The sequence below is a fragment of the Pan paniscus genome, chromosome 15, assembly GCF_029289425.2.
Source record: "Pan paniscus chromosome 15, NHGRI_mPanPan1-v2.0_pri, whole genome shotgun sequence".
In the NCBI taxonomy this organism is placed as follows: domain Eukaryota; kingdom Metazoa; phylum Chordata; class Mammalia; order Primates; family Hominidae; genus Pan; species Pan paniscus.
The window spans coordinates 93,885,386-94,007,281 of record NC_073264.2 but is presented as its reverse complement, the minus strand read 5'-3'; the positions used below and the strand labels follow the sequence as shown (position 1 = coordinate 94,007,281).

The 121,896-nt window shown below is 42.8% G+C and overlaps 2 protein-coding genes across 4 annotated transcripts in view; one reads left to right on the top strand and one right to left on the bottom strand.

The window, feature by feature from the left end:
- Positions 1-7,659: 7,659 nt before the first annotated feature.
- On the bottom strand, positions 7,660-53,067 carry GOLGA5 (golgin A5). Of its 2 annotated transcripts, none has more exons than XM_003832787.4 (13): positions 52,720-53,067; positions 49,518-50,091; positions 40,517-40,744; positions 37,961-38,180; positions 37,097-37,220; positions 35,725-35,928; positions 31,057-31,227; positions 27,597-27,725; positions 22,778-22,876; positions 14,075-14,300; positions 11,874-11,979; positions 10,076-10,139; positions 7,660-8,127 (listed from the first exon to the last, which is right to left on the bottom strand). In XM_003832787.4, exons 2-13 carry the CDS (start codon positions 50,059-50,061, stop codon positions 8,047-8,049), a joined length of 2,196 nt encoding a protein of 731 aa, XP_003832835.1. In that variant the 5' UTR covers positions 50,062-50,091; positions 52,720-53,067; the 3' UTR covers positions 7,660-8,046. The 2 variants fall into 2 exon arrangements, with proteins under 2 accessions (XP_003832835.1, XP_063452457.1); XM_063596387.1 differs by having other exon boundaries at positions 49,629-50,091; positions 52,720-52,974.
- A 46,798-nt stretch (positions 53,068-99,865) lies between these two features.
- LGMN (legumain) overlaps positions 99,866-121,896 on the top strand; it is a 46,184-nt gene continuing 24,153 nt past the window's right edge. Inside the window, exons 1-2 of one of the 2 annotated variants that reach the window (XM_003832785.4) lie at positions 99,866-100,337; positions 115,998-116,164. In XM_003832785.4, coding sequence (XP_003832833.1) covers positions 116,027-116,164 — 138 coding nt within the window. In that variant the 5' untranslated portion in view covers positions 99,866-100,337; positions 115,998-116,026. The remainder of the gene's footprint in view (positions 100,338-115,997; positions 116,165-121,896) is intronic. The other variant, XM_008958213.4, reaches the window with a different exon arrangement.

The window sequence follows — 121,896 nt, the reverse complement described above, 5'->3', positions numbered from 1 at the left end:
GGCTTTAGGGGAGAATCTGTTTCCTCATCTTTTTCAGCTTCTAGAGGCCTCCTGCAGTCTGTGGCTCAGAGCCCCTTCCTTCCTCCACCTTCAAAGCCAACAATGGCATTGCTGCAACCTCTGCTTCCCTTGTCACATCGTCTCTGATTCTTCTGCTTCCTTTTCCATCTTTTAAGGATGCCTGTGGGGTAATTCAGGATAATCTCCATATTTTGTGATCGTTAACCGTATGGACAACACCCCCTTTGCCTTTTAAGATGACATATTTACAGGTTTCAGTGACGAGGGCAAAGAAGGGCACTCACATCTTTGTGGGGGAGCATCATTCTGCCTACGAACACCTAGGCTACTATTTTTTTTTCTTTTTGCAGGAAAAGATGGAGTTCTGATTTCACAAAGTGGCATCTATGCTGACATTAGGAGGGGACAAAAGCCAAGAAGGTAAGGTCTGGAGGCAGGGAGAAAGCTTGGTTAGTGCACTGTTGGACACACTAGTCAGCTATTGTTAGCTATTCCTCCTAATTTCAGGAATCCACAAAAGCAAAGATTTACTTTTCATTCCAGCCACATGTCCACTGTGGACATGCTTCATTCCAGGGCCTAGGCTGGAGGACAGCCCCTATCTGGGACATGCTAAACTCATGGAGGAGGAACAAGTTAGGTATCAAAGCCACAGATGACTCTTAAAGCTTCTGCTGAGGAAGGGAACTGTTCCACTAATATTTCACCACTAATATTTGGCTGGTGAGTCAAAGCAAGTCAAGTCATGTGGCCAAGGCTGATATCAGTGGGACAGGAAGTAAAATCCTCCCACAGTAAGAGGCAGTGAATAATCAGAACAGTAATAGACTAGCATAGTGGTCAGAGAGATGAGGGTAGAATGAGATGTGGGGAGTGGCTTGAAAGTCATGGGGTAGTGAGGGCCAGGTCATGCATGACTTTAAAAACCAGTTTCCTCTTCACAATGGCCAAAATATAGAATCAACTTAAGTGCCTATTTATGGATGAATGGATAAAGAAAATGTGGCATATACACACAATGGAATATTACTCAGCCATAAAAAGAATGAAATCCTGTCATTTGTAGCAACATGGATGGAACTGGAGGTCATTATGTTCAGTAAATTAAGCCAGGCACAGAAAGACAAATATTGCATGTACTGACTCATATGTGGGAGGTAAAAAATTGGATCTCAGAAGATAGAGAGTGGACTGGCAGTTACCAGAGACCAGGAAAGCTAGTGGGGAGGAGGGAATGAAGAGAGGCGAATTAATGGATACAAACACACAGTTGATGGAGTAAGACTCACTGTTTGATAAATCCATAGGGTGACTATAGTTCGCAATAATCTATTTTACATTTTAAAATGGCTAGAATATTTAGAATATTTCTAGCATAAAGACAAATAATTAAGGTGATGAATGTCCCAATGACACTAATTTAATCTTTACAAATTATATGAATGTGTTAAATTATCACTGTACCCCAAAAATATGTATGTTATGTACTGATTTAAAAATTTAAAAAACAGTTCCATTTGTTAGAATGTAGGCTCCATGAGGGCAGGAAATAGGTCTCTGCCTTATCATTCTAGCCCAGTGTTTCTCAATACTTTTTTTCATTATTACTACCCCAATACAGTCTTTTTTATTTTTTTGAGACAGGGTTTTGCTCTGCTGTCCAGGCTGGAGTGCAGTGGCATGATCACAGCTCACTACAGCCTCAACTTCCCAGGCTCAAGTAAACCTCCCACTTCAGCCTATTGAGTAGCTGGGACTACAGATGCATGCCACCACAACCGGCTTTAAATTTTTTTTTTTTTTGTAGAGATGGGGTTTCACCATGCTTCCCAGGCTGGTTGTGAACTCCTGAACTCAAGCAATCTGCTTATCCTGGCTTCCCAAAGTACTGGGATTATAGGCATGAGCCACTGTGCCCGGCCCACACATACAATCCTAATACCACAGATATACTGTTACATACCACATGCATATCTGGGCTCTTTATAGATAAAAACAGTAAGATATCTTTACCCTCCTAGGAAATTTAACCCCCTTGGGAGTGACATCACCTATGTTGAGAATATGTGTTCTAGTCCTAATTAAGTTTTAATTCTTTGATTCAAGTGACTTGTGCCATGTTTATGAATTAAAGCAAATTGCTAGTAGTTAAGTTTACTTGAAGGTGGTGTCTTTGGAAGTGATTAGGTCCTGAGGATGGATTACAAATGGGATAAGTGCCCATAAAAGAGGCCCCAGACAGGAGAATGGTGTGAACCTGGGAGGCGGAGGTTGCAGTGAGCCCAGACTGCGCCACTGCACTCCAGACTGCGCCACTGCACTCCAGCCTGGGCGACAGAGCGAGACTGTCTCAAAACAAAAACAAAAACAAACAACAAAAAAGAGAGGCCCCAGAGAGATCCTTCGCCCCTTCTGCCATGTAAGGTTACAGTAAGAAGACTGTCTAAGAGGAAAAGGACCCTTGCTAGACACCAAATCTGCTGATGCCTTCATCTTGGACTTCCCAGTCTCCAGAACTGTGAGAAGTAAACCTGTGTTGTTGATAAGCCAGTCTATGTTCTTTTATTATAGCAGTCAAAACAGACTAACACAACTATGAACATATATGGCCAGCAATATCTTCAGGCCATCTTTTGCTTTCAAATTCTTATGGCTTTTCCCGTTTTGGGGGAAGCCCTGCCAAGCTGCCCGATCTAAATCCACACTATTGTCAACGTACCTGGCCAGTTACAATTTCTCTTCTTTGCTATGGTTTTAGAAACCAGATGAGCTGTATAAATAGGATAGATGCTGAGTGAAGGTCTAGGAAGCTTAAAGACTCGTGCATGAGCTTAGTGCTTTGCTCGAGTCAATGAAGTTCAATGAACATCAAGTGCAGGCCAGTTATGTGCCAGATACTGTTCTAGGCACGGGGGAATACAATAGTGGCTAAAAAAGTAATGTCATTCCTCTCAGGGGATCAGAAAGGTCTGAAGCCATTTCAGCTTATGAGTTCTGGCAGCACGAGAGCGGTGATGCCAGGCAGTGAGTCACACTAGGGTTGGTCAAAGGATGGAAGATGTTTGCCTTCAGACACGAAGGGCTCTACTCTTGATTTCATCTTTTGGTTTGTCCCTGATTTGAGTAAAGATGAGTTGACTGTGAATGTGGAGACCAAAAGTTTTTGGGGAATCTACAAATTCACTGATTTGGTGTTCTTAGTACATAGCAAAGTACCTCCTCAGGTATAGCCTGTACTCCACAAAATGAATTCTTACTATTCAGCATTGGCATGTGGAACAACTGTAGTCTGTAGATGCCCAAATGTAGATTTTTAAAGGTTTTCTCTGTTTAAAGAAGGTAGTGGTTCAGGGGCAGAGGGGGTTACCAAGCAGAAACAAAACAGCGATTTTTAATACAAAGTCCTGACGCTGGCGTACAGGTCCCTACAGGGTTGGCTCCACCCTCCTCTTCTCCTCCACTTGTCCCCTTCCAGCCACTCTGGCCTCCCTGCCAGTCTAGTTCTCAAACACACTAAGCACGCGCCCACTCAGAAGCTTTGGGCTTCTTGCTGAACCTACTGCATAGAAATCCCGCCCTGTATTTCCCATGGCCCACGACTTCATTCAGGCCCTGCCACTTCTGCAGAGACAACTTTGCTGGTCACCCTCCAACCTACTCTATACCTTCACCTCATTCTATTTTTCTTCATACACTTAATGCTGAGTGACGTGATGTGTATGTTTGTAGTCTTGTCTTTCCCACTTCAGTGAAAGCTCCACAGAGGCAGGGACTTTGTTGTTGACCACTCTATCCCCAGTTCCAGTGGCCAGCACAAAGAGTCCTCATAATTCAAATTACTTTGCAGTCTTATAGTGGTTTAAAACAAAATTATTTCACTACCCACTTTTTTCCTTGAGACATCTTCTCTAAATAAGCCTTCCATATGTAGCATGTTTGTTGCTCAAGTGTGCTTATGAAAGAGTTTCACTTATTTTGAGTGTTTGTGTGTTTTTATTGTGTCTGGAAAGCAGATCACCGATTAGAAGTATGGAAGTTTGGGGCCGGGCGCGGTGGCTCATGCCTGTAATCCCAGGACTTTGGGAAGCTGAGGAGAGCAGATCACTTGAGGTCAGGAGTTTGAGACCAGCCTGGACAACATGGCAAAACCCCATCTCTACTAAAAATATACAAAAATTAGCCGGGCATGGTGGCAGACACCTGTAATCCCAGCTACTTAGGAGGCTGAGGCAGGGAGAATTGCTTGAACCCGGGAGGCAGAGGTTGTGGTGAGCTGAGATCGCGCCCCTGCACTCCAGACTGGGCGACAGAACAGGACTCTGTCCCTGGCCCACCAAAAAAAGAAGTATGTAAGTTCAGAATCATTTAATTCATGTTCTTCTCATTCAGGAAAGAATAGGAATACGGTAGCTGTCTCAAAGCGTGCAGAACAGCCACTAAGACACCCTTCTTAGGTATTTCTTTTTTCTGGCCAATTAGAGCCTGAAGTCCCTTAGGTCTTTAGTCCTTAACTACCCCTTAGGCTTTACTAGTCCTTTCCTTCTACTTCCTACCAGACCAAGACACACATACCAGCCTTTTCCAACACTCAGCTGGCCTCTTGCACCAGGGAGCTGGAGTCCAGCAGGACATATTTAAGTAGCTTCCACCTCCCTGCCCCACAGGGTGAGATGGGTCTTAGTTTTAAGGTAAGCTGAACTGCCCTGACCAGATATTCCATTACCTCATTTACAGAGCTAACAAGGAAAGCCTATTTCTACCATATTTTAATAAAATCCATGCTTTTTCTTTGAAGTTTTTGTTCCATAGCAATAAATATGGCATTTTCTTTTTATTTTTTTTTTAAATACGTTACCCAGGCTGGTTTCAAATTCCTGAGCTCAAGCAATCCTCCCACCTCGGCCTCCCAAAATGCTAGGATTACAAGTGTGAGCCAGCACACCTGGCCCAAAATGGTATTTTTCAGTAAGCACAAAGTCTAGAGAAAGGGAAATTTTAGAATCATCTTATTTTCCAATTGACACCTATATATAAAAAGCAGTATAAGAGCTCTGATAACATGTATGTGTAAACATATGCATACAATTTACAATGTCTTTAAATAAATATATTGATTTGAGAAGGAAAAAAACTCCGCTCTCATGCAACCCCTTTAATTAGGTCAAGAAAGTTTTGTGTCATCTGAGGATAAGGAATGGTAGCGCTTTAAAAAACTGCCTAGTTTGTTAGTAGTCAAGGTTCCTGAAACTGAAACCCAATTAAATATTTAAGTAACTGCAGAAAAACAATCCCAGAAGCACACTGTCAAACTATTTTCGAAGCCAAGAATGTGTAAAGACTGAACAAAGGACTTAGAGACATGTCAACAAAAGCCAGGAGGACGCCCATGGAGATGGAAAGTCTGGCAACACCTGATGATGAAGCATGTGCCGTTTTCTGTTTGAAGTTTGTAACCTGGTTTTAATCATTTTCCAGAAATATTTCCAAATTAGAAGAGAGGGGGGAAAAATCAAACCTTTAAAATATAATAACAAGGCCAGGCGTGGTGGCTCACTCCTGTAATCCCGGCACTTTTGGAGGCCGAGGTGGGCAGATGACCTGAGGCTAGGAGTTGGAGACCAGCCTGGACAACGTGGTGAAACCCCATCTCTACTAAAAATACAAAAATTAGCTGGGTGTGGTAGCGCATGCCTGTAATCCCAGCTACTCAGGAGGCTGAGGCAGGAGAATTGCTTGAACCCAGGAGGTGGAAGGTGCAGTGAGCCAAGATCGCACCACTGCACTCCAGCCTGGATAGTGTGGGACTCTGTCTCAAAAATAAAATAAAATAAAATAAAATATATTCACAAGACTAAACTGTTACTTTATTCTGTTTGAGAGCAGCCCTGACTTGACTTAACAGCTTAGACAGTGATGGGCTATCACCCCAGAGTAAGACTGTGCCATAAGTCCTAGACAAACTTAAGTCATGTGCCTCTACCTCCAATCCCAACATCTGCTCTAATACGATGGGGGAACTTTCTGCATTTTTCACCCATGCCAAGTTGGAAAAAAAAGGCCCAAACACACCTAAGATGACCTTTAAAACTTCATTTTCCAATGAAAAATAAGAAACATACACAACTAATAGTGTACCAGAACTTCTGAAGAATTTATAGGGCTTCTATGTCAATTAAAGTCAAGATGGAGACACATTTAAGGAGTAGAAACTTCAGTCAGGCGTTCAGTGAGGCACCAAGCAGACTGCTTCCAAGATGTTCCCCCTGACAGGAAGGACTGTACCCTTGCACAGCCCAAGATCCACATATATTAATTACCTATGAAGAGAGTAGCCGGGTGACAGAACAACTTCATAATTCAGACATGCAGGGCCAGGTGCAGTGGCTTATGCCTGTAATTCCCACACCTTAGGAGGCTGAGGTGGGAGGACTGCTTGAGGCCAGGAGTTTGAGACCAATCTGGGTAACATAGTGAGACCCTGTCTCTACAAAAAAAAAAAAAAGGAAGAAAAAATTAGCCAGGTGTGGTGGTGCATGCCTGTAGTCACAGTTCCTTGTGAGCCTGAGGTGGGAGGACTGCCTAAGCCCAGGAGTTTGGGGCTGCAGTGGGCTATGATGGTGCCCTTGCACTCTAGCCTGGGTGTCAGAGCAAGACCCCATTTCTAAAAATTAAAAAAAAAAAGAGAAAGTCTAAATTAAGTTGGAGGGTTTATTGATATAAAAATTAACTCAACATGGATCGTAAACTTAAATGGAAAGCCTAAAAGTATAAAATTTCTAGATGAAATGATTGATATGAGAAAATCTTCGTAACCTTGGGTTAGGCAAAGGTTTCTTTGATAGGAACATAAAGTATGAACAAGAAAATTTAAAAACTGACAAATTGGACACCTCAAAATTTAAAACTGCTCTTTGCTGGGTGTGGTAGCTCAAGTCTGTAATCCCAGCTACTCGGAAGGCTAAGGCAGGAGGATCACTTGAGTCCAAGGGTTCGAGGCTGCAGCTAGCTACGACTGTGCCACTGAACTCCAGCCTTGGTGACAAGAGTAAGACCCTGCCTCTTTAAAAAACAAAAAAAAACACGAAGATGAAAATGAAAGTCAAAACAAATAATACATTGGACCCAATGTAAAAGAGACAATACAATGGACATTTTCAAAGAAAATGTCTCATTTCGAATAATATCTCTGCACTAGAGTACCTTAAAAAAGCATAGGTTGCTAAGGCAGGTTTGATTCCTAAACACTACAAGCAGGGGTTATGCGTATCATGAGCTAACTCAACATATAGGCTGGAGAAAAGGAAAAAGGGAGGAGGAAGGCAATGAGTGAGTAAGAATCCAAGGAAGACAGCACAGGGAGCTGGAAAGGGGAAGACAGGAGCATCCATTGGGAAGAAGTGGCAAACACTAAGAATTACTTACAAGTGACTTCAGCTGCTTTCTGTCTGGCTCTACTCACTAAAGTCCGTCTGGAAAGGTCTTGTTTAATGGGGATGAAAAACCATTATTTTAGAAAAGAAAAATGCATATTTTTCTTTTATTTATGTATTTATAAAAAGATTTACACCAATCAAGCCTGTAACATGTACAAAGTAAATCTTTTTGCAAAGTTAAATATATGAAAATCCAAAAGCAGACTGAATTATAAAAAAAAACTTTTTATTTTTGTCACTAAATACAATTAGTTTCCCTGATTATAACCCATAATCAATGTCACCTAACATACAGATGGTCTGTACAGAGGTGAACAACCCCAGCGTCTTTCTCTACATATATATTAGGACCACTAAAACTCAGAAAAAGCAGAGCTGAGCTTGTTAAATTATTGTCTGTTTTAGAAACTCTTACCATTTAAAGGAAATTGGAAGATTTAGGTAGAATACTTGTACAATAACTTAAAAAGTTAAAAGCTTGTAGTGATAAAATAATCTTGTGCACTGTTCTCAGAAATTTTAGGCAATTGGCCTTCTTGCAGATCCCAAGTCTAGAAAAAGACAACCAATCACTGCAACAACTGGGCTTGGTTCATTTGCCATATGGTTGGTCGTGGTGCATTTCTGGTGTGTAAGTCAACAGAACAATCATGACCCAGAGGTGAAGCAAAGCCTAGAGAAAGAAAAAGCAATTTGTGGATTAGCCAATAAGCCAATCTTTACCAAAGGCCCACTGTACACTGAGGGCAGGCACTATGTCTTACCTGCCTCTGTATCCCCTATGGGACACATGAAGGAATGAATGAAACAACTAAATGAGCTCAGTGCAATGGAAGGTAATAAAGACTTGCTACTCCTACAGAATTCAGTTGAGAGGAGTCAGCTCTGAACTTCGACACATTCACAATATGCACGTGTATGCAAAATAATCAATCAGTTGATTATAATGCAGAGTGATTAAAACTGCTAGATACACATGAAATTGGTTAGAAAACACTTTCAGAACAGTTATAGTTGGTATTCTGAAAGAGAGTTTAACCAATGTTCGGTGAAGAAGAGATGGGAAAATATTCTAGACAGGAATAATGTGTCAGGTTTCAGAGGCTGATGTAGAGCCCAGAACACGATTCATAGTGACAAATTTAATTCCCTCATGGTAGTACCGAAATGATACGAGATTCCATCACTAAGTGCCTCACCACTTTGTCGTGTGCCAGAAATCACATCTCATGGGCACCATCTCATGACAGTGCCCGTGTTACTCATCATCACTAACACCTGGGAAATCAACCCCTCTGGGGCATATTCTGAATGCTTTCTGATGCCATTCAATTTTTTTTTGTACTCCCCACGCTTTCCTTCTTAAAAACTTGTTATTATGCCAGGTGCAGTGGCTCACACCTGTAATCCCAGCACTTTGGGAGGCCGAAGAGGGTGGATTACTCAAGGTCAGGAGTTCGAGACCAGCTTGGCCAACATAGTGAAAACCCATCTCCTAAACACAGAAAAATTCGCTGGGTGCAGTGGCGTGCGCCTGTAGCCCCAGGTACTCAGCAGGCTGAGGCAGGAGAATCGCTTGAACCTGGGAGGTAGAGAATGCAGTGAGCCAAGATCATGCCACTGCACTCCAGCCTGGGTGACAGAGCGAGACTCAGTCTCAGAAAAAAAAAAACAACACAAAACCTGTATTTAAAGGAATAACTCTTCCCTCTAGTGGATCACAGAGAAATTTCTTTTTAAAGAAAAGAAATTTCATTTCGTTTTAAAGAAATTTCTTTTCAAGAAAACAGCCCATTTTCATTCAACTCAACTATTTTTAGACATACCCACTCCAAACAGTTAGCAGCCTTTTTAGGCACACGGTACATGCGAAATGGCATCCCAAACTACCGTAACCATTTTACTAGAGGTAAGAAATCTGGGAGAAAGTAAATCAATCTTGAGGCTCTTTTAGAAAATAAAGCAAAACACATGAAAACAATTAAAGCAACTTTACAAAGTCAAGATAAAAAATTGTTTTGTATTCAAATTGTTTTTATCATTAGAAGGGCTTTAAAATGGAGGTAACTGTTAGACTGCGTTTAATTTTATTTGTAGGAAAAGCCTTTGAGGAATTTATATTCTAGACATAATGAATTGTCAATTTATACTCTACCAAAAGAAATCTTAATTACTAAAACTGAGTTCTCTCTTTCCAAACTGTCTGCTGGCTGGGTGCATTGGCGCATTCCTGAAATCCCAGCACTCTGAGAGGCCAAGGTGGGAGGATCACTCGAGCCCAGAAGTTTGAGACCATCCTGGGCAACATGGTGAAACCCTGTCTCTACAAAAAATACAAATATTAGCTGGGCATGGTGGTGCACGCCTGTAGTCCCAGCTACTTGGGAGGCAAAGGTGGGAGGATGGCTTGAGCCTGGGAGGTAGAGGCTGCAGTGAGCCAAGACTGCACCACTGCACTCCAGCCTCAGCAAAAGAGCCAGACCCTGTTTCAAAAAAAACAAAAAAAAAATTGATTGCTAAAACATCAATAAGATCTGTAGCCAAAACAAACAAACAAAAAAAACAAAAAAAACTAGTTAAAAATCAAGTGCATCATTGTTTTTTCAAACAAGTTTACTTACCATATATATAATTACAAAAACTCGCGCTATGGGGTATCTTCGGAGAAAAATTCCCAGGCGAATACTGTGCAGACACAGGTGTGGGGGGGGGAGAGGAGAGAGGAGAAGAGAGTCACAGTCAAAACAAATCTTCCTGTGGTAATATCTAATGATGCTGATAAATTTAACTCATTTAAACTATTTATGTGGCTACCACAGAAGAACAATTTTTATAGCAGACTGTTAAATGATTACTTGAAATAATATAAAAATGTCATAGAGGTAAATAAATGCTTTTATCGTTATTTGGGGCTTGGCTGTTAAACTTCAGCACAGGTATTTCTCTTAATTCTACAGCCACAACTGTAGGAGGCAAACTTGATCCCTCTCTAATATTTTTTTTTTTTTTTTTTTTTTTTTTGAGACGGAGTTTCTCTCCTGTCGCCCAGGCTGGAGTGCAATGGCGCGATCTCCGCCCACGGCAACCTCTGCTTCCTGGGTTCAAGCAATTCTCCAGCTTCAGCCTCCCGAGTAGCTGGGATTACAGGTGCGCCACTACCACCACGCCTGGCTAATTTTTTTGTATTTTTAGTAGAGACGGGGTTTCGCCATGTTGGCCAGGCTGATTTCAAACTCCTGACCTCAGGTGATCCGCCTGCCTCAGCCTCCCAAAGTGCTGGGATTACAGGAGTGAGCCACCGTGCCCGGCCTAAATCTTTTTTAGTGGAATTAAAGAAGTTACGAAAGATTAGGTGGGTGTCAACTATGTGACTGGGGAAAAAGAGTCTGGTTGGCATTAACCTGCAAATAGCTAATCTAGAAGCTTTTGTATAGATACATGCTTCTAAAAGGTACAAAGCTATAAACTCATGCATTTGAATAGTGTGGAAGCAATATGATGTCCAGATCTATTACGCCTCTGCAACATTTTTTTCCCTATCAAGACAGATACATGCAGAAGCAATACCCCTTTCTGCTTCCTTCATTGCCACTAGCACAATGTCTTGCACATAGGTTCTCTAACAACTATGTATGTTGAATAAATGAATAGTTGAACTAGATGTGCTTAATTTGGACATAATGGCTATGGCATCCTAGTTCTGAGGCTTCAGTCATCTTGGTATATCATTCTTATTTTTAATACAATAGCTCAATTCTGACACAAAAAGGTACAAAAAGATTATTATGCCACAATTCATTAAAACTTTTCATTATAAACACTACAAAGAAAAAGGGTACAGTAGGTTATTTAGACAAGAACCTTATCAATGCTATATGTAAACTATTAAAATATTTTTTTGATAAGGCAGATGTCTGCTAATATAAAAAATTACATACACATAAACATAAATTTTGTTATTTATATAAAATATATAATACAATGAGTGCTGTTCAGCTATATATAGTAGCATCTTTTATTCTAATAGCATGATAAAATTCTGGGATAAAACATTCAAATGGATACTTTTACATGAAGTAGAGGCTTTCTCAATAAAATTTAATGAAGTTTTTAAAAATAGAATTTATTATAGAAAAAAGAGATACAGTCAGGGTTAATCATCGTCAATAAAATGTAGGCATTGGCAGACCTCTTGACATAATTTCTGACATGATATTTCAAATATCATGAAAGAAGTCACTTCATGTAAGTGTAATATAACTGTAAAATAAATAAAAGTGTATATAAGTATAAAATATCTTGAAAGGAGTAAGTCACTTTAAATATAGACTCTGCCTGATGGGAGTCACTGTGATTGAAACCCTGAAAAATGTAAAAACAGCTGATGGTCCCTCACTCATCCCTACTGGCATTGCTTACCTAAACTGATCAATTGAACTAGCAGCTTTGCGAACTTTTCCGTACATTCCTGCCAGATTAGTTTCTGTGTCATTAAAAAGAACAGGAACATTTCGCAGACGAGTGCCTGTTTAAATAAGAAAATAAATTAGTGTACTGACATAAAAATTAACTAAGACAATTATAATTGGAAATACACTGTATTACATGTGGAAGGAATTTTCAAGGGCAACTTTCTAAGCATCACCCCAAAGTAGATGAAACTATAAAGAAAGGAGAGGTAAATTTGATGACATAAATATTTAAACATCCATATCCACAACAAGAAAAAATTTTTAAATAAGAAAATGATTTTAGCAAAAATTAAGAAATTTACAAATACTAAGCGTTGACAAGAGTCAATATTAATGGGCCCTTTGTTCCTATGCGAGGAGGAGTGAGGCCGGGTGGTCTTTCTATGAAGCAGAGGACTCCCAAATGTGTACTCCAGCCCAGAGGCTTCATCCCCTGCCAGACTCATCCAACTGCCTATTCGCTTCCATCCAGATATCTAACGGGCACCCCAAAGCCTGCCTAACACTACAATTCAGAGTTCTTGTCCTCGCTGTCAACCTGCCTCAGCTGCCATTTCCCTGTCTCAGGACATCACAATTCCAATCCTTCCATCTGCTCAGGCCAAAACTCTTGACTCCTTTCTCTCAAACTCCGTATCTCATCTGCCAACATATTCTGTCAGCTTACCTTTAAAATAAATTCTCAGTCCACCTTCACAATCCCACTCAGTTCTAGACTACCATCTCTCACATGGATTAATGCAATGGCTACCCACCCACCTCCGGCCTCCTCTTGCCCTGTCTCCCTGCTTCCACTTTTAGCCCTGTGCAGTCCATTCTTGACAACGGCCTATTCTAAGCTCTCTGGATTCATCTTACACAAGTGTCTTCTTCACTCAGTCTACTCCAGAGGCCTTGGCCTCCTTGCTGTTCCTGAAACATGCCAGGAACATGCCTGCCTCAAGGCCTTTGTGCCTGCTCTTCTTTCTGCCTGGAACACTTTTTTTCTATGCCTCCTCATTGTTCACTATCTTACCTCCTTTGGGACTTTAAAGAAGTGACACTTTTCACCGTACGTTCTCACTCATAGGTGGGAATTGAACAATGAGAACACATGGACACAGGAAGGGGAACATCACACTCTGGGGACTGTTGTGGGGTGGGGGGACGGAGGAGGAGGGATAGCATTAGGAAATATACCTAATGCTAAATGACGAGTTAATGGGTGCAGCACACCAGCATGGCACATGTATACATATGTAACTAACCTGCACATTGTGCACATGTACCCTAAAACTTAAAGTATAATAATAAAAAAAAAAAAAAAAAAAGGTGAAACCTAAAAGAAACTGAAGACCCTTAAAAAATCACAGAAGTTATGGTCAGGAAAATTTTATTAATTTAAGTGAGGCACTTTTTATTTATGCCATTAAGGAGTATGATTTACTTATTTATAATTTCATTTTTACTTGTAATTAACAATTACAAATAAAATGATAATTATACATTAAAAAAAAAAAGAAGTGACACTTTTCAACGAGGTCTTCCTGATCACCCTTTTTAAATTACAGTGCCATCCCCATACCTGGCACCCAGTGTCTCTTAAACAATTTTTTTTATTAAAAGAAAGAATTTAAAGCCAAAGAACTGAGAAATTTGCTGAATGACAATTTGTAGACTTTACGAAGTTCCAAGTTTAAAAATCTGATCTGTTGATGCTTATACTATCTTACACATTATTTTTTAATTACATATGTTGGGAATCTATAGATTTCTTTAGATATGGTTATGTGAACTATGTATTAGCTCTAATACCCATAACTATTTACTGGAAGATTATTAAAACAAATCTTGTTTCAAGTGTCCTGAAAGCTCCTCTCTACTGAATTCCTCGCCTTGTCAGCATCATCTTGTTAAGTGTCTCAGACATTACAATATAATTATCAATCCTCAGACTACTTTCCCCAAGTCTAATACTGGTGAGGAATATTAATTAGTCCATTATCCGGTTCACTAACAACAATACTAAACAGTACGTGGCCCAGGTCTCATATCAGAAAATTGAGTCCTTCACTGGATGAAGTTTCTCTCAAATAAAAATAGTCTTTCTATAACTTTTCAAAACCATGTTTGAATGAAATGTTCTTTTGAGATTCCTTTTTTGATTACCTTCACCATTGTCAATTCCAGACATATTAATCGAAGACCCATTACTACTACTTCCAGAGGCGGAGTTCATCTGCTGTTCCAGGCGCTCCAGTTGAAAGACCAGGGAGTTCTTTTCTGTGCTGAGACTCTCCAGCATGGTCTGTTTCTGGATGAGAGTCTCTGTTAGCTGATGGAGTCGATTTTCTAACTCAGACTGACTGCTATTGCTTAAAGTTTTATTGGTAAGCTGAAAGAGAAAGTGTTCACAAAATTCTTACATAAAATGAAAGTCATACAATACAGAAATCACACTACTACATTTTCATAGGTAAATTGTGGCATTCATTGATTTCTCAAAACTCTATACTGACTCAATGTCTACAGAAGTGATTTTCAAAAACTGGGGTCATGAAATAAATTTGGTGGGTCAAAATCAGCATTTTAAAAAATGTAATAGTAGAATGGGACATATTCTGATATTTATGTAACACATAGTATATAAAAGTATAATTTTGTGAAACTCCTGTTTCGGTTTGGTACATGTAAGTGCATGTGAGTACTGAGACACGATGTAAACTGTTTTTCTCACTGAGGCGTCATGGTCAAAGTATTTCAAAGCATGGGTTTAGAGGACACAATCCACACTTTTCAACAGGGATTCAAAAGCCTCCGTCATTCAACAGTTACGGTGCAGCGCAAAGATCACACTCTGAGGTTTTCATCTCTGCTCTGCAATTTTCAAGCTATTTGACTTCGGGTTAATTGCTATACTTCTCTGAATCTGTTTCCTCATCTGTAAGTGAAGATGACAACACCCGTTGCACATGGTATTTAGGGATAGTAAATGATAGTTGTCCTAGGAGACTCTGGCTGAAAGTTGATACTTAACGCGACGACTTCCTTCATTCCATCTTCCATCTGGTCTTATCTGTCTCCATCTCCCTCTACTCTCATCCAGCCTCGGCTATGCCGGCCACGTTTCCTCTGTTTGGAAACTCATTCCCCTTCTCTTATCTAGGCTCCACCTGCCTTTCTTTCTTATAAATCCCTTACAGCACTCCCCACAAATTAAGTACACCACAACAAATAACTACCAGATGGAATTATATTGAATATAAACTAAGGTTTACTACTTAAAAAAGAATGCTCCATTTTAAGATTGCACTGTGATCCCCTAATCAACATACTTCATACTCTTTGTTGAAGTCCTCTCTAATCACTCTAGCCCAGTTTAATCTTAGCTTTCTTGGTAAATGTCTTGGTATTTATCAGTCACTCCGATAACGCTGTTTTATGGGAGTCAATTTTGCCTCCTCAATGAAACTGTAAGTCAGCTTCATGAGGGCAAGAATCATTGTCTACATCAATACAGTTTTGAAAAAAGTTTGATCTAAGTTTAAAACCCCAGCTCTGACATTTCCTAGCTACAGTATCTTGGGAAAGCTATTAAATCTGAGCCTGTTTCCTTGTTCATAGGATATGATGCTTACTTAAATTAACATATAAAACACCTAATATGGTACCTGTCATATGGTAGGCACTTAAAAAATTAGCTTCCTTTCTTATGAATCCTTTACAGCACTCCCCACAAATTAAGCACACCACAACAAATAACTACCAGATGGAATTTTATTGAGTATAAACTAAGGTTTACTATTTTTAAAAGAATGCTCGATTTTAAGATTGTACTATGATCCCCTAATCAACATACTTCAAGATTTTTTAATCAAGGTAAAATCTATATAGTGAAATACCCAGGTATTAAGCAAAAAACGAACTGTGACAAATGTTTGACGGTATAGTCAACATCAAGATCAAAACAAACAATGTTTCCATCACCCTAGACAATCACTATTCTGATTTCTATTAGCAGAATTTAGTTTTGCCTATTCTTGAATTTCCTGAGTGGAATCACACAGTATGAATCCTTTTGCATATGGCTTTTAAAAAAAAAAAAATCATCTGAGTTGTGTTAGTTTGCCGAATGGTTTGCAATTTGTTTATCCATTACCTGCTGATGGACATTTGGGTTGTTTCCAATTTGGGCTATTTATGAACAAGCATGTTATAAATATTCATGTACAAGTCTTCTAGTGGTCATATGTCTTCATTTACACTGGGTAAATATCTAAAGTCACAGGTTAGATGTACGTTAGCCTTATCAGAAACAGCCAGTTTTCCAAAGTGGTTGTGCTGCTGTGCACTTCCACCAGCAGTGGGTGACAGTTCCAGCTGCACCACATCCTCACCAACACATGCTACTGCCAATCTTTTCCATTTCAGCCATTCTAGTGGGTGTGTGGTAGTATACCTTAGTGATGACTCTGAGCACCTATTCACATGCTTATTTAATCATTCATATACAGGCACACCTCAGAGATAATATGGGTTTGGTCCACTGGAATAAAGTGAATATTGCGATAAAGTCAGTCACACGAATTTTTTGGTTCCTCAGTGCATATAAAAGTTATATTTAGGCCAGGTGTGGTGACTCACGTGTGTAACTCCAGCACTTTGGGAGGTCAAGGTAGGAGGACTGCTTGAGCCCAGGAGTTCAAAGCCAGCTTGGGCAACATAATAAGACCCCACCTCTACAAAAAATTTACAAATTAGCTGAGTGTGGTGGTGCATGCCTGTAGTCCCAGCCACTTGGGGGGCTGAGGTGGGAGGACCACTAGAGCCTGGGAGGTCAAGGCTGCAGTGAGCTGTGATCGCACCACTGCACTCCAGCCCGGGTGACAGAGCAATATCCTGTCTCCCAAAAACAACAACAAAAAGCTGTATTTACAACATACTGTAGTCTGTTAACAGTGCAGTAGCATGATGTCTAAAATAACAATGTGCATACTTTAAATCAGGGATGTCTAATCTTTTGGCTTTTCTGGGCCACACTAGAATTATCTTGGGCCACACATAAAATACACTAACACTAATGATATCTGATAAGCTAAAAAAAAAAAAAATACCAGTCACAAAAAAAATCTCATAATGATTTAAGTTTACGAATTCTGTGTTGGGTTGACTATGGGTCGGACAAGCTTGCTTTTGTTTTTGAGATGGAGTTTTGCTCTGCCGCCCAGACTGGAGTGCAATGGTGTGATCTCACCTCACTGCAACCTCCGCCTCCCAGGTTCAAGCAATTCTCCTGCCTCAGTCTCCTGAATAGCTGGGATCACAGGTGCCTGCAACCATGCTCGGCTAATTTTGTATTTTTAGTAGAGACGGGGTTTCACCATGTTGGTCAGGCTAGTCTCGAACTCCTGACCTCAGATGATCCACCTGCCTCGGCCTCCCAAAGTGGTGGGCTTACAGGCGTGAACCACCATGCCCGGCCCAAGCTTGCTTTAAATAAACATGGTAACCATCATTTGAGCCTTCAGTGAGTCCTAATCTTTTTGTTGGTGGAGAGTCTTGCCTTGATGTTGATGGCTGCTGACTGATCAGAATGGTGGCTGCTGAGGGCTGGGGTGGATGTGGCAATTTCTTAAAATAAGATAACAACAAAGTTTGTCACATCGATGGGTTCTTCCCTTCACGAAAGATTTCCCAGTAGCATGTAATGATGTTTGATAGCATTTTACTCACATCAGAACATCTTTCAAAACTGGAGTCAATCCTTTAACACCCTGCCAGTGCTTCATCAACTAAGCTAATGTAGTATTCTAAATTCTTTGTTGTCATTTCAACAATGTTCACAGCATCTTCACCAAAAGTGGATTCCATCTTAAGAAATCACTTTCTTAGCTCATCGGTAAGAAGCAACTCCTCATCTGTTTAAGTTTTATTATGAGATTGCAGCAATTTAGCCACATCTTCAGGCTCCATTTCTAATTCTAGTTCTCTCGCTATTTCTACCACATGTGCAATTACTTCTTTCAATGAAGTCTTGAACTCCTCAAAGCCATCCTTGAGGGTTGGAATCAGCTTCTTCCACACTCCTGTTAATGTTGATATTTTGGCCTCCTCCCATGAATCACAAATGTTCTTAATGGCATCTAGTATAGTGAATCTTTTCCAGAAGGTTCTCAATTGACTGTGCCTCAAGATCCAACTAAGGAATCTATGGCAGCAATAGCCTTATAAAAAGTATGTCTTAAGTGATAAGACTCGCCAGGCACAGTGGCTCACTCCTGTAATCTCAGCACTCTGGAAGGCTGAGAGGGGAGGATTACTTGAGCCTAGAAGTTTGAGACCAGCCTGGGGAACATAGTGAGACCTCATTTCTACAAAAAAACAAAAGTAGCCAGGCGTGGTAGCTTGCACTTGTAATCCCAGCCACTCGGGAAGCTGAAGTGGGAGGATCACTTGAGCCCAGGAGGTGGAGGTTGCAGTGAGCCAAAATCACACCACTGCACTCTAGCCTGGGTGACAGAGTGGGACCTTGTCTCAAAAATAAATTAACTGGCTAGGCGCAGTGGCTCATGCCTGTAATCTCAGCACTTTGGGACGCTGACGCAGGTGGATTGCTTGAGGCCAGGAGTTAGAGACCAACCTGCCCAACATGGCAAAACCCCGTCTCTACCAAAAATACAAAAATTAGCCCAGTGTGCTGGCATGCACCTGTAATCCCAGTTACTTGGGAGACCGAGGCACAAGAATTGCTTGAACCCAAGAGGCAGAGGTTGCAGTGAGCTGAGATCAGGCCACTGCACTTCAGTCTGGGCAACAGAATCAGGCTCTGTCTCAAAAAATAAAAATAAATAAATTAATTCATTTAATTAAATAATGAGACTTGAAAGTCAAAATTATACCTTGGGCTGCCAAATGGATATTGTATTGGCAGGTGTGATTTCATAAACAATGGATGAAACAAAAATGTTTTCATAAACTACATTAATCTCTCTGTACAGCTCTGTTAGAGTTCTTGGGTGACCAGGAATGTTGTCAATAAGCAGTAATATTTTAAAAGGAATCTTTTATTCTGAGCAATAGGTCTCAACAGTGAGCTTAAAATACTCAGTAAACCATCCTGTGAACAGATGTGCTGTTATCTAGGCTTTGTTGTTCCCTTTACAGAGCACAAGCAGCACAGATTTAGCATCATTCTTAAGGGTCTTAGGATTTCCACAATTGTAAATGAGCACTGGCTTTAACTTAAAGTCACCAGCAGCATTAGCCCCTAACAAGAGAGTCAGCCCGTCCTTTGAAGCTTTGAATCCAGGCAGTGACTTCTCCTCTCCTGGAGAAGGAGCTATGAAAGTCCTAGATAGCATTTTCTTCCAATAGAAGGCTGTTTCATCTACATTGAAAATCTGTTGTTTAGTGCAGCCATTTTCATCAATGATCTTAGCTAGATCTCCCAGATAACTTGCAGCAGTTTCTCCATTAGCACTTGCTGCTTCACTTTGCATTTTTACATTTGGGAGATGGCTTCTTTCCTTACACCTCAAAACCAAACCTCTGCTAGCTTCAAACTTCTCTTCTGCAGCTTCCTCACCTCTCTTAGCCTTCACAGAATTGAAGAGAGTTAGGACCTTGCTCTGGATTAGGCTTCGGCTTAAGGGAATGTTGTGGCTGGTTTGATCTATCCAGACCACTCAAACTTTCTCCTTGTCAGCAATAAGGCTGTTTGGCTTTCTTATCATTCGTATGTTCACTAGAGTAGCACTTTTAATTTCCTTCAAGAACTTTTCCTTTGCATTTAAAACTTGGCTGACTGGTGCCAACAGGCCTAGTTTTGGGCCTCTCTTGCCTTTTGACATGCCTTCTTCACTAAACTTAATCATTTCTAGCTTTTCACTTAATGTGAGAGACATTTGACTTCCTTTCACTTGAACACCTAGAGGCCATTGTAGGTTTATTAATTGGCCTAATTTCAATATTGCTGTGTCTTAAAGACTAGAAAGGCCTGAGGAGAGGGAAAGAGATGTGGGAATGGCCAGTTGATGGAGCTGTCAGAACACACACATTTATGGATTAAGTTCACTGTCTTATGTGGATGCAGTTTGTGTGCCCCCAAAACAATTACAATAGTTATATAAAAGGTCACTGATCACAGATCACCACAGATATAATAAAAAAATCAGAAATATTGTGAGAATTACCAAAATGTGACACAGACATGAAGTGAGCATATGCTGTTGGAAAAATGGTGTGGACAGACTTGCTTGATGCAGGGTTGCCATAAACTTTCAATTTGGTAAAAATGCAGTATCTGCAAACTGCAATAAAGAGAAATGCAATAAAACAAGGTGTGCTTTTTTCTTCTTTTTGGAAGGGTCTATTCAAGTCTTTTACCTATTTAAAAGAAATGGCTGTGCACCTTATTATTAAGAGTTCTTATCCTGGTTATAAATCCTTTATCAGATATATATATACAGAGAGAGAGAGTAAATATTATTTCCCAATCTGTGGCTTACCTGTTTTTATTTTTATAATCTCTTTTGAAGAGAAGAAAATTTTAATTTTTATGAATAGCAATTTATCATTTTCTTCTACAGTTAGCGCTTTTTGTATCTTCTCTAAGAAATCTGTCAGCCTCAAAATTGCAAAAAGATTCTCCTATATGTTCTAGAAGCTTTATAGCTTAGGCTTAGCGTCATCTCAAATTAATTTTTGGTAACTTTGCAAGTCTAATTAGGGGATAAAAATAAAGGTTCATTTTTTTTCTCTGTATGTTTTCATCTACTCCCATGCAATAATTTTCTTTTTTTTCTTTTTTTTTTTTTGAGATAGAGTCTGGAGCTGTCTCCCAGACTGGAGTGCAGTGGCACAATCTTGGCTCACTGCAACCTCTGCCTTCTGGGTTCAAGTGATTCTCCTGTCTCAGCCTCTCAAGTAGCTGGTATTACAGGTCTGCACCACCATGCCCAGCTAATTTTTTTGTATTTTCAGTAGAGACAGGGTTTTGCTATGTTGGCCTGGCTGGTCTTGAACTCCTGGCCTCAAGTGATCTGCCCACCTTGGCCTCCCAAAGTGCTGGGATTACAGGTGTGAAAAATGAAAAAACATTCAAACTGGCAACCTATTTTTTTAACCTACATGCAGAAAGCCCAAAAATAATAAGCATAATTCTTTATTGTTCATTCAGAATAAATCTTAACTCACTCCAATTGTGTGATTTTTTTTTTTTTTTTTTTTTGGCAATGTATTAAGATGCTGATCTCTTTTCAGATTGTACAAGTCAACTTAATTCTACGGGACAAAGGTTTTGCTCTCTTCTAATTTGATGAAAAACCTTTAAGAGAAATCCTCCTATGGTTAATTCTTTTTTTTTAAGAAACAAACTCTCTCTGTTGCCCAACTAGAGTACAGCGGGGTGATAATAGCTCACTGCAGCCTTGAACTCCTAGGCTCATGTGATCCTTATGTCTTAGCCTCCCAAGTAGCTGGGACTTACAGGTACGTGCCACCATGCACCTAATTAAAAATATTTTTTTAGAGATGAGGGTCTCGCTATGTTGCCCAGGCTGATCTTGAACTCCTGACCTCAAGTGATCTCCCTGCCTCAGCCTCCCAAGTAGTTAGGACTATAGGCATAAGCCACCCTATGGTTGTTTTTTTTTTTTTTTTGAGACAGGGTCTCACTCTGTCACTCAAGGTGGAGCGTAGAGGTGCACTGAGAGCTCACTGCAGCCTTGACCTCCCAGGCGCAAGTGATCCTCCCATATCAGCCTCTGAGTAGCTAGGACTACAGGTGTGTGCCACCACGCCTAATTTTTTGATTTTTTGTAGAGACAAGGTCTCACTATGTTGCCCAGGCTGGTCTCAAACTGCTGAGCTGAAGCGGTCCTCCTGCCTCGGTCTCCCAAAGTGTTGGGATTTCAAGCATGAACTACCTCACCTGGCCTAATTCTTGATTAACAAAAATGGTGCAATACTTCAGATACAGTAGGTACTCAATAAATATTTAGTAAATATAGAAAAAGGATTAAACCAATTGGTGGTTTTTGTTCCTTCTTTTGACTTTCTGCTAGCACATCATGTGACCATTTGTTAGTATTTCACAAAATAGGCAAGGGAAGAAGGGAATGCTCAAATCAGTGAGCTGTTCTCAACTCTTATAAAAATTAAGACAAAGTATTTCAAAACATTTAAAATTATGGACTACTATCAAGTCTGGAAACTTAAAAGACCAAAATTATTTGACTTTTCATAGTTCAAACTAAGCCATTAACTAAAAAATAAAGACTCAATCTTTATGTAAATTATTTAAATGATTATTAAGTCCATTAAATCAATTGTTTAAACCTAAGGAAGGAAAGGACAACTATGATTACAGGGAATGTGAACGTGTGACTCTATCAGCTAATGATAAAGGCTTTGGTAAGTCTGGGTGGTAGGCACATGAGTGTCATTATTTTCTGTACGTTTTACATTTTCACGGTTAAAAAAATATCTTGGTGACTTTATGGAAGACTGATCAATCATTAATAGGAAGATTTATCATTAGATTTTTCTTAGGAAAATGAAATCACAATTATGAACCTGGCAATCAGCACAACCACACTGATGTCAAAAGGTCTGAAATTTCAGGGTAATTCTCATCTACTTCGTGACTTTGGCTACAAGATACTTCTATAAGAAGCAAATCATAGAACAGAGCAAATGTAGACTCAAATGGCATTAGATGAATTTTCTATACCAGGTTGAAAAGAACTTTTGTCACCACTGTTACAAAAGAACTCAGGTGAAAACACGGGGAAAGTTCTTACTGTGTCCTTTTTAAAAAAATGTAGCTTTATCAGTGGCATCTTTTCACAAGTTGTGAATAGTGATTCATACCTGATTCCTGAGTTTTTGAATTTCTTCGTCTCGATCTTTAATTCTGCTTTGCAATGTGTTCTTTGTTCGATAAAGATCTTCTTCTATATAGTGGAACTCCTGCAAAGTGAGGCACAAACAAAACAGAAGCGAAATAAGTGTCCCCTATTCCATCCTCAGTACCTAAATCAGTGCCTGGCACATGGTAGACAATCAGTATGTGCTGAACATGTAACTCAGTATATAACTGAGTTTATAACAGAGTGTATTATATAATGAGTATATAACTAAGTGAATAACAGATGGGTCTGATGAAAAGCTGGCACTTCAGTATGTATTGTAAACAAAGATCCATAATAAATAATTATTAACAGTGTAAATAATCAGAAACAAAAAAATGTTTATCTTGTAATGAGGAAGAATGGATAATCTCTTCAAGAATCTCAGGTATATAGCATTAATATGACAACAAACTGGAAAAAATATTCATAAAATATATGGTAAAGATCAATATAATGTTCATAAAATAGATTAAAAACACAAACCAGGAACATTTTAAAAATAGGCAAAGTACGTGAGACAAAGAAAAACAATAATTCAGTAAGGTGGCAGAATATAAAACAATATATAAAAATCAATAGTTTTATATAAAGCAGTTAGAAGATATGAGAAAAAGGCCCCAAGAAATAATAGTAGCAAAAACAAATTTAACAACAGATGTGTGGAGTACATATAAAGAATACTTTAAAACATTTCTAAAGGGTACAGAAAATACTGGAACATATAAAAAGTCGTATCATATTCTTAGGAATACAACATCATAAAGATGTCAGTTCTCCTCTAATTAATTCATAAGTCTGACATGATCTCAACAAAAACAAAAGCTGCTTTTTTAAAAAAAAAACTATGTAAAGTTATTCTAGTATTCATATGGAAAACTGTAAGAAAGAAAAGCCAGGTTGGGCACGGTAGCTCACAACTGTAATTCTAGCACTTGGGGAGGCTGAAGTGGGTGAATTGCTTGAGTCCAGGAGTTCAAGACCAGCCTGAGCAACAGAGTGAGACCTCATCTCTACAAAATATAAAAAAATTAGCCAGGCTTGGTGGTGCGTGCCTGTAATCCCAGCTACTCAGGAGGCTGACGTGGGAGAATTACCTGAGCCTGAGGAGGTCGAGGCTGCAGTGAGCTGTGACCGCATCACTGCATTCTGGCCTGGGTGACAGAGTGAAACCCTGGCTCAAAAAAAAAAAAAAAAAAAAAAAGAAAAGAAAAAGAAAAGCCAGAAGCTCTGAAAAGGAGAACGGGTCATAAAGACATTAAAACATATAAAATCTCAGAAATTAAAAGCAATGTGGTACTGATGCATAAACAGACAAAGTGACTAATGGAAGAGAATAAAAGTCCAGAAGCAGATCTAGATACCTTGAGAATTTAGGACATGATAAAGGTGACATCTCAAATCAATAAACTATTTTAAAAAATGATACTAGGAAAAAAGTAGCCATATGGAAGAAAATTAGGTTGGATCTGTAGCTCACCTCACACATCAGAGTAAATTCCTAATAAATCAAAGATTTATATGCAAGAATCAAACCAAAAAAGTACTAGAAGAAAACTACAGAGGCAAATTTCTTTATAATTTCACAAAGAGGAACACGGTGACTGAAAATCCAGAAGCCTTGGTAGAAAAGAATGATAAAGTTGACTACATAAAAATCAACTTCTGGCCGGGTGCAGTGGCTCACAACTGTAATCCCAGCACTTTGGGAGGCTGAGGCAGGTGGATCACTTGAGGTCAGGAGTTTGAGACCAGCCCTTGGCCAACATGGTAAAACCCTGTCTCTACTAAAAATACAAAAATTAGCCAGGCATAGTGGTGAATGTCTGTAATCCCAGCTACTCGGGAGGCTGAGGCAGGAGAATTGCTTGAACTCAGGAGGCGGAGGTTGCAGTGAGCCAAGATCGCGCCACTGCACTCCAGCCTGGGCAACAGAGTGACATTCCGTCTCAAAAATCAACTTCTGCATGGCAACAAAACAAAATAAAAACCCTATGCAAACTAAAAGACAGATGACAAGCTGGGAAAAATTATTTGCAATTCATATTATAGACAAAAGGCTAATCTCCCCAAAAAGGCTAATACCTCTAAACTCATTAACAACTGCACTAATGCACTGCTCGTTTGTACAATGGATCACTCAGAGACAGCTCAGAATCTAAGAGTAAAGCACATGCCAATCCAAAAATGTGTCCAAATCACTGAAATACAACGTAGAACAGAGAAGGAGTAACTGGAGTTACTAAGTACTTTCAAAAGCTTTTCACTTAACAGTGAAGACAGTGAAGAGCACAGCAGCAGTTCGGGAGCTGTCTGAAAAAGTAAAGGTGATATGGCAGCACACTGCTAGAGACTCTGTTAAACATTTAGCTCAAGTTGTTCATCACACAAATGGAAAAAAATCAAGAGAGGTGAGAAAAGAGATTATGAGAAAGGTAATTAGGGTAGGAGAATCACACTTTACAAGGTTTGTCTGATTTCTTTTAAGCTCTAGGCAAGTACAAAACTTAAGGTTGGTGTTACTTAAATTAATAAGAAGCACTAAAAGACTCTTCAATTGCAAGATTAAACACTTTCCACTTGGAACATATGATTACTAAATAAATAGCCCACAGCTACATTAAGCTCCATTTTCTTCTATTTAACTCCCTCATTTTAAAAAGGCACTGGGAAGAGGTACGGTAAAACCATCTGCCATAACAAAATGAAAATTATCTCATTAAGCATCAAGAACATTAAATTGTTGCCTTTTAATATATAATAGTGCCTTGAATAAATTATAATGCAATTTCTGAAAGGACAGCTAATCTCATAACTAAATTATCTAAAACTGCCTACGACATACCCTGCACGTTGTTACTTGGTGAGTTTTTCACTGAGTACTCAGGAAACAGAGTTGAATTACAACTTTTATAATAAAAAACATTTCTCTGAGAAAAGAACAAGTTTCAGAAGTAATAAATCCTAATGAAAAACGTCTTTAAAGAATTTAAATACACAAAGATGGAAATGCTAACAGTAAAGCACTGAGAATTATAAGAATAGTTTTCTCTTCTGTAAAATAAAGAGAATAGTAGTGATTTACTTGTGAGTAGGAAATAAGATAATATGTACTAAATGCCTATAACAATGTTGTCACTTAGTAAATTAGTGATGTTATTAACATTAGATATAGAATCTTATTCTGAAAATGTGGCTATGTTTAACTCTGTTAATATTGAAACTATTATATGAGTACATTAAAGTAAAATAATTTGGCTTGGGAACATGCAACTGCTAATTGAACAATGAAATATAATTTTAAACATGATTTGTTAGAAGAGTCTGTATAAGACTTTTTTCTCAAGCAGAAAGAACAGTTAATATGGCACTAATATTGTATCTGTATTTTTATTAAATAATATTTACTGCTGTTCCTAGAAAGCACAAATGCAATAAACTATGAAAACCAACTGATGAATATAATATGTTTTGAAGTTTTCTATACCAGGAGATATAACAAAATACAGACAGGGTAATAGAAAGCATTCTGGGCTCAGAAACAGGAAACCTTGGTTCTATTCCACCTTTAATTAGTTGTACCAGGCAAGTGCCATCACCATTCTGTGCCTCCATTTCTCATCTGTTAAAAAACAAAAATCAAGGAGGATGGTGTAGGGAAAAGAAAGAGAGATCAGACTGTCACTGTGTCTATGTAGAAAAGGAAGACATAAGAAACTCCATTTTGACCTGTACCCTGAACAATTGCTTTGCCCTGAGATGCTGTTAATCTGTAACTTTGCCCCAACCTTGAGCTCACAAAAACATGTGTTGTATGGAATCAAGGTTTAAGGGATCTAGGGCTGTGCAGGATGTGCCTTGTTAACAAAATGTTTACAGGCAGTGTGCTTGGTAAAAGTCATCGCCATTCTCCAGTCTCGATAAACCAGGGGCACAATGCACTGCGGAAAGCTGCAGGGACCTCTGCCCTGGAAAGCCGGGTATTGTCCAAGTGATAGCCTGAGATATGGCCTCATGGGATGGGAAAGACCTGACCGTCCCCTAGCCCGACACCCGTGAAGGGTCTGTACTGAGGAGGATTAGTAAAAGAGGAAGGCCTCTTGCAGTTGAGATAAGAGGAAGGCCTCTTTCTCCTGCCTGCCCATGGGAACTGAATGTCTCAGGATAAAACCTGATTGTATATTTGTTCAATTCTGAGATAGGAGAAAAACCGCCCTGTGGCTGGAGGCGAGACATGTTGGCAGCAATGCTGCTCTGTTAGTCTTTACTCCACTGAGATGTTTGGGTGGAGAGAAGCATAAATCTGGCCTACGTGCACATCCAGGCATAGTACCTTCCCTTAAACTTATTTGTGACACAGATTCCTTTGCTCACATGTTTTCTTGCTGACCTTCTCCCCACTATCGCCCTGCTCTCCTACTGCATTCCTCTTGCTGAGATAATGAAAACAGTAATCAATAAATACTGAGGGAACTCAGAGACCGGTGCCGGTGCAGGTCCTCCGTATGCTGAGCGCCGGTCTCCCGGGCCCACTGTTCTTTCTCTATACTTTGTCTCTGTGTCTGATTTCTTTTCTCAGTCTCTCATGCCACCTGACGAGATATACCCACAGGTGTGAAGGGGCAGGCCACGCCTTCAGATGAGATGGGAAGGCAGGAGGAACTTGTGGGGTAACCCTGAGCCCATACTCTAAAAATTTCAGTAAGCTGCTTTCCTGGGAGGTCTGCTCATATGACCGCTAGAGGACAGAGTCTCAGAAGTCATCAATCTCAAATCCTGACCTGCTTCAGTCGCTCCAGTTCTGTCTCTAGTTCTTGTTTGGATGCTTTCTGCCCAGCTATTTGGTCATGCAGATCCTGTAACTGTTCTCTTGCTGATTCTGCTTCATTAACTTGCTGTGCCTCCATATCCTAAAGAGAAAAAGCTTACATTTAAAAGCAATAATTAACATTCAGTTCAACATTTATTGAGCAATTTTTTTTTTTTTTTTAAGAATCGGAGTCTCATGTCACCCAGGCTGGAGTGCAGTGGCACAATCACAGTTCACGGCAGCCTCAAACTCCTGGGCTCAAGGGGATCCTCCCACATCAGCCTCCCGAGTAGTGGGACTATAGGCACATGCCACCAGGCCTGGCTTAAGTTTTTTTTTTTAAGAGATGGGATATGGCTTTATTGCACAGGCTGGTTGCAAAGTCCTGGCCTCAAACAATCCTCCCACAGCACTGGGATTATAGGTGTTGAGCCACACAACCTGTCTACCATGCAATTACTATGTGCTGGGCTCAGGAGGCACTGAGGAATAAAGGTGAATGAGACATGGTGTCAGCCTATAGGGAGCATATAACCTGACACCTTCATTGTCTACTATGGCTAACAGTTAGCAGAATGAATGGGGCGCTACAGCTGCTGCAGCACATAAGCCATGTGGTTTCATGAGTATCGGCAGAGGCTCACTGGGAGACTTATATCTTTACTCAAAAGCTAACAGTTTCAAAAAAAATCAGAAACATAATAGCACAAAGGACTTCACTGCATTAGTCCCCTGAAATTGCAGGTTATAATTAGTTTTGGTGTGCATCTGTTCCCCAGTAATCAACATATGATAAGAATATAACTTGTCTTGCATATCACCAGAAGTTGGCATATAATTTTCTTCTTTTAGCTTTATTGCTTTATTACTATTATTGGTTTTTACATGTTCTCGTGTTTCTTACTCTCATTTCTTTGAACTCACCTTCTGGATTTCCTGTCAAATCTCCTAGTAGCAAAAACATGGCTCTAGGTTTCTATATTTTCCCCAAATGGGTTAAGCATGAGTCCATTCATATGGCACAACAGAAGATTAAAATCAGTGTCTTATTTTTGCTTTTTTATCTTCTGGTACATTCTGTTTCATACTCATCACCACAAACCTTGGAACTTCACATGCTGTTTGAAAGAACTAAGACTAACAAGATGCCCAGATAATCACAGTGCAATCCTCTGAACTCACACAACTTTGTAGATTTAGAGGAAAAAGCAATAATGACAACTATTTTTCCCTACCTTTGAGTTTTCAGGTTAGCAGAAGGTAGATTAATCTTTGTCATCAATTTGACTACATCGGGCAAATTCTTGAGAGGCAGGCAGTATGCACAGTGGTCAAAAACACGTCCTGGAGTTAGACTAGGTTCTAATCCTGGCTCTGCCACATTACTAGACTTGCAGCAAGTTACTTTCCTTCTCCATGCCTAAATTTCTTCAACTATAAAATGAGAATATCATCATCTCCCTCACAGAGTTATGGTAAGGAATAAATGTAAGGATATATGTTAAGCGCTCTGTGCATTATCTGGAACATACGTGCTCAGTAAACAATAGCTATTGTAATTATTTACAATTCTTTCATTTTGTTAGACCTAACACTTATTATACATTGCATAAATTTTGAGAAGGGTAAGAAAATGGGTCAATGTCATTAATGATGCTGATATATTAAATAAAACAAATATTTTTCATAATCTCACCAAAAAGACGTGAACAGATATGAGTAAGTTTAGCATCTACCCAATTTCTAAGTTTGCAGGACTGAATTCTTTGGAATTCAAATTCACAGATTAAAAAAAAAAAATCCTACTTTAATGAATAACAATAAACCCAGAAATAATAGCAGCTATTATTTAACTGAGGGTCTATTACATGTCAGAAACAATGCTAGGCTCTTCATATATTATCCTTTATTGTCAAGAGAACCTTTGTTTACCTGCATTCTATAGATGAGAAAATTAAAGCTCCGCAAGATGAAGTGCCTTGTGGAAGCAGCATCTGTTAAGTACCAAAGACAGAATCTATCCAGGTCTGTCTGCTATTCAAGTCTATGCTCTAGACAAGGTATCCTATTCTCACAACTTTCACGCTTTCTTTTGTAGTTCACAAGTCTCACAATGTGCAGAGTTAATGCATGGATGAACATTCTTTACAAAAAGTTTCTTCCTTTTAAGAAAAGGAAGCTCGTTATGCTGCACTTTATCTTCTCTCACCTTCAGAGACTCCTTCCTACGATATTTATGTCAAAGACCCTGAAGTTTAAGCAAAATAAATGGCCCAACTTTACTTTTAAATATAGTAATTATACATAAACTATAAATTATAAGAATAAGGATAAAACTGTAATTAGAAGATCATCCCTGAGCCCATACTCATATTAGAAAACATCTCAGCTTCACATAGGAGCTCAAATCTGATTTGCTTTTAACCACTAGAATGTAAGATCTATAATTATGAAGACCCTGTTCTAACTCCAAACCTAGGCACATGGCAGGCACTTGGTAACTATTTGTTGAATGAATTAATCTGTTTTTTATCACCATAACTTTATGGTCAACTTATGGATTAGAAACCTGGTCGGGCATGGTGGCTCACGTCTCTAATCTCAGCACTTTGGGAGGCCGAGGTGGGCGGATCACTTGAGGTCAGGAGTTCAAGACCAGCCTGGGCAACATGGTGAAACCCCATCTCTACTAAGAATACAAAAATTAGCCAGGTGTGGTGGCGCACGTCTGTAATCCCAGCTACTCAAGAGGCTGAGGCAGGAGAATCCCTGGAACCTGGGAGGTGGAGTGGAGGTTGCAGTGAGCCGAGATCACGCCACTGCACTCCAGCCTGGGCAACAGAGCGAGACTCCATCACAAAAAAAAGAAGGAAAGAAAGGAAAGAAAGGAAGGAAAGAAAGGAGAGAAAGGAGAGAAAGGAAAGAAAGGAGAGAAAGGAAAGAAAGAAAGAAACCTACTGCTTTAGCCCAGCACGGGCTGCAATAGCCCTGCAATCCCAGCACTCTGGGAGGCTGAGGAGGGACGATCACTTGAGGCCAGGAGTTTGGGACCAGCTTGGACAACACAGGGATACCCTGTCTCTAAAAAATACAAAAATTAGCTGGGCGTGATGGCATGTGCCTGTAGTTCCACCTACTTGGGAGCCTGAGGCGGGAAGACTGCTTCAGCCCAGGAGTTCGAGGCTGCAGTGAGCTATGATCACACCACTCCAGGCTGGGAGACAGAGCAAGATCCTGACTCCAAAAGAAGAGAAGAGGAAGAGGAGGAGGAAGAGAAGAGAAGCGAAGCGAAGAGAAGCGAAGCGAAGAGAAGCGAGAAACCTATCGCTTTAGTAATGCTGTTTCCCCAGAATACAGAATCCATCACCTCTCAAACTGTTAACACCTGAGGGTAAATGGTGTCTACTAAGCTGAACCACCATGAATCTTACCTGTAATTCGGATCTGAGCTGATGTATCTGACCCATCAGCTTCTGTATTTCCTCCCTCTGCATCTCTTTCTCATGCCGAAGTTCTTCCAGCTCCATGCTATTGGCAGTGCTGCTATCTAGGCCTTCAAAACCAGAGCCTTCTTTCAAGCTGTTAATCAATTTTTCCTTAGACTATTATAAAAGAAGAAATATGTTTAAGCAAAGCAGAGATTAGTTTGTATATTGAATATCATCTACTATACAGAAAATAACCCACTAAAAAGAATTCCATTATCTCCATCAAAGAAAGTCCACAGATTTTCTTAAATCCCTAAGGATAAAAAACACAACAGAGCCTTGCTGTATAATGTCCTTGGACTTTAGGCCCACAATGATGGTAAAGTTGAAAACTTGTTATGAATAAGATTTTTTTTTTCCAGCTGGGTGCGGTGGCTCACGCCTGTAATCCCAGCACTTTGGGAGGCTGAGGCGGGCGGATCACAAGGTCAGGAGATCAAGACCATCCTGGCTAATATGGTGAAACCCCGTCTCTACTAAAAATACAAAAAAAATTAGCCAGGCATGGTGGCAGGCACCTGTAGTCCCAGCTACTCGGGAGGCTGAGGCAGGAGAATGGCGTGAACCCGGGAGGCGGAGCTTGCAGTGAGCCGAGATTGTGCCACTGCACTCCAGCCTGGGTGACGGAGCCAGACTCCGCCTCAAAAAAAAAAAAAAAAAAAAAAAGATTAAAAAAATTTGTATTTATTTATTTGAGACATGGTCTTGCTATGTTGCCCAGGCTGGTCTTGAACTCCTGGCCTCCAGGAATTCTCCTGCCTCAGCCTCCCAAAGTGCTGGGATTGCAGGAGTGAGCCATCACACCTGGCCAAACAAGACTTTTCTCACATTTCTTCTCATAGTTTTTCTTTTCCAACACATTCTACCCAACAAGTAAATGGTGCTAAGTGTTCTGTGCAATAAAGATAATGTCTCTCTCTATAGATAGTACCCTCTGCCTTACAAACTAAAAGAGAAGTTACAAGTATCCAGCAGAAGGCAATCAACACAAGTAGAGAAAAGGATATGGTCAGATTACTTGCAGAGTTATGAGAGGAAAAACCACTTCTGGGTAAGAGGAGACTTTAAGAGAGCATAAATGTTGGCCTTGAAATATGGGTAGACTTTTTTAAAGTGCAGAGAAAAACAGAGAGCAAAGCATAAAAATGCAAAAGCACAGAAAGTCTGTAAGAAAATAATGTGAGATGCAGCTCAGATAGTATTTTAGGACCAATTTGGAGGGGCTCCTGATCTCAGGCTAAAATGTTTTCATATTATGTGGCAGGCTAAAACAAATTACCGAAAAGTAGAGAGAGGAGTGACATGACTAGAGATGCATTTTAGGAGGCTAACCTGGCAGTGCTATAAAGAAGGTGCTCACAAATGATGGTCTGTGGGCCTGTTTTTGTACAGCCTGCAAGCTAAATTTTTTTTTTACATTTTAAAAGGATCATAAATAATAAAAACAAAGAATATGTGATGGAGACTACAGGTAGCCAACATAGCCTACAATATTTACTATTTGACCCTCTCAATGTTTTCTGACCCCTGAGATAAAAGATGAGTTTGAAGAAGAGATTTGACATGCAAAGACCAGTTTATAAAGTCCTAATTCTAGACTAGGAACAACAAGGACCAGCAGCTTTCACGTTAAATTAAAATATTTTAAAGTCATTCTCCTCCATCAAAAATAATTTTTCCTTTTCTGGGTGGTAGGATTATGGGTTATTTCCATTTCCTTCTTCAAACTTCTTTTGTATTCTTCAAATTTTCTATAATAAACATGATCATTTATAACATTTTAAGATTTTTTTAAATAAAAAACCAGAAACCTCCCAACCTCATTCCCCCATCTAGCTACTGTCCTCGTGTCCATGGTCAAGCACCCTGCCTCCATGTCTTCAGCTCCCAGCTCCCACCCCGGAACTCTCTGTTGAGAGGTCCCCAGGGACCTCCTAGTTGCCAAGTCCAGGAATTTAGCTCGGGACTTGTCACATCAGAGCCGCCTGCTGTGGTTGGTGATCATGCACCACTTGAAACTCTCCCTCTGCTTGGCTTCATTGGATGGCATCAGTCTCCTCCTGGTTCTCTCCAATCTCTGACCACTCACCTTCTCAGTATTTTTCTTTTGCAGGCTATCCTTTTGCCCAATTTGTAAATGCTGATGTTTAAGACTGTTTTTAGACCTCAGCCTTTCTCCCTGTTAGGTTACACATCGCTCTTGGCTAATCTTACCTACTCTCCCAACTTACTTCTAATTACCTTTCTAACATTGTCACCTCAATGTTGCATCAATTTTGCATACTTACCATAATTCGTCATACTCTCCTTTAACCCTAACCTGTTCTCTTTCCTGTTTCCCCTTTTATTAACACAAGGAAACATCATTCATACACTTAAACCAAAAACCTGGAGTCATCCTAGATTCCATTTGCCTTTTTCCTCCATCCTTCCAGTTAAATCTCCACGTCATATATTCTATCTCCCACATATCTCTTAGCTGTCCCCTGCCTGCCATCCTCACTGCCACAAACTTTTGATCAGGTCCTCATTATTTCTTATGATCACCTCTTCACCATCTACATGCCATTGATGCCACCCCTTATCACTTCCATGTTTTCAACAATGTACCGAGTACCAGGCACTGTGCTAGGGATACAACGATGAACAAGACAGAGGCCCAAATCTCCCCTAACCTTTTCATCAGGCTGCCACAGTTCTCACACTCAAACCTGACCATGGCTTCTGCCTGCCGTTGAACTTTATGAGTCTTTTGCCTCCCATCTCTGAAGACGTTATGTTCCAGCAGTATGGAACTAGCTGCAGTCCCTTAAATATGCCATGTTCTCTCTGGCCCCCTTGCTCTGGCACAGGTTGTTCTCTCGGAAATCTCTTCCCTATCATGAGTCTTCCTATTCATCTTTCAAGTTTCTCTTTATACCACATCTCCTCAGTCCAGTGATCTTTGACAGCCTCAGGCAAGTTTTAAGGGATTCTTCTCTCAAGCTCCCATTGTACTGCATTAATAACTTTATTACGTCAATTATCTGTTTCTTTCCACTAAGATGAATGTTTTCTTAAAGGAAGAGGACACATCTTTTGAGCTTTGTATTCTCTGTGCCTAGTGAGTAGTTAGGTGCTCAATAAGTAACTTTTCAATGAATTAACAAATTAGGGTGATACAAAAAAGTACTTAGAAAGAAGAGTTTGAGGAGGAGATCAATATGATACTTCATGGAAGTAGCATTAAAAAAAGGTATTCATAGCCATTAGAAGTTTGAGACTAAAGAAAAAAGGTAAAGTCAAAAATGACCCTGAAGTTTCAAGCTTTACTGCCACATGGCAGTAACGCTGACCAGAACAGAAGAATGAGGGAGAAGTTGGTCTGGGAGCTGAACACTCCATGCCTGCACAGCAGGCAGCTGGGCACTGAGGTCAGGAGGTCAGGCTTGGAAACATGCTTGAAGTCATATGCAGGCGGCTATTAGAAGCAGAGGCAGCATACAGCAGTGCAAGGTAAGAAAGGACAATGAAAGAGGGTTCAGGACAGAGCTTAGGAGGACTCTGACTCTTTGGAGATTGGGAAGAGCGCCCAAGAGAGACAGAAACAGCAGTAGAAGAGGACAAAAAGAGAGCCAAGGAGATGTGAATAGCATAGAAGGCAGGAGTTCCAAGAAAGTGGGAGGGTTAACAGAGCCAAATGTTCTACCAAAATACAACGTATGGAGACTAAGAAAAGGACAGAGAATATTTATTTAGGTCATCAAATACTTTTGAGAAGAAATTTCAGACATGTAGTAGGAAAAGAAGGAGATAAGAGTTAACAAGACCTACAGAAATGAAGACAGCACGTACACAACAATTCTGGTAAGCATGACACTGAAAGAAAGGAAGATAGGGAAATAGTGCAAAGTGGTCACAAAGCTAAAAGAGACTGTTTTTCTCTTAGGCAGGAGTCCGAGATCTAGTCTTCATTTTTCCACTAAATAACCACGTGCTCTTGAGTAAGCTGAGCCAGAAGGCAGCAGCAGCAGAGAGGCACACACAGGAAGGAAGGGCATAGATCTATGGAGAAAGGGCTTACACATGAGATGGGAGATGGAATCAATGCACAGGCAGGAAAATGATCCTAGAAAAAAATGAAAGGACATGTTTTCCCTCTGAGGGACAAAGGAAAGAGAATTCAAAAACGACATTAGATGACTGTAGTCTTTCTTAGTAAAGTAGAGGGTAAGGTCACCTTAGATCTGAAGGAGGGGAAAAAAAGCTGGGTGAGACAATTCTGAGAACTGGATGAGTCCTAAAGCAGTTGCTGCAAAAATTCAATAGGAGATCAACAAGGAAGAATAAACAGCTGCTCAACAACAAGCATTAATATCATCACAGTGAGTAAGGTGACAGGTTGAAGACCTGAACTAGGCAGTGGCAGAATGAATTTTTTTTTTAAAAGAAGTGGTAGGAACAAGAAACACTGCATCCTTTAATAAAATTTCTAAAGTAGAGTAAGGCACCTAAAGCTAGCCAATCAGACGAACATGAACAAAGCACCTCACACAGTATCTACACAGTCTCAAAGTGCCTTTCAGTTAACTTGCACATCTTAACATCCAAAAGTGTACATTTCATGCTTACTTGGAGTATTCTAGTAGCTTTTTGCTTGTAGTCAATTAATTCCTGCTTAGAGGACTCCAAGTTCAACTTATACAGCTTGACTTGCTGCTGCAGTTCATCAACCCTCTTCTTCTCATCTGAGTATTTTCTTTCTGCCAGTGTAATTGCTTCTGCTAAATTCTGACGTTCCATTTCCACTTTATTAAGGCGTGCAGCAAACTCGCTCTGTGACAAATTTTTATATCATAATTATGATATCATTTAGCTTTGAAACATATTTTACAACCATCCATTCGGATATCTTATGGGATTTATTAGCTCAGCCAAACAACATAGTAGGGATGGGAAAAAATTCTTAATTTGTTAGGAGCTAAAGTATAGGAAATGTAAAGTTGTAACTCCCAAACATGGCAATGCATTAAAATCAACTAGGAAGTTTGTTAAAAATATAGCCATCCAAGGCCTTTCCCAAGCTTACTAAACTGGAATTTTCAAGATGGGTCTGGGAATCTGTTTTTTAAGAAATTTCCCAGGTGAACCTGGTCACTTGGATACTAGGTCTGGTCTGATTCTAGCTGATCAACTGTTTCCAATTTAATAAGTGAATAAATAGGTGTAAATTACACCATATTTTAAAGAACCAGTATTCAAAAAAAATGTAAAATATCTCATTAATAACTTTTAATATTGACTACATGTTGAAATAATTAATACTTTGGATATATTGTGTTAAAATTAAGAGACACACACTACCTGATATTTACTTTCAGGACTGAACTACTTTCACCTGTTGAAAAGCTAGCCCAGACCAGTGGTTTGCAACCCTGATTGCTCATTAGATACACCTGTGAACCTTCTAAAACCAAAGTGTCAATACCTAGTCCCTACCTCATACAATGGAATGTGACTGCATATGGAGCTCAGACAGCACAAGGTATCACACAGGTGATTCCCACGTGTAGACAGGGCTGGGACTGAACTAAATGCAAATATTCATCTAAGAGTAAAACTCTTTACATATTACATACAATTTTCTCCTGAAATAAATGAGCCAGATTAATCTGGAATCAGAAAAAGCTTAAATTAATAAAAAACAAATACGATCCCCCAACCATTAGCATTTAATCAAATAATGACAATGATTGTTGCAAAAATTAAGTAAAAGATGTATATCTCTAATGCACATTAACTATTTTGTCTCTCAACACATAACATTAAATACATTTAGCAAGGATCAAGCTAAATTTTCAAATATCTGATTTTTGTCACAGAAACAGAATTTTCTGAAATGCATTGCAGAATTATATTAAACAGTTAATGTGCTATGAAACAGCATAAAGTCATTTTTTCTGTGTCCAAGTAACAATAGGAATCTGCTGTCTCTCATTCTAACCTGCATCTGTTTATAGCTCTCCTGCTCTCTCTTCAGAGTAGCATCCGCTTCATGCAGTCTCTCCTGAAGAGTCTGCAGAGCTTGATTCTGCAGGCTGTTACCTTCACTTTGATCCTGCATTATTCTAAAGGAAAATGCATCATGTGAAATAACTCATGTCCACAGTGTACAAGTGATAAGGCAGAATAATTTTTAGAGCATCAGCTTTAGTCAAGCACAAAAAAGATAATTTGACTGAAATATTCTTAGATAAATCTTTCCTTTCTAATGGAACATAATCTACGTTTTTAGGCATCCAAATATTAAGTACATACCGTATAATTAAAGACTAATGACACAACAAATGCTTTTAAATTCAGAATTTGCTAACAATGCATCTCAAGGTTCAAACAATGAATCCATTTTATGTTGTTGTTGTTGTTGTTGAGATGGAGTTTCGCTCTTTTTGCCCAGGCTGGAGTGCAATGGCACAATCTCAGCTCACTGCAACCTCCACCTCCTGGGTTCAAGTGATTCTGCTGCCTCGCCTCCTGAGTAGCTGGGATTACAGGCATGTGCCACCACCCCCGGCTAATTTTTTTTCTGTATTTTTAGTAGAGACGGGGTTTCTCCATGTTGGTCAGGCTGGTCTCGAACTCCCAACCTCAGGTGATCCACCTGCCTCGGCTTCCCAAAGTGCTAGGATTACAGGCTTGAGCCACCACGCCCAGCCAATGAATCCATTTTAATCATACACATTTCTAACACTACCAAAAGAAATATTCCCTCTTGTAAATTTCCAAGAAAGCTAAGTTTCATAAGAGGATACACTACAATGTTTACCATTACTTGCTCATTTTTCTCATTATTCATAGAATCACCTACCGTGATTTTTCACTCTGTAAGGCTTCTAATGCTTCTGTGCGAGTACTCAGTAGCTGGTCAGCTTCCTGGAGTCTCACTTTCAGTACAGCCAGCTGGGAATCCTTTGCAGCCACAGCTTCAGTCAGGTCATCTACTTGGGCTCGGAGTCCTCGAGTCATTCGATCACTCTTTGAATGGTCAGCATTCCACTTTTCAACTCTTGCTCTTGCTTTGTTTAATTCTATAAAAAAATTTAAATTTCTCTATACAAGCAAAACCAAACACATTTTTCTCAGAGCACGTACAGTTTCTACTTTGAGTGCCTTTAGTACTTTCCTTATTGACAAAATTGGGAACTTACACGTCTTCAATTTTCTTTGAAAAGTGGGTCATCCACTTTTCAAGGGCAATATTCACAGCTAGATTATAGTTAATTGATTAGAAAGGGGCGTGAAGCTAGCTGCTCTTCTACAATGCTGTTTCTATATGATAAAGCATCTGGGAGCCGAAACTAGTATTAATAGATAGCAGAGTATATTTTGTAAAGTTCTGCTAGTGACAGGGAAAGGAATGCAAATCCAAATCAAAGGTACACCCTAGTAAGAACAAAACAAAACCTAAACAGAAAAGAATCTATTGCTTTCAATTACTGTTGCAAAAAGATGTTATTCTTTTGACCTAGGAAATCAATGCAAGAAGAGCAAAGTAGTGCTCTATTTCAGAATACAATGGCATTTCCATACCCTCACATACCATATGTAATTGCAGTTAGCCACCACAACATTTTTTAAATACTGAATCAAACTTTATAGGGTCTCAAAGCTTTTTTTTTTTTTTTTTTTTTTTTTCAGTGAGACACACCTTTCTTAAAGAAAAAAAAAAAAAACCCAAAAATATGAGACAGAGCCTCACTCTGTTGCCCCGGCTGGAGTGCAGTGGCATGATCATGGCCCATGACTCACTGCAACCTCCAACTCCTGGGCTCAAGCAATCCTCCCACCTCAGTCTCCAAAGTAGCTCAGCCTACAGGTGTACACCACCATACTCAGCTAATTTAAAACAAAAAAAAATTGTTTTTTGTAGCCCAGGGGTCTCACTCTGTTGCCCATGCTGTTACTGAACTCCTGGCTTCAGCAATTTTCCAATCTCAGCCTTCCAAAGCGCTGGGATTACAGGCGTGAGTCACTGTGCCTGGCCAAACAGCTCTATTTCTACGTCTAAATTAGTGTGGGTAAAGTAAAGCTTTTTCTAAAGTCAGCCTGACTAGTGAGTACTTTGTTTTTGTTGTTGTTGTTGTTGAGACGAGTCTCGCTCTGTAGCTCAGGGTGGAATGCAGTGGCACGATCTCGGCTCACTGCAACCTCCACCTCCTGGGTCCTGGGTCTGGGTTCAGGCAATTCTCCTCCCTCAGCCTCCTGAGTAGCTGGAATAACAGGCACGTGCCACCATGCCCAGCTAATTTTTTTGTATTTTTAGTAGAGACGGGTTTCACCATGTTGGCCAGACTGGTCTTGAACTCCTGACCTTGTGATCCGCCCGCCTCGGCCTCCCAAAGTGTTGGGATTACAGGCGTGAGCCACCACGCCTAGCCTAGTGAGTCTTCAACTATCTTCCCTTTCCTCTCTTCTAGGCTCTATCCATGGCTTGGCAAAACTTTTCCCACCATCCCCTCACTCCTTTCTAATTAGCCCCAGGAACCAAGGCAGCAATTTTGTCACTCTTGTTTTCTTCTCAGCCACACTTACAATAACATTCACATCTTCCTCAGTCACTACCTCCATAATGAGATTATTTCCTTCTTAATTACCTATTTCTGAGGAACTTGAGGTTTTCTACTCCAGGGCCACCTCACTGCACAATTCCCAAGGGCACTGAACTGAATTCCATGTACATTTTATGTGCCCTAGAGCAGCAATACTGCAACTCTATTAGTGCCTAATACTTTGTTTAATGGAACAGCTTCCCTTGAAAGTTCAGAATAAATGAATGAACTAGACTACTACTAGTTTGTTCCTCTCAGTTCTTCAATTTCATGGTTCTTAAAGGATGACCAAAGAAGCGAATACTCTTATGTTTTGGGTTGGTGGGAGGATGACTGGTCCCATTTCCAAATCTGGGCAGTTTTTCTATGAAAATATCATTTTACAAGTCGCATCTAATTTCTCACAGTTTAAATGTAAATATTTCTAACAGTTTAAAGTTTTTAAGTTTATTATTTTATTTTTATTTATTTATTTTTGAGATAGAGTCTTGCTCTGCTGCCCAGACTAGAGTGCAGTAGCGCAATCTCGGTTCACTGCAACCTCCACCTCCCTGGTTCAAGCAACTCCCCTGCCTCAGCCTCCTGAGTGGCTGGGATTACAGGTGCCTGCAACCACACCTGACTAATTTTTTTGTATTTTTAGTAGACACAGGGTTTCACCATGTTGGCCAGACTGGTCTTGAACTCCTGACCTCAGGCAATCTGCCCGCCTCGGCCTCCCAAAGTGCTGGGATTACAGGCACGAGCCACTGCGTCCGGCCTTAAGTTTATTTTTAAAAGTTAAATTCCTAATCCTGAACAATTTAAGCCTCTACCTTCTTGAGTCTCTTTGGATCTTTGGAGTAACGAAGCCATTTCTTGATTTAAAGACTGAACTTCATTCCTCAGCAGCTGATTCTCCAGTCGAAGGTTAGACAGTTCATGTGACTTGCCATCATCATTAGGTGTTGGGGTGTGGTCAGGGCAGGCAGCATTTGATGACACATTTTCCTTTGAAGATTCCTCTTGACCTTCATGGCTAGAATCTGAGTTATTGGCAGCTTCTGTAAAAAAAAGAATACGTTTTTGTTACATTGGCATGTTCATCACATATGCGTTAACAACTTGCTTTGGTAGGATGCTCAAGTTGACTGCTACAGCTAAAACACCATAAAAAGTAAACAAATTCTCGGCTAGGCGCGGTGGCTCATGCCTGTAATCCCAGCATTTTGGGAGGCCGAGGCAGGGAGATCACTTGAGGTCAGGAGTTTGAGACCAGCCTGACCAACACGGTGAAACCCCATCTCTACCAAAAATACAAAAATTAGCCAGGTGTGGTGGCACACACCTGTAGTGCCAGCTACTCAGGAGGCTGAGGCAGGGGAATCACTTGAGCCTGGGAGGCCAAAGGTGTTGCAGTGAGCCAAGATTGCACCACTGCACTCCAGCCTGGGCAACAGAGCCAGACTCCATCTCAAAAAAAATAAATAAATAAACAAATTTTCAATAGTCTTCCCTCTGATTAAATTTCGTTCTCATAAATGGGGCATATGGACCTCTAAGGATACTCAAGTCTGGATACACTGAATGAATGACAACAGACAGTACAACACCATCCTGGGGAGAACATCAGAGATCATTTGAGTGGTTGGGTTCAGGTAAAATGGGTTTGGATTTCGTCTCCAAAATGCTTTTGGGAAAAAAAAACAGGAGAAGTCTCAAATACTGAAAAATTGGGAAGGCACAATAGAGTAGCTGCAGGTTTCAAGGCAAGAAGAGTAATAACAGGTCACTACAAGGTTTTTTTTTTTTTTTAAATCAAACTGGAATCTAACACGTCTTACCCAAAGAGATAGAGACACATGAATTCAGATTAATCTTGTTTTTGTTACTAAATATAATGCAAGTATACTTTTAAATTACTCTAAAAATTATGTGATGAAAATGAACTATATATCTAAATAATAAAACTGACTAAAACAATCAGTATATGGGTAAAAGACTTGATACTTTATAAGGTTATATAAACAAATATCAATAATCAAATGAAAAAGTTCTGAACATCTTTAGTCATCAAGGAAATGCAAATTAAAATCACAATGAGAACCAACAGACACCCCCTAGAATGGCTAAAATTTAAAACACCAAATGTTGGTGACACTGCAGAGCAACTAGACCTCTCACTGCTGGTGGGACTATAAAATGGTACAATCACTGGGGGAAAAGGTTTTACAATTTCTTATGAAATTAAACATGCAGCTACCGTTTCACCCAGCAATTCCACTCCTAGGTATTTATACAAGAGAAATGAAAACATTTGCCCACAAAAAAGCAAGTACAAAAATGTTTATAGCAGTTTTATTCACAATAATCCAAAACTGGAAACAAACCCAATGTCCATAAAAGAGAACAGATAAACTGTGGTACAGCCGTAAAATAGAGTACTACATAATAAAACAGAATAAAAAAAGAACAGTAACATGGATGAATCTCACTAACAGTTCAGTAAAAGAAGCCAGATTAGAAAGTATATATACTATATGATTCAATTTATATGAAGTTTTAGAACAAGCAAAACTAAGGAGAAAAAAATCAGAGCACTGGGTGCTTTCAGGGACGGGGTGAGGAGATTAACTGGAAAGGAACATGAGGAACTTTCTGGGGCAAAGGAAATCTATAACACGGTAAAGGTGTGGGTTACACAGGTATTGCCATTCGTCATATAGCTAAGATTTGTGTGCATCTTAATATATGTACATTTTACCTAAAAGAAAAAATAACCACAAAAAGCTAATAATCAAGTGGGGTAGGGAATGGGCACCTAAGACATGACTTAAAAATGGGAGTGTTGGCAGGGCGTGGTGGCTCACGCCCGTAATCCCAGCACTTTGGGAAGCTGAGGCAGGCGGATCACAAGGTCAGGAGTTTGAGACCAGCCTGGCCAACATAATGAAACCCTGTTTCTACTAAAAATACAAAAAATTAGCTGGGCATGGTGGCGGGTGCCTGTAATCTCAGCTACTTGGGAGGCTGAGGCAGGAGAATCGCTTGAACCTGGGAGGCAGAGGTTGCAATGAGCCGAGACTGCACCACTGCACTCCAGCCTGGGCAAAAGGTGAGACCCTGTCTCAAAAAAAAAAAAAAGAAAGAAAGAAATTATTACATTTTTAAGGTGATAATGGTGTGAACATTTGCTTTTAGAGTAAGAAAATGAAAAGTTTATAGAAAAAATGATATAAGATCTGTGATTTGCTTCAAATTAATTGTGCGGAGGGTGCGGGTGAAGAAAGCGATGGGAAATGGGAGGGTATAAATGAAACATGAATGGCCATGAGTGATTACTGTAGTTGGATAATAGGAGGTCATTACTTTCTATTTTGGTATGTTTGAAATTTCTAAAATAAAGATTTTAAAAAGAAATGAAGTAGGCCAGGCATGGTGGCTCACGCCTGTAATCCCAGCACTTTGGGAGGCCGAGGAGAAAGGACTGCCTGAGTCCAGGAGTTGGAGACCAGCCCGGGCAATACAGTGAGAACTCGTCTCTACAAAAAATTTTTAAATAATATAAAAAATAAAATATTAAAATTCAAAAATAAATTAAGTATATATCCAAATGTGGGATGATATCTAAGGCAGTATTCTGAAGGAAATTTATAGCCTTGGTTACATTAAAGATGAAAGGCAGGAAGGAAGAAAACTAATGAGTTGTATATCCATCTTAAAAACTATAAAAACAGCAGAACAAACCCAAAGAAAGCAAAAATTAACAAAAGAGGAAATAAACATACTAGAGAGGATCAGCATAACCAAAAGTGGTTCCCTGGGACAGATATAAACAACATTAGGCCATCAAATTTTAAAATGTACATGATACTGAAATCTATCAATTGCACAATACTTATTGTGCAGTTTATTGCATGTGAATTATACTTCATTAAAGCTGTTTTAAAAAGCAGGCATTTAGTGCAGTTCCAGAAACAGGGTAAGGATTCAATATATGCCAGATACTGATATTCTTCACACAGTATGCATGATCAAGCATTGGTTTTTGCAGGGTTGGTATGAATAACTAATGTTTGGTTGCGTTGAAAGTTTCAGCTGTGACCCCTACATTATTTTCCTGAAATTAAATAAGTATAACCCCTCAAAATGTGTATGACATTGACAAATTCTTGGGGAAAAAAACATAACTTATCAAAAACAGATTCAAGAAGAAATGAAAAGCCGACTGAATCAATAGTTAAAACCTTTCAGTAAGAATACCCCAGGTCCTGATGGTTTTAGCACAGAGTTCTAGCAAACGTTCAGGAAATAAATAATCTCAGTCTTACACCAATTAATTAACACAACAGAAAAAGAAGGAACACTTTCCAATTCATTTGATAAGGCTAATATAACTGTAATACTAAAACCTAACAATATCGCAGGCCGATTTCGCTTATAAAATAAATGCAAAAGGTTAGGTGTGGTGGCTCATGCCTGTAATCCTAGCACTTTGGGAGGCCAGCACAGGAGGATCCCTTCAGCTCAGCAGTTCAAGACTAGCCTGGCAATATAGTGAGACCTTGTCTCTACAAAAAATGAACAAAATTACCTATGCATGGCGGTGTGTGCCTCCAGTCTCAGTTACTATTGAGGCTGAAGTGGGAGGATTGCTTGAGCCTGGGAGATTGAGGCTGCAGTGAGCTGAGATCCCACCACTGCACTCCAACCTGGGCGACAGAGTGAGATCCTGTCTCAAAATAATAAAAATAATAATAAATAAAAATTAAATTAACTAAATAAATGCAAAAATCCTAAAGGGAATATTAGCAAACTGAAAGTTAAGTTTGGTTTTATATTTAAAAGTATCAACTGGAGCTGGAGCTAGGTACAGTGGTGTGCACCTGTATCCCAGTGAGTTGGGAGGCTGAAGTGGGAGGACTACTTGAACCAGGAGTGTGGGGCTGCAGTGCACTATGATCATACATGTGAATAGCCGCTACATTCCAGCCTGGGTAACACAGCAAGACCCCATCTCTATTAAAAATAAATAAACTGATTTATTAAAAATAAATAAATAAATTGATTAAAAATAAATAAATTGATTTGTATACTATATTAATATTAAAGAAGAAAAACTATATTATTATCTCCAAGGGTAGAGGAAAAAACATTGCTAAAATTCAACATGATAAAACCTCAAACTAGACATTTATGGGAACTTCCTTAACCAAATAAAAAAACTATGAAAAACCTAATGTAAAATCATACTTAGTGAAACGAAGTATTCCCTCTAAGACAAAGAACAAGATACAAAACTGGTTATTGAGTCCTAGCCAATGAAGAAAAGGATTTTTTAAAAGATAAAAGGGCTAAGAAGAAACAAACTGTCATTATACACAGATAATTGTGTTGTTGAAAATCTAAATTTATGTCCAGAAAAACATGAAGATTAAGAGCTATCTAGATTGCTATGTATGTACACACACAAAAAAAAACAACAAAAAATACACCAGCAATAACAAAGCAAAACATTTTAAGGAATACCACATATAATTGTTTCAAAAAATATAAACTACTTAGGAATAAATCTAACATAAAGTATATAAGATCTTTATGGAGAAAACAATAAAATTTTAATGAAAGACACTACAAAATATGTTGAAATTATACCCCATTGGTGGATAAGAAAACTCAGTATAGCAAAAGTGCTGACTCTTACCAAACTGTCTATATAGAAGCAATTAATTCCCAATAAAAAGACCAACAGAGTTTCTGTGAAACTTGATAAGCAAATCCTAAAATGCATACGGGAGTGGAAAAGTCCATGAATAGCCAAAACATTTCTGAAGAAAGACCACAAGGTGGAAGAAGCTACCCTATCAGTTATCAAGACACATAAAACTACATTAATTAAAACAGGGCGGCACTGGCACAAGGATACACAAATAAACCAATAAAACAGAATTAAGTGGCCAGAAACACACTAATGAATACTTGATATATAAGACAGGTGGTACTGCAAATTGGTAGCAACAAGAGACTCTGTTCAATAAATGATGCTAGAATAGCTGATTTCCCTATGGCAAAAGAAAAAAAAAAGGGAATTGAATGCCTATCGCACACTACAGAAGACAATACAGAAAAATATCTTTATGATCTCAGTGTAAGGAAAGATTTTCCAAGACACAAAAAACACAAGCCACATGCCATCTACATTAAGAACTTCTATTCATTGAGATACCATAGACAGAGGGGAGGGGAAAAACCAAGGTAAAACTGGAGGAGGAAAAGAATTTAGAATTTAGAATATATAAAGAATGTCTATGAATCAAGAAGAAAAAAGACAAATAATCTAACAGAAAAAAGTTGATAAAAAAGACTTGAGTAGACACTTTCAGAAAATGAAAGTTGAATAGTCAAATATCTGAAAAGATCTTCAACCACACTAGTAATGAAGGAAATAATATCAACGACAAATCTGATCAGCAAAAAGTAAAAAGTCAAATTGAAAATAAAAAATGTTGGTGAAAATGTGGAGCAAAAGAAGTTCTTAACCATAGCTGGTTAGAGTATAAATTGGCACAACCTCCGCAGAAAGCCACTTTGGCATTACTAGTGTAGCTGAACATTGTTAAACCCTACAGCTCGGCAATCCCATTTCAACACATCTAGGCATCTCAGGACATTGGTTCTCAACTGGGATGATTTTGCCCTGCAAGGGACATTTGGCAATTTGTGGAGACATTGTTGGTTGTCACAATTGGGGGTGCTACTACCACCTAATGGGTTAAGAGGCCAGAGATGCTGCTAAACATCCTACAAAGAACAGGAGGGCTTCCCACACTATTGAATTAATTTGGCCCAAAACACCAAGTCTCAAGGTTGAGAGGTCCTACCCAAGAGAAACAATTTTTATAACTCCTGTGTATTATAACCAGTTCTAATTCATTTCCCCGACAACGAGGTTCCCTTTAGGTCCATTCTTTCTAATTAAACGCAAGCTGCTTTCTTTAAAAGTACAAAAATAAGCTATGTCAACTCTTAAAGATCTCTACTAGCATCACACTGGCTATGGCAGCCACTTTCAACTTTTATTGGCTAAGAACCACCTACAGAACAACAACAACAAAATCAGATGCCCCGGCTCCATCCCCAGAAAATAACGATTCAGGAAGCCTGGGAAGGCACTCAATAATTCATTTTTAAATTAACAACACACAAGCGATTCTAAAGCCTGTTGTTCAGGAATCAATCTTTAACAATGATCTATAGAAGTAATGGGTTTAATTGCATAAACAGTATGACACAAGGGCCTTCACAAACAGGTCCCAACTTTGTTTGCTAGCTACATTTTCTTCATCACCCTCCAACTCACTCAGTGTTTCCAACTTTGTTACAATGTTTTCTACTCTACTAGCCTCTTAGAGTCTGTTCTCTCTGCATGGAATGCTGTCTCTAACTTTTTACCTGGCAAACTCCTTTTCATTCTTTAAGACCCAGCTAAAAATACAGACCCTCTGTGAATCCTTTCTGAATACCTTAGGCAATTACTTCCTCCTTCATACTTCCACAACACTCTGACCATACTTAATTGCTACATTTACTAGACCACAAGTAAATTATCTGTTTACATGTCTAGCTCACCCACTGGACACTTCCATATCCTTGCACCTAGTAGGTTCTTTGTGTAATTAATTGAAAGATAGCTGAGAAGAAATTTTGGAATATGTGAACATATTAATCAACTGCTACTGCCTGATCCTATTTTCACAACCCAAAACGTCTTCTTCTATACAAGTTTTTGTCTTGAAAATACAAGAAAGATTTTATTCACTAACAGCCAAGACAATGAAAGAAACTATAACATCCAAGAACATGACAAACTCCCATCAACAATCAACTCTATAAAGAATCCCTGGCCAGGTGTGGTGGCTCACGCCTGTAATCTCAGCACTTTGGGAGGCCAAGGTGGGCAGATCACTTGAGGTCCGGAGTTCAAGACCAGCCTGGCCAACATGATGAAACCCTATCTCTACCAAAAAATACAAAAATTAGCCAAGGGTGGTGGTGCACACCTATAGTCCCAGCTACTCGGGAGGCTGAAATGGAGAATCGCTTGAACCCAGGAGGTGGAGGTTGCAGTGAGCTAAGATCGCGTCACTGCACTCCAGCCTGGGCGACAAAGCGAGACTCCGTCTCACAAAATAAATAAATAAATAAATAAATAAATAAAAACATTAAAAAAGGCCAGGCACAGTGGCTCACACCTGTAATCCCAGCACTTTGGGAGGCCGAGGCGGGCGGATCACAAGGTCAGGAGATCAAGAGCCTCCTGGCTAACAGTGAAACCCTGTCTCTACTAAAAATACAAAAAAAAAAAAAAAAAAAAAAAATTAGCCAGGCGTGATGGCAGGCGCCTGTAGTCCCAGCTACTTGGGAGGCTGAGGCAGGAGAATGGCATGAACCCAGGAGGTGGAGCTTGCAGTGAGCCAAGATCAGGCCACTGCACTCCAGCCTGGGTGACAGAGTGAGACTCCGTCTCAAAAAAAAAAAAAAAAAAAATCCCTATGGCCAGGCCACAGTAGATCATGCCCATAATCCCAATGCTGTGGGAGGCCAAAGTAGGAGGATCACTTGAGCTCAAGACCAGCCAGAGCAACACAGTGAGACACTGTCTCTATTAAAAATAATTTTTTAAAATTAGCTGGGCACAGTGGTGTGCACCTATAGTTCCAGCTACTCAGGAGGCTGAGGCAGGAGGATCGCTTGAGCCTGGGGAGGTCAAAGGTAGTGCGAGCTGTGATAGCATCACGGCACTTAGGCCTCTGCGACAGAGCAAGACCCTGTCTCAAAACAACAAAAGAATTCCTGCAAGAACCTACTATCAAGTTTTTTGCCTTTTTTCTATTTTTATCTTTGGAGACAGCGTCTCATTCTACCGCCCAGGCTGGAGTGTAGTGGTACAATCTCGGCTCACTGCAACCTCGACCTCCTGAGCTCAAGCAATTCTCCCGCCTCAGCCTCCCAAGTAGCTGAGACTACAGGCATGCACCACTGTGCCTGGCTAATTTTTGTATTTTTTGTAGAGACAAAGTTTTGCTATGTTGTTTAGGCTGGTCTCAAACTCCTGGGCACGAGTGCTCTGCCTGCCTCAGCGTTCCAAAGTGCTCGTATTACAGGTGTAAGCCACCATGCCCAGCCTATAGCTATTTTAAAACAGTTAGTAGGTACTTGAATTAGCCACATTTACCACGTTAATCTCATTTCACAAGAAAGAAGATGTACTTGTAGAGGTAATCTCAGAGGGAATTAAACAATTGAAAACAAGAGTTCTAAGCTCTTGCTCACTACTAGGTCAATGCCTTCAACTCTTCAACTTGGATCAAAGTTCAGTCTCTCAGCTTTATTTGTGGAAGATGTGGGGGGAAAAACACACAAAAAACACAACCCAGAAAATACGTGAAGTACAGCCTCCTGTCATTTTTATAATCCTAGTAACAAAAAGATATCAACTGGGATAGTCCCCAATCCAAACTGACACATTTTCTTTCAGATTTCAAAATTTTCTTTTTTTAATCTTAAAATGTCTTAGAGAATCAAAATTGAAATACTTTGTTAGATGCTGAGTGGGTAAAGTTGCCCTCCAGACAACATGAAGTCCCTGCTACAAATGTCTATTGACTAATAGTAGTCAATGATGTCTCCCTTGTTTACACCACACATTTGCAGAGAGTCTCCCCTTACACCAGTGGAGACAGATTCCATAACAGTAGATGAGAAACACCATCGGATCATATGATGACACATTCAATTTGCTTAACTCTAAAAGAAATAAGAGGACTGATTAACTACCGTGGGTTTGGCTCCCAAAAGAATTTTCTTCAATGGTTTTGATGGTGGTTACACTGGGGTTCACAGAACTGACACTTGATGTCTGAGAGCTCTGAAAGACAGGTGTCTTGCCTTTTTCCTTTTTGATTTCCACCCTCCCGGTAGGCTCCTTCTGTGAACTATTAAGAAAATCAAACAGCAGCTCATCATCAGGTTCTGACTTTTTTCTTCGCACAAAATGGGATGAAGGCCTAGGAACAGATGCATTTTCAACAGGATGAGAGGCCTCTACTGGTGTCCGAGATCCTACTTTCACATTTGCAGTGCCAACTAAGATGGTGGCTTTTTGATTTCGAATGTTATCAGCTGCTGATGAAATATACGTAGATTTAGGTCCAGTCTGATATGTCAAATCTGTATTTTGCTGGTGAAGTTCAGTATAGTCAGTATTTTTGCTATATATGTTGCTGGCATTGTCTTTCCTACTGAGAGCTGTTGCAGCCCCTTGATCAACTCGGTTTAAAAGATCTTCTGCCTTTCCAGCAAGATCAACAAACCAAGACATGATGGCAGCAGGATAATCCTATTGGCAAACCTGTAAAAAGGACATAAAATGATCAGTGTGGCATAGTGGCAGAGTATGATAAATGGTTAAGACCAGACTCTGGAGTCAGGCAGTCCTGGGTTGAAATCCTAACCCTACCTTTTACTAGCTAGGTAACCTTGAGCAAACTACTTAAATGAGGCTGCGAAATCTTATCTAGAAAATGGGGGGGAAAGTGTACTTACCTTATAGGATGGTTTTATGATGAAATAATATATAAAAAACACTTTGCAAAATGCTTGGCACATAATAAGCACTCATTTAGTGGCTGCTATTACCATTATTACAACTACCACTACTGTTTTTATTATTATTTCTATTTTTATTATTATTACTATTTCAAAGTAATAATAAATTACTGTTTTTATTATTACTATTTCAAAGAAGGGCAAATCTTAATGTAGCAAAAGCATCTGTTATGGGCTGAACTGCATCCCTCCAAATTCCTTTATTTAAGTCCTAACCCCCAGACCTCAGAATGTGACTGTTTTTGGAGATAGGATCTCTAAAAGGATAATTAAAATGAGTCGTCAGGGTGGGCCCTAATCAAATATAATTAGCATGTCCTTCTAAGAGGAGGAAATTTCAACACAAACAGGCATACAGAAAGGACAGAGGGAGAAGGCAGACATCTGCAAGCAAAAGAAGTAGGCCTCAGAAGAAACCAACTCTGCCAATACCTTGATCTTGGACTTCAAGTCTTCAGAACTGAGAGAAAATAAATTTCTGTTGGCCCAGCCAATCAATCTGTGGTACTTTGCTACAGCAGCAAATTAAAACAACATCCAAACAGCAAATAACCAATATGGCAAAATTCCAGTACAACCAAATAAAAATAAAATTCACTGAAGTTTGTTTTAAAGTGCTAAAACTTGAAAAAACGTTTCCGTTAAATACAAAAGCTATCTTAATGTTAAACTGCAGCACTATTACATATAATTTAGGTGTGCACATAATTTATCTAAAGTACATGTTCAATAATTCACATACTCAATACCTACCAAGTGCACATTAAGCTAAGTCCAGAATAAAAACCAAAATTGCATAACCACTCATTCCATACATATATTTGAGTACTTATTGTGTGCCACAATACATCAAAGTAATGATGAAGATATAGATATAGAAGGGCTCTATAATAAAGTCCACAACTATTTCTAGAATGTGCACATTGTTCCTTTTGCCAAGAACTCTTTCATGGTTAACTTTCTTGATCTTGGTCTTCACTCAAATGTCATTTGCTTCAGAGTTCTCCTTTCCAGCTAAGTTAGGTCAATCATTATCTGTACATACTCTATTCTTTTGCTTCACAGATCTTCATGTTTTATAATTACGTATTTTTTTAACATGCTTCTTGTTCTTGGGGAAAGGGGGGCAGTAGCTGGATAAAGATTATGTCTGTTTTGCTCACCAATGAATTCCCAGAGTCTAGCACACAGTAGGCACTCACAAATACTGCTGAGTGGAATTTTTATATGACTGATGCTGTACACAGGTACACATGTATCTTTTATCACATGTAATTTTCACAGCCACGTTATGTGGTAAACAGCAATATCCTTTTTTTAAAGCAAATGTGGAAAGGGTTTAGAAAGATCCCAGAGTTTAGACAGCAGCTCAGGTACTCAAGTCTAAGTCACCCTAGTGCCAAACCCACCTTTTAACCCTTGCCTCCCTATACCATACAGCTCAAAATCTAAAAAACCTCAAGAAGAAACTCATCCTTTAAATCTGTTCTTTACACGTGACTATTAAATGCCTATGTATTTCGGAGTTTATAAAAAATCAAATGAAAATGGAGATGAAATGCTCTGTAACATACAGAACACCATACAGGCCAGGCACTGTGGCTCACGCCTGTAATCCCAACACACTGGGAGGCCAAGCGGGGAGGACCACTTGAGGCCAGGAGTTTGAGACCAGCCTGGGCAACATGGCAAGACCCTGTCTCTACAAAAAAAGTAATAAAAAATCAAAACACGCTCATTAATTCTTTATATCTTGCCTCCCATTTCAAAATTAATTGGGCTTTAAAACATACCATGCAACTGCTACTAATGTTGCAATTAATGTCGATTATCTAATTAAATACTTAGATGGGCCCTGGGCAAACATCTCAAAGACACGAAGGACTTCAGAGGCACCCGTCAATTCCCCAGACACTGCCCAGGGGCAGAGAGAGTGCGTGGGATGGGGATGGGTCTGCAAAGGGCTGCGGCAGGGCCTGCTTCGAAGGCCAGGCGTCAGCACAGAGGGAGGGAGGCTGGAGGTCAGTCGGTCAGGCCCAGTCCGTAGAGCCCTGGGGTCTGTCAGTTTGGGGAATCTCAGGTAAGCGAGCAGAGACCCCCACTCTGCTCCCCACCCATCTCGTTCCGTGCGGGAAGAACGGCCAGGCCAGGCAGGGGTCAGGAGAAAGGAAGACAGAGGAGGGCAGTAAACGACGTCGGCTGAAGCCCAAGGAGTCTCTCCAGTTACCCTCCTCAGCCCCTAACAGGGCGAAGACGAGCGCGACCCGAAAGAAAACGGACAGACCAGGGTCTCCACTGAAGGGACTGCGCCCCCGCTCCTAGGACCGTTAACACCCCCGTCTCGTCCAGTGGGCCCTCGCCTCCGCCTCACCTGAGGACTCCGGAGAGGTTGCACTACGGCCTAGCCGCCGTCCTGGGCCGCGCCCCCTCGGCGGCTGGCCCGGAGGGGGCCCAAGCTGAGTAAACCTCCTCCCCGACCCGCCGGGGCCCTGCTACCGCTTCCGGGAGACGTGGAAGGGGCGCGAGGACCCCACAACAGAGTGGCTTTCGAGCTGCCTGCACGGCAGGGAGACGCGAACAGCCACCTGCAGGCGACTCAGGCGGTGGCGCTGGCGGCTACGGGGTCCTCGCGCATGGCCACGCCCCTTTTCCGCCCGCGGCGAGAACAGGCGCGGCGCATGGCTTGCGTGCGTGTGACGTGGCTCGCCGCCGGTGGACTGCCCGCACGCCGTGAAAGGCCACACCCACAAAGGGCGGGGCCTTACTGCGGGCCACGTGGGTGACCAAAGGCGGTGCCCAGCCTGGAAGGAACGCGAGGCCTGAGTTGGGCGGGGCTTGAGACCCGGGTGGACCGGCTAGACCTCGTGTTTCTCCCTTTCCTCACCATCTCCCCTAAGTTTTACAGACGAGAATGCCAGAGGTCCACGGCAGAAGGTGGAAATAAGAAAACATGATCCGGATTGCATGGCGCTTACTTTCTAGTAGCAGAGACAGATATTACATAACATTGAATGGACAAGACAATTTCAGGGCGTTACCAGAGTTGTAACGACAAGAAAACGGGGAAAAGTGACTGGAGGCACGGGAGGTGCTTTAAATCAGGTGGTCAGGGAAGGTCTCTCTGAGAAGATGATATTTGAGCTGAGACCCAAAGGATGGAAAAGGCAGTACTGTGGTTATGTTATGCATACAGTTCATTGACTATCTGAAATAAGTCTAAAATCCACATTCACTAATTCAAATACTCAGCACCCACTATGTGTACAGGATTGGGCTAACTTGGCCCTAATGACAAGCCTACAACACAGTTCCAAGTCTCAAATCTTTGAGTTGAGGAAAGTAAGTTTCAAACAGTTTAAGTAACTTGTCTAAGATCATCTGTCCTAATAAGGAGTCCACATTACTCCAAAGCCTGTTCCCCGTAGACTCAAAGCTTTATTGTCTCCAAATTAAATATTGGAAGTAATTACAGCTCCTGCTTTTCTTGCTCTCAGGTGAGGTTTAGCCCAGTACGGTGAAGAGAAAAATTTTCAGCAGCACCAGGAGGTGGTAATCATAATAATGGCATCTAACATTTATCAAACCTTTTATTAAGTGTAGAATACTGTGTTAAGCATTGCATGTGCCTCACCTCATTTTAATCTCACATGCATAAGGAAGGTACTATTATTCTCTGGTAGGTGGTATTGTTGTTCCTAACTGTTAAGTTGCTTTTCCAGTTAAGGATTACACATCATCGCCCGTTGCCATGCGACTGCAGTGCGTCCTGTAGGAGGAGCATTCTTTCCAGCCTCACTGATGTCAGGCTTGATTGTATGATCTTCTTTTGGCCAATGAAATAGGAGCAGGGGGTCTTTCTGAGCAGAAGTATTAACAGTTATTACGTATTTCAACCAGAGAAATTTTTCCTTTCATGAGAATAGTCTGTGTCAGATGGGGCTGCTCTTTCAGCCTTGGTCCTGGAAGAAAAAGGGGATGTGAAGCAGCTCACATCTGAGATGTCACATGAGTGACATATAAACTTTTGCTGTTATAAGTCACTGAGATTTAGGATTGTTTTTTACACAGCCCTACCTAATAAAATCAGACTACTATTAATATATTAAACCATTTTACAGATGAAGACACTGAGATTCAGTGAGGTTTAGTTACTTGCCCATGGCCACATAGAAGCAAAAGTAGAACAACTGGGATTCAAACTTGGGTCCGTGTGACTCTAGAAACAGTGTTTTAATTGTCGAAGGGATGAGAATGAAATAAGTTGAGGAGGAACCAGTCTTCCACTGTATTGGACGAAACCTGACCTGAGAGGAAGAAAAGCAGGAGCTGTAATTACTCCCAATATTTAATCTGGAGAAAAAACTTTGAGTCTAAGGGCACAGGCTTCGGAGTAATGTGGACTCCTTGTTAGGACTGATGATCTTAGACAAATTACTAAATCTGTTTTTTTGGGGTTTTTTTGTTTGTTTGGTTGGTTGGTTTTTTGAAATGGAGTCTTGCTCGGTCGCCCATCCTAGAGTGCAGTGGCGCGATCTCGGCTCACTGCAACCTCTGCTTCCAGGTTCAAGTGTTTCTCCTGCCTCATCCCCCTGAGTAGCTGGGACTAGAGGCGTGTGCCATGATGCCTGGCTAATTTTTTGTATTTTTACTAGAGACGGGGTTTCACCATGTTGGCCAGGCTAGTCTCAAACTCCTGACCTCAAGTGATCTGCCTGATCAGCCACCCAAAGTGCTGAGGTTACAGGCATGAGCCACTGTGCCCAGCCCTTAACCTGTTTGAGACTTACTTTCCTCAACTTGAAGATGAAGACTAGGGGCCATGTTGTAGGCTTGTCATTAGGGCCAAATTGGCCTGATCCTGTGCACATAGTGGGTCCTGAGTATTTGAATTATTGAATGTGGATTTTAGACTTAATTCAGATATTCCAAAAAACGGCAATGGGCAGGCCCCAAAAAAGAGTATTTCAAGAATTCCCACATATACCCCCTAAGAGGTCAGCATATAGATGCCTGCCATGCATACATTATTGGGGCCAGGGTGGATTAGCCAGAGAAACAGCACAACAGAGAGAGGCTACAACCTTGCCCAATGGGTCAGAAAATTTGCCCTTTTCTTCCCACCTCCTCCCTGCCCTAATGCCTCCAGTGGAGCTAAAGCCTAGAAAAGAAAGGGGAAGAAGGAAGTCTCTAGAGCTGTAGTGCAACCAAGCTAGTCTGCTCCAGAGATCAGGGGAAAGAACTTTGAATAGAGCTTAAGGATGAAGTTTTAAACAAATGGGGCTATATTGTGACTTCTGGAATGGCAGAGTAAGGAATTCGGCAAATTCTCTTCCCCAAAAAACAATGATGAAATTGGACACAATTGTAAAAAACAACCATTTCAAATTCCTGGAAATCCACCACAGGTATAACATAAATTAAAATGCATTTATTCAAGAAAAACTATTAAACCTTGGGTAACAACAGTGAGAGTCTGTGACACGTTACCATGGGGAAATTCCCAATCCCTCTCCTCCAGTTCCATGGGAATAGTTCTGTCAGGGCTGCGTAGATGTGAAAACCAGCAGCTTTGCTGCCAGAGGGGGCTGACTTGGTAAGGAGTGGTGCCAGCAAAACCCCATGGCCAAGGAGAAAGGTTGATTGGGAATGCCAACATCACAATTACCTGGGCTGCAAGACTGGTTGAGCAAACAACTGATTAGAAAGCCTGCTGGAAGTTTAGCAGTGAGATCCAGGGAATCAGATAGCCATAGTGGGCTTTGGCGATGCGCTTATGGTCTGGAAGGCTGTGTCAGTTCAGGAGAGTCTGGCAAAAGCCCCAGTCATCTCAACCCTGGCGGAACATGAAGCCTTGCACAGAGGCAGAGGAGACACAGGAAAACAAAAGCCAGGGAAGCCTTGCAGAGATGCAGAGGAGACACAAGAAAACCCAGCAAAACAAAAGTCAGAGCAGTCTTGTAAATTGCCTGAATTTTGAATGTTCTTCAACAGGTCCATCAAGAAAGGGTAGAAGTCTTACTGGCTTGAGGTGTCTAATTACCACATCTGATCAATCATTGACTAAATTCTAAGCTATATTGACCTTGGTGAAAACCTTAGAAAACCAACCTTAGAAATAAACGTAAAAGAGAAAAAAATAAAACTGAGCAGAAACATCAATGTCAACACACTATGGACGAGAAACTCTGCAAAATTAGTCCAGGCAAGTCACACAACAAATGTATAAACTAAGAAAAACAACAAAAAACACCCTCTGAGGGGCACATCAAAACACAGGAGTTGCTACACTATATTATCTAAATTGTCCGGTTTTCAATTAAAAAAAAGCAGACATGCAAATGAACAGAAAAATTGACCATACACAGAGGTGAAAATCAGTATAAATGTTGTGAGATGTTGGACTTAGCATATAAGGACTTCAAGGAAGTTACTCAACCATGAGATCAAGTCTCACACAGCACATCTACTCTATTTAAAAAAAGAGAGAAAAAAAATATGTCCAAAGAACTAAGTGAAAATATGGCAGCCAGCTGTGGCAGCTCACACCTGTAATCCCAGCACTTTGGGAGGCCAAGGCAGAAGGATTGCTTGAGCTCAGGGGTTTGAGACCAGCTTAGGGAACATAGTGAGACCCAGGCTCAAACAAACCAAAAACAAAAACAAAAAAATTACAACAATGCTTCAGAAAATAGGGAATATCAGTAAAGAGATAGGGATTATTTTAAAAAGCAATGGAATTCTAGAATTGAAAAGTACAATAAGTAAAAAATAAAAAATTTCACTAGAGGAGCTCAATGCAAATTTGAGTGGGCTGAAGAGACAATTAGAAAACTTGAAGACAGATCAATAGAATTTGTCCAATCAGTATAAAGAAAAAAGAATAAAAAATGAGGTGATTCTCAAAGATCTGTGTGACATCATCAGATATACCAACATGTATGTAATGGGAATTTCAGAAGGAGAGAAGGATTGGGAGGAGGGGGGATATTTGAGGAAAAAAAATAGCCAAAAATTTTCCAAGTTTGATGAAAACATTAATCTGTACATCTAGGAAGCTCAATGATCTTCAAATAGGACAAACAGAAGGACATTCAACCTGGCACATAACAGTCAAGCTGTTGAAAGACAAAGAAAATCTTAAAAGCTGTAAGAGGAAAATGACTCATCAAAGATAGAGGAACAAGAATAACAGCTGACTTCATATCATAAACAATGAAGGAAGAGGGCAGTAGGATAACATGTAAAATCCTAAAGGGGAAAAAACTGTCAACCAAGAATTCTATTTCCAGCAAAACTATTCTTCAAAAATGAAGGCTAGATAGAGACATTCCCAGATAAACAGAGACTGAGAGAAGTTGTGGCTAGTCCTATAAGACTTGCCCTATAAGAAATAATAAAGAAAATCATTCAACCTGAAAGGAAGTGACATCAGGTGGTAATTCAAATCGAGCATAAAGAAATTAAATAGAGCAGAGTGTTAAATACTGAAACAAGTCTGTTCTAATTACTAAAAGTGGCTGAAAATTATGGAAGCAGGGAAGATGTCATCAAGGAAACTATGGCTCAGAGGAAAAAATGGGAATTGATATAAATATCTTTGAGAATTATTGGAAGAAATTAAACCATTTCCTGTCAGTGCCCCCAGTGAGTTGAGGCTACCTAATAAGCAATTAAACTAATATCTCAGAGTGTTTCCCTCCTCCAGCGGTGGAAACATAAGCTCCTTTTTGGGAGTAACTCCCCTTCTGAGTCTCCCATTTAACTGGCATCACAACCAATATACTCTTTCTTCTACTCTATACTTCTTCATAACATTTACACAATTGTAATTATATGAGGGAGGGCAGGGACAGTGTCTGTCCTGTCTATGGCTGTTTCAACAGAACCCAGCAAAGGACATGGCACAAGAAGATACTCCTACATACTGAATAATGAATGAATGATAATGTTCAGTAAATTGAGATAGCATGGAAAAGAGGCAGAAATCAGATGAACTGGTTTTTTAAAATGGCTGTTAATTATCCTCAAGTAACTTAATCTTTCTGACCCTCAATTTTATTATCAGGAAAAAAGACTGTACTCAACTAGAATATATCTAGGCTAGAAAGTAGGAAAACCTTGGTTCTAATTGTGATTCTCTAGTTTCTAGCTGTGGGAACTTGAGCAAACCCCTTCTCTTCCCAGGCATCATTTATTAAATGGAGATATTGAACTAGAATTAGGGATCACAAGTCTGCAGCCTCAATTAATTGCTTTCGTTTTGTTTGTTTTGTTTTAAATTAAATTTTGTTTTAAATTAAATTTTAAGTTAAAACAGCACAGTGTTTAATTTCATTCTGTTGCTCAGGCTGGAGTGCAGTGGTGCAGTCTTGGCTCACTGCAGCCTCAACCTCCTGGGCTCAAGTGATCCTCCCACCTCAGCCTCCCAAGTAGCTAGGACTACAGGCACATGCTGCCATGCCTGGCTAATTTTAATATTTTTTTGTAGAGACAGGGTTTCACCATATTAACCAGGCTGGTCTTGAACTACTGAGCTCAAGCAATCCACCCACCTTGGCCTCCCAAAATGCTGGGACTACAGTTGTGTGCCACAGTGCCTGGCCAAAATTAAGAATTTCTGTTCATAAAAATTGAATGAAAGGAAAGCCACAGATTGGGAGAAGGCATTTACAACACATGTATCTGACAAATGACTCATATCTAGAATATAATGCACTCTTACAAATCAAAATTTAAAAAAAAATCCACCTAATAAGAATGAGCTAATAAACACTTTGCAAGAGAAAATATCCAAAAGCACATGAAAAGGTGTTAACATTATTAGTCATCAGAGAAATGCGAATTAAAATTATAATGAAATACATTTGCATACCCACCAGAATGGCTAAAATGTAAAAAGATGGAAAATTCCAGGTACTGATGAGGACATAAGGCCACTGGAACAGGCATACATTTCTGAGAGGAGTGTAAGTGATAGGACCACTTTGGAAAACATTGGGTATATCTGCTAAAATTAAACAGAGGCCTACTCTATGACCTAGCATAGATTTACCCTATGAGTCAGTAATTCTGCTCGGGAGAAATGAATACAAGTATCTACCCAAAGACATTTATTTACAAGGATGTTCAAAGTAGCTTTATTCATAATAACGCAAACTGGAAACAACTCAAATGGTAATAAACTGGTGAATGGATTACAAAATTGTGGTATAGCTCTACAACACGATACTTCACACCAGTGAAAAACAAGACACTGCAACACCATAGATGAAACTCATAGGTATAATTTTGCCTTAAAAAAGCCAGTCCAAAAAGACTATAATTCTATTTCTCTACAGGTCAAGAACAGGCAAAGCAAATTTGTGATTACAAAAGTTATAATAAGGCCAGGCATAGTAGCTCACGCCTGTGATCCCAACACTTTAGGAGGCTGAGGCAGGAGGATCACTTGAGCCTGGGAGTTCAAGACCAGCCTGGGCAATGCAGGAAGACCCCATATCTACAAAAAAATTTTTTAATTAACCAGGCATGGTGGTATGTGCCTGTAGTCCCAGCTGCTCAGGAGGTTGAGGTAGGAGGATTGCTCGAGCCCAGGAGTTTGAGGTTGCAGTCAGCCGTGATTGCGACACTGCACTCCAGCCTGGGTGATGGAGTGAGACTCTCTCTCAAAAAAATAAAATTAAAAAAAAGAAAAGAAAAGAAGAAGTTATAGCATCAGTTATCTCTTGGGAGGGCAGATATTGACTGGGAGTGGTCAAGGTGGAGGTGCTCATAGTGTTCTACATCTTAACATTGGTATTCATTATAGGTGTAGATACATATGTAAAAATCCATCCAACACTTTATTTAACAACAGTTGTTTACATATATCATGTTATACTTAAAACAATTTCAAAAAAATACATACCTTTAAGAAGGCAGTTCCACTTATAAGAAATTACCCTACAGATACACTCACATTATGCAAAATGACATATATGAAGTTATTAATTACAGTGTTGCTTATAACAGCAAATACGAAGTTACATGTTCATTGCTTTAAAACTCTTGGTACATTCTTCCAGTGGAATATTATGTGGCTGTTTTTAAAAAGAAACAGGATGTCTTATGCAAGGATACGAAAAAAGCTCTAAGATCTTAAGAATATATGTTAAATTAGAAAAAAACACAAAAGGAAAATAATGGTGTATATAGTGTGATTTTGTAATTGCCTGACGGGTTCTTCTTGCCCACTGCACAGATTTACTGAGACAGCAGTATTGCAGTAGAGAAAGAGTTTAATTAACACAAGGCTAGCCAAGTGGAAGATGGGAGCTTATTACTTGAAATCAGTCTCCCTGAAAATTTGGAGGTGAGGGTTTCTTAAAGATAGCTTGGTGGCCTGGGGTCTAGGGAATGAAGGATGTTGACTGGTTGGGTTGGGGATGAAATCATAGAGGGTCAAAGCTATCTTCTTGTGCTGAGTCACTTCCTGGGTGGATTGCAAGACCAGTTGAGCCAGTTTCTTGGTATGGGTTACAGGTCCAGGTGGCACTGAGAGGAGTTAGCCAGCTTGCCTTATGTAGACAGCAAGGGAAGGGTCCCCAGAGAGCCCCCAACCCACAGGGGATGACCTGTCTCATCCCCACATAACAGAAAAAGCAGCCTGGGAAAAAAAATCAAGCTGCAAGCAACAACAAGGGAACTAGCACAGAGGGCTGTGCCTGGAGACATGCCCGAGGCTTCACAGGTAGGAGAACCTCCAGCCCGTTCAGATAAAAACTTGCACAAACCTCCAGCTCACTCAGATAAGGGAACAAGGCCTGACATAGAAATGCCTTTTTCTTTTCATAATCAGTGGGCTCCTGGGAAAAAGTTTCTTCTCCTTTTTAGGGCATGAACACAGTGGGCTCTGGTGGGTTCTGGTGGGCACTTTTCCTTTCCTTTTTGGATTGTGAGACTGGCCTCTATGAATCATCACTTCAGCCCCTGATTGGTCCCAGGCTAAGGTCCTTGGGCCAAGCTGAGTCACTTTCTCCAAGACAGCCCACAGACTAAGCACATTCCTTCCCCTTCCCAGTTTATAAAATCCCTGAACCCCAGCCTCCTAGTGGGCAACCCATTCAGCCTTCCCTCTCTGCTGGAGGAGAGTTTTCGTCTTTCGCTTATTAAACTTTCGCTCCCACCTCACCCTTATGTCTGTGCTCCTTAATCATCTTGGACGTGAGATAAAGAACTCCGAGTGATACCTCACAAGAGAGATCACTACACTGTGGTGCGTTGGTGAGACTACAACAACACCAGCTGGTCCATCAGAATACGGGGTCTGAAAAATGCCATCAACACCAATCTCAGATTTTAACAATAGTGGTGGTGTCTACAGGAGCAAACGGGGAGGTTACAAATATTGTGACCTCCAGAACAATGGCTAGTTATAGTTTAACTACACTTATATCTTAGCAGGTGTAGGCCCCTCCCATAATACTAATCTTACGGCCTTTCATTCGCTTTTTTTTTTTTTAACTTTTTTTCAATTATTGTTGTTTTGTTTTGCTTTTTTGAGACAGGGTCTCGCTCTGTTGCTCAGGTGAATGCAGTGGTGCAATCTCGGCTCACTGCAACCTCTGCCTCCTGGGTTCAAACAATTCTCCTGCATCAGCCTCCTGAGTACCTGGGACTATAGGCGCCCACTGCCACACCTGGCTAATTTTTGTATTTTTAGTAGAGATGGGTTTTTGCCAGGTTGCCCAGGCTAGTCTCCAACTCAGGCTTCAAGTGATATGCCCACTTCGGCCTCCCAGAGTGCTGGGATTACAGGTGTGAGCCACTGCGCCTAGCCAGCCTTTCATTAGTTTTTAAAAGGTGGTTTTAGTCTCCAGAAAAGGAGGGGGTAGTTTGCGGAAGGGATACTATCATCCTTGCTTTAAGGTTAAATTATAAACTAAATTTCTCCAAGAGCCAGCTTGGCCTATGCTCAAGAATAAACAAGGATAGCTTGGAAGTTAGAAGCAAGATGGAATCAGCTATGTCAGATTTTTCTTACTGTCATAATTTTGCAAATGTGCTTTCACTGTAGAGTCTATGTCTTGAAGGACACCTTGTTTGCATCCAGAGAGGAGGGCTTAGCTAGGTAACAGGAGTGAGAGGAAGGTTTATCTATTTATTTATTTATTTTTGAGAGGGAGTCTCGCTCTGTCACCCAGGATGGAGTGCAGTGGTGTGATCTCGGCTCACTGCAGCCTCCACCTTCCAGGTTCAAGTGATTCTCCTGCCTCAGCCTCCCAAATAGCTGGGACTATAGGAGTGAGCCACCACGCCTGGCTAATTTTTGTATTTTTAATAGAGACGAGGTTTCGCCATGTTGGCCAGGCTGATCTTGAACTCCTGACCTCAGATGATCCACCCGCCTTGGCCTCCCAAAGTTCTGGGATTACAGGCATGAGCCACCATGCCCGATGGGTTTATTTTTTAATGTATCCTTTTTTGTAAGTACCCTTTGAACTCTGTACCATGAGAATCTTATTTTTGAAAGTAAATAACATTAAAAAATTATTTTAAACTTTGAATACCCCAGGAGATAGAATGTATTCTCTATGTCTTCACAGCCCTGCCTCTGTGAATCCTTATACCCCACATTTAAAGTATCTGTCCAGCCCCTGCAGGCTTCCTCCAGGGACTTTGTGACCCACACTAGAAGATTCCTGTGTCTTTCAGCTCCTTAGCGCTGTGATTCTACTTTGCACAGATCTAGAGAATGAAATTGTGAGCCTTTTTGTGCATTTTTATCTTCCAGCAGCAGAGGGCACTTAGTACTTAAAAATATGTACCTTATGTTTGTATGTATGTTGTATAATATCTAGACTGACAAGTAACATGAGTATTGCTGTATCCTTTCTTTTATAGAGCACAGAGTGTAGTATTTTTATGAATTGACCTTGGATGACTCAAGGGGATTTCATATTCCTACACCTTTTTGGAAGTTCCCCAGATGTGACAGGCCAGTTCTCGTGTTTTCCATATTATCTGGGCTGCTAAACTGCTCCCAGGGATAAATCTCTTCACCCCTGAGCCCCTGATGAACCTCTTAGATCCCCCTCTCTCCCTATCCTCAGCTGTCCATGCCTTTGAAGAGCCCTCCAACCCCGATATGTCCCCATGTTGGTAGTGGGGCTGGACGGAGAAAGTGCTTTACATTGTCCTGGAAATAGCACAAGCCTGGGAGTAAACAAACTATGTTGTACCTTGCTATGGCGTCATGGACAACTCTCTCAGGGCCTCAGTTGGTGGTTTATAAGGTGTATGTGGGTGATTGCTTCTTATGCCATAAAATTATTTCTTTTTCTTTTTCTTTTTTTTTGAGACGGAGTCCAGCTCTGTCGCCCAGGCTGGAGTGCAGTGGCGGGATCTTGGCTCGCCGCAACCTCCGCCTTCCGGGTTTAAGCGATTCTCCTGCCTCAGCCTCCCGAGGAGCTAGGATTACAGGCTCCTGCCACCACGCCCGGCTAATTTTTGTATTTTTAGTAGAGACCGGGTTTCACTATATTGGCCATGCTGGTCTCGAACTCCTGACCTTGTGATCCACCTGCCTTGGCCTCCCAAAGTGCTGGGATTACAGGCGTGAGCTACTGCGCCCAGCCAAAATTATTTCTTTAAAGTGCTAAATTGAACTAAATTTGGCCTGAGGATGCCTCTATACTTGAGTTCTTACATAAGGAACTGCAACCTAACTTGGCACATAAACTGAAAGCCTAACTTAGGAGTATACTTTTGTAACAAAAGTCTCAGCCAATCATAGCAGCAGAGCTTCAGTCAGTTACAGGTGGGCAACTGATCAGACCTTGTCCAAATAAGGCCTCTCTCTCCAGCTCCATCTTAAACTGCTCTCCTCCTTACCCACATGCTCCAGCCATCCAGCCCTCAGGAACATTGGCCTTGCTATTCTCACTGCCTGGAAATTTACTCTCTGCACCCCTTATCTCCTACAGGGAGCAATCTAAGGGACCAATGAGGAAACCACAATGCCTTTTATAATCCAGCCTTGGAAGTCAGAAACCAACGTTTCCACCATATTGTACTAGTTTCACAGACCATCCCCAATTCACTGTGGGAGGAGAATACAGGAGGGCATGTGTACCAGGAGGTGAGGATCTGTAGGGGCCATCTTGGGGCCAACAATTACAGATTGTTGACAAGTAATGTCTGCGATTTGCTAGAAGATTATCTGGACTGGGGTTGGCGAGGGTACAAATCAGACAAGACTGCTTATCACTGATCGACACTGAGTTTGGCTGATCATTACATATGGTCCTTTACACTGTGCTGCCTACGCTACTACATATTTGAGATTTTTTGTAATAAAAAGTTAAAAACAAAAAAGACAATGTATATAGTGTGGGAGTTCACCTGTTCAGCCAGAGTGGAGCAACTGCTATTCCCAAACCCAAGTTCACCTTTTCACCAGGCCTTATAGAGTATCTGATACACACTTGCCTAGTTGGTCAGAATTAGCTAGAAGTGAACACAATTATTAAGAAAATAAGTTGCAGAAATACATGTATGATATAATAGCATTTATTTAAAACTTTTAAACCTATAAAATAATACTATATAATTTGTATAGATATTGAAATGCATATTAAGGGTAAAAAATTTACAGGAATAATAAACATTAATTTATTATAGTAGTTACTTCTGGATGGAGAAAGCAGGGACAGACGCCTTTAGAAATATGTTTATGATTTTTTAAGGGTAAGAAACAAAATATGGCATAATGTCATCACTTGATAAAGTTGGTGGTAGGTAAATGGGTGCTAGATATTCTATAGCTTTGTCTTTTTTTTTTTTTTTTTTTTGAGAGGGGGGTCTCACTGTCTCCCAGGCTGAAGTGCAGTGGCATGATCTCTGCTCACTGCAACCTCTGCCTCCCAGGTTCAAGTGATTCTCATGCCTCAGCCTCCTGAGTGGCTGGGACTACAGGTGCACACCACCACACCTGGCTAATTTTTTGTATTTTTAGTAGAGACAGGGTTTCTCCACGTTGGCCAGGCTGGTCTGGAACTCCTGACCTTAGGTGATCTGCCAACCTCAGCCTCCCAAAGTCCTGGGATTCCAGACATGAGCCACCGTCCCTGGCCTATCTTTCTATTACTGATGGAGATTTGGGTTGTTTCCAGATTTGGAGTAATACTGATGGGAATATGATTATTCATGTATCCTGATGCACATATGCATGAGTTTTCTTGGGTAAATGCCTGGGAATACAATTTCTGCATCTCAAGAAGAGTGCATTTTCAAATTGTCTTTGTAACGCAAAACCAGTTTCCAAATGGGTTGTCCCTCTTTATGTCCCCAGCAACGTGTCTGCAAGTATCACTTGCTCCATAACCTCACCAACATCTGCTATTGTCAGACTTTTTACTTTTTGCCAATCTGGTAGGTTTATAATAGGCATCTTGTTTGGGGTCTTTAATCCACCTGAAATGGATTTTTTTGTATGTTGAATGAGGTATTTCTTCCCTTCATTCGGTCTCTGCTCAAATGTCATTTTCTCAGAAAGGCTTCCCTGAATATTCTATATGATAAATTCCCCAGGGCTCCCATCTCTCATTCTCTATTCCCTTACCTGGTTTTATTTTTCATTAACTTCTGACATCATATTCTACATTTATTTCTCTTATGTCATACTTATGTGGTTGAGTTATTTTTATTCTCTTAACAGATAGCAACTGTGGTCTAAAGGCTTTGCGCATATTCATTCTTTCAATTCACATTATAACCCTGTGAGGAACAGCCCTATGTGGTGAGTCCTATTATTAGCTCGATATTATAGATGAAGAAACCAAAGCCGGAGAGATTAACATGCTCAAAGTCACACAGCTGATAAGTGGCAGAGCCAGGCAATGGCACAGGGGCCGCTACTTATTTATTACCTTGTTCTCCATTAGAATATGAGCTCCAGAAGGATGAAAGCTTTGTCTGTTTTGCTTACCTCGTGCCCAGAACAGTGCCTGGCACACAGGAGGTGTTCAGTACATACTTGTTGAATAACCTTGGCAAGCCCCAGTCTTAGTTCTCTCTTAGAGCTGAATGCCACATCTGACACTGATCTGCAGAGATGTAACAGGAGATTATTAAACCTAGCTCTTTCTCCTTCCCTTGCAAATCATATTGCCTTACGGTGCTTCCTCGATAAAGGTTAAGTCTGGGTCACCCAACCTCAGCATGATTCACATTTTAGGCTGCATAATTCTTGGCTGTGGGACACTGTCCTGTTTGTGCATTGGAGGATGTTTAGCAGCATCCATGACCACTACCCACCAGACACTAGTAAGAAACCCCCTTCTCCCAGGTGTGTCACTTAAAAATGTCTCCAGACATTGCCAGGTGACCCCTAGGGGACAAAATTATCCCCAGTTGAGAACCACTGAGCTAAACTTTGAAGTTTGTCTTTGAACATAGAGTGTGGGTGGGGGGAGTATCAAAATGTCACAGAGAGGCCGGGTGTGGTGGCTCACACCTGTAATCCTAGCACTTTGGGAGGCCAAGGCGGGCGGATCACCTGAGGTCAGGAGTCCAAGACCAGCCTGGCCAACATGGCGAAACCCCATCTCTACTAAAAATACAAAAATCAGCCGGGGTGGTGGCGTGCGCCTGTAATCCCAGCTACTCTGGAGACTGAGGCAGGAGAATCGCCTGAATCCAGAGGGCCGAGGTTGCAGTGAGTTGAGATCACGCCAAGGCACTCCAGCCAGGGCGATAGAGCTAGACTACGTCTCAAAAAGAAAAACCCACAGAGGAGGGAAAGAGGGACAATATGATCTGGAGATGCTTGCATCCAGCAAGAGAAAGCTTCTTCGTCTCTCTGTGTTGGGATGGTGGGTGGGAAAGGGAGGTCAAAGTGCAAGGCCCTTCTTTCCTCCTCCCCACCCCCGGGTTCAACTGTGAAAGGGGGGGTTCCTAGGCTGTACATAGGTGCTTAGAGAAGTCCTAGTACATAGGATTTTCTCTCCACTTCTCAGCACACAGGCCAGGAATCTGCAAGCCCCCCATAACACAGGCCCACATTCAGGGGGTCGTTAAGAAATGGCAGAGGAACATGCCTAGGCAGGCGTGCAGGTGTGCTGGAGGGAAGCCGAGAGAGACCTACACACTCCAGAGTAGTTTGGAGAAGGTGGCTGAGGGTTTCTGGATCCTTGCAAAGCACAAAAGTTCAGAACAACTCTGTAGTGCAGCAGCATGGTGCCAGCAGCAAATCCCAGTTCAGCACCTTGAAAACCCAAGTGGGACCAGCCAAGCAAGCACCAGGGCCCAGGAACTAGACCGGGCAAGTCTCAAGACATCAGAGACCAGTAAACCTAGAAGAACAGCATGTGACAAAGGGTCCTCTTCCCACTGCCACGAGGCTACAGAAGCCCACCCTGTCTCCAGATGCCATCTTGGAAAAGAGAAGTGGGAACAGGAAGTGTATTAGTCAGAATGCAGAGTCAGCTACTACAACAGAGATCAAAGTGACAGTGACATAAACAAGATAGAAGGTTTCTCTCTTGTGAAGCATCCAAGTATTAGCAGTCCAGAGCTAATGGAGAAGCTCTTTGGTGTTGGAGACTCAGGTTCGTTCTCCCTTGAGCTCTTCCATTCCTAGACTGTTGGCTTCATCTGGTCTAAGATGGCTCCACACCATGGCACTTTCCAGCCAGCAACATAGAGACTGTATGGATATTATCCTATTGGCCAGAACTGAGTCACATGGCTGTACCTGGCTTCAAGTGAGGCTGGGAAATGTAGTCTTTAATTGGGAAGCCATGGGCCTGGCTAAAGCTTAGGAGTTCTACTACTAAAGGAAGTAAGGGGGCTGCCAGGAAGACAGCCTGAAAGACGAATCCACTTTTCCAAGGGAATCTGAAGGAAAGTGATTTAAACCAGTGGAATCTGAGCTGGCAGCTTCAAGTCATCTCGTCCCTATGCCCTGCTCTTTCTGCCTACAATGGGGTTCCAGATCCTGAGAGCAGTTAAAGGAAATAGTGAAACACAATATCTTTTGCAGAGCTGAGGGTTACTTCACATATTTTCAACCCTTTGGAGAGAAAACAACAGAGAACTGGGTGAAGTTTGAATTGCAGCTCCTCTGTTTCAGAGCACTCAGGCAGGCTGGCAGCTCACTCTTGGGAGAAAGGGACTGGACAGGCCTCTGTCACCAGCATTAATGGTCATCCCACAGTAGGTCTAAGGAGAGGCACATCAGTCTTCTAAGGAAGTCTCATGAGTATTCAACAAGTATCAGATGATGACAGAATAGGAGGAGGTTTAGGGTAGGTAGGAGACAGGCCTGAAGTCAAAGACCCCATGAGCCCAATATTAAAATGATTTTCCCCCTTTGGTATTAGAGGAATAATAAGTGCTCTTGTTTTGTTCTTAATACCAGCTCAGAACCTACTAGCAGAGTATTATTTTATCAGCCAATCTTCATGAAAAATCTGTGAAGCAGGGACTATTATTATTTCCATTTTACAGATGAGAAAACGGAACCTCAGAGAAATTAAACAAGAATGACCCAACATCTCTAAGGGAGGTGAGCCTGGAGAGCAGAGGAATTGAGCTGGGCTGGGGCTTTTCTTCCCTAAGGATCCTATGGAACATGTTGCATCACCATCAAACATGGTGGAGTATGTTTCTTAGAAAGATGGAGGAAGAAATTCCTGGCAGGTCATGGTGGCTGATGCCTGCAATCCTAGCACTTTGGGAAGCCAAGGCAAGAGAATTACTTCAGCCAGTACTTCCAGACCAGCCTGAGCAACACGGTGAGACCCTGTCTCTATATAAACACAAAAAAATTAGCAGTGTGTGGTGGCACATGCCTGTGGTCCCAGCTACTCGGGAGGCTAAGGCCAGAGGATCACTGCACTGTAGCCTGGGCAGCAGAGCAAGACCCTGTCTCAAGAAAAAAGAGAAAGAAAAGAGGAAGAAATTCCTGACTGGTCTTAATACAGTTATTTTCCAAAAGGGAGACACTGAATTTATATGTGATATATATAATGATCGTGTGTGTGTGTGTATGTGTGTGTTTGTGTTGATAAATAGAAGGCTTATTGCAAAATCTGTGACCCACCCAAGGGAAGCCCACAGTTTTCAGACTCACTTCTAGCCACATTGTATGTCACCACCTCTGTTCTGTCTCCTTATACTTCCACTTTTCTCCCCTAAATCACTCTTAATGCAGAAAGTTGTTCTTGGGAGGAAAAGACTTGACTCGATGGAGTCAGGGTCAAGTGCAATGAGGTGTGTGCAGCTTTTAGCTGCACAAATGGAGAAAAACATTAACGATTTTTTGTTTGTTTGTGTCAAGCAACACTGAGGACAATGAATTCCATATCTTTGCTAAGATGAACTTCCATAGAATATCTTGCAAGACAAATCAGGATATATTAATACTAGGAAGACAGGGACAGGCCATAGGAACTGTCAGAGGCCACTTCTCTATGTGCAAAGCCTGAGATGTGTTGCAAGTGAGTTATGGAGGGCATGCTCTCAGGAGAAACCTAGAGGGGAGGGAGGGAAATGGAAGAGGGCAAAGGAAGATGCTCTGTAAAGACGAAGCTTCAGGAGGAGGTGGGCCCCAGCCTGATCCCACAGGGAGTTCTGGAGCATGGCTGGTACCATAGAGATAGATCCTTCTGCCCAGAGGCAAGAAGGCTGAGCTGTTACAACCTCCGCATCTGTCAGTCGTTGGCCAATAAAGCGGGTATAACCTCCCAACCATCTGCTGTGGAGGACTGGGGGACAGCTTCCCACAACCAAGAGCAGAATGGAAACCAGCCTGAGAGGGGTGCGGAGTGTGCTCATAGCAGCCAACACCACAGCAGGGAAGAGGCAGTGCACTGGCCCAGGACAGGGGACCTGGGCAGGCCACGAAGAGCATTTTCTACACTTGGAGTTATCACAACAGATGCATGATACTAAAGGCACAGATCTATGATAGGTTTTTCATTGCATTAACTATTCTATTTATTCATTTTTTAATGGACTTTATTTTCTAGAGCTGTTTGAGGTTCACAGCAAAATTGAGTGGAAAGTTCCATTTTTCTTAAACTCTGTGTTTAACACAGAGTTCCCATATTCCTCCCCCCACCCCAGCTTGTTTACAATCAACATCTCACATCTGAGTGGCACATTTACTGCAATCAATGAACCCACACTGATACATCATTATCATCCAAAGTCAGTAGTATATATGAAGGTTCACTCTTGGTGACGTATGTTTTACGGGTTTTGACAACCGTCCAATGACATGTGCCCACCATTGCAGTATCATAAAGAACAGTTTCACTGCCCAAAAATCCTCTGTGGTCTGCCTATTCATCTCTCCCAACCCCTGGCAACTGCTCATTTTTTTTGACTGTCTCTATCGTTTTGCCTTTTCCAGAATGTCATATAGTTGGAGTCATGTAGTATGTAGCCTTTTCAGATTGGCTTCTTTCATTTAGTAATATGCATGGAAGCTTTCTCCATGACTCTTCCTGGCTTGACAGCTCATGTGTTTTTAGTACTGAACAATATAATATTTCATTTTCTGGATGTACTACATCTAATAAAGAACAATTTTTTTTTTTTTGTGGTGCCAGAATGTTGCTCTGTTACCCAGGCTGGAGTGTAGTGGCACAATCTCAGCTCACTGCAACCTCTGCTTCCCTGGTCCAAGCAACTCTCCTGCCTCAGCCTCCCAAGTAGCTGGGATTACAGGCGCCTGACACCAGGCCCGGCTAATTTTTGTATTTTTAGTAGAGATGGAGTTTCACCATGTTGGTCAGGCTGGTCTTGAACTCCTGGCTTCAATTAATCTGCCCACCTTGGCCTCCCAAAGTGCTGGGATTACAGGCATGATCCACTGTGCCTGGCCTCAATAAGGTTGTTATAAAAAAAAAAAAAAAGAAAGAAAACTTTGGACTATAGAGCTAACAGGTATAAAAATTTAGTTGAATATTCTCTATGGACATTTTTAATAAAAACTTGGGCTTCAAGTCAGGAACATGTCTTCCATTTGTACATAACTTTAGTATCACTCTCTCTTTTAATGTATGCTTTTTTATTTTATGTATCCTTGAAAGCTGCCTTCAATCCATTCTGGAATAAATTGGGGGTAAATAAGTAAAGACACAAACACCTGTTTCATCTTTGTATTCCCCAAGTGCCTTTAGCCTTGAGAGTCTGGGCAGTTTTACAAGTGCCTTTGTGATATATTTCCAGTAGCAAGAGTGAAACTGAGATTGTGGTGACACGGTCCAACCCCAGAGGTTGCAAGTTATGTGTTCCACTCTGCTGAGCCTTGGGGAAGTACCCTTAGATACCAAGATAAATAGTCAACATCTTTTCCTTTGGGCCAGTAAGCACTTTTTAGTCACATGGTAAGGGCAATTCACAGACTTTGACTGCCATATGATGGTGTAGGCTGGTCTAGGTCAGGTGATTTATCCAGATTAGTTCAGCTCAGTTGAGCCAAGCATTTCCCTGAGATCTGTGTCTTGGCAAAGGGCTTCTTAATGTTTTGAGCTGCCCAGAATGTCATTCCCTATAGTGTGCTGATAGGCAGGTTAATAAAGAGTTCTTAGATTCCTGGACTCAGAAGACACCTTGAGGTGAACAGTGACAGTGGAAACAACATGAACGCCCCAGAGACTGGCTGGGTGACCTTGGGCAGGTAGCAACACTATGGTGGGCCTGGGCCTCTTTCTCATCTTGAAGGTGAAAAGGTTGAACTTGAGGATTTGTACGATCTCATCCGGCTCTTGCAGATCAGCTGGTCTAGCGCTTCGCAAACTCTTGGATTTTACAGATCAGTATAGTTTCATCAATTTTTAAGAACTGACACAAGGTGTTTACTTTTTACTTTCCTAGGAAGGACAATAAAAATCAACTACTACTGCCATTTTTTATCACATCGTTTCCAGAAGGAAAGAGCGTATTAACATAACAAAAACCAAAAAAAAGTGGAAGGAAATAACCTCAGCACAAAAGATAGTGCTCGTTAGGGCAAGTGGGATGGAACTTTACTTCAACATACATGCTTGCTGTGCACCGGCTCTTTCTTCCTCCTTTTTTTTTTTTTTGAGATGGGAGTCTCACCCTGTCGCCCAGGCTGGAATAGAGTGGTACCATCTCGACGGAGTTTCGCTTTTGTTGCCCAGGTTGGAGTCAATTGCCAATCTCTGCTCACCGTAACCTCCGCCTCCCAGAGTCAAGCCATTCTTCTGCCTCAGCCTCCCCAGTAGCTGGGATTACAGGCACGGGCCACCACGCCAGGCTAATTTTGTATTTTTAGTAGAGATGGGTTTCTCCATGTTGGTCAGGCTGGTCTCGAACTCCCGACCTCAGGTGATCTGCCCACCTTGGCCTCCCAAAGTGCTGGGATTATAGGCATGAACCACCGCACCCGGCCCCATTCTTCCTTTTTAAAAAGTGCATTATTGAGGTGTTATCTACGTACCATACAATTCACTCACGTTAAGTGTGCAATTCAATAATTTGTAGTAAATTCATGGAGTGTGCAAGTACACTACAATCTAATTTTAGAACATTTCCACCATCCCCAAAAGATCCCTGCAGTCACTCCTTTTCCCATCCACCAGATCCAGGCAACCACGTATCTACTTTCTGTCTCTATAAATTCCGCCTTTTCTGGATATTTCATATAATGGTATTATGCATTATGTGGCATTGGTGTCTGGCTTCTTTCATTTAGCATAATGTTTTCAAGGTTCTTCCATGTTGTAGCATGCACCAGTGAGTGCTTCATTCCTTTTTTTTTTAAATGGGGTCTTGCTCTGTTACCCATGCTGGAGTGCAGTGGCACGATCATGGTTCACTGCAGTATCCTTGACCTCCGGGCTCAAGCAATCCTCCTCCTTCAGCCTTAGGAGTATCTGGAACAGGCGTGCACCACCATGCCTAATTTCTTTTTTTTTTTTTTCTTGTAGAGACAGAGTCTCACTATGTTGTCCAGGCTGATCTCAAACTCAAGTGATCCTCGAGTCTCAGCCTCCTAAAGTGCTGGGACTAAAGGGATGAGCCACTGCACCTGGTGCTTCATTTCTTTTTATGGCTCAAAAACATTTCATTGTAAGGATAGGCCACATTTTGTTTATCCACTCATCTATTGATGGACACTTGGTTGTGTATGGGCATTTGGGTTGTTTCTGCTTTTTGGCAATTATAAATATTGCTGCTGTGAACATTTGCATACAAGTTTTTGTGTGGACCATGTTTTCAATTCTCCTGGGTGCATACCTACGAGTGGAATTGATGGGTGTGGTAGGCAGATAATGGCTCCCAACGATGTCTACATCCTCAAATCCTCAAAATTGGTGAGCATGTTACCTTATATGCAAAAGGGATTTTGCAGATGTGATTAAGGATCTTGATATGTGGAAATTATTTTGGATTATTGGGGTGGGCCCAATGTAATCACAAGGGTCATGATAAAGGAAAGAAGGGACAAAACAGGGAATGTGTGAGAGTGATGCAGCTTGAGAATGGCTCATGTGGCCATTGCTGGATCTGACGATGGAGGGAGGCCATGAGCTGAAGAATGGGGGGGCCTCTAGAAGCTGAAAAAGGCAAGGAAACAGGTGTCCCTGTAGCACTTCCAGGAGGAACGCAGCCCAGCCAACACCTTGAATTTAGACCTTGGGTGACCCCCATTTTGGGTTTCCAAACTTTAGAATGGAAGATAATGAATTTGTGTTGTATGGAGACACCAAATTAGTGGTAATTTGTTTCCGCAGTCACGGGGTCATGTAGTAACCTCAACTTTACTTTTACATCACTAACAGACCCATTTAGGAAGGCATCATTGGTTGGGATGAAGGGCATGGTCTGCCAGTGTATAGATTCAAATTCCAGCTCCAATACCTACTGTATGGAGGTACTTGAGTAAGTTACTTAACTTTTCTGTGCCTCAGCTTCCCCAGCTAATAATAATAATACTCCCCTCACACCCTTGTGAGGATTCATGAGTTGGTATATGCTGAGTGGGGCTTAGAATAATATCTGGCATATGGGCAGCCCTACACAGAATCATGTGTGTGATCATTATTCACAGTCTTCCAAGAGCGAAGGAACAGCAATAGCATCCCCACAGATGAAACCAAAGCTCTGCTTCATCCTTTCAAAAGATGTTTTCTTCCATCATCTCCATTCATATCTCAAAGTTCTTAAAACCAGATTTCCCCTAGCGCTTAAGCTAAGGGAATTTCAAGAAATTCCCCTCCCTGGAAAATTATCTGTGACAGCCCTTTGCCCAAGCTCCTAGCTGGGGAAGACTCAGCTCTGTCAAAATCTTTTCTCTTTCTTTTTCTTTTTTTTTTTCTTTTTAACAGACTGTTGCCTATGCTGGTCTTGAACTCCTGGCTTCAAGAGATCCTCCTGCCTCCTGAGTAGCTGGGATCACAGGCACACACCACCATACCCCCAGCTAATTTTTTTTCTTTTCTTTTCTTTTTTTTTAAAGAGACTGTTGCCTATGCTGGTCTTGAACTCCTGGCTTCAAGAGATCCTCCTGCCTCCTGAGTAGCTGGGATCACAGGCACACACCACCATACCCCCAGCTAATTTCTTTTCTTTTCTTTTCTTTTCTTTTTAAAGAGACTGTTGCCTATGCTGGTCTTGAACTCCTGGCTTCAAGAGATCCTCCTGCCTCCTGAGTAGCTGGGATTACAGGCACACACCACCATACCTGGCTAATTATTTTTTCTTTTTTTTTTTCTTTTTTTTTTTTGGAGAGACAGCGTCTCACTATGCTGCCCAGGCTGGTCTACCACTCAAGTGATTCTCCTGCCTCGGCCTTTCGAAGTGCTGGGATTACAGGCATGAGCTACCTCACCTGGCCAAAATCCTCTTGACAGATTTTTTTTTGGTCCCCTCAACCACAACTTGCCCAGAAATCACTGCTTAGCCCATGGGCAAGAATCTGGCCTGTGTTTTTATCCTGTGTAAGCTAGCAGTCCCCAAACTTTTTGGCACCAGGGACAGGTTTCATGGAAGACAATTTTTCCACAGACTCACGGCAGGGAGGGGGATGGTTTGGGGATGATTCAAGCACATTACATTTATTGTGCACTTTGTTTCTATTATTATTACATTGTAATATATAATGACATAATTATACAACTCACCATAATGTAGACTCAATGGGAGCCCTCAGCTTGTTTCCTTGCAACTAGACGGTTCCATCTGGGGGTGATGGGAGACAGTGACAGATCATCAGGCATTAGATTCTCATAAGCTTCCTTGCATGTGCAGTTCACAATAGGGTTTGCACTCCTGTGAGACTGTCATGCCCCTGGTGATCTGACAGGAGGTGGAGCTCAGGTAGTAATGCCAATGATGGAGAGCGGCTGTAAATATAGATGAAGCTTTGCTTGCTCGCTCACTGATCACCTCCTGCTATATGGCTGGGTTCCTAACAGGCCACAGAACTGGTCCATATAGGTACTGGTACCAGTCTGTGGCCTGGCGGCTGGGGACCCCTGCTGTAAGCACTTAGCACATATTGGCCAAATATTCAATGAATAAATGAGAGTTCACCAAAAGAGCCATTTTGCTCCAACTTTGCTCTTTGCTCCAACTTCTGGTGACTTTCTAGGAGAAATGAAGTCCCTTTCTGACTTTTGGCTATAGAATTTGGAACTGAAATAACTTTGGAGATGGTATACCCAGGGACTCTGGTTTTGCAAATGAGGAAATTGAGGCACCGAAGGAGGTATGATACCTAAGATCACACAGCAAATTAGCCACAAAGCAGTGGCTCTGGTTTCCAGCCCAGCTACCTCTCTAGATGTTGCTATGGGTAAAAGAGTCTAAGACTCTGGGCTGAATCTGAGCTGACCTTCAGACATCTCCTGAAAGTTACTGCTTATTTGTTGAGACAAGTTCCTTGTCTCATTTTCTTGTATTTCCTCTCCCAAACAAAACTTCTTTTTTGAATTTAGGGTTCAGTAAATCAAAGAAATACTATCAATATTATCTATTGTCTTATCTTCTACCCTCAGGCCCTAATAAGCATAAAAAGACATTGGTAAAAGTCACTATTATTTGTGTCTGGTATCTGGAACCCATGACTTCCCAAACCAGGGCTGACTTGCAACAAGAGTGAGACTGATTTGTCATGTTCAGCAAAAACACTTACGCAAGAATTCACATTAGTTCAAAAATAAAAATAGTTAACATGAGAAAAACAGGATTCCTGTTTTTTCTTTTCTCTGTATGATAAGGCATTTGATTAAGAGTGAGATTGCTGACTGGAAATTTAAAAAGTCAAAACAGGAAGCAGTAAATGACTAGCAAAGCATTGTATTCGATAAAACTCTCCTAAACATCACGCTCTCATAAATGAGTGGCAGAACCTGAATCAACAAAAAAACTCTGTAGGGTGGATGAATAGATTCAAGAGCCATCCTCTTAGGGATGCTTTATGCTAACAAACTCCCAGAGTCCCTTATCGTCCCTTATATCCTTTAGGGAAGGAGCTCCTGTCTTCATACTATTCTTACTCTTGAACAAATGATCTCATGTTACCAAAAAAAAAAAAAAAAAATTCTCTTTACCCAAGTCCTCTAAGAGATCTCTTATTTCAGGTACTGCAGCAGTATGCAGACCATTTGCCCACATTTAAAATATTTTAATTCTTTTTGTTTGTTTGTTTCATTACATTGGCTGGGATTTCTAGTACAGTATTGCATGGCAATGGGTGTAGTGGCGTTTTTAGAAATAATTTACCTTGTTATCATAAAATATTTCAAACACACAACAAATGTATGAGTCTGGGCACGGTGGCTCATGCCTGTAATCTCAGCACTTTGGGAGGCGAGGTGGGTTGGTCACTTGAGGTCAGGAGTTCAAGACCAGCCTGGCCAACATGGTGAAACTCCATCTCTACTAAAAATACAAAAACTAGCCTGGTGTGGTGGCACGCGCCTGTAATCCCAGCTACTCAGAAGGCTGAAGCAAGAGAATCACCTAAACCCTGGAGGTGGAGATTGCAGTGAGCTGAGATCACGCCATTGCACTCCAGCCTGGGCAACAAGAGTGAAACTCTGTCTTAAAAAAAAAAAAAAAAGGAGCAATGGTCCAGGTGCAGTGGCTCACGCATGTAATCCCAGCACTTGGGGAGGCTGAGGTGGGCGGATCACCTGAGGTCAGGAGTTCAAGACCAGCCTGGCAAACATGGTGAAATCTCGTCGTGGTGGCACATGCCTGTAATCCCAGCTACTTGGGAGGCTGAGGCACAAGAATCGCTTGAACTCTGAAGGCAGAGGTTGCAGTGAGCTGAGATGGTGCCACTGTACTCCAGCCTGGGCAACAGGGCGAGACTCCCATCTCAAAAAAAAAAAAAATTGAAGAAGAAAGAGCCAGTGCACAGCAAGCATGTATGCTGAAGTAAAGTTGCCATCCCACCTGTCCTAGCAAGCACCGTCTTTTGTGCTGAAGTTATTTCCTTCCATTTTTTTTTTTTTTGGTTGTTGTCATCGTTAATATGATCTTTCCTTCTGGAAATGATGTGATACAAAATGGCAGTAGTAGTTGATTTTTATTGTCCTTCCTAGGAAAATAAAAAGTAAAGACCTTGTGGCCGGGCATGGTGGCTCATGCCTGTAATCCCAGCACTTTGGGAGGCTGAGGCAGGTGGATCACCTGAAGTCAGGAGTTTGAGATCAGCCTGACCAACATGGTGAAACCCTGTCTCTAGTAAAATACAAAAAAATTAGCCGGGTGTGGTGGTGGGCGCCTATAATCCCAGCTACTGGGGAGGCTGAGGCAAGAGAATTGCTTGAATCTAGTGGGGCGGAGGTTGCAGTGAGCCAAGATCACGACACTGCACTCCAGCCTGGGTGACAGAGTGAAACTCCCTCAGTGCACTCCAGCCTGGGGGACAGAGTGAAACTCCCTCTCAAAAAAAAAAAAAAAAAAAAAAAAAGTGAACACCTTGTGTCAGTTCTTAAAAAAACTATACTGATCTGTAAAATCCAAGAGTTTGCGAAGCGCTAGACCAGCTGATCTGCAAGAGCTGGATGAGATCCTATGAATCCTCAAGTTCAACCTTTTCACCTTCAAGATGAGAAAGAGGCCCAGGCCCACCATAGTGTTGCTATCTGTCCAGGGTCACCCAGCCAGTTTCTGGGGTGTTCATGTTGTTTCCACTGTCACTGTTCACCTCAAGGTATCTTCTGAGTCCAGGAATCTAAGAACTCTTTGTTAACCTGCCTATCAGCACACTATAGGGAATGACATTCTGGGCAGCTCGAAACATTAAGAAGCCCTTTGCCAAGACACAGATCTCAGGGAAATGCTTAGCTCAACTGAGCTGAACTAATCTGGATAAATCACCTGACCTAGACCAGCCTACGCCATCATATGGCAGCCAAAGTCTGTGAATTGCACTTACCATGTGACTAAAAAGTGCTTACTGGCCCAAAGGAAAAGATGTTGACTATTTATCTTGGTATCTAAGGGTACTTCCCCAAGGCTCAGCAGAGTGGAACACGTAACTTGTAACCTCTGGGGTTGGACCCTGGCACCACAATCTCAGTTTCACTCTTGCTACTGGATATATACCACAAATGCACTTGTAAAACTGCCCAGACTCTTAAAGCTGAAGGCACTTGGGGAATACAAAGATGAAACAGGTGTTGGTGTCTTTATCTATTTTTTTCCACCCAATCCTATTCCAGAAAGGATTGAAGACAGCTTTCAAGGATGCATAAAATAAAAAGCATAAATTAAAAGAGAAAGTGATACTAAAGTTATGTAGAAATGGAAGACATGTTCCTGACTTGAAGCCCAAGTTTTTATTAAAAATATCTATAGAGAATATTCAACTAAAATTTTTATACCTGTTAGCTCTATAGTCCAAGGTTTTCTTTTTCTTTTTTTTTTAATCAACCTTATTAAGGTCAGGCATGGTGGCTCATGCCTGTAATCGCAGCACTTTGGGAGGCCGAGGTGAATGAATTAGTTGAAGTCAGGAGTTCGAGATCAGCCTGGCCAACATGGTGAAATCCCATCTCTACTAAAAATAAAAAAATTAGCCAGGCCTGGTGGTGGGCGCCTGTAATCCCAGCTACTTGGGAGGCTGAGGGAGGAGAATCGTTTGGACCTGGGAGGCAGAGGCTGCAGTGAGCAGAGATTGTGCCACTGCACTCCAGCCTGGGCAACAGAGCAACACTCCAACTCAAAAAAAAAAAAAAAAAAAGCTGGGGGCGGTGGCTCATGCCTGTAATCTCAGCACTTTGGGAGTCTGAGGTGGGCAGATCATGAGGTCAGGAGATGGAGACCATCCTGGCTAACATGGTGAAACCCCATCTGTACTAAAAAAAATACAAAAAAATTAGCCGGGCGTGGTGGCTGGCACCTGTAGTCTCAGCTACTGGAGAAGCTGAGGCAGGAGAATGGCGTGAACCTGGGAGGCTGAGCTTGCAGTGAGCTGAGACCCCATCACTGCACTCCAGCCTGGGAGACAGAGTGAGACTCCATCTCAAAAAAAAAAAAAAAAAAAAAAAAAGATGTTCTTTATTAGATGTAGTATATCCAGACAATGGAATATTATATTATTCAGTGCTAAAAACACATGAGCTAGGAAGCCAGGAAGAGTCATGGAGAAAGCTTCCATGCATATTACTAAATGAAAGAAGCCAATCTGAAAAGGCTACATACTACATGACTCCAACTATATGACATTCTGGAAAAGGCAAAACGATAGAGACAGTCAAAAAAACCAGCAGTTGCCAGGGGTTGGGAGAGATGAATAGGCAGACCACAGAGGATTTTTGGGCAGTGAAACTGTTCTTTATGATACTGCAATGGTGGGTACATGTCATTGGACGGTTGCCAAAACCCGTAAAACATACATCACCAAGAGTGAACCTTCATACATACTACTGACTTTGGATGATAATGAAGTATCAGTGCGGGTGCATTGATTGCAGTAAATGTGCCACTCAGATGTGAGATGTTGATTGTAAACAAGCTGGGGGTGGGGGGAGGAATATGGGAACTCTGTGTTAAACACAGAGTTTAAGAAAAATGGAACTTTCCACTCAATTTTGCTGTGAACCTCAAACAGCTCTGGAAAATAAAGTCCATTAAAAATGAATAAATAGAATAGTTAATGCAATGAAAAACCTATCATAGATCTGTGCCTTTAGTATCATGCATCTGTTGTGATAACTCCAAGTGTAGAAAATGCCCTTGGTGGCCTGCCCAGGTCCCCTGTCCTGGGCCAGTGCACTGCCTCTTCCCTGCTGTGGTGTTGGCTGCTATGAACACACTCCGCACCCCTCTCAGGCTGGTTCCCATTCTGCTCTTGGTTGTGGGAAGCTGTCCCCCAGACCTCCACATGAGATGGTTGGGAGGCTACACCCGCCTTATTGGCCAACGACTGATGGATGTGGGGGTTGTAACAGCTCAGACTTCTTGCCTCTGGGCGGAAGGATCTATCTCTATGGTACCAGCAGCCATGCTCCAGAGCTCCCCGTGGGATCAGGCTGGGGCCCACCTCCTCTGGAAGCTTCGTCTTTACAGAGCATCTTCCTCTGCCCTCTTCCATTTCCCTCCCTCCCCTCTAGGTTTCTCCTGAGAGCATGCCCTCCATAACTCACTTGCAACACATCTCAGGCTTTGCATCTATGGAAGTGGACTCTGACAGTTCCTATGGCCTGTCCCTGTCTTCCTAGTATTAATATATCCTGATTTGTCTTGCAAGATATTCTATGGAAGTTCATCATAGCAAAGATAGGGAATTCATTGTCCTCAGTGTTGCTTGACACAAACAAACAAAAAATCATTAATGTTTTTCTCCATTTGTGCAGCTAAAAGCTGCACACACCTCATTGCACTTGACCCTGACTCCACCGAGTCAAGTTTTTTCCTCCTAAGAACAAGTTTCTGCATTAAGAGTGATTTAGGGGAGAAAAGTGGAAGTATAAGGAGACAGAACAGAAGTGGCGACATACAATGTGGCTAGAAGTGAGTCCCAAAACTGTGGGCTTCCCTTGGGTGGGTCACAGATTTTGCAATAAGCCTTCTATTTATCAACACACACACACACACACACACACACACACACACACACGATCATTATACATATCACATATAAATTCAGTGTCTCCCTTTTGGAAAATAACTATATTAAGAGCAGTCAGGAATTTCTTCCTCTTTTCTTTTTCTTTTTTCTTTTTTCTTGAGACATGGTCTTGCTCTGCTTCCCAGGCTGGAGTGCAGTGGCTTGATCATGGCTCACTGCAGCTTTAACCTCCTGGGCTCAAGTGATCCTCTGGCCTCAGCCTCCCGAGTAGCTGGGACCACAGGCATGTGCCACCACACACTGCTAATTTTTTTGTGTTTTTATAGAGACAGGGTCTCACCGTGTTGCCCAGGCTGGTCTGGAAGTACTGACTCAAGTAATTCTCTTGCCTTGGCTTCCAAAACTGCTAGGATTGCAGGCATCAGCCACCATGACCTGCCAGGAATTTCTTCCTCCATCTTTCTAAGAAACATACTCCACCATGTTTGATGGTGATGCAACATGTTCCATAGGATCCTTAGGGAAGAAAAGCCCCAGCCCAGCTCAATTCCTCTGCTCCCCAGGCTCACCTCCCTTAGAGATGTTGGGTCATTCTTGTTTAATTTCTCTGAGGTTCCGTTTTCTCATCTGTAAAATGGGAATAATAATAGTCCCTGCTTCACAGATTTTTCATGAAGATTGGCTGATAAAATAATACTCTGCTAGTAGGTTCTGAGCTGGTATTCAGAACAAAACAAGAGCACTTATTATTCCTCTAATACCAAAGGGGGAAAATCATTTTAATATTGGGCTCATGGGGTCTTTGACTTCAGGCCTGTCTCCTACCTACCCTAAACCTCCTCCTATTCTGTCATCATCTGATACTTGTTGAATACTCATGAGACTTCCTTAGAAGACTGATGTGCCTCTCCTTAGACCTACTGTGGGATGACCATTAATGCTGGTGACAGAGGCCTGTCCAGTCCCTTTCTCCCAAGAGTGAGCTGCCAGCCTGCCTGAGTGCTCTGAAACAGAGGAGCTGCAATTCAAACTTCACCCAGTTCTCTGTTGTTTTCTCTCAAAAGGGTTGAAAATATGTGAAGTAACCCTCAGCTCTGCAAAAGATATTGTGTTTCACTATTTCCTTTAACTGCTCTCAGGACCTGGAACCCCATTGTAGGGAGAAAGACCAGGGCATGGGGAAGAGGTGCCTTGAAGCTGCCACTTAGAGACAGCTCAGATTCCACTGGTTTAAATCACTTTCCTTCAGATTCCTCTGGAAAAGTGGATTCGTCTTTCAGGCTGTCTTCCTGGCAGCCCCCTTACTTCCTTTAGTAGTAGAACTCCTAAGCTTTAGCCAGGCCCATGGCTTCCCAATTAAAGACTACATTTCCCAGCCTCACTTGAAGCCAGGTACAGCCATGTGACTCAGTTCTGGCCAATAGGATAATATCCATACAGTCTCTATGTTGCTGGCTGGAAAGTGCCATGGTGTGGAGCCATCTTAGACCAGATGAAGCCAACAGTCTAGGAATGGAAGAGCTCAAGGGAGAACGAACCTGAGTCTCCAACACCAAAGAGCTTCTCCATTAGCTCTGGACTGCTAATACTTGGATGCTTCACAAGAGAGAAACCTTCTATCTTGTTTATGTCACTGTCACTTTGATCTCTGTTGTGGTAGCTGACTCTGCATTCTGACTAATACACTTCCTGTTCCCACTTCTCTTTTCCAAGATGGCATCTGGAGACAGGGTGGGCTTCTGTAGCCTCGTGGCAGTGGGAAGAGGACCCTTTGTCACATGCTGTTCTTCTAGGTTTACTGGTCTCTGATGTCTTGAGACTTGCCTGGTCTAGTTCCTGGGCCCTGGTGCTTGCTTGGCTGGTCCCACTTGGGTTTTCAAGGTGCTGAACTGAGACTTGCTGCTGGCACCATGCTGCACACCACAGAGTTGTTCTGAACTTTTGTGCTTTGCAAGGATCCAGAAACCCTTAGCCACCTTCTCCAAACTGCTCTGGAGTGTGTAGGTCTCTCTTGGCTTCCCTCCAGCACACCTGCACACCTGCCTAGGCACATTCCTAAATTCTCTAAAAATAGCAATTAAGCAAAATAGCTTTAAGGTAAGTGGCAGTGAGTTTTTTGGCCAAGGTAGGAATAATGTTTTATTCCTACCTTTTGTCACCATTTTCCATCATACGAATGGACCTCCTGGCATTTAGCCAAGAGTCTATTATATTAACTTTTTCCCAAAGGTGTGAGTGGCATTTTGAATGGAGGAGTTGAATAGTCCCGTTTGCAGACCCTATATAGGAAAGATAATATGTACAGTAGTCCCTGTCTCCTGGAATAAGTTGGTGTTTGAGAGATCAGCTGGACACGATCGGCAGGGAGAGCACGCATGTTTTTATGAAGAATTATGCTGAGGTAGGTAACGAATGGGGAAGAAATTTAAGCTTTGGAGGGGGATGCCCGATATCCCTCAGAGAATAAATGTTGAAAAGTATCTTGCTGAGAAGATTCAAAGGAGGGGCTACAAAGTAGAAGGTATCAATATACTGAATAAGATGAGAAGTGGAGGGGTGGAAAGAAAGTAAATCATGAGAAAGAGCTTGGCTGAAGTAACGAGGGCTATCCCTGAAGGCTTGCAGTAGTACAGCCCAGGTAAGCTGCTGGGACTGATGGGTGTCAGGGTCAGTCCAGGTAAAAGCAAAGAGAGGCTGGGACGAGGGGTGCAGGGAAATAGTGAAAAAGGTATCTGTAAGATCAAGAACGGAATAGTGAGTTGTGGAGGAAGGTATTGAGGACGAAAGAGTGTATGGGTTGGGCACCACAGGGTGGATAGGCAAAACAATTTCCTTGATAAGGCACAGATCCTGAACTAACCTGTAAGACTTGTCCGGTTTTGGGGACAGGCAAAATGGGGGAATTGTAAGGAGAGTTTGTAGGCTATAGAAGCCCATGCTGTAGCAGGCGAGTGATAACAGGCTTCAGTCTTTTTAAAGCCTGCTGTCAGATGGATACTGGCATTGAGCTGGGTAAGGGTGATTAGGTTTTAATGGAATAGTAATGAGCGTGTGATTGGTTTCCAGCGAGGGAGTAGAAGTGTCCAATACTTGTGGGTTAAGGTCGGGGGATACAAGGGGAAGACGCGAAGGAGGCTTGGGTTGGGAAGAAGGACAGCAATGAGGTGTGGCTGTAGCCCAGGAATAGTCAGGGAAGCAGATAATTTGGTTAAAATGTCTCTGCCTAATAAGGGAACTGGGAGGGGGGATAACTAAAAAGGAGTGCATAAAAGAATGTTGTCCAAGTTGACCAAAGTTGGGGAGTTTTAAGAGGTTTAGAAGCCTGGCAATCAATACCCACAACAGTTATGGGGGCAAGGAGAACAGGCCCTTGAAAAGAAGGTAATGTGGAATGGGTAGCCCCTGTATTGATTAAAAAGGGGACAGACTTACCCTCCACTGTGAGAGTTACCCAAAGCTCGGGGTCCATGATGGTCCAGGGGGCTTCCGAGGCGATCGGGCAGCGTCAGTCTTCAGCCACTAAGCCAAGCAGATCTGGGAAGGAGTCAGTCAGAGAGCCTTGGGCCAGAGCTTTAGGGGCTCTAGGAGTGGCTGCTGGGTGAGCTGGGCAGTCTGATTTCCAGTGGGTCCCTGCACAGATGGGACACGGCTTGGGAGGAATCCTAGGCTGTGGGCATTCCTTGGGCCAGTGGCCAGATTTCTGGCACTTGAAGCAAGATGCTGAGGGAGGAGGTCCTGCAGGAATGCCTGACTGCTGTGGCTTCGGCGTTTTGAAGTTTTTTTTGTGCTGGAGGTGAGGCTGGGTTTTGTCTCACAGCAGAGGCAAGTAATTGTAACTCAGAACTATGTGTTGCCACTTGGCTGCCTCTTCCTTATTAGTGTACACCCTGAAGGCAAGATTGATTAATTCCTACTGTGGCGTTTGAGGGCCAGATTCTAATTTTTGAAGCTTTTTTCTAATGTCAGGAGCTGACTGGGTGATAAAATGCATATTGAGAATAAGAGAGCCTTCTGGCCCCTCTGGGTCTTAGGCTGTAAAGTGTCCCAGGGTTGCTGCCAAACGAGCCATGAACTGGGCTGGGTTTTCATCTTTACCTTGGGTAGTTTCCTTAAGTTTGTCATAATTAACGGCTTTGTATGCTGCCTTTTAAAGCCCTTCAACTAGGCAGGAAATCATGTAATCTCACCTAGCTATACCTGGGGAAACTGTCTGACATTCCCATCGGGGATCTTCTCAGGAAACTGCCCTGATGCCTTCTTGAAGGTCTGGCTCATGACACTGGCAGGTGTCTGCATGGGACTGGACCAGAGAAAATACTCTTTCCCGTTCATCTGGGGAGAGGGTAGAAGTTAGGATGATATTTAAGTCACTCCAGGTTAAATTGTAGGACTGAGTTAAATATTGGAATTCTTGTATATGTTTGGTGGGGTCTGAGGGGGAAGGAGCCTAAGCGTTGATTAATTTGGGAAAGGTCTGACAGAGAAAATGGCACATGCGCTCTGACAATGCCCTCAGCTCCAGCCACCTCTTGAAGAGGAAACCGCTGGGCAGGTGGAGGATTATTTGCCACAGAACGAAATTGTAACCCGGGCCGGGTGTGGGGAGGGGAGGTGACAGAAGGGTTATAAGGTGGAGGAGCGAAGGCTGAGGAAGAATTGGGACTTGATTCAGCCTGCCGAGGAGTGGCCTGGGGAGGGGGAGAGAGGTCAGAGGGGTCTGCAGAAAAGGAGGATTCAGAGGACTCTGAGGTTGGGGTAGAGACTGAAGAAACGGACGGGAGAGAAAGAAGAAAGATTTGGGATGAATCGCATCGGAAGCAAAGGCTAGGAAGGGACCAATGTGTAAAGAATGCCTGGATGTAAGCCACCTCAGACGATTTGCCCATTTTATGACAAAATTACCTAGATCTTGTAGGATGGACAAATTGAAAGTGCCATTTTCTGGCCATTTAGAGCCATTGTCAAGTTTGTATTGGGGCCAAGTGGTGTTGCAAAAGAAAATAAGACACTTAGGTTTTAGGTCAGGTGAGAGTTGAAGAGGTTTTAAGTTTTTAAGAATGCAGGCTAAGGGGGAAAAAGGAGGAATGGAGGGTGGAAGGTTGCCCATAGTAAAAAGGTACGTTCAGAGAAAAGAGGGGGTAGAGACAAGAAGAAAAGGGGGAGGGGTGGTACTTGCCACCCAGGAGTGGTAGTACTTGCCACCGAGGTGGAGGATCAAGGCAGGCGTCCCCGCAGTGATCAAACACCTCTGGAATGCGGGTGAATAATCAGGCAGGCGTCCCCACAGTGATTAGACACCAAGGGAAGACTGTCTTTCCGAGTCCATGACCAGCGCCGGTGTTTTGGGTCCACGGATAAAACACGTCTCCGCTGTTTCTACCAGAAAGGGAAAGGAAATGAAGGGAAGGGAGAGAGAGAGTGAAGGGTGATGCCGAAATTGAAAGGAGAAAGAGGTTGAGAGAGAGTGAGAGAGGTTGGAGAAGAGAATAAAAAGAGGCCGCTCGCCCGATTTAAAATTGGTGAGGTGTTTCTTGGGCTGGTCTGAGGACCCGAGGTCATAGGTGGATTCTCTCACGGAGCAAAGAGCAGGAGGACAGGGGATTGATCTCCCAAGGGAGGTCCCCCAATCTGAGTCACAGCACCAAATGTCAAGCACGTCCGTGTGAAGAAACCACCAAACAGGCTTTGTGTGAGCAATAAAGCTTTTAATTCACCTGGGTGCAGGTGGGCTGAGTCCAAAAAGAGAGTCAGCGAAGGGAGATGGGGAAGGGGTTGCTTTATAGGAGTTGGGTAGGTAATGGAAAATTACAGTAAAAGGTGGTTATCTATTGTTAGTGGAGGAGGGGGTCACAAGGTACATGGTGGGGAGATCATAAGACTTACTGTCCAGAAGAAGAATGTCACAAAGTTGATTGATAGCTAAGGTAGGGCAGGGACAAGTCACAATGGTAAACTGTTGTAATTTTGGTTAATCAGTTAAGGCAGGATCTGGGTGTTTTACTTCTTTGTGGTTTTTTGGCTGCTTCAGACTTCTCAGCTCCTGCAGGCCACCTGGATGTGTATGTGCAGGTCACAGAGGTTATAATGGCTGAGCTTGGCTCAGAGACCTGACAGTCCTATCATTGATACAGGAGTTAAGAAGAAATTACATAGGCGGATAGTGAGGGTATGAAAGTCCTCAGTAAGGTTTTCCTTTTAATGAAAAGCAGCCCCAAATTATTTTCCTTTCTAACAAAGTGGGGCCTATAAAATCGAGCTGCAAACATAGATGCCAGCAGTTGTGCCAATCATGTTCAAAATAGTGGCTCCATCTTCCCTTTTTTGCCAGCCACGTGTACAGTAAGGAGCAGACAAGATGGCACTGGCCAAGGGGAAAGTTCTTGTGCATAATAAGACTGGGTGGGGGCGTGGCCAGCCTTCTCCACCCACTATGTAAATGTCATACCTGATTGAAGCAATCTGTGAGCTCTATGTAAATCAGACACCGCCTCCTCAAGCCTGACTATAAAATCCAGTGCATTCACCACCTGCTAACCTTTTCCTCTGGGAAGTCTCCTCTCTCTCACTAAAGAGAGAGAGAGCTGTTCTCTGTGTCTCTTTCTTTCCCTTTCTCTTGCCTATTAAACCTCCGCTCCTAAACTCCTCGTGTGTGTCCATGTCCTAAATTTTCCTGGCATGAGATGATGAACCCCAGGTATTTATTTACCCCAGACAATGTAGCCACTTCATCATCACATCTCCTTCTCTTAATCTGATCTTCCTCCTTTCTTTATAAGGGTCCTTGTGATTTCACTGGGCCTACACCTAGGTAATCCAAGATAATCTCCCATCTCAAAGTCTTCATCACATTGGAAAATGCCTTTTGCCATGGAGGGTGATATATTCACAGATTCTGGGGATTAGAAAGTAGACAATTTTGGGAGGAGGCAATATATGGACTGAGTCCCAGGAACTCGCATTTCTAACAAGTCCCCAGGTGATGCTGGCCCAAGGACCACACTCTGAGAACCACTGGGGTAGACTAACTACTGTAACAAGTAGCCCCAAAATATATAATGGCTTAAACACAATATTGGTTTATTTCTGTTCACATAACAGTCCTAGGTAGGTGAACATGTATTCCAAATAATCACACAGGAACTCAAGCTGAAGGAAGTTCTGCTAACTTAACACATGGCTTCCAGGGCCATTTCAGAAGAAGGAGTGTGGAAGAACACAGTGAGAAGTGTTTATGGGCTGGGCCTAAAAGTGGTTCCTGATCTCATAGGAATTGAGATTCTTACATTTTATTGGCTGAAACTTAGTCACACGGCCACAGCCAACTGTGCCAATAGCCAAATGTGATCTAGCAATGTGCCCAGGAGGAAGAAGAGAACATAGATTATAATAAGAGATGGCAGTCTCTGTTCCAATGTCAAATACTGTACAAAATATAGAGGGCTCATTATCAACCTCAAGATTGCTCTTAAAAGATCACAATGCCAATCCAAATCTGAGTTTGAATTAGCCTGTTCTCATGCTGCTAATAAAGACATACTTGAGACTGGGTAATTTATGAAGGAAAGAGGTTTACTTGACTCACAGTTCAGTGTGGCTGGCGAGGCCTCAGGAAACTTACAATTATGGTGGAAGGGGAGGCAAACATGTCCTTCTCCATATGGCAGCATGGAGGAGAAGTATGAGTACCCAGGGAAGGGGGAAGCCCCTTATAAAACCATCAGATCAATAATAGAATTTAAAAAAATCAGATCTCGTGAGAACTAACTCACTATCATGAGAACAGGATGGAGGAAACTGCCCCCATGATTCAGTTATCTCCACCTGCTCCCTCCCATGACACGTGGGGATTATGGGAACTACAATTCAAGATGAGACGGTGGGAACACAGCCATACTATATCAGAGTTTTACTTTTCAAATGGTTGAGGCACTTGTCTAAGAGTGGGAGGACATGTGGGCAGTGTCTGGGGAGGGGAACTGGTGGGGCCAATGGATCAGGGTGGTCCAGAGCTGCCTGGGGCTTCGAGAGGTGGGACACATGATGGGGAAATGCAGCTCCAAGGGTTCTTCCAGTGACAACAGAAGACAGGAGCCAAATCTCATCCCCTTTGTATTTATTCAACCCCACTACAAGCTCTTTGAAATTCCCCATCGTGTGTGCGTCGTGCTGACTGCACAGTAGGAATTTGTATTAGTTTCCTATTGCGGTATAAGAAATAGCACAAGTTATTTGTCATTAAAACAACACCTATCTATTATCTCAGTTCTGTGGGTGAGAAGTTCAGAGGAATGCAACTGGGCTTTCTGATTAGGATCTCACAGGCCAAAATCAACAGATTGGGCAGGAACAAAGATTCTCTACTTGATCAAATTTTGGTCAGGCTCCTGAACCTTCTCCTAGGCCTGTCTGTGCCCTTCCTTGTAAAATCCAGTTTTAGTAAGAACCCTGCTAAGTCAGTTTGGCAAGAACCCCTCATCCTCCATATCTGATCACCCTTGATAGCAGATCTATCTGATCGTGTTCCTCATCCTCCCTCATCTTCCAGGTGATGTCCAATAACTTAGTCTGTCTTCAGCAAAATTCCTGTTAGGTAGGTTTAGCCAGAATCCCCCTTAATCCTGATATTTCATCTTAGTAATTTTTTATTCACTGTCCCCCACCCTGCTTTTTGGTTATTGCTATGGTTTGAATGTCCCCTCCAAAATTCATGTTGAAATTTAATTGCTATTTTGATGATATTAAGAGACTGGGGCCGGGCGCTGTGGCTCAACGCCTGTAATCCCAGCACTCTGGGAGGCTGAGGCGCGCAGATCATGAGGTCAGGAGATCGAGACCATCCTGGCCAACATGGTGAAACCCCGTCTCTACTAAAATACAAAAAATTAGCCGGGCCTGGTGGCATGCGCCTGTAGTCCCAGGTACTCAGGAGGCCGAGGCAGGGGAATTGCTTGAACCCGGGAGGTGGAGGTTGTGGTGAGCCGAGATCGCACCATTGCACTCCAGCCTGGGTGACAGCGCGAGACTCCATCTCAAAAAAAAAAAAAAATTTTCTCCCATGTTGTAGGTTGCCTGTTCACTCTGATGGTAGTTTCTTTTGCTGTGCAGAAGCTCTTTAGTTTAATTAGATCCCATTTGTCAATTTTGGCTTTTGTTGCCGTTGCTTTTGGTGTTTTGGACATGAAGTCCTTGCCCACGCCTATGTCCTGAATGGTAATGCCTAGGTTTTCTTCTAGGGTTTTTATGGTTTTAGGTCTAACGTTTAAATCTTTAATCCATCTTGAATTGATTTTTGTATAAGGTGCAAGGAAGGGATCCAGTTTCAGCTTTCTACATATGGCTAGCCAGTTTTCCCAGCACCATTTATTAAATAGGGAATCCTTTCCCCATTGCTTGTTTTTCTCAGGTTTGTCAAAGATCAGATAGTTGTAGGTAAGCGGCGTTATTTCTGAGGGCTCTGTTCTGTTCCATTGATCTATATCTCTGTTTTGGTACCAGTACCATGCTGTTTTGGTTACTGTAGCCTTGTAGTATAGTTTGAAGTCAGGTAGTGTGATGCCTCCAGCTTTGTTCTTTTGGCTTAGGATTGACTTGGCGATGCGGGCTCTTTTTTGGTTCCATATGAACTTTAAAGTAGTTTTTTCCAATCGCAACCTACTCATCTGACAAAGGGCTAATATCCAGAATCTACAATGAACTCAAACAAATTTACAAGAAAAAAACAAACAACCCCATCAAACAGTGGGCGAAGGACATGAACAGACACTTCTCAAAAGAAGACATTTATGCAGCCAAAAAACACATGAAAAAATGCTCATTATCACTGGCCATCAGAGAAATGCAAATCAAAACCACTATGAGATATCATCTCACACCAGTTAGAATGGCAATCATTAAAAAGTCAGGAAACAACAGGTGCTGGAGAGGATGTGGAGAAATAGGAACACTTTTACACTGTTGGTGGGACTGTAAACTAGTTCAACCATTGTGGAAGTCAGTGTGGCGATTCCTCAGGGATCTAGAACTACAAATACCATTTGACCCAGCCATCCCATTACTGGGTATATACCCAAATGACTATAAATCATGCTGCTATAAAGACACATGCACACGTATGTTTATTGCGGCATTATTCACAGTAGCAACGACTTGGAACCAACCCAAATGTCCAACAATGGTAGACTGGATTAAGAAAATGTGGCACATATACACCATGGAATACTATGCAGCCATAAAAAATGATGAGTTCATGTCTTTGTGGGGACATGGATGAAATTGGAAACCATCATTCTCAGTAAACTATCGCAAGAACAAAAAACCAAACACCGCATATTCTCACTCATAGGTGGGAATTGAACTATGAGATCACATGGACACAGGAAGGGGGATATCACACTCTGGGGACTGTGGTGGGGAGGGGGGAGGGGGGAGGGATAGCAATGGGAGATATACCTAATGCTAGATGACGAGTTAGTGGGTGCAGCGCACCAGCATGGCACATGTATACATATGTAACTAACCTGCACAATGTGCACATGTACCCTAAAACTTAAAGTATAATTTAAAAAAATAAAATAAAATAAAATAAATAAAAAAAAGAAAAAAAAAAGAGATTGGAAACTTTAAGAAGTGATTAGTCATGAGGGCTCTGCCTTCGTGAATGAATTAATGCCATTATTGCAGGAGTGAGTGAGTTCTTGTGGGAATGGGCTCCTGATAAAAGAAGGAAGTTTGGTCCACTTCTTTCTGTCTTTCATGCCCACTCACCACCATGTGATGCCTTCTACCATGTTATGTTGCAGCAAGAGAGCCCTCACCAGATGTGCCCTCAGTCTTGGACTTCCCAGCCTCCAGTATCATGAGCTAAATAAATCTCTTTTCTTTATGAATCACCCAGCATGTGGTATTCCATTTTTTGTTTTTTGTTTGTTTGTTTGTTTGTTTTTTGTTTTTTTCCCGAGATGGAGACTTGCTCTGTTGCCCAGGCTGGAGTGCAGTGGTGCAATCTCAGCTCACTGCAACCTCTGCCTCCCAGGTTCAAGTAATTCTCCTGCCTCACCCTCCTGAGTAGCTGGGACTACAGGCATGCGCTACTATGCTTGGCTAACTTTTGTATTTTTAGTAGAGACAGGGTTTCACCATGTTGACCAGGCTGGTCTCAAACTCCTGACCTTGTGATCCACCTGTCTTGGCCTCCCAAAGTGCTGGGATTACAGGCATGAGCCACCGTACCTGGCCAGGTGTTCTGTCATAGCAACAGAAAACAGACTAAGGACAGCTGTAGAGTCCTACTTGCTGTATTTGGAGTTGAGTCCAATCTCTTTCTTTCCTACTGCAAAATCCCATTGCAGCAGTCCCTATATCTCGAGGGTCCTGAATAAAGTCTTCTTTACTTTGTTTTAACAAGTGTCATTGAATAATGATTTCTTTGACACCATTCTGGGCTCTTCTCTGGAGGCTCTGGGGAAGAATCCACTTCCAGGCTCCTTCAGGTTGTTGGCTGAATTCCATTCCCTGCCATTGTAAAGCTGAGGGCCCCATTTCCTTGCTGGCTGTCAGTCAGGGGCTCTCTTAGCTCCTTAGGGTGGCCAATATGCCCGTGACCCCTGTAACTTCAAACCACCAATGAACCTCTCTACTACCAGCAAGAGAAAACTCTCAGCTTTAAGGAGCTCATGTGATTAGAGTAGGCCTGCCTGCCCCGATAATCTCTCTTTTGCCAAAACATGACATAATCACCAGAGTGAGATGTCATCATATTCTGAGGTTTCACCCATTCTCAAAGGGGAGGAGATTATGCACAGATGAGTGTTATTGGGGCCACACTTAGAATACTGCCTACCACAGAGTTAATTAATGTGTATTGATTGACTGGAAATCCTTAAAAAACAATGAGGAAGAAATGGTGTCTCTTCTGTGCAGAGGAGCACAGCATACTTCCCTTCCATTCATCATAGCATGGAATTGAGTTGACATATATTCACTGGGCACTGACTATATGACAGGTATTATTTTGAGCATTGGGGGTATAAAAATAAATAAGATAGGCTGGGCCCCTGCTTTTAAACAGTTTAAATTTTAGTGGTGAGCCAGGAAATAAACAAGCAAGTGTACATAGTCAGGTAGTAAAGCAAGGTTGAAGGCTGAAGCGTGATGGAGGTTTGTAGCTGTTTTAGGTCCATGGCTCAGGACAGCCTAAGAGGGATGTGCCATTTGGATAGAAGCCAGCTGTGCAACTGGAAGGGGAAAGGCATTCTAGGAACTGGAAACTGCAAATACAAAGACAAGAAGGCCATTGTGGCTGGAGTGGAGCAAGTGAGGTAGCAGTAAATGAGGTCATGGGGCTAAGCAGAAATCAGGTGATATTAACTGGGCAGGATCTTATTTTAAGAAGGATGGAACGAATGAGCTGGAATTATGATGAAAACTTTTAGAAACAGTGGTGATGGCTGCACAACAATGTGGATTTAATTAATGCCACTGAACTACACACTTAAAAATTATTAAAATTACATATTTTGTGTTATATATGCATTTACTACAATTAAAAAACTTAAAAAGAAAATTTTTAATAAAGAATAAATAGTGCTTGGTCAGAATTTTTTTAAAAAGGGAGCCGGGGACCAGAGGAAACAGCATAATTAAATACACAGGAGAAGTAAAAAAAAAAAAAATCCCCTGAAGGAGGCCCAAGGGAAACTTCTGGAGTGCTCCTAGGCTCAATTTTCTGAGTGTTGATTATCCGGGTGTTTCATTTTCTGAAATTTTATTTATTGAGCCATGCATTTATAGTTTGAGCATTTTCCCCTATATTTTATACTTCAATTGAAATATTCACATTTGACTCCATCTATGGCGGGGAGAATTGACTGTGGCAACCCTGAGAGAGCAGGCAAGTGGCTGATACTTACGCACTTGGTAAGCAGCTGACACATGGTTAGACCCTGTTCTTAGGTTTTTGTTTTTTTTTACATATACTAACTCATTTCATATTTGCAACAACCCAATGAAATAGAGCACTGTAACTATCATTTCCTATTTTATAAATGAAGAACCTGAAGCATAGACAGGTATAATAATTGTCCAAGGTAACACAGTCAGTAATTGCCAGAGCTGGAATATAAACCCACGCAATCTGGATCCAGAGCCCACACCTTTATGTTTTAAATTTTATTTTACTTTTTGGAGGCAAAGACTTGCTCTGTTGCCCAGGCTGGAGTGCAGTGGCGTGATCTCAGCTCATTGCAACCTCCGCCTCCTGGGCTCAAGCAATTCTCCTGCCTCAGCCTCTTGAGTAGCTGGGACTACAGGTGCACACCACCACACTCAGCTAGATTTTTGTATTTTTAGTAAAGATGGGGTTTCACCATGTTGCCCAGGCTGGTCTTGATCCTGAGCTCAAGTGATCAGCCTTCCAAAGTGCTGGGATTACAGACGTGAGCTACCGCGCCCAGCTCAGAGCCCTCACCTCTAATCATTACATCAAGCAAAATGAATGAATGAATACGTAAACTCCCTCTAGAAACCAGTGGTTCTCAACATGGGGGGTGTGGTGCACATTTTGCCCACCTCCAGGGTATTTTTGGGACTGTCTGAAGGCACTTTTGGTTCTAACAACTCGGAGGAGGGATGCTAGTATCATCAGGTGGGCAGAGGCCAGGGATGCTACTAAACACTCTGCAATACACAGGACAGCTCCCCCGACAACAAAGAATCAACACCCCCCAAAACCAAACCAAACAGAAACCCACAAAAACAAAAGCAAAGAACTACCCACTCCCAAATGTCCATAGTGCTGATGTAGTGTATTAGTTCTCACACTGCCATAAAGAAATACCCGAGACTGGGTGATTTATAAAGAAAAGAGGTTTAATTGGCTCACGGTTCTGCAAGCTGTACAGGAAACACATTGACTTCTGCTTCTGGGGATTCCTCGGGAAGCTCCCAATCATGGCGGAAGGCAAAGGGGGAACCAGCACTTCACATGGCTGACGCAGGAGGAAGAGAGAGAGCAGGGAGGTGCCATGCACTTTTAAATGATCTAACCTCGGGAGAACTTACTATCTCCAGAACAGTACCAAGGAAGATGGTGCTAAACCATTCATGAGAAACCATCCCTATGATTCAGTCACCTCCCACCAGGCCCTACCTCCAACCTTGGGGATTACAATTCAACATGAGATTTGGTGGGGACACAGATCCAAACCATATCAGGTAGAGAAACTCTTCTCTAAACCTAACCAATACATTTCACACCCTCCAATTGTTGTTGCTTTATAATCTTAACCTCTCAATCTCCCATTATTAGATTTTTCTTTTTTGAGACAGGCTAGAGTGCAGTGGTGTGATTCAGCTCATTGCAACTTCTGCCTCCTGGGTTCAAGCAATTCTCCTGCCTCAGCCTCCCTAGTAGCTGGGATTACAGGCACGCGCCACCACGCGTGGCTAATTTTTTGTATTTTTAGTAGAGACGGGATTTCACCATGTTGGTCAGGCTGGTCTTGAACTCCTGACCTCAGGTGATCTGCCCACCTCAGCCTCCCAAAGTGCTGAGATTACAGGCGTGAGCCACCGAGCCCAGCCTCATTATTAGATTTTTTAAAAGATTCTTATTCTGAAATTACTCCTTGGTGCTATTGTCTCTGTTGATCAGTTATCTGCCACATTCTCATGATGTCACTTATTCATACCTGGCACCAGTCTCACTAACCTCTGGTTGCATGATATGGTAGCAAAAGTCCCAGACATGGCTTTTCTTGTGAGAATTCTGCTGGGGGCATTTGATGGAGAGGTCCTCATGCCTATCTAAACACAGGGAACCTGCCACCTTCCTGCCACCTCCCCCTTCCTTCCACCCAGGGCTATTTCAGTGCCCACCTCTGCTCCTGGTGTTTCCTGTGAGCTCAGCACTTTCTACACTGTACTGTCATCCCATGAGCAGAAACAGGAGCACGGGCACTTCCCAAGGCCACAGATTCCTGCCTTGTTTTCCTCAGTGGAATTCTCAAGTTACAACCCAGCAGCCAAAGGGATCCTCTGAACCCAGGGAGTAGCTAATGAGTATGGGGCACTGACTCGGTCTAAGCACTGTGTGAACAAATTTAATCCACAGAGAGACCTTATGAAGTAGGTATTGTTTTTTCCATTTTACACTTGGGAAAAACCAGGCGCTGAGAAACTAAGTAACTTGCTCAGCTCACACAGCTTGTAAGTGGTAGAGTTGGGATTTGAATCCAGGTACCTTGATTGCAGAGCTCAACATATGCACCCGACCCCTACTCCAGGCCTCTCTCATCTCAGCCTCCTCCCTGCTGCTGGCCTAAGCCTCTTTTGGGGCTAGCCTGCACCATCACCGTGGCAACCTCCAGTAACCCCTCCCATTAGCCCACAACTTGCAGCCACCCTGTCTTGTTCACACTTTGAGCTCTCAGTCCACACTGTTGCTGAGGGGGACCAAGAGGGTTATCTCTTGTCCTGCGTTTGCTTAAATATGCCAGGCATCAGGCTACTGTTTTTATTTAGAGACATGGTCTCACCGTTGCCCAGGCTGGAGTGCAGTAGTACGATCATAGCTCACTGTAGCCTCTAGCTCCCAGGCTCAAGTAATGTTCCTGCCTCAGCCTCCTAATTAGTTGGGACCACAGGCGTGCACCATCACATGCGGCTGATTTTTTAAATTTTTGATAGAGACAAGGTCTCACTATATTGCCCAGGCTGGTCTTGAATTCCTGGCCTCAAGCAATCCTCCTGTCTTGGCCTCCCAAAGTGATGGGATTATGGGAATTAGCCACTGCACCCAGCTGCAGGCTACTATTTTTATCCCAACTTCAACCGTTAAAGCCTTAATCAGGCAAAAGCCACGATTTATTCTCAATTAGGGAGTGGTTAAGGACACACTCTGCCTCACTTCCTAGACAGTGAATTCCTGAGGGGAAGGAACAAACTCCTTTTCATCTCAATGCTCAGCTGCACCTGGCATAAAACGTGCACCTACTAAATGTGCTGTGGAATAAACAGATGAATGAACTCCTGATGCTCCCCATTGCAGAAGATTGCGAAAGCATAGCACTCATGAGAGTTGGCAAAGGACTTGGGCAGACCTGGGCTTGAAGCCCAAGGTCACTTTGAAGCTATGATGCTGGACCATGTACTTAACCCAGGGCTTGGCAACTTCCCTTGTGTGAAGAGTCAGACAGCAGACATTTTCAGCTTTGTGGGCCATAAGGCTTCTCACATAGCTATTAATACTCAACTCTGTCTTATTTGTAAAAACAGCCAGAGATAATGTGTCCGGAATTGGTTCCTTCTGTGGGTTCTTGGTCTCGCTGTCTTCAAGAAAGAAGCTGCAGACCCTCACGGTGAGTGTTCCTCTAAAAATGAAACCAAACCAAGAAACTGAGTCTTGCTCTGTCGCCCAGACTGGAGTGCAGTGGCGCCATCTCGGCTCACTGCAAGCTCCACCTCCCAGGTTCACACCATTCTCCTGCCTCACCCTCCCCAGTAGCTGGGACTACAGGCGCCCACCACCACACCCAGCTATTTTTTTTTTTTGTATTTTTAGTAGAGATGGGATTTCACCATGTTAGCCAGGATGGTCTCCTGACCTCATGATCCGCCCGTCTCAGCCTCCCAAAGTGCTGGGATCATAGGCATGAGCCACCGTGCCCGTGAGTTACAGTTCTTAAAGACGGTGTATCCGGAGTTCGTTCCTTCAGATGTTCAGCTGTGTCCTGAGTTTCTTCCTTCTGGTGGGTTCGTGGTCTCACTGACTTCAGGAGTGAAGCCGCAGACCTTCACAGTGAGTGTTACAGCTGTTAAAGGTGGCGGGTCTGGAGTTGTTTGTTCCTCCCGGTGGGCTTGTGGTCTCCCTGGCTTCAGGAGTGAAGCTGCAGACCTTCGCAGTGAGTATTGCAGCTCATAAAGGTAGTGTGGACCCAAAGAGTGAGCAGCAGCAAGATTCACTGCAAAAACCAAAAGAACAAACATTCCACAGCACAGAACGGGACCCCAGCAGGTTGCTGCTGCTGTCTCGGGTGGCCAGCTCTTATACTCTTATTTGGCCCCACCCACATCCTGCTGATTGGTCCATTTTGCAGAGCGCTGATTGGCCCATTTTACAGAGTACTGATTGGTCCGTTTTTACAGAGTGCTGATTGGTGCATTTATAAATCTTTAGCTAGACACATCGCTGATTGGTGTGTTTTTACAGAGTGCTGATTGGTGCATTTACAAACCTTTAGCTAGACACAGAGCACTGATTGGTGTGTTTACAATCCTTTAGCTAGACAGAAAAGTTCTCCAAGTCTCCACCTGACCCAGAAGCCCAGCTGGCTTCACCTCTCAATAATACCTAAGTCAATGGGTGTGGCTGTGTTCTTATAAGCTTTTATTTACAAAAATAGGTGACAGCAGTGTGCTGATCTATAACTTACTGTAAAAAAAAGATTGTAGAAGAAGACCACATGAGACAACCCATGAAGGTAGCCCGAACTCTTGTGCTGGAATGTCCTTGAGCAGGAGTGCACATACTCCATCACATTAATTCCATTTAACTCAATTGACTGAGCCTCACTACGTGGCACTCGAATGGATCGTCGTTTGTTTTTCTCTCAAGTTTCTTGGGAGGCAATGCCACCAAACATTTGAGAAGTAGCATTGCGAAGGAAGTAAAGAGGTTGGGATTCTGGAACCATACTGCTTAGGTCATAGTTCTGGCTCTGACACTTAAGACATATGTGACCTTTGCAAAATTAACTTAACCTCCCTGACTTAACCTCCCTCAGTTGCCCTATCTGTAAAGCTTGGGTGACAATAACTGTCTTTCTCTCTCAAAGGGTTGTTATGGGGACTAAACGGGTCCAAATCACCTGAGGCTTTCTAAAGATTCCAAAACCCAGACCACATACAAACCAACAAAATCACAATTCCTGGGGGTAAGGCGGAGGTGTCAACCTAAAATAAGAGTTTATTTAGGCGTAAAGTGTGAGGATGGACCACCCAGAAACACCAACTCCAAAGGAATGGATTTGGCATTCTAAAATAGGGAAGTTAAGGTTTCATTTATATAGGTAGAGATAGGAATTTTGAGCAGGATAACAGTATTCCTACAAGGTTGGCACACAGGTACAACAATTTGATTGGTTATTGGTTTCTTTTTGGGAAGGGAACATTGAACATTTTTTATATAGGGTGTAATAATCATAGGTTTTATGTCTCTGGTCTAAGCAAAACAGGATAACAGAGGGAAGAAGTTATAATCTGTAACAAGGTTCATTACTTAACAAGGCAGGAGCTTTTGTCCCTGAAGTCGTTTAATTCTTCCTAGACATCGTTCAATAAAAGAAAGCGAGAATATAATGTGGGAATAGAAGTTGTAAGCATACGTGACTGACATTACAGTCAGTTCAAGGCTTAAAGTGTTTTTTCGGTGGGGGGGTTCCAACAGCTTTTCAATTTTATTTTCACAGGGGCATCAGTATTTTTGAGGCTTTCCTAAGTGGCTCCAATGTGCGGACAGGTTTGCTCCAAGAGCTGGTATGATCTTTCGGTAGATGCTTCTGGAATCACTGCGCCCCTAGACCTCAAGTACCTCGGATTCCCCACCTCACTTCAGTGCGCAACTACTGCCCCTCCACCCCCGCGCCCAGCCCAGAAGCCCCTGCCCATGCACACTGGGATTTGTAGTCCCTTTGGCTCGCCGGCCTCGTCCTCTCCTCCCATTGGTTTTGGCAGATGCCACGCCCCATAGCTCCACCAGTCACCGCGGCACAGTGGCCCTTAAGCGAGGAGCGGCGGCGCCCGCAGCAATCACAGCAGTGCGGCCGTCGTGGGTGTTTGGTGTGAGGCTGCGCGCCGCCGCGAGTTCTCACGGTCCCGCCGGCGCCACCACCGCGGTCACTCACTGCCGCCGCCGCCACCACTGCCACCACGGTCGCCTGCCACAGGTAACCGCGAGCCCCAGCACAGAACCGGGTTCAGTCCCCACGCCCGAGGCCAGGGCCTCCCGTCTGCTCTCTCAGGCTCTCGACCTCAGGGCTGGGATTTTCATTTTTCCCGTCCCTTTCTGAGTAATCAGTTTCTCACCGTGCGAGGGGGAATTTCAGGAAACATCCCGAGGGAAGGGAAACCCTGTGGCCTCTGCTTGGTGGGGCTGGGGGTGGAGGTTTCTCGTTTCTCACGCGTGTTGTGGCTGGAAGGGCGCAGTGCTCTGGAGGGGGAAACTGAGGCGCGGGAGGAGACGGGATTTACTGAGATCCCGCAGCCAAGGGCCCCTATGGGACTGGGGCTTGGTTCCAGCCTTTACGACCTAGGAACAGTTCAGACTTTTGATGTTCTTAATGTGGAGGATTGCACCCGTGGGAAAGGGCTATTAACGACGACAACAAAAATACCCAAGCTTATAAAGACATCTATTTAGAGAAGTCAGGGAAGCTCTGGTTCTGGGAGGTTTGAGCTGGTGAGTTTCAGGACCACCCGCATCAATCTTGGAAGTGAAAGTTAACTGGTTTCCTTTCCCGTCCCTATTTGATTTGAGGTTATACCTACGTGGAGTGTTCTATGCCAAGCATTATAGTATCTGGGGGCTGGAAGAAGAAACTTCGTGTCGCGTGCTTTGTTTTATAGATGAAAAGGAGTGCCCAGGGTAGTTGACTAGCCCTGTGGTATGTGGTGAATGGAGTAGCCCAGTTTTCTTTACTCTGGGACTTGCATAGCAAACATTTTCGAGCCTTACTAAGCTTTTTGAGCAGAGATTGTTTCATAAAGGGGAGAGACAATCTCTAGTGAACAGTTCCAGTGTTAAAGGGCTGGAGTATACAGGTGTGTACAGGGGCAGCATCTAACCCTAACTTGTGGGAGAGGTTGAGACTTCGCAGAGGTGGGGAGGCTTGAGTGGAGTTTATGTGTTTTTTTTTTTGGTTTGTTTTGTTTTGTTTTTGAGACGGAGTCTCGCTCCGTCGCCCAGGCTGGAGTGCAGTGGTGCGATCTCGGCTCACTGCAACCTCCACCTTTCCGGTTCAAGTGATTCTTCTGTCTCAGCCTCCCGAGTTCTGGGATTACAGGCACCTGCCACCATGCCCGGCTAATTTTTGTGTTTTTAGTAGAGACGAGGTTTCACCATGTTGGCCATACTGGTCTCGAACTCCTGACAAGTGATCCGCCCGCCTCAGCCTCCCAAAGTGCTGGGATTACAGGCATGAGTCACCACGTCTCGCCTTGGAGTTTGAGGGCTGGGCAGGACCTAGTGAGATGAAGGAAGAGAAAAGTGTTTCATCTGGAAAACAGCATGATGAAGGCAGAGAAAGAGCAATGCTTTTGCACTGGAGTCGTGGAGTCTGGTGCAGTAAAGGGATTTCATGTGGGTGGTAGATTTTTTTTTTTTTTTTTTTTTGAGACTGAGTCTCGCTCTGTCGCCCAGGCTGGAGTGCAGTGGCGCTATCTCGGCTCACTGCAAGCTCCGCCTCCCAGGTTCACGCCATTCTCCTGCCTCGGCCTCCCGAGTAGCTAGGACTACAGGTGCCCGCCACCACGCCCGGCTAATTTTTTGTATTTTTAGCAGAGACGGGGTTTCACGGTGTTAGCCAGGATGGTCTTGATCTGCTGACCTCATGATCCACCCGCCTCGGCCTCCCAAAGTGCTGAGATTACAGGCGTGAGCCACCGCGCCTGGCTGGTGGTGGGATTTTATGAGTGTGAGAATAGAGGGGTACATCTTCCAGGGCTTCCTGTGCTGCTGTGAGAGATTTGGAGTTTATCCTGAATGTCCAGGAAGCCACATTTACTGTAGATCTGTATCTCAGATACTCTGTAGTGTGGAAAAGTGTTGGAGAAAGGCCACACTAAGGATACGGAGGTCATTGCAGTAATCCCCAGGAGAATTACAAGGGTTTTAAAGACAGTTGCAGTGGGAGGGGAGGAGAAAAGATTTGATAGCTCTAAGGAGGTAGAATACACCATACCACAGCATTAATCAGTAAGAAATATGTAGAAGTAAACTCTGTCTCTTGAGGTTTCCAGCCGATGACTATCTTTTGAAGAAATGTCCAGCGTATTCTTTTTTTTTAACTGCACAAGTTGCTTTGCAGACCATAATTGGAATCCCAGTTTATCAGGGGGAAGTTGTCACATGTACTGAGGGTATTGAAATCTGAATGGTTAAATAATCATATGATAAGACTCAAATTTTCTTGTAATCCAGGAAATGCACATTGAAACTATAATTAGATCATTGTATGTTCATCAGATTAGGAATTGCAAAGTTTGTCACTATCAAGAGATGATAAGTGTTTGAAGAAAATGAGATTCTCGCTGGGCGCGGTGGCTCGTGCCTGTAATCGCAGCACTTTGGGAGGCCGAGGCAGGCGGATCATGAGGTCAGGAGATCAAGACCATCCTGGCCAACATGGTGAAACCCCGTATCTACTAAAAAATACAGAAATTAGCTAGGTGTGGTGGCACGTGCCTGTAATCCCAGCTACTCGGGAGGCTGAGGCAGGAGAATTGCTTGAACCAGGGAGCCGGAGGTTGCAGTGAGCCGAGATGGCGCCACTGCACTCCAGCCTGGCCAGAGAGGGACATGCCATCTCAAAAAAAAAAAAAAAAAAAAAAAGAAAGAAAATGAGATTCTCCTTCACTATGGGTTGCAAGTGTATCTTTGAGCAGTATAGCCACTAGCAGATTGGATATATCTTAAGATCAGTGGTTCCACTTCTAGAAAATACTAAGAAGCCAGAGACATTTGTATACAAGGGGAAGGATATTAGGGTTGTTTGTGGCAACACTGTTTATAATGGTTTAAAAAATTGGAAACAGCCTAAATGTCCATTACTAGGGGAATGCTTGTAGAGTGGGTATATATCTTTTTATAATAAATCGATTGGAAAGAAATGCTAATTTAGGATAGTGACAACTTTGCAGTGTGGGGAGGATGGGATGGGACAGAAGGAACAATTTCGTCTGTAATGTGGAAAAAAGATGAGTGGGTTTATAAAATAACAGAGAATGGTCTGGATGATAGGTAACTGGTGTTTTATGTTATTCATTGTACATTTCTATAGGTTAATGTCCACCCTTCAATTTCTTGAAGTAAAAGTTAAAGTAAAAATTTAACTTGAGTTAACATGTAGCTATAAAAAGTTAGGCTCAGTCATTTTGGGAAAAGGCTGCAAACTGCACTGGTCCCAGGTTTCAAAAATAGTAATTTGGGTGAAAGAAAACTCAAATGCCAAATAAGCATTAAAAATTAAAATGTGGAGAAGTTATTAAGCATTGAGCGACATTTTTGGATTTTTAAATTTTTTTGTTTTTTGTAGAGACTGGGTCTCACTATCTTGCCCAGGCCAGTCTCAAACTCCTGGGCCCAAGTGACCCTCTGGCTTCGGCCTCCCAGAGTACTGGGATTACAGGCAGGAGACACTGTGCCCACCGTTGACCCAAATTTCCTTTCCTAGAAACCTAAGTTCTAACCATTAATAGATTAAAAACATTTTTTGACTGCTTCTTTTGAAATACGTGTTACTTGCTTATACTTTCCATAATACTAAAAGATAGGCCAGGCGCGGTGGCTCACGCCTGTAATGCCAGCACTTTGGGAGGCTGAGCCGGGTGGATCACCTGATGTCAGGAGTTCGAGACCAGCCTCAACAGGGAGAAACCCCGTCTCTACTAAAAATACAAAAAATTAGCCGGGCGTGGTGGTGCATGCCTGTAATCCCAGCTACTCGGGAGGCTGAGGCAGGAGAATTGCTTGAACCTGGGAGGCGGAGGTTGTGGTGAGCCAAGATCGTGCCGTTGCACTCCAGCCTGGGCAACAAGAGCGAAACTCCATCTCAAAAAAAAAAAAAAAAACTAAAGGATAATTTCCTAAAAAAAAAAGATCAAGTCATTACTCTGTAAAATGTAAAACTGAACATGTGTTAAGGATTTTATTTAACTCATTAATGAGGTGTTGGAGACTGCAAAGTACAGCCAATTTGTAGATTAGAAATACTGAATTGAATTTGCAAATGAAAGACAAAACTGGCCTCTCTACAGAGGGGGAAGGAAGTCAAATGAACCTACATTTGGTAACATGCATTTGCCTGTCTAGACTAGAATTATTTGCATTGCTGTTACCCATAGTATGCAGAATTATAAAATAACTCCTATAAATTAGAATTAGATAACCGTGAAGAGTATGCTCTAATCTAGAAGCTAGTTTGCCAATGAATCACATTTTCTCTGTAGGAAAAAACAACAATAAACTAAGCTCAGTAAAATAGATTTTTCTTTTTCTTTTTTTTTTTTTTCTTTTTGGAGACAGAGCTTACCCTGTCACCAGGCTGGAGTGCAGTGGCGCGATCTCGGCTTACTGCAACCTCTTCCTCCCGGGTTCAAGCGATTCTCCTTCCTCAGCCTCCCGAGTAGCTGGGATTACAGGCACATGCCACCACACCCAGCTGATTTTTGTATTTTTAGTAGAGACGGGGTTTCACCATGTTCGCCAGGATGGTATTGATCTCTTGACCTTGTAATCCGCCCACCTCGACCTTTCCAAGTGCTGGGATTACAGGCATGAGCCACTGCTCCTGGCCTAGATTTTTCATCTGAGTTAAGATCTAGTTGGATGATGATGATGATAATGATAATTTTTTTTTTTTTTTTTTTTTGAGACAGAGTCTCCCTCTGCTGCCCAGCTTAGGAGTGCTGTGGTTTGATCTCGGCTCACTGCAACCTCTGCCTCCAGGACTCAAGCAGTTCTCATGTCTCAGCCTCCCGAGTAGCTGGGATTACAGGTGCATGCTACCATGCCTGGCTAATTTTTGTATTTTTAGTAGAGACGGGGTTTTGCATGTTGGCCAGGCTGGTCTTGAACTCCTGGCTTCAAGTGATCCACCCACCTTGGCCTCTCAAAGTGTTGGAATTATAGGCGCAAGCCACCACACCGGGCCTGGATTTTTTTTTTTTTTTTGAGACGGAGTCTCGCTTTGTTGCCCAGGCTGGAGTGCAGTGGGGCGATCCCGGCTCACTGCAAGCTCTGCCTCCCGGGTGCACGCCATTCTCCTGCCTCAGCCTCCCGAGTAGGTGGGACTATCGGTGCCTGCCACCACGCCTGGCTAATTTTTTTTGTATTTTTAGTAGAGATGGAGTTTCACTGTGTTAGTCAGGATGGTCTCGATCTCCTGACCTCGTGATCCACCCGCCTTGGCCTCCCAAAGTGCTGGGATTACAGGCGTGAGCCACTGCCCGGCCCTGGATTTTGTTTTAATCCCATTCTTTAGCCAGAAAATCAAAGGATTTAAAGGACTGAATGACCCTTTAATAAGCTCTACCATCTCATTTCACAGATGGACTGTGAAGGCCCAGAGAGAGGAAGGGTCTCCCCTCAGTTAGTAGCTGTATATTTTGTTAAAGAAAAATTGCATCAGTTTTTTTTTTTTTTTTTGAGACAGAGGACAGAGGTCTCGCTCTCTCACCCAGGCTGGATGGTTCACTATAGCCTTGACTTCCCGGGCTCAAGTGATCCTCCCCGCTCAGCCCCTTGAGTAGCTGGGACCACAGGTGTGCACCATCATGCTGGCTGTATTTGCAGAGACAGAGTCTCCCTATGTTGCCCAGGCTGGTCTGGAACTACTGGGTTTGGGTGATCCTCCTTCCTTGGCCTCCCAAAGTGTTGAGATTACAGGCACGAGCCACCACGCCCAGCCTGTATCCAATGCTTTTTAAATTTTTTTCTGTTTGACACAGGATCTCATTGTGTTGCCCACGTTGGTCCCAAACTTCCAGGCTCTAGCAATCCTTCTACCTCAGCCTCCTAAGTAGCTGGGACTGCAGGCATATGCCAGTGTGCCACGCATGGGTATTTTTTAAAAACAGCAAGACAGGCTGGGTGCAGTGGCTCACATCTGTAATCCCAGCACTTTGGGAGGCTAAGGCAGGTGCATCACTTGAGGCCAGGAACTCGAGACCAGCCTGGCCAACATGGCAAAACCTAAAAATACAAAAATTAGCTGGCATGGTGGTGTATGCCTGTAATCTCAGCTACTCTGGAGGCTGACGCATGAGAATCGCTTGAGCCTGGGAGGTGGAGGTTGCAGTGAGCTGAGATCACTCCATTGCACTCCATTCTGGGCGACAGATTGAGACTCTGTCTCAAAAAAAAAAAGCAAAACAAAAAACAGCAAGACATTTTCTTTTAGCTACTGCAATAGGAGAGAGAGACTTCAGTATGGAATGGAGCTCAGCTCTAGGATGGCAAGGTCAGCTGGGGATTTATAGCCCATGGGCAAGGTGAGGGGGGGTTAGTGGAATTCCTTAAAATATTCAGTATACTAAGGTGCCATTTTTTGAGGTAGTGGGTCCTGAACCCCATCAATAGAATATTACTAAGAGGAACTTCATTAGATATCGAGGGTGAGAGATTCTCTTCTGGATTCTTGCTAAAACTGGACCTGGCAGACCAAGGCCTTGTGGAGAAGAGGGCTCAGTGGAGCCTGACTAAAGTTTGGTCAAGGAGACAGTTCTTGTCACCTGTGCTTATTTCTTCTGCACATTGTCAGCCGAAAAACCTTGCAGGATGATTTTATTCTTTTTATTAGGTAGAGTCTCACTCTGTTGCCCAGGCTGGAGTGCAGTGGCACAATCTCAGCTCACTGCAACCGCTGCTTCCCAGGTTCAAGCCATTCTCCTGCCTCAGCCTCCCGAGTAGCTGGGATTACAGGTGCCCACCACCACGCACAGGTAGCATGCCCAGGTAATTTTTGTATTTTTAGTAGAGACGGGGTTTCACCATGTTGGCCAGGCTGGTTTCAAACTCCTGACCTAAATGATCTGCCCGCCTCGGCCTCCCGAAGTGCTAAGATTACAGGTGTGAGCCCCCGTGCCTGGCCTTCAGGATGATTTTATTTTAAACCCCTAGAAAGCAGAGAGTAGAATCAAAACCTTTAGGTTTGGAAGGCTGTTTACAGATTTCATTGTCTAACTAGCTGCTTTGCTTGGCTTTGATGGTCTTCTGTGTCTAACCCAGAGCCAGCAGCTGGCACTGAGGGGTCACTCCTGATGGTGGTTAAGGTGTAGGCTTTGGTATCAGACCTGGATGTGAACTGGACTCTGCTACTTAGATGGCCCTGTGAACTTGACCTTATTACTTGCATTGTTGGTGATAATTTATCTAGAATGGGCACTGCATCCCAAACTTCTCAAATGGATTAAACCTGACTTGATGGTACATTTCTTGGATCCAAGTGAAGTCTTTTTTTTTTTTTCTTTTCTTGACAGGGTCTTACTCTGTTGCCCAGGCTGGAGTGCAGTGGCACAATCTTGGCTCACTGCAACCTCTGCCTCCCGGGTTCAAGCAATTCTCCTGCCTCAGCCTCCCAAGTAGCTGGGATTACAGGTGTGTGCCACCATACTTGGCTAATTTTTGTATTTTTAGTAGAGACGGGGTTTCACCATGTTGGCCAGGCTGGTCTCGAACTCCTGGTGTCAAGTGATCAACCCGCCTCGGCCTCCCAAAATGCTGGGATTACAGGCATGAGCCACTGCACCTGGCCCCAAGTGAAGTCTTTTAAGTGAATTACTGACCTGGTATAGCCCTGTAACCTGAGCAGGGATGAAGGCCGAGTGGGAACAGCAGAGGACTTGTCATTGGAGGCTGGTGAAGTCTGTAAAGGCTTGTTCATTGACTTTGACTTTGTGTAGCTCAGATACTCCATTGATAGGCTCTTCTAAGACAAGAGCTGTTTATGCAGCAAGCCCACCAGTGCCTTAAAATAGTAGGGCACGAAAGAGCACCGTGGGTGTCCTACTGCCAGAGGAAACTGTGAGGGCCTGCTCTGTGCTCGGGCCCTGGGGTGCAGGGTGCAGTGCCTGTGGTTCCGGGGCCTCCCAGACTTTCACATAAGCAACTCTTTCTTTGTGTGACAAGCAGGTGATGTAGTGGAACAAACACAGTCTTTGCCGTCAGATCTGCGTGGTCCCAGCAGTGCCACTGACCACCAAGTTTCTCTACCTTTCTGAGCCTCAGTTTCCTCACCTGTCTGAAGGGAATGGGGATCCTTGCTTACAGAGAACTGTTGTGAGGATGGTGTGAATAAAGTGTCTTGCACGTTGTGTGGTCGATAGTAGATAACCCACAAACGTGCCACTCTGTGCCACTCCGCAACACATCCCAGTCTCTGAGAGTCTTTCTTTCTTTCTTTTTTTGAGACGGAGTTTTGCTCTTGTTGCCCAGGCTGGAGTGCAATGGCACGATCTCGCCTCACTGCAACCTCTGCCTCCCGGGTTCAAGTGATTCTCATGCCTCAGCCTCCCGAGTAGCTGGGATTACAGGCATGTACAACCACGCCCAGCTAATTTTGTATTTTTAGTAGAGACGGGGGTTTCTCCCTATTGGTCAGGCTGGTCTTGAACTCCCGACCTCAGGTGATCCTCTGAACTCGGCCTTCCAAAGTGCTGGGATTACAGGCGTGAGCCACCGCGCCCAGCTGGGAGTCTTTCTCTCTGATCTCCCCTGGCTGGGGCAACGACTGTCTGTGTTGTCTTCTCCCTGCACGTGGTTAGCAGACGATGCATGTGTCCCAACAGCGCCCCTGGGAGATCTTTCCAGTCTTGGCACGTTACGATCTGCCTTAGGTTCTTTTTAAAACCTTCACAGTATCCCACCATAAGGCTGTACTGTAATTGATCCAGCTAGACATTTACGTTGCTTCCAGTGGTTTGCCCTAATATATGGCTGGTGCCCTCACCTCCATAGTTTCTTCCCCTTTTACAAATGACACCTCCCACTCCTACTGGGACTCCCTCTCCTGCCTTATTTTTGTCCATCACTGTCATCACTATCTGACAACCTATGTGTTTAAATGGTTTGTCTCTTCTCTCTGGAATGCCACCTCCACGAAGAGTTTTGTCTGTTTGGTTCACTGTTCAGTGCCTGTGAGCAGCTAGCAGGTGCTCAGTCCGTGTTTGTTGGATGGATTCGGGGTGGGGGTGAATGTAGGAGAGAGTAGATAGGAGGAGAGGAAGTTAAAGGAGAGGAGGTAGATGATGATGATGCCTCTGTGAGATGAGGCCTGTGTAATGGGGACCCTGGAGAGCCACAGCCAAAAACAGCAGAGTCACAAAGAGCGAGTAATTTAGCCGGCGTCGTTCACTTTTTCATCAGTTTTTCACTTTGATAAACCAGGAATCATAGGGATGCTGCCAGATTATTGGTGACTTTGTTTTGATGCCTTGACTTTGTCAAAAATCATACAATAAATGCCCATAGGAAATTAGCATGTAAGGTAGCTGCTTTGAGGCATGTTCGTTGCCAAGGGTAATGGAATGATTATTTTACTTTTGTGTCTCTCTTCACCCCAGGCCTTTCTATTTTTATATGTTTCCCAAAATAGTGTTAGTGTATGTGGTTTTTTTTGTTTTTTTGTTTTTTTTTTTTTTGAGACAGAGTCTTGCTCTGTCACCAGGCTGGAGTGCAGTGGTGCGATCTTGGCCCACTGCAACCTCTGCATCCCAGGTCCAAGCGTTTCCCCTGCCTCAGCCTCCAGAGTAGCTGGGACTACAGGTACATACCACCACGCCCAGCTAATTTTTGTATTATTAGTAGAGACAGGGTTTCACCATGTTGGCCAGGATGGTCTCAATCTCTTGACCTCATGATCTGCCCACCTTGGCCTCCCAAAGTGCTGGGATTACAGGCATGAGCCACTGTGCCCGGCCATGTATGTGGTTTTTAAAGTAGCATTTTCTATTCGGCAACGTAATGTGAGGCTTGTAGCATTGTAGTCAGGGAATCACGACTCTGTGTTTATAAGAAAAAAGAATGATGGAGCAGGACCATCACCAAGTAGAGACTATGAAAATATCATTTTTTTTGGCCAGGCGCGGTGGCTCACGCCTGTAATCCCAGCACTTTGGGAGGCTGAGACAGGCGGATCACGAGGTCAGGAGATCGAGACCATCCTGGCTAACACGGTGAAACCCCATCTCTACTAAAAATACAAAAAATTAGCCGGGCGTGGTGGTGGGCGCCTGTAGTCCCAGCTACTCGGGAGGCTGAGGCAGGAGAATGGCGTGAACCCGGGAGGCGGAGCTTGCAGTGAGCCGAGATAGCGCCACTGCACTCCAGCCTGGGCAACAGAGCAAGACTCTGTCTCAAAAAAAAAAAAAGAAAAAGAAAATGTCATTTTCTGTATCAGTAGGGCACTTTTCTCACAGAGGATTAGAAGAATGAAGGATTAACTCGATTTTGTAAAAATAACCAAGTGGTGCTTTTTTGGTGCCTGCTGTGTGTTTGCTAATTTAGGTGGATAAGTAGGTGGTGTCCGTTCTGTTGTTCACAGTCAGGTCAACCGTTTGTTTCTGGTATTTTATTTATTCATTTTTCTCCTAAATATGAGGGAGTAAAAGTCACACACCATTGCCCCCAGAGAGACGCTCTTTGAGACTATGTCATATGAACGAAACTCAGAATAAACAGGTGTGCAAACTAGGGAACCCATTTATTGCTGATAAAAGATGACAGTAACAGCCAGGCTGTGCCTGCCATGTGGTCTGGGGGCATCTTCTCACTCCCTCAGACAGGGTCAGCAACCAATGACCTATGGGCCAAACAAACCACCTATTTTATAGATAAAGTTTTATTGGAACATAACCATGTTCTTTTGTTTATATATTGTCTCTGGCTGTAACTGGCTCATGGGTTAGTAATTCATCACTTCCAGAGTCCAGTTAACAAAAGCAAGATCTGGTACAAAGAAAGCGATTTATTTCCAAGTTGCTTAGGGGAAGAAACACAGGCATCCCACCTTTAGATGTACTGCTTTGCTTTTGGAGCAGAAAGTGGGCACTTTTAAAAGGCAGGGGAGGAAGCAAGCAAGGTGGGGTGTCCACGTGTTAGCTTGGTGTCTTATCTACTGTGTTGTCTGTCGGTTGAGCTGGTGACTGCTGGCATCTTTGTGGGCAGGACTAGGCCAAAAACTCCCCAGGTGGGAGGGAGTAGCAGGCATGCTTTTTGACTAGTATCTCTCAAGGGAACCTCCTGGCAGGTGAGAGTTCTGTATTGGGCATGCTTTGGTCTGTAAATCAACTCTTAACTCTTGAGGAGTTAGGTGAACTTGCCCTGTAGGGAGTGTCTGGTGCAGGAGGGGCGGGTAAAAGGCTATATTTGTGTTTCTCAAGGGCTAAGCAGGAAGTGGGGAACCAGAGGAATGATAAAAGGAGAGACAAAAATAATTCAACCATCTCTTAGAAAAATGCAAGTACTTGGTGACTGGCTGCTTTCAAGATACAGTGGCAGAGTTGAATAGTTGTGAGAGAGATGGCCTGGCCTGCAAAGCCAAAAATATTTACTTTCTGGTCCTTTGCAGAGAAAGTTAGCCTACCCCTACCCTAGGGGAAGGCTTTCCAGGGAGGCTGCTGGGTGAGCTCCGAGTAGGTGAGAGCCGTTGGTTGGAACACTTTGGTAGTGACTGTCACACCTCTCTTGTGGGGTCACTGAAGAGCTTGGGGGACATGGATATTTTTGCTCCTTGACTCTCTCTCGCCTGTCCTCACTGTTGCTTCTTCACAAGTTTGTATAATTGCATCTTGTATTGGTTCCTTACCTTCGAGCTGCCAGGGGTGCTTGAACCAGAGTGACTCCATGATGAACAAGGGCTGGGTAAAATTTGGCTGAGACCTGCTGGGCTGCAGTCCCAGGAGGTTAGGTATTCTTAGTCACAGGATGTTTATGGTTAAGGGAACAGGTTAATGTTTACCAAACAGACCCAGGAAAGGTCCTGATGTCCCTATATCTTAAGAACAAAAGCATTTTTAGTTTAATAATAAGTTCACTTTATTTTATTTATTTATTTAAGACAGGGTCTCGCTCTGTCACCCACGCTGGAGTGCAGTGGCACAATCTTGGCTAACTGCAGCTTCTGCCTCCCGGGTTCAAGTGATTCTCGTGCCTCAGCCTCCTGAGTAGCTGGGATTACAGGCGTGTGCCACCACGCCCAGCTAAATTTTGTATTTTTAGTAGAGACAGGGTTTCACCTTGTTGCCCAGGCCAGTCTTGAAGTCCAGACCTCAAGTGATCCGCCTGCCTCGGCCTCCCAAAGTACTGGGATTACAGGTGTGAGCCACCGCACCTGGCCATAAGTTTCACCTTAAAGATAATAACATAGATTCTTGTGAAAGACAGCAGTTCTACAAAGATTAACGGTCCTCTGTCCGTTAATCTTGCCTTGTAGCAGGCACATCTCCCTGTGACTTTGTTTTGCTTTGTCGTCTTATGTCTAAACAAGCATTGCATCTAAGGTGGACACGGTCCTCCTCTTGCTTTTGGGAACACTCTGTTCTGTCTGTAATGTGTTCTTTCATTGTTTCACTTGCTGAATAAGCTTGCTTGCACATTATTCTGTGGACTTGCCCCAAATTCTTTCTTGCATGAGGTCCAAGAACCCTCTGTTGAGTTCTGGATCAGGACCCCTTTCTGGAAACACAGCCCCACAGCGAGCCCTTGTCAGGTCGAGTGGACTTGTGGGGAGCCTCCTCAGGTGCACATGAACAGACTCGTGGTTCTAGCACTGGGGGTCCTCAGCACTCCACTGACCTATCTGTTATGTGCCATACTAGCCGCTACTCCAAGAAAAAAAAAAAAAACCTGAACAAAACAAATCTGGGAGCATCTTACTATAGTTACCAGTTGCCCGTCCATTGACCTTGCAGTGGAGCTAAAGAAACCTAAATTTAGCACGATTTCAGGCTTTCGGATTAAGAATTAAGTTCTTGTTAGGAGGCAGTCCTTGAGGATGGGGCAGTGTAGTCTGTTGACCAGGATGCTGGGTTGAGAACAGGTGGACCAGAGGCTGGGGGATTTAATGCAGTTCTGCCACATCAAAGGTAATCTGAGGCTAGCAGCATAGTGTCACCTGACACTTGTTAGAAATGTAGTCTCATGGCCAGGTGCAGTGACTCACGCCTGTAATCCCACCACTTTGGGAGGCCGAGATGGGCAGATCACCTAAAGTCAGGCGTTTGAGACCAGCCTGGGCAACATGGCGAAACCCTGTCTCCACTAAAAATACAAAAATTAGCTGGGCATGGTGGTGGGCACCTGTAATCTCAGCTACTCGGGAGGCTGAGGCAGGAGAATCGCTTGAACCTGGGAGGCGGAGGTTGCAGTGAGCTGAGATTGCCCCAGTGCACTCCAGCCTGAGCCACAGAGCAAGACTCCGTCTCAAAAAAAGAAATGCAGTCTCAGGCCCTGCCCCAGGCCTACTGAATCAGAATCTGCCTCCTAGATCCCCAGGTGACCTAGGTGCATATTCAAGTGGGAGAATTACTTGTCTAAGACACTTTTTAAGAGACTCAGCACTTCCTATTTAGTTACTGGAGAAAATCCATCGCTTTGAGGGCTAGACTCAGAACATTGAAGATGGTTTCTTCAGCTTAGAGGTGGGTCAGCCTTCATCTGGGTGTGTCCTCCATGAAGACACAGGCTTTGTTCTGTCCCTGTTGAGTTCCCAGCACCCAGCACCTTGTCTGGCAAAGTAGGTGTTGTGGAGACTCTGGCTGAGTGGCGAGTGAATGAATGAATGAGCACCACCAGCCCTGCTTGTGGCATTGGGACAGAAGTCAGCCTCACATATCTGCCGCCCTGAGTCCCCACATCTCAGTGACTGTATATTTTTCTTATCGCGGAGGCACAGGCTTGGTGCTGTTTTCCGTTTATACTTTAACAATGTATTTAAGGGTTTGGAATTGAAGTATAAAAGAGAGCATGTACTTCCATAATAATAAAGTTTTTTTTTTTCTTTTTTGAGACGGAGTCTTGCTCTGTTGCCCAGACTGGAGTGTAGTGCTATGATGCAGGCTCACTGTATCCTTCACCTCCCAGATTCAAGTGATTCTCCTGCTTCAGCCTCCTGAGTAGCTGGGATTACAGGCTCCTGCCACCACGCCTGGCTAATTTTCGTATTTTTAGTAGAGACAGGGTTTTGCCATGTTGGCCAGGGTTTCGCTATGTTGGACAGGGTGATCTTGGACTCCTGACCTCATGTGGTCCGTCCACCTCCGCTTTCCTAAGTGCTGGGATTGCGGGCGTGAGCCACCACGCCTGGCCTCAGTAATAATAAAGTCTTGCGATGGAGAGCCGTATAGCAGAAAGAGTGCTGGACCAGCCGTTCAGAAGGCGTGGTCCCAGCTCTGGCCAACGCTGACAGTCCATGGCTATTAGGCAGGTCATTGCTCTCAGACCCTAACCTCTCCTTTCTGTAAAACAAGGATGAAAATGTTTGCCCTGCATGTTGTACAGATCGTATGTCCATGCTCTGTAAGTGTGATGCAAAGACAACATGAATTAATGTTTGACTATAGCTCATCCAGATAGTTCACCTTATAAACTTAAATTGCCCATCAATGTTTTTATTAAACCTATACTGAATTTTTAGAAACTTTATTAAGTAATACACATTAACTGTATTAAAAGGAGACAAAAATGAGGAAGAAAATCACCCTTGATCCTGCCAACCACCCACCAATAGCTACTGTTAACATTTTGTCTGTCTTCCATATTTTTCTGTGTAGTTTATTTTATTTATTTATTTTTAAAATGTATTTTTTCTTATATAGCTTTTTTTAATTCTTATTTTTAGTTTTGAGACAGAGTCTCACTCTGCCACCTAGGCTGGAGTGCAGTGGCCTGATCTTGGCTCACTGCAACCTCCACCTCCCGGTTTCAGGCAATTCTCCTGCCTCAGCCTCCCAAGTAGCTGAGACTACAGGTATGTGCCACCACGCCCGGCTAATTTTGTATTAGCAGAGCCAGGGTTTTACCTTGTTGGCCAGTCTGGTCTTGAACTCCTGACCTCAGGTAATACACCTGCCTCGGCCTCCCAAAGTGCTAGGGTTACAGGCGTGAGCCACTGCACCCAGCCTGCACAGTTTATTTTACATGTATATTCTTTTCTTACAAATACTTCATAGTATGTGGTAGATATGTTTCCAATAGTGAATTTTGTTGATGAATTTTATCTGCTGTATTTTGAGTTACGTCAAAAACTTTAAAAAGTGCCCAGAGCCCTTTCTGGATATTCTTTTATTTTATATGCATGACTTGGACTTGTAGTGAAGATTGGGAGGTATGGACAGCCCCTTCTCCACGCACAGGCTAGAGCAATAAAGCTAAAAATAGAAACCCTCTCTGTTATCTTCAACATACTCTGGTGGTTAAATGACCTTATCTTTTTGACCCATTTACTATGATATTTTCTTAGCGGCTGACAATGTTTATCTGTTCTTTTTTTTTTTTTTTTGGAGACAGAGTCTGACTCTGTCACCCAGACTGGAGTATGGTTGCACAGTCTAGCTCACTGCAGTCTCTGTCTTCTGGGTTCAAGTGATTCTCCTTCCTCAGCCTCCCAAGTAGCTGGGATTATAGGTACGTGCTACCACGCCTAGCTAAGTTTTGTATTTTTAGTAGAGATGAGGTCTCGCCATGTTGGCCAAGCTGATCTCAAACTCCTGACCTCTTGATCCACCCTCCTCGGCCTCCCAAAGTGCTGGAATTACAGGTGTGAGCCACCGCGCCCAGCCAATGTTTATCTGTTCTTGTTGCTTTGTACTTGACTCTGTGTTTCCCTTCTCAGGTTTCTGCAATTGAACTCCAAGGTGCAGAATGGTTTGGAAAGTAGCTGTATTCCTCAGTGTGGCCCTGGGCATTGGTGCTGTTCCTATAGATGATCCTGAAGATGGAGGCAAGCACTGGGTGGTGATCGTGGCGGGTTCAAATGGCTGGTATAATTATAGGCACCAGGTAAGAAAATGACTAATCTTTTTTTTTTTTAGGACACTGGCATTCTGAAAACAATTCCAGACACTGTTAATATTAAATAGAAAAGACTTGAAAAGCCATTGACGGACCTGTTAGGCTGGCTGTAACATAGGTGTGTTGGCGAGGATGTGGGGAAATCAGAATCCTCATATGTTGCCAGGAGGATCATAAGATGGTGTAGCCATTTTGGAAAACAGTTTGGTCGTTCCTCAGAAGTTTTGATAGGGCCATCTTTCTGATGCAAGGTTTCTGAACCTTGGCACTGTTGATAGTTGGGGACCAGGTCATTCTTGGTTGTTGGGGGCCGTTTTGTGCATTTGAGGTTTAGCAGTGTCCATGACACCTAACCGTTAGATGATGGCAGCATCTCCTGCTCCACTGTAATAACGCAGAATTCTCCAGACATTGCCCAGTGTCCCCAGGGAGACAGATCACCCAGGCTGAGACCCACTTAGTTCAACATCTTCATTTTAGAGATAAGGAAACTGAGGCCTAGAGAGTGGAGGTGACTTGCTCAAGGTCACATGGCAAGTAGGGACCAGACAGGACTGAGGCCAGGACTCTGGTGACAGGACCCCCAGGCCTCTCTGCCCTACTGCTCTCTCTTCACACCCTCCTCCCCCATCTTTTCCTGGATTTCCCCACATCAGCCTACCAGAAGGTAGAGAGAAGAAGAAAAGAATCCACATCTGAGTGTCCATGAAAAGTCCACCTCCCTGTGGGATGTAAAATGGTGCAACCACCTTGGGAAAGAGTCTGGCAGTTCCTCAAAAAGTTAAACATCAAATTGAACATATGACCCAGCAATTCCGCTCCTAAGTATGTCCTTAAGAGAGGTGAAAACATGTGTCTACACATGAACATGTACATGACTGTTCATAGCAGTATTGTTCATAAGAGCCAAAAGGTGGAAACAAGCCAGATGTCCATCAAAGGCTGAATGGAGAAACACAATGTGATTTATTCATGTAAGAAGATATTATTTGACCATAAGAAAGGAAGAAGTCCTCACACATGCTTCAACATGGGTGAACCTTACAAACATGCTAAGGAGCTAGTCACAAAGACCACATATGTTATGATTCCATTTAAATGAAAGCCCAAATTTGGAAAATCTATAGAGATAGAAAGTAGGTTAGTAGTTGCCAAGGGCTGGGTGAAGGAGAGGCTGGGGAGTAATTGCCGACGGACATGGGGTCTCTCTTTGCAGGAATGAAAATGCTCTAGAAGTAGTGGTGATGAGTACACAACTTGGTGAACATACTAGAAACCACTGAATCATCTGTTTTAGAAGACTGACTTCTATGGTGCATGAACTCTATCTCAATACAGCTGTTATTTTTTTTAAAAGTCATTTAATCTTGTCAGTCTCAGAAACAAATGCTTAGACTTGCAGTATCTATATACTGGGCTCTCTTCTAAGAGCGCTTTACACAGAGTCCTTTAACTCCTGCAGTGGGGTTATGTGCCGTTGGTCCAGTTCTTACTCCCTCTTTACGAATGATTGGACTGAGGCATAGGCAAGGTCAGTAGTTTGCCCAAAGCAGTACAGCTCACAAGTGGTGGGGCCAGTTTTCAAACCCAGGCCAACTGGCTCTGGAGCAGCCCTGTCTGGTAAAAGAGCCATGGTAAATGTTCTAGTAGCCACATTTAGAAGGTGAAATTAATTTTAATAACTTCTTTTTTGTTGTTGTTGTTGAGACAGAGTCTTGCTCTGTCGCCCAGGCTAGAGTGCAGTGGCGCCATCTTGGCTCACTGCAGCTTCCGCCTCCCTGGTTCAAGCTATTCTCCTGCCTCAGCCTCCCGAGTAGCTGAGATTACAGGTCCAGCTAATTTTTGTATTTTTAGCAGAGACCGGGTTTCACCATGTTGGCCAGGCTGGTCTTAACTCCTGACCTCAGGTGATCTGCCCGCCTCAGCCTCCCAAAGTGCTGGGATTACAGGCGTGAGCCACCATGCCCAGCCTTAATATCTTCTTTAAACCAGTATTTCCAAACCATTATCATTTCAACATGTAATCAATATAAAAAATTAATAATAAGATACCAGCCAGCATGCTTGTAGTCCCAGCTACTCTGGAGGCTGAAGTGGGAGGATTGCTTGAGCCCAGGAATTTAAGGCTGCCATGAGCTATTATCGCACCTGTGCATAGCCACTGCGCTCCAGCTTGGGTAGCAGAGCGAGACCTTGTTAAAAAAAAATGATAATAATGAGATATCATGCATTCTTTCATTTTGTACTAAGTCATTGAAATCCAGTCTGTATTTACATTCACTGAATGAATGAATGACTCATTTCTCGAATCGTTTTTGTATGTTAGCCGAATAGGAAATTTGGCTTGATTAAGAAGTTGTTATCATGGCAAAATGATCCCTTCTCCCTTTAATACTTAACCACAGACCTGACCCACGTAAAGAGGAGCAGCCCGCGCACACAGCTGTTCAGCTCTCAGTTTTCTTCTCCCCCTCTAACCTCAAGTTGGAAAGATTAGTTGTGAAATACAGACCACAGAGAGTTAACACGATTACTCATCAACCACCGTGATTTTTATACAACCAGCTTTTAAGAAAATGTATTTATTAAACGTTATTGAGTAGAGGTTTTCCAATTACCCTTTGCTCCCAGAAACCTTTTTGTTTTTTTAGTGTTGCTAATTTCCCTGAGTAAAATACTAACTATCAAAATAGAACAAAGGGAAACAAGGCCAAAGAAGTGGCCCAGACTGAAATATTCGTCCCCGAGTAAGAGAGGATGATGGCCTTAAGGCCGGTGGAGGTGAGATTTGTGCCGATTCACCCCTGCCTCAGCCTGCCCCCCCAAGGGGCTGCTTCTGTCCTCAGCCGGCTGCCATTTGCCTTCTTGACTTTGGAGGCTTATCATTAAAAGAGTGTTCAAAAGAACGGTCTCCACAGAACCTAGGCAGATTTTAAACTTACATTTTCATAGAGGTTTATATTTTCCTTGGATTAACACAACATTCATTTACCACAAGTCTCTTGTTTAGGGAAGAGTGGCACACCAGGCACAAATAAATCATTGCTAAGTGCTTTCCTATGTGTTATGCTTGTTAATTAAACCTTGTTTTGTCTTGACCAAATTGGATTTCTCACTTTTCCATTTTGGGCTGGGATTAAGTGTTTAACGGGGGCGGGGGGCGGGGGGGCGTGGTCTGAGGTGATGTGGGCAGGACATTCTGCATTGTGTCCTGAGCATAGGGTGAGTAAGGAGGGCCCCTTTGGAAGTCGTGGAATCAGAGTAGAGTCTGGGGTGATCAGAGAGAGCTGGAAGAGTGAGGTGGGGGGTTGCATGGATAATGGGGAGAAGGGAGCAGCCAAGCATGAGTGCCAGAGAGGTGTGAGGGTGTGGCCAGCCTGGGAGGGAGTGGGGACAGAGGCAGACCTGGGAGAGGGGCCAGCAAGATGGGCCAGGATGGGCAGAGGGGTGCAGGCACCTGGGAAGTGTGGCGCAATCCCAGAACGAGCAAAAAAAAAAAAAAGAAAAGCTGAGCAGGTGGAAGTGGCCCAGGAGCAGAACTGACTGAAAATGGTACCTAGCTCATTCCTGCTGAGCACGTGTGAGTCAGATGCCGTTCAGGGTGCTGGCGATGCATGTCACCCCACCTGCTCTGCAGTGCTGACATACTGGTGGAAGAAGGCTGCCCTTGACTAAGCGCTTCCTGTGTGCAGGGCTCAGTTCCAAGCACTTGGCACGTGTTATCTCAATCCTCAGACAACCCAAGAGGATAGGTCCTATTAGATCTCCATTGTAAGATGTGGGGGTGGGGCTAAGGCACAGAAAGGCTGGGTAACTTATCTAAGGTCACACAGCCAGTAAGGGGTGGAGCTGAGATTTGAACCCAGGCAGTCCATGCTCCACAGCCCATGCTTATAATCACTACTCTAGTCATGTGGCATGGGTATCTTGGCATTACTTTATCTTTTATTTTAAAATAGTTTCCTTTTTTTGTATTAAAAATTTAACATGTTAAGGTTTATTATAGAAAACTTACACAGCCAAAGGAAGCAGGTCATTTGTAATTAGTCATGCGCCGTATAACAAGTTTGTTCATTGAGGGACCGCATACATGACAAGTGGTCCTGTAAAGTATAGTAGCATATTTTTACTGTACTTTTCCTATGTTTAGATACAGAAATACTTGCCATTGTGTTCCATTTGTCTGCAGTATTCGTGACAGTAACATGCAGTACAGGTGGATGGCCTAGGATTACCACCTGAGCGTTATAACAAACATTATCACCTTAGCTCCACCTCCTGTCAGGTCACCGATGCCAATTCTAATAGGAGCGTGAACCCTATCATGATCTGCGTATATGAGGAATCCAGGCTGCGCACTCCTTGTGAGAATCTAACTAATGCCTAACGATCTAAGATGGAACAGTTTCATCCCGAAACCATTGCCCCTCACCCCTGTGTGTGGAAAAATTGTCTTCCACAAAACCAGTCCCTGGTGCCAAAAAGGTCGTGGACCGCTGGGCTAGACCATCTAGGGTTGTGTAAATACATTCTGTGATACTCACAAAACGACAAAATCACCTCGTGAAGCATCTCTCAGAATGCATCCTTGTCTTTAAGCAATCACAACTGCTACATAGACTCAGTGTTGCTGGCATTGCATTCTGAAAATGGCAAACACGGCAGAATTTTTCTGAGCATTAAAACAGACTTGATGTATTGGTCCGTTTAGTTGAATGTTTTTCACTTGAGGCCCATGGTTTGCAAGGGGTGTAGGGGAGGGTTGTGGAGAATGGGGAGTCAGGGCCCTCTGATCAGGAGCCCCCAGCCTTTTAGGGTAGGTGTACAAATACCTGAACTCGAGGCTGAGAAAGAGCAGTCTCTACAGCAGCTCCAGTTGCCGGGTTTGGGTCCAGAAGTAGATGAGGTCCATCAGGAGAGGGATGGGAATGCAGCTTCCTGGAGGAGAGGCTTGACGTGGGTTTGAAGGATGACGGGATTTCCACAGAAGCTCTTTCTGCGTGGAGGGAAGAGCATCAGCTGGCAGTGGGAATATAAAATCACAGTGAGGGGCGTGGCCAGCACATCGGGTGCCTTCAAGTGCATGTACCAGAGCCCTCCCTGGTGATTTGAAAGAGTGTGGAGACTCCAGGGTTGGCTAATTAAGCAGTTTAGCCTCTTTATCTCAAACCCAGGTCCTTTTTTTTTTTTTTGAGGTGGAGTCTTGCTCTGCCACCCAGGCTGGAGTGTAGTGGTGCAATCTCGGCTCATTGCAACATCCACCTCCCGGGTTCAATCAATTCTCGTGCCTCAGCCTCTCGAGTAGCTGGGACTACAGGCGCCTGCCACCACGCCTGGCTAATTTTTATATTTTTAGTAGAGACGGGGTTTTGCCGTGTTGCCTAGGCTGGTCTTGAACTCCTGGCTTCAAGTGATCTGCCCGCCTCAGCCTCCCAAAGTGCTGCGATTACAGGCGTGAGCCACTGCGCCCGGCCCCTTTTCATCTTGCTACTCTGTCATCATAGTTGTGATGAACTGTCCTCAAATACACTCTCCTCATAGTCATGAAATGGCTGCAGCAGCTCCAGGTGTCACATCCAAACAAAATCTCAAAGAAGAAAAAGAGGGCATCTATGTGTCTTGTCTGTTTGGCTTGCTCTTTATCAGATGCACATCTTTTCTTGGAGCCATGGGTGGACTTTGTCCCGAGTCTTCCTGGCCAGAATTGCATCACGTGCTCA

Coding starts and splice junctions, on each gene's coding strand:
- GOLGA5 (XM_003832787.4), bottom strand. CDS start 50,061: ATGTCTTGGTTTGTTGATCTTGCTGGAAAGGCAGAAGATCTTTTAAAC. Junction 27,726..31,056: donor AGCTCAGATCCGAATTACAG/GTAAGATTCATG, acceptor TTTTCTCTTTAG/GATATGGAGGCACAGCAAGT. Junction 8,128..10,075: donor TTTTTGTAATTATATATATG/GTAAGTAAACTT, acceptor TTCTTTCTCTAG/GCTTTGCTTCACCTCTGGGT.